Raw genomic sequence first — 144,179 nt, 5'->3', positions numbered from 1 at the left:
ATACTGTAACTAACTGCAATAAAACTCTGAGGAGCTGAGTAATAAAATCACAGAACTCTAAATATTAAGGCATAATAACCAAATACGTTAGCTTGGTAGGGTCATCCATTCCATGTCATTTTATTTTTGACCCATTTTACGTGCATTTCATTCATACATTCAATCGTATTTATGGAGTGCTTACCGTGTGCAGAACATTGTATTAAATGCTTGGGAGAGTACAATATAACAATAAGCAGACACATCCCCTCCCACGGTGAGCTTACAGTCTAGACTGCATTTAAAAATAACCGACTTTAGAATGAGACCGCGAAAGAAAGCGCCGAGATTCTCCTTTGAGGACTAAAGATGCACTGCCCAGGGAAAGAGTTAAATGCCTCTTGCTGGTTTGCAAGCCCTCCCCAGTTTGGGGATCATGTGATCTAAGAACAGAGCTCCATGGACCATAGCAAGCTGCAGCAATCTCCTAATGACGGTATAATTAGAAGTATCATTGTGGTAATGATTCTTTTCATCTGGAGAAAAGGCTTCAACAGCGAGCGTCTCTCATTCAGCTAATTTCACCGCCATGTCCCAATGCCCCCAGTATCCCTCATTCTCTAGGTCAACATCATAGAGTCCGGCCTGAGGACTTGACAAGTCCTCCAACTTGGGGCTCGTCGAACTAATTAAAGAGAAAGCAACCAAATTCTAGTGAATTATTTTACTTTTTAAAAATCCGGCCCATTCATCTTGTTTAAAGATTGACCTGGCTCAGTGTGTTTGATTAATCAACGGTACAATGGAGCCTTTGTTGGAGCAGCCTACAGTCACTTGGTTCAAGTTCACTAGCCCGAGAGAGCCTCATCCCCCACTAAATTTGGTCTTTTTTCCTCTTCCTTGAAAACCCAAAGGGTTGAAAGTTTCTGATTTTATCAGTTCAACAAGGCAAGAGAGGAAAAGTAATTCATTCATTCAATTGTATTTCTTGAGCGCTTACTGTGTGCAGAGCACTCTACTAAGCGCTTGGGAAGTACAAGTTGGCAACATATAGAGACGGTCCCTACCCAACAATGGGCTCACAGTCTAGAAGTAAGACACATCTCCAGAAATTTCACATGGCCACTATAGTTTTGTGTGGATGAGATTCTGGGGAGACAAATCTCTTGGGCATTGCAAGATATGAGGTTTGTACCAAATTTCAGGATTTACATATCTTTCAACTTTGGAGTCAGACACAAGAGGATGCATTTTTTATGGTATTTGTTCAGTGCTTACTACATGCCAGGAACTATACAAAGCACTGGGATACATGCAAGTTGATCAGGTTGGACAAAGTCCCTGTCACACAGAGCGCTCGTGGATTTAATCCCCATTGTACAGATGAAGGAACTAAGGTACAGAAAAGTGAAGTGACTTGCCCAAGGTCACAGAGCAGATAAGTGGCGGAGCCAGGATTAGAGCCCAGGTCCTCCTATCTCCCAGGCCTGTGCTGTATCCACTAAGCTATGCTGCTTCTTTAAAATAGCTCCTTGGCATCTTGAGCTATGCTTAAATACATTTGGGTGACACTTTAATACTCTCTCCTCTGTGTTTTGCTTTCTAACAGAAGAGGTTTCCAGAATGGTTAGCTTCCCCACCCAAGTAGACCTCACGCCTCTCAGGGCAGGAATCCTACCTATCAACTCTATTGTTTTGTACTTCCTTGAGAAGCAATGTGGCCTAGTGGAAAGAGCATGTGCTTGGAGTCACAGGACCTGGGTTCTAATCCTGACTCCACCACTTGTCTGCTGTGTGACGTTGGGCAAGTCACTTCACTTCTCTGGGCCTCAGCTCGTCTGTAAAATGGGGATTAAGACTGTGAGCTCCATGTGGGACAGTGACTGGGTAATAATAATCATAATAATAATAATAATAATAATAATGGCATTTATTAAGCACTTACTATGTACAAAACACTGTTCTAAGCACTGGGGAGGTTACAAGGTGATCAGGTTGTCCCTTGGGGAGCTCACAGTCTTAATCCCTATTTTACAGATGGGGTAACTGAGGCACAGAGAAGTTAAGTGACTTGCCCAAAGTCACACAGCTGACAACTGGTGGAGCCGGGATTTGAACCCCTGACCTCTGACTCCAAAGCCCGGGCTCTTTTCACTGAGCCACGCTGCTTCTCCGAGTATGACCCGATTATCCTGTGTCTACCCCAGCACTTAGTATAGTGCCTAGCACATAGTAAGTGCTTAACAAATACCACCATTATTATTCCTATTATTAACTTTCCAGGTGTACAATACTGTGTGTACTCTATACATGGCAAGTTCTCAATAAATACCATTGATTGATTGGCTGTGGACCTGGGGGTAGGGTATGACATAATATTCCTGAATTCCAAATTCTTGGAAGCTCAATTATTCTCCCCACCTTCAAAGCCTTATTGAAAGCACATTTCCTCCAAGGGGCGTTCCCTCACTAAGCCTTCCTACCCTTTCCTCCCACTCCCGTCTGCGTCACCCTGACTTGCTCCTTTTATTCACCACCCCCAACCCCAGTCCCACAGCTCATATGTATATATCTGGAATTTATTCATTTATATTAATGCCAGTCTTCCCATCTAGACTGTAACCTCACTGTGGACAGGGACTGTGTCTGTTATATTGTTATATTGTACTCTCTCAAGCACTTAGTACACAGTGCCCTGCACACAGTAAGCACTCAAAAAATATGACTGATTGATTGAATACCTCTTTGCTAATAGCAGGCTGGGGAAATGTCTTCTGAAGCTCCTCCCTATTTTCTCTAAGCTCTCCTAGATGCTGATTCTTGTGGTGTCGACTTGACATTTCTTAAGCGCTAGTAGTTTAGGAATAGCAATCTGGTATATTCCTATGGGAACCCAAAATTGCTGTTTTTCTCACCATTGCACACAAAATAAAATAACTGCATTCGTTGTGGTAGTTAATGGAATTATATGACTTCTTTCGTTGAAGTAGATTTTTCACTGAGGTGGATAATGATGCATTCAGTGTCCATGTTGGAATGTAGGACTTGTTTCTCTGCCCTGGGCAAGATATACCCATAAAATTGATTTACCAAAACATTTGAAGAAAACAAATGAAAACTTGGGTGAAATCCAAATAAGAACACATCAGCTCTGCTCCCCTGAAATGCTTAGAACAGTGTCTGGCACAGAGTCAGTGCTTAACAAATGCTATTATTATTAATAATGGTATTTATTGATCACCTTCCAAGTGTAATGTACTGCATGCTCAAGTCTAGTACATATGCTATTCAACTGAAGACATACGATTTATCCTTAAATTGTACGTGTTAAAATCTGAAAGTCACAGACCTTCTCTAGTGGGATCTGAATTCCAAATCTAAAATGCACTTATATGCATAATACCCAGAATCTGTATCCTTGGGCTGGAAAAGAAAGATGCATTTCTCAACATTCTGAGTCATTCTGTAGCAATATGAACATCACTGACACATTAGCAAACTCACTTCAAAATAATGTTTAAAAGACAGATATTTCCTTTCAGCAAGTTACCTTCAAAAATTTGAACCATATTATCTTTAACTTAAATTAATTTCTGATTAGACCTGTTTAACAAAAAACACATATCCCACTCCCCACACTGGGAGGACAAAAGGCAAATCCGGCTTTGTTAATGCCATTCCATAGGCATTTTTCAACATGGCTTAGGTTGAGGAAAGTGGATGAAACATGTGAAACTGAAGGTCAAATGTTTGCCTAGACCAGTAGCTCCAGATCACACTAGGTCTTCCTCGTCAGCTAAACCTCTCACGGAGCTGACCATTGGGACAGGTTGGTTTTTGGTTTTTTTTTTTTAATGCTACTTTGCTTTTTTTGGTATTCGTTAAGTGCTTACTATGTGCTGGGCTGTGAAATATGCTGGGCTATGAAATGTGCTGATGTAACAATTGCTATGGTGTTTCCAGTGGCAATGTATGGATCTGAAAGTTGGACAGTGAAAAAACAGGATAGAAAGAACACCAATTCTTAATGTGGTATTGGAGAAGGCTTTTGCAAATACCACGGACTGCCCGAAAAACAAACAAATGGATTTTGGAGCAAATTAAACCAAAGTGGTCTTTGGAAGGCCAAATGACTCGACTTAGACTAGCATATTTTGGACACATAATCAGGAGGACTGATTCTCTAGAGAAGACACTAATGCTAGGAAAAGTCTAGGGAAAATGTGGGAGAGGCAGACCGGCAGCTAGATGGATAGAGACCGCAACGATAATGGAAGAACCATTAGGTTGTGGATTACGGCGGAGGACAGGATGTTCTGCAGAAAGTATATCCACGGAGTCTCTATGAATTGGAAATGACTCAACGGCACATAATAATAATAATAATAATGTGCCGGGCACTACTAAGCACCGGGGTAGATACAACATAATCAGGTTGGATCCAGTCCCTGTCCCACATGGTGCTCACAGTCTTAATCCCCATTTTACAGATGAGGGAACTGAGACACAGAGAAGTGAACAACTTGCTCAAGATCACACAGCAAAGTGGTGGAGCCAGGAATAGAATCCACTGTCACGCTACTTCTCAAAAATTCTTCTGCCCAAACAGGGACGTGAACCCTGGACCCTCAGATTAAAAGTCTGATGATCTCCTGACTGAGCTATCTGACTCAGGAGACTTTCCCTGATTGTTTTTTCTACTCCTCCTCTCACTCACCCCTCCTAGCATCTCAGAATTTTTGCAACATTTTAGCATTTTTGCACTCCCAACCTCTCATTTCACTTTTGTATGTGCGGTAGCAGTGTGCCCTAGGGGGAAGAGCATGGAACTGAGAGCAGGGTTCTAGTTTCATCTTTCCTACTTGGTTGCTGTGTGACCTTGCATCAGTTACTTTAACTTCTCTGTTCCTCAATTGCCACCACTGTAAAATGGGGATTAAACAATGTTCTCCCTTCCTCTTAACCACGAGCCTTGTGTGAAGCGGACTGTGTGTTCGACTTGATTATCTTGCACCTTACCCACAGAATTTAGCCCAGGGCTTGATACGGAGCAAGCATTTAATGCATTCCATTATTGTTTTTATTATGATTTATGTACTCTCCTATTTGAATACTTCTTCCTTTTAATTGCAAATTACTTTATATCCATATCCCCCTTAGACTGTAAACTCCTTATGGGCCTCTATTGTACTCTTAGCATTTAGTATGGTGTTCTGCACCCAATAAATCTCATTGTGTGCAGGGAATGTGTCTGTTTATTGTTATATTGTACTCTCCCAAGCACTTAATAATAATAATTCTTATTATTATTACGGTATTTGTTAAGTGCTTACTATATGCCAGGCACTGTACTAAGCGCTGTGGGGAATACAAGCGAATCAGGTTAGACACGGTCCCTGTCCCACATGGGGCTCACGGTCTTAATCCCCATTTTACACAAGAGGTAACTGAGGCTTAGTACAGTGCCTTGTACACAGTAAGGGCTCAATAAATACAACTGAATGAATGTACTCAAACACTTAGTACAGTGTTCTGCACCCAGAAGATGCTCAATAAATACAATCAGTCATACAGAGAAGCGCGATGTGTTTCAAGCTCAACAATCTTGTTCCACCTTCCAGCCTACCCTACAGACCCTGGTCTCTTGGCCAATCTGATGCTTGGAGGGGAGGGGAAATTTGATGTGCAGCCATAGGCAAAAAGACCAATACAACCAGCTCAATCATTCAATCAATTGTATTTATTGAGCTCTCACTGTGGGCAGAGCACTGTCCTAAGCTTCTGGGAGAGTACAATAAAACAGAGTTAGTAGACATGTTCCCTGTCTGCAAAGGCTTTACAGTCTCTTCAGGAAGGGACTCATTGTAAACTGAGAAACCATACTTCTGGGGATGATTCGCTTCTGGGACTGTGATAAAGCAGTCTGCTGGAATCAGTCGCACAGTTCAAGGAGGGTAACAAAGAACACCCTCATAACATGCCCCAGTACGATGCCAGTTGAGTCCATCTAGATGGAAGCTCCCCACCTTCATAATCATCAATCATGTCACCCCCTGATTCAGACCAGTTCAGAAGCAGTGTGGCCTAGTGGAAAGAGCACGGGCTTGGGAGTCAGAGCACCCAAGTTCTAACCCCGGCTCCACCACTTGTCCGCTTTGTGACCTCGGGCAAGTCATTTCACTTCTCAGAGCCTCAGTTACCTCACCTGTAAAATGGGGATTAAGACCATCAGCCCTATGTGGTACAGGGACTGTGTCTGACCCGATTATCTTGTATTTACCCCAGCGTTTGGTACAGTGCATGGCACATAGTAAGCGCTGAACAAAATACCATAATTGTTATTCGTTAGGTCATGACGAGGGTACAGACTATGAAAGCTGTCTCCCTTATCCTGTATATAACATGCAGGATAGAGCCTATCTGTTGGGCCACATTTCAGCCTGAATTTTTATTCCCAGTCCAGAAAGGCATGGTTGATGTTTGTCAACTGCAAATCTGGAAGCCTCATAATGGGGAGCATCAACATACCTTGAATATATCCTTGAAGTCCATCTAGTTTCTTTAAGAGAATGACATTGGTTATGACATCTAGAGCATGCAACACTTCCTCAGGAAGCTTTTTGTTTCATGAACCTCAGAAGAGCAGAGAAGCAGTGTGGCCTAGTGGAAAGAGCATGGGCCAGGGAGTTGGAAGAATCTGGGTTCTAACCCCCGCTCTGCCACTTCTCTGTGGCCTTGGGCAAGTCGCTTCACTCCTCTGTGCCTCATTTACCTCATCTGTAAAATGGGATTTAAGACTGAATGCCCAATGTGGAATGGGGACTGTGTCCAATCCAGTTTGCTTGTATCCTCCAGAGCTTAGAACAGTGCCTGGCGCATAGTAAGTGCTTAACAAATATCATGGTGTACCATTATTATTATTAAGACCCTCGGTTTGCATTTGTTAATCTGAAGATTTGTTCTTCTAAAAGTGGCTCCATTTATTTACATTATACAGAAAACACTTGCAACAAGGTGCTATTAAAAATGGAAAGTTGTTTACTGTAGTATTTTGAGATCATCCTTCAATCCCTGTATTCCCCGTTCTTCTTCTTCTCTCTCTCTCCCTCTCCCTCCCGACTTCAACCCTTTCTCCTTCTCTTTCCTCCATTCCCCTTCATGTCTCTGCCTGGATAGCCAGTGTCACACGAAAACAAAGTCCTGTATTTTCTTCCAACAAATATTAGTGGATGATGATAGAAAAAAAAGGACATTTTTTTGTAGGATTTCCAGGAAGGAACTTCAGACATTTTATCTGGTTCTTAATTTAATCCTATTGCCACCTTTCTCTGATCTTCAAAAATGGCCTTGCTCAATTCCTGCCCCTTGAAATGGACTTCTCTTGCACAAAAAAGTAGGCAAGAAAGTAGAACCTAGAGAGAATAAACCAGGTCACAGAATATGTTTCTTATTTCCATCTTATATGATGGCCTTGCTGAAAGAAGTGAAAAATGATAATTATGTACTTTCCCCCTGGAATGAGCAGCATAAAAGGGATTTCCTAGTGATATTTTAACTAGATATTTTAGTTTGAAATCATGGTAAATTCTCCTTATTATATTTACTCTCCACAACAAGGAATTCGAGAAATTCAGCACAATGACAAATCTAATGTTCTTGTGTGGCTCAGTGGAAGGAGCGTGGGCTTGGGAGTCAGAGGTCATGGGTTTGAATCCTGATAGCCACTTGTCAGCTGTGTGACCTTGGGCAAGCCACTTAACTTCTCTATGCCTCAGTTACCTACCTGTAAAATGGGGATTAAGACTGTGAGCCCCACGTGGGACAACGTGATCACTTTGCATCCTCCCCAGCGCTTAGAACAGTGCTTCCCACATAGTAAGAGCTTAACAAATACTGCCATTATTATTATTATCATTGTTGTAGTCTTCACCTTTTTAATCAAAGAAGCAGTGTTTTGCACAACATAAGTGCTTAATAAAGATTTTTTAAAATGGTATTTGTTAAGCATATTTGTTAAGCATTTTCTGTGTGCCAGACACTGCACTAAGCACTGGGGCAGATACAAGCTAATCAGGTGGGACAGACTACTACTATGACTAAAGAAGAGAATTTCAGGTTGCATGTTTATGCACGTTCACATTAGATTCTGGATTCATTCATTCAATCGTATTTATGGAGCACTTACTGTGTGTAGAGCACTGTACTAAGCACTTGGGAAGTACAAGTTGGCAACATATAGAGACGGTACCTAACCAACAGCAGGCTCACAGTCTAGAAGGGGGAGACAGACAACAAAACAAGACATATTAACAAAATAAAATAAATAGAATAGTAAATATGTACAAGTAAAATAAATAGAGCAATAAATAAATATGTACAAATATATATACAGGTGCTGTGGGGAGGGGAAGGAGGTAAAGCGGGGGGGGGGGGGGGTTGGGAGGGTTTAATACTCTCCCAAGGGCTTAATACAATGCTCTGCACAGACTAAGTGCTTAATAAATACCACTGACTGATCATTTGGTATTTATTGAGCGCTTGGGTTTAAGTACTTTTCAGAAAGATAAAGCAGACATTAAACTCTTTTTTTATTTTACCTAGATTTAAGGTTATGTTCAAGTTGTATTAAAAACCCATCATATCTTCAGTGTTCTCTTGTGTCTGTATGGAAACACTTGATTTTTCCATAGAGGATACTTTCACCGCGAGGAGAAAAAACAGCCCAACTATGAATTCAAAATGACAGATTTTGTGGGTTTTTCCTTTCAAAGATGATGTCATTTGTGGGGAATTGTTGGACAAACCGAAGGCTCTTTGCAGAAACCTGCAATTACCTCTCTGAATAAAGACATCAATGTCACGTTTTAAGAAATAATGGCTAATGATATGTCTCCCAAAAGGAAGTGGCGTTATTAATTACCTCACTGGGAACACACCATTTATAGACAGCTCAAAGGGCTACTCGTCCAATTAACTATAATGACTAAAGCTTCAGTAAGCCCATCTGTACTGTCTTCTAGATTAACAAGCCTGCAGCTTTGGAAGATGTGTGAGCCTGGTTTCTGTCTGAGGGGGTGAATCGCTGAGAAGTCTCGGTCTCTTTGTATTCTTACCTAAGGAAAAAAACCCATTGCTTATCTTTCAGCTTGGATTTGATACTGATGGTAACAATTTCGATATTTTCCTTTGTAATTTCATCATCCATTTTTGCAGAATGACAATTACTGAGAGTGTGAACCAAAAGGACAAGTCAGAGGAACTGGGTTCTAATCCTGGCTCCGCCACTTGTCTGCTGTGTGAACATGGGCAAGTCACTTAGCTTCTCTGTGCCTCAGTTACCTCATCTGTAAAATGGGGATTAAGACTGTGAGCCCCCTGTGGGACAGGGACTGTGTCCCACCTGATTATCTTGTCTACCCCAACATTTATTACAGTGCCTGGCACATAGTGAGTGCTTAACAAATACCATTAAAAAAAGTTTGAGGATGCCATTCTTGGAATCAGGTAAATTTCAAAGTCTCTCTGTCGGGAGGAAAAATCCAGCTGAAATTCCTAGTCGTCGTGTTACTGTAGTGTTTGACTCTTCTCAGACAAACCTCTTTCTCGTACTTGAGGATTTCCAGCAAAGGAGAGTTCACAACCTCTCTCAGCACCCCAACTCCGAGGTTGAAAACGAACTTCATTGTTCCATCTGCCTGTGAAGCATTTCATTCACCCTAGAGATAATAACACCACCAGCCCAAAGGACTTTGTTCAGGATTTAAAAAAATTAATCTACACTGGGTCCCCAGAAACCCTTTGAAACCAAGAATGTCTACAATTTAAGGGTTATAAGGCAATAGCTCCATAACTGCTTAAATGGGTCTTAAATACTGGTTTGTTGCTACTTCACTTTGTTCCAAGCCCAAATTGAAAAATCAGTCCATCAATCACTTCATCAATGGTACTGATTGAGGGTTCACTGTAGGCAGAGCATTGAACTGAGGTATTTGGGAGAGTAAAACAGAGTTGGTAGACATGATCCCTGCACTTGAGGAGCTTATGATCTAGTGTGAGAGTTTCATGCTGCCATACTAAAGGAATAGAATCCTGAGGCAGGAATGGGAAGTAGTGGCACACATTACGTACATTGTCTATGTCTGTGGCTGGGTAGTCTAACATGAAGGTACTGTATGGATTACGATGTAGCCCTATTGCTGGTTAAATCAGGCAACTGAAAAAATGAAAAGGCGGTTTCATTTTAAAGACCAAGCAATATCCTCCCCATCACTAGTCTGGGCACGTTAGAAATTGTTTCCTTTTGCTAAATCCTAACAGAAAAAATTTGTTGTTCCTCATTACCTAATCTAAGGATTTTCTTCCTTTTTAGCAAGAGTGAAAATTCCTCCATCCATTTCCCCCCAAAAGTAAGCACTCATCTTTTTTATTATTCTTATATAATAAATTATAATAATTGTAGCATTTGTTAAGCACTTACTTTGTGCCAATCACTGCACTAAGCCCTAGGATAGAAACACAGTCCCTCTCTGGGCAGACAGCACAGGCCTGGGAATCAGGAGGACCTGGGTTCTAATCCTGACTCTGCCACTTGTCTGCTGTGGCCTTGGGAAAGTCACTGAACTTAGAGAAGCAGTGTGGTTCAGTGGAAAGAACACGGGCTTTGGAGTCAGAGGTCATGGGTTCAAATCCTGACTCTGCCACTTCTCAGCTGTGTGACTTTGGGCAAGTCACTTAACTTTTCTGTGCCTCAGTTACCTCATCTGTAAAATGGGGATTAAGACCGTGAGCCCCACATGGGATAACCTGTTCACCTTGTAACCTCCCCAGCGCTTAGAACAGTGCTTTGCACATAGTAAGCACTTAATAAATGCTATTATTATTATTCTCTGAGCCTCAATTATATCATCTGTAAAGCAAGGATTATCTTGTATCCACCCCCGTGCTTAAAACAGTGCCTGGCCCACAGTAAGCACTTAGCAAATACCATAAAAAAGACTGTTCATTATAAAACCAGAAAAATGGCCACCCTAAGTGATGCACTTAGTTTGCGTTTGGTGTACTCTAGCAACAATTAATAATGATTGCAGTGTTTGCTAAGCCACGCTGCTTCTCAGCTGGTCTTTAATACCAGATTACCTGGATTTACATCAGAGAATGGTTTTGTATAGGACAGTCTGGATTTCAGCTAGCCTATCTCCTGCCCAGTACTGTGGAGTGCAGCAAAGGGGTAGCCAATATTCTTTATTGTTATTATTATTATTTGACACATAGAAAGCATTCCAAATAATATTTTTATTCTATTGTTCTAAGCATTGTTCTGAGTACTGGGGAAGCTATAAAATAATCAGGTCAGACATACATACTATCTGTCCCACACAAGGCTCACAGTCTCAACAGGAGGGAGAACAAGAACTGCATCCCCATTTTAAAGATGAGGGAACTGAGGCACAGAAAAGTTAAGTGATTTGCCCAAGGTCACACAGCGAGGACGTGGTGGAGCGGGAATTAGAACCCAGGTCCTCTGGCTCCCAGGCCTGTGCTCTTTCCACTGGGCTAAACTGCTCCTCCAGTACGACTAGTGGACCTTCTATCCTCACTGTAGACCCGATACCAATATGGTAATATATTGTATACTGACTCCTGTCTCTCAGCCCCACAGAAATGGCTCTTTCTGTGGACTTCTTAGCCTGCCAAGGAGAGACACTTCATCTTGAAGAGAGCCTAGATGATCTAGAGTAGCCTCTCAACACTCATTAGGCTCATTCGGACAGTGGTCCTGAACACAGAATGGTCCTTGAGGCCTTGTGGTCGAATGGGACAGCTGGGATTTCTCCTTAACATTCCCCAGAGATGGATACCATCAGGAGGAACGGGTGATAAGGTGCGGAATCAAAGCAGCTCCAACAATTCCCATCTGTGTCACCTCAGATCCCACTACTAAGGGTTGTTTCCCAGACTCCCACACTGATTATGTTAGGAAGCACCGATCAATCTCTCCATTCTAATCGATTGAGAATTCCCAGGCACTTCAGAGAAGGGACTTGCTTTCCTTTTCCATTTCGGGCCTGCTAGAAGAACAGCTAGGCTATCAATTCCATCTAGGAGAAAGCCGTGCACCTTGGCTTTGAAGCCAGAACTTCAGTCCCACTTGATTTCCCATGGGGTTTCTACTGAGCTCAGCTTTTATTATATTCAATGACTTTCCCTTCTGCCAGGCTTCACAATAGACTCCACAGGAGAGCACATCCCCTCAAGGAGGATGATTTGCACTACTTGAGATCAGGTATTAAGAAGGGCAAATTCTCTCTAAGCAAAATTACATGCACTAAGAACTAGAGAAACAGTGTGGTCTAGTGGCTACAGCATGGGCCTGGCTGTCAGAAGGACCCGCGATCTAATCCTAGCTCTGCCACTTGTCCGCAGTGGGATTTTGGGCAAGTCACTTCACTTCTCTGTGCCTCAGTTCCCTCTTCTGTAAAATGGGGATTAATTTTGTGAGCTCCATTTAAGCCAGGACTGAATCTACCCTGGTGCTTAGTACAGTGCCTGACACTTGGTAAATACTTAATAAATTCCACTATACACTTGCATCTGTACCCTTTAAGCCCTTGCTATTCACCCCACCTCAGCCTCACAGTACTTAAGCCCATATTTATAATTCATTTTAATGTCAGTCTCCCTCTCCAACCTGTAAATTCATTGTGGGCCGGGAATATGTCTACTAACTCTGCTTCATTATAATCCACTAAAAACTTAGTACAGTGCTTTGCATAACATATGCTCTCAATAACTAAGACCGTGAGTGAGCCCCACGTGGGACAGGGATTACATCCAACCTGATTAGCTTGTATCTATCCCAGCACTTAAAACAGTGCCTGGCACATAGTAAGTGCTTAACAAATGCTGATATTATTATTATTATTATTATTATTATTATTATTATTATTCACAATAACAATAATAATAATAATAACTACCAACAGGCACACTGCCATTATCCCCATCCACCACATTGGAAATCTCCCTGTGGCAGCCAGGTATTGTCCTGTTAGCATTCATCAGTCAGTCATTAATTAATGGTTTTGACTGAGTGCTTACTATGTGAAGAGCACTGGGCTGAGTACTTGGGTGAGTACAGTCCAATAAACACAATTCTTTTCTTTACTCACCTTTCCCTCCCTGTACCTCCCACCACCCAGGATGTCACTGGCCTCCGCCTTTCCCTTCCACTCCCCAAGATGGGGCCAACTCCCTCCCCTTCCTGGTCATTCATTCATTTATTCAATCGTATTTATTGAGCACTTACTGTGTGCACAGCACTGTACTAAGCGCTTGAAAAGTGCAATTCAGCAACCAATAGAGACATTCCCTACCCAACAATGGGCTCACACCATATCTCCCTTCTCTTAATTCCACCACGCTTACCGTTCCACATGGAGTGATGCCCATTTTCAATCAATCATATTTATTGAGCGCTTACTATGTGCAGAGCACTGTACTAAGCGCTTGGGAGAGTACAATAAAACAGTATTAACAGACATGCTCCCTGCCTACCACGTAGGGATCTCAATCCCCATTTTAAAGATGAGGTAACTGAGGCCCAGAGAAATGAATTGACTTGTCCAAGGTCACACAGCAGACATGTGACAGAGCTGTGGTTAGAAACCAGGTCCATCTTTCTCCCAGGCCTTTGCTCTCCCTCCATTCATTCATTTATCCATTCAATTGTATTTACTGAGCGCTTACTGTGTGCAGAGCACTGTACTAAGCACTTGGGAAGTACAAGTTGGCAACATATAGAGACGGTTCCTACCCAACAACGGGCTCACAGTCTAGAAGACTCTCCACTAAGCCATGCTGTAGGCCACACTGTTTCTCTTAGACACCTTGCCCTCTGTTAGCCGTATCCTCTCCAAATGGTTGCTCTCAGAGCGAAAATCTGCCTCCTGTGGGAGAGCACCATGGCCTAGTGGAGAAAGCAGAGGGCCGAGAATCAGAGGATTGGGGTTCTAATCTCGGCTGTCACTTGCCTGCTGTGTGAACTTAACTTCTTTGTGCCTGAGGTACTTCATTTGTAAAAATGGGAATTCACTACCCACTCTTTCTTCTACTCAGACTGTGAGCCCCATGTGGGACCTCATTATCTTGTAGTTACCCCAGTACTTGACACATAGTAGGTGCTTAAGAAATACCACCATTATTTTATTATTACAGCGTGGCTCAGTGGAAAGAGCACGGGCTTTGGAGTCAGAGGTCATGGGTTCCAATCCCAGCTCCGCCAATTGTCAGCTGGGTGACCGTGGGCAAGTCACTTACTTCTCTGTGCCCCAGTTACCTCATCTGGAAAATGGAGATTAAGACTGTGAGCCCCCCATGGGACAACCTGGTCACCTTGTAACCACCCCAGCGTTTAGAACAGTGCTTTGCACATACTAAAACTTATTTTTTGTTCTAAACAATTCCCCTTTGGGATAAGACCAAGCACAGATTTGTTGCCACTGCCAAACTAGTAACAGTAGTAGTCATTGCGATAGCATGTTTTAAGTACTTACTGTGAGCAAAATTCTGAGCACTGGGATAAAGTAATGATAATAACCATGGTATTTGTTAAGCACGTACTCTATGCCTAGCACTGCACTAAGCAGGGGGGTAGATACTAGATCATCAGATCTCACATGGGGCTTACAACCTCAGTAGAATAATAATAATAATAATAATAATAATAATAATAATGGCATTTGTTAAGCACTTACTATGTGCAAAGCACTGTTCTAAGCACTGGAGGGATACAAGGTGACCAGGTTGTCCCACGTGGGGCTCTTAATCCCCATTTTACAGATGAGGGAACTGAGGCACAGAGAAGTTAAGTGACTTGCCCAAAGTCACACAGCTGACAGTTGGCGGAGCCGGGATTTGAACCCATGACCTCTGACTCCAAAGCCCGGGCTCTTTCCACTGAGCCATGCTGATTCTCTAAGAACAGATATGGCAACCCCCTTTTGCAGATGAGAGAGCTGAGGCACAAAGAAGTTAAGTGACTTGCCCAAGGTCGCACAGCAGGGATGTGGAAGAGCTGCCATCAGAACCCAGGTCCTCTGATTCCCAAGCCCATGCTTTTTCTACTTGGCCTCGCTACTTCTAAATATACAGATATTATATTATTATTTTATTTATGGCATTTGTTAAGTGCTTACTATGTGCAAGGCACTGTTCTAAGTGCTGGGGAGGTTACAAGGTTGTCCCACCGGGGGCTCACAGTTTTAATCCCCATTTTACAGATGAGGTAACTGAGGTACAGAGAAGCTAAGTGAGTTGCCCAAAGTCACACAGCTGACAATTGGTGGAGCCGGGATTTGAACCCATGACCTCTGACTCCCAAGCCCGTGCTCTTTCCACTGAGCCATGCTGCTTCTCTAATAGTCATGGTTCCGGCACCTCCGGGGGCTCACATTCTAAAACTAGGGAGAAGGAGGGTTTGATGGTGGACAAAGTAGGAAAGGGGAAATAATATGACTATAAAAACAACATTAAACCAATCAACCAACAGTCCTTATTGATTGATTCATTCATTGAATCGTATTTATTGAGCGCTTACTGTGTGCAGAGCACTGTACTAAGCACTTGGGAATAGAGTTGGTAGAGTTCACTACACATAAGGTGCTCACAGTCTAAAGAAAACATAAATACAAACAGTCCAACTGGTCTGGACTCTAGAATGTGGCCTTCTAAAATCTGTAACTGCTGCTCACTAAAGAGAGTTAGGAGAATAGGAGCAGGTTGGGTGGACTACAGAAAACTCTACTGTCCCTGCAGCAGATATTACTTGAACAGCACATCCAGGAGTATGCCTTTTCACCATGTTTTCTAGAATTACTTTCAGAACACTGACTGTACTGGAGTGGTGGAGACATAGGTTGGATCTTTAGAACTGAAACCCTGTAAAAACTGAATCATCTGTAATTGCCACTGCTGGGATGGTTTCAGCGCTCCTGTTTTCTCACAAACGTGCAAATATAAAATGCAATTTAAGGTAAGGTGGAGTCATGAGGGAGCCATTAAGCACGACACATAAAGGAAAGATCACAGAGCCAATTGGGAGTGTTAAGGACGATAAGAAAAGCAAAGAGGCAGACTAAGAAAAACTGCACAGAAGGTTAAGCTAAACAGTAAATTTTCCAGAGCAGAGGGGAGGAGAGGTCAGGCGTGAGCTACTAAAAGAAGGAAAAGATAATTTACTGCCAAACGAGGTGCACAGAGTGATTTCAAAAAAAGTCGATTTGCTTACTTGTTTATAAAGGGAGTTGGGAGCAGATGTCAGATGATGATGAATTTCTCCAGAGCCAATTTCCCAAGTGAAGTGCTGTCAAAAAAATGTCATTTGTGGTCAAGAAATTAAAACAAAGAAAACACATCAAATGTATTTGGTGGGTTTAAAAGCCATGGCAAAAGAGAGGGTGTTGTTTAGGTGGTGACATGAATAGCCACTTTATTTTAATCTTATGGTACTTGTTAAGTACTTTCTACGTGCCAGGCACTGTACAAAGCACTGGGATAGATAAAAGCTAATCAGGTTGGACACAGTCCATGCCCCACAGTCTTAATCCCCATTTTACAGATGAGGTACCTGAGGCCCAGATAAATTAAGTGACTTGCCCAAGGTCACACAGCAAAAAACAGAGGAGCTAGGATTAGAACCCAGGTCCTTCTGACTCCCAGCTTCTCTTGCTTGTACATTTTTTCAGTATCTTTGCATCATCAAATCTACTTGATCATTGGGTTATGGAGGTTAAAATAGTTTTGAGGTTAAAAGTTTTTCCCCTCAAAAGACGACCTCTCTTAACCTAAAATCAATCCCAGAATGAGGGTGTAGCCACTCAAGTCCAATTCCTTCATATTGGCATTGGGACTCAGATATTTTTATATTGTAAGCCCCACGAGAGACAGGGACTGTGTCCAATCTGATCATCTTGAATCTACTCCAGTGCTTAGTACAGTGCTTGGTACGCAGTAACAGATTCCATTATGATTACGATATTCAGAGCTTCCAGAAAGTAGTTAAGCAGAATGAAGCTACTTACCTTTCATTGCGTTTGACAGTATCGATCAATCAATGGTATTTATTGAGCTCTTACTCTGTGCCAAGCACTGTACTAAGTTCTTAGGGAGAGCACAGCATGATAGAGTTGGTGGTCATCAAGATCAGCATCAAAGCTATTCATTGAACACTTACCTTGTGCAGAGCACTGTACTAAGTGCTTGGGAGTGTACAATACAGAGTTGGTAGACAATGGTCCATAATGAGCTTGTAGTCTAGAGGGGGAGACAGATATTAATATAAATAATTTATAATCTATAGACAAGTGCTGTAGGTTTGAACATGGGGCAAACACCAAATACCCAAAGGTCACAGATCCAAGTGCAATGGCTGAATTATGCATTTTTTTTTCTTTTTAAGAAAATTGATCAATCCACGAATACCCACACACTCACTCTTAAGCCAGGATCTGGGAACGTAATATTAGTCTTTGTTTATTCCAGAATTGTACATGGGTAATAGAAACACAATTATATGAAGACTCCTTTACGTTCTGAGACTCTAGCTTTCTAAATTATTTCAAATTATTTTCCTAGTTGCTAAAATGAGAAAGATTTTATGCTGTGATGAAGAAGACTATCTCTGCCCTCATTCTTCTTTCTGGTTGTCTGCCCGAGCCTCTTCTGGCAAACCAGCTAGGGAATAGAGCCTCTTCTCCCCATCTTTGACTATCTTCTTCATCTGATCCCCTTGGCCCAGAGTCTGAAAGGGACATGGAGGTTGGGCAATGCCCTGCAGGACTGTGAGAAGCAGAAAGCTTGGGTGCGGAGTGTGTCTACTAAATTTTAAGCTCACTGTGGGCAGGGAACATATCTTTGAATTCTATATTATGAATTATTTATTCATATTAATGTCTGTCTAGCCCTCTAGACTGTAAGTTCATTATGGGCAGGGAAGTTGTCTGCTAATTCTGTTGTACTCTCCCAAGCACTCAATAAGCACTCAATGAGTAAGCACTCAATAAGTAGGTGTGCCAACCCGTCGTATTGTTTTCAATCTAATTATTCCCAAATAGTTGGAGCAGGAAAAAGAACGATTCTACAACCACAGAGAGCAGGTGAAGAGTGTTTTCAAGATGACACTGCAGATGAAGGGAGTGGCAAACTCAAGGATTTTAAGAGAGGAAGTTAGAGCAGGGTGGAGGGATTCATTCAATCATTCAATCGTATTTAATGAGACTTACTGGGTTCAGAGCATTGTACTAAGTACTTGGGAGAGTATAGTAGAACAATAAGCAGACACAGTACCTGCAGTCAATGAGCTTACAGTCCAGGGGGGAGTAAAAAAACCGGAGATAATCTCTAACAGGGTCTCCCCCTGCTTTCTACCACCTGGCTGGAGGCCATTAGGCTAATTCAGACTTAAGCACCTCAACCTATGATCTCTGGACAGTTGATATTCTCCTCACCCCCAACCCCACAGCACTTACTCATGTATCTTTGAATTATATACTATAAATTACTTATTTATATTGTCTGTCTAGCCCTCTAGACTGTAAGCTCAATATGGGCAGGGAACAGGCCTGCTAATTCTGTGGTACTCTCCCAAGTGCTTAGTACAGTGCTCTGCACATAGAAAGCACTCAATAAATACAATCGATTAATTAGGCTTGGGGTGCTTTAACATTCTTCATATATTTAGAAAAAAGAGAGCTTTCAAGGTTACAGTTTATTCTTTTGTGCCTTCTTTCTGCTTTCCCACTTACCCTGCTTTTTGGCCCAGAAATAAAAGCATGCACATTGATTATTATTATTATTATTATACTATTATTATCATTGTGATTATGACAGCACTTGGTGCTCTTTTAAAAATTTTATTGGGCAATGAAGTAAAATGTGGTTTAGGATGCTAAAAAGAGAAGAAATTGGACCAAGATTTAGTGTGTTTTTCCCTCTTAGATGAATTGTACTATAAAGAAATTTTTAAAAGGTTTTCATATTGCAATCACTTTTTTGGTCCAGTTATAGCTGGTCTTTGGTATGCATTGGGTTAGATGTAGCATTAACGTCAGTTGGAAAAGGAAGGTGTGGTTACCACATCCACAGAAGACCAGCCCATAATGTGTTGTAAAGGATAAATGTGGAGTAGCACTCACATTGTTTCCTCTAAGTGCCATCAATCAGTAGTATTTATTGAGTGCTTCCTCTGGGCAAAGTGTTGTTCTGAAGAGCTACAGTATCAAGGGGGATATTTAAAAAAATCAGAATAACAACTCTGGTTATGTTGAGCACTTGCTATGTGCCAAGAATGGTGCTAGCACTGGGACAGACATAAGGCGATCAGGTACAGATTCTGCCCTATATGGAGCTCACAGCCTAAGACAAATCAAGTATTCAATCTCCATTTTGAAAAGGGGAAACTGAGACACAGAGAAGTTAAATGACTTGCCCAAGTTCATACAGCAGGCAAGTCTAGGAGAAGCAGGCCTTAGTGGCAAGAGCATAGGCTTGGGAGTCAGAGGATCTGGGTTCTGATTCTGGCTCTGCAACTTGCCCACTGTATGACCTTGGGAAAGTCATTTAACTCCTCTAGGCCTCAGCTACCTCATTTATAAAATGGGATTCAATACCTGTTCTCCTGAATCATAATAATAATTGTGGTATTTGTTAAGGGTTCACTATGTACCAGGCACTGTACTAAGCACTAGAATAGATACAAGCAAATTGGGTGGAACACAGTTCCTGCCCCATATGGGGCTCATAGTTTGAATCCCCATTTGACAGATGAGGTAACTGAGGCACAGAGAACTTAAGTGACTTGCTAAAATCACACAGCAGACAAGTGGTAGAGCCAGGATTAGGATCCAGGTCCTTCTGACTTCCAGGATCACACTAGGCCACACCGCTTCCTCATATTCTCATTTCGTCTCTGATCCCCATGTGAGACGGGGACTGAGTATGCACTAAACAAATACCATAAAAAAGGGGTAGAGCAGACCCCTGTGTTCTTTTCAAATTAGTGGTAATGTAAGAGCTAACGGGGTTGGGAAAGGAGTAGGGAGAGTATCTAAGTGCTTGGTGCGTGAATGTCAAATTGGAGAACTGGCTTTGAGCAGAATCTAGATGAGGCGGAGCAGATATTCCTATTCTGTGGACCTGAAGGGAACAGTTAATAATAATAATAATAATGGCATTTATTAAGCACTTACTATGTGCAAAGCACTGTTCTAAGCACTGGGGAGGTTACAAGGTGATCAGGTTGTCCCACGGGGGGGCTCACAGTCTTAATCTCCATTTTATGGATGAGGTAATTGAGGCACAGAGAAATTAAGTGACTTGCCCAAAGTCACACAGCTGACGGCAGAGCCGGGATTTGAACCCCTGACCTCTGACTCCAAAGCCCATGCTCTTTCCACTGAGCCAGGCTATTGTGTGACTAATGAGAGTCATGCCAGCAAGCTACTGCTGTTGTAGAAAGCAACTGGAAAACTAACATTTTTGTACTGAAAAAAAAACAACACAAAAAATGAAGGGAATGAAACTAAGTTGAGGCCACAAAATGGCAAAACTAACAAGAAAAATGTTTTCATGACGATGTCAGCTGTCCTTGTCTCTCGTAGTCTCCTTAGTAAGTGTTTGCTCCAAAATATCAGTCATATTTATTGGGTGCTTACTGTGCGCAGGGTACTGTACTAAGCGTTTGGTACAACACAACATCATAACAGACCCATTCCCTGCCCACAACAAACTTACAGTCTAGGAGGGGAGACAGACATTAATATAAATTAAATAAATTATGGCTATGTACATAAATGCTGGGGGGCTGGGGGCAGTGGAGAATAAAGGAAGCAAGTCAGGGTGATGCAGAAAGGGGTGAGAAAAGAAGGGATGGGAGCTTAGTCAGGGAAGGTGTCTTGGAGAAGATGTGTCTTCAATAAAACTTTGAAGTTCTTTGAGGTGAGGGATCATATCTACTACATCCATTGCGCTCTTCCGAGTGCTTAGTACAGGCTTTCACACACTAAGTGAATAAATTCTACTAATTCATTGATTGATGAAGACTATCACCTTCATTACTACATCCACTTCAAAAGTAGCCTAGTGGAAAGAGCCTATTATTAGGTGTTCTCATCCCAGCTCTGGCTCAAGTCTGCTGTGTGACAGTTGGCAAGTCATTTTAACCTCTCTGGCCCTCAGTTTCTTCATCTGTAGCGGAAAAAGCACAAGCTTGGGAGTCAGAGGTCGTGGGTTCTAATTCCGGCTCTGCCACTTGTCAACTGTGTGACTTTGGGCAAGTCACTTAACTTCTCTGTGCCTCAGTGACCTCATCTGTAAAATGGGGATTAAGATTGTGAGCCCCATTGGGACAACCTGATAACCTTGTATCTCCCCCAGGACTTAGAACAGTGCTTGGCACATAGTAAGTGCTTAACAAATACCATCATTACCATCATTGTTATTATCATTTGTGAGCTCTATGTGACAATCCTGTATCTGTTCCAATGTAGAGCACACAGTAAGTACTTAACGTATGCCTTTAAAAAAAGAATTTTTTCCCGCTAAAGCAATACGAGCGATCAGAGTAAATTTGCCAGGTTTAACCCTTTATATTCATTTCCATCCCTTCCTACCGGGCCTGGTCTGGAGTCTCGAGAGAAAAATATTTCCAAAACTAATCTCAGGTTTGCTTTCGTTTTAAAATTCTGGGCAACTGACTATTCGTTAAAATAATGAAAATCTTTTTACCTGAATGAATACATTTACGGAAAAGCTTCATAGATGTAATGGTTTTTACGAGCTATTTACTAGAAAAGATTGAGGTCTAAGAGAATCCAGCTGGAACTTGCCCAGAGCGTTGCACAAATTCCACAGCAGAACGGACAATTATTGTTTTGCTTGTGTCGTTAGAAATGATAGGCAACAGTCCTGTTTATCAGGGGGAAAACTTGTTCAAACACATTCGGATGGCTGCTCCTGTTTTTATTGAATATAATCCTTTTGTAACTCTTGTTAAGAATGTTTAAATATAAACATAATCAAATTTGTCCAATGGGACTTCATGACGGTATGGTGAAACAGCTCACCTACAGTTCACATTGAAAATATAGCCGCCTGAAGTTAGGAAACCAGCCTAACTCCCACCACACCAATAACCAACTTGAAGGAAATTCATGTCTTCACAGTTATGTGTGGCAGAAAGCCAGCTGCAAAGGAAAGATTTTAAATAAGTCATATGAGCACAGGCCAGAGCAAGGCTTTGTAGCATCTTCCGGCTGAATCGTTGAGCAAGTGCTCTTATCACCTACTTGCATTTTATTAGCTAGGGTCACTTCCTGGATTATCAATTGTACTTTTTTATGGCATTTGTTAAGCACCTACTATGTGACAGGCACTGTATTAAGCACTGGGGTAGATGTGAGATTGTCAGGTTGGACAGAGTTCCTGTCTCTCAGGGGACTCACGGTCTTAATCTCCCATTTTACAGATGAGGTAACTGAGGCACAGAGAGTGAAGGGACCTGCCCAAAGTCACACAGCAGGCAAGTGGTAGGGCTGGGACTACAGCTCGGGTCCTTCTAACTTCCAGGCCTGTGCTCGAATAATAACAATAATAATAATGGCATTCATTAAGCCCTTACTACGTGCAAAGCACTGTTCTAAACTCTGGGGAGGTTACAAGGAGATCAGGTTGTCCCACGGGGGGGGCTCAAAGTCTTAATCCCCATTTTACAGATGAGGGAATTGAGGCACAGAGAAGTTAAGTCACTTGCCCAAAGTCACAGCTGACAATTGGCAGAGCCGGGATTCGAACCCATGAACCCTGACTCCAAAGCTCGTGCTCTTTCCACTGAGCTATGCTGCTTCTCTTCGAATAATAATAATAATAATAAAAATGGTATTCGTTAAGTGCTTACAGTGTGCCAAGCACTGTTCTAAGCACTGGGGTAGATACAAGGTAATCAGGTTGTCCCACGTGGGGCTCACAGTCTGAATCCTCACTTTACAGATAAGGTAACTGAGGCACAGAGAAGTGAAGTGACTTGCCCAAGGTCATATAGTAGACAAGTGGCGGAGCTGGGATTAGAACCCCTGACCTTCTTACTCCCAGGCCCATGCTCTATTCGCTATGTCATGCTGCTTCTGTATCTCTATCCATTAGGCTATGTTGTTTCTCTAGTTATCACTAGTTATTGAGTACAAACTATGTGCAGAACACTCTACTAAGCATTTGGGAGACTACAATATAGCAGAGTTGGGAGACATGTTCCCTGTCCACCAGGAACTTGTAGTCTAGAGGGGGAATTAGAGGGCTCGGCATGCTTGGAGTGATTTTGCACTCAGGGTGGTGTAGTGGCTCCTCTCAGGTCACACCTGGAGAGTTGCCAGTACTCTACCAGTCTCGACTCTGGGAGGGAGAGTCAAGTTGAAGCCTACCCATTCCATTCCTAGCTTGGCTAGTGGCTAGCGAGCAGAAGGCAATCTGCTACAAGTCAAAACTCGCCTGTGCTGGGCAGCAGCGGCGGGGGAGAGAGTCGAGGACAGAGACTCAAGTTTACTGCGTGGAAGGTGGCAATGGTAAACCACTTCTGGATTTTTACCAAGAAGACTCTATGGATACACCACAGAGGAGTCAGTCAGTCAGTCAATCATATTTATTGAGCGCTTACTGTGTGCAGAGCACTGTACTAAGGGCTTGGGAAGTACAAGTTGGCAACACATAGAGACAGTCCCTACCCAACAGCGGGCTCACAGTCTAGAAGGGGGAGACAGAGAACAAAACCAAACATACTAACAAAATAAAATAAATAGAATAGATATGTACAAGATAAATAAATAGAGTAATAAATATGTACAAACGTATATACATATATACAGGTGCTGTGGGGAAGGGAAGGAGGTAATATGGGGGGGATGGAGAGGGGAACGAGGGGGAGAGGAAGGAAGGGGCTCAGTCTGGGAAGGCCTCCTGGAGGAGGTGAGCTCTCAGTAGGGCCTTGAAGGGAGGAAGAGAGCTAGCTTGGCGGATGGGCAGAGGGAGGGCATTCCAGGCCCGGGGGATGACGTGGGCCGGGGGTCGATGGTGGGACAGGCGAGAACGAGGCACGGTGAGGAGATTAGCGGCAGAGAAGCGGAGGGTGCGAGGTGGGCTGTAGAAGGAGAAAAGGGAGGTGAGGTAGGAGGGGGCGAGGTGATGGACAGCCTTGAAGCCGAGGGTGAGGAGGTGGGGCGTTCTGGGAGAAATGTGTCCATGGTGTCGCTATGGGTCAGAGACGACTCAACACCATAAGACAAGATGGCAGAGTGGATAGAGCACGAGCCTGGGAATCAGAAGGTCGTGGGTTCTAATTCCGGCTCCGCCACTTGTCTGCTGGGTGACTCTGGGCAAGTCACTTCACTTGAGCCCACTGTTAGGTAGGGACTGTCTCTATATGTTGCCAACTTGTACTACCCAAGCGCTTAGTACAATGCTCTGCACACAGTAAGCGCTCAATAAATACGATTGATTGATTGATTGATTCTCTGTCCCTCAGTTACCTCATCTGTAAAATGGGGATTGAGACTGTGAGCCCCACGTGGGACAGGGACTGTGCTCAACCCAATTTGCCTGTAGCCACCCCAGTGCTAAGTAATTATAATAATAATAATAATAATAATAATAATAATAATAATAATAATGGCATTTATTAAGCGCTTACTATGTGCAACGCACTGTTCTAAGCACTGGGAAGGTTACAAGGTAATCAGGCTGTCCCATGTGGGGCTCACAGTCTTAATCCCCATTTTCCAGATGAGGGAACTGAGGCCCAGAGAAGTGAAGTGACTTGCCCCAAGTCACACAGCTGACAGTTGGCGGAGCTGGGATTTGAACCCATGACCTCTGACTCCAAAGCCCGGGCTCTTCCCACTGAGCCACAGAACTGAGGCCCAGAGAAGTGAAGTGACTGGCCCAGAGTCACACAGCATTCATTCATTCAATCATATTTATTGAGCGCTTACTGTGTGCAGAGCACTGTACTAAGCGCTTGGGAAGTACGAGTTGGCAACATGGAGATGGTCCCAGGTTCCACCCTCTTCCTGCTCCCTCCTCTGAGGGAGGAGGGCTTCTCTGGGAACATAGTGCCTGGCTGTACTATGTGCCTGGCACATAGTAAGTGCTTAACAAATAGCACAAGTATTACCAGACAAAAAGAGAGCTTTCTGGTTATGGTTCCTTCTTCTCTTGAGCCTTCTTAATTCTTTCCCCACTTACTCTGCTTGTCTTTCCATATGTGCAATGGCCACAAGGCTGAATTAAAGCAGGGACTTGTGGGACGGAAGCCCAGGGGCTCCCAGACTAAAGGGGTCTCCAAATGAATTTCTCATAGTGTGGCCCCCAGGTGCAGAAGCTACAGCTACCAGCATTATTTTACTCTCCCAAGAGCTTCCTACAGTGCTCAATAAATACCATGGATCGACATACAGGGTACAGAATTAGATAGTTGTTTTGGTTGCTTATCGTATCATTACGAGCATTAGATAAGTGCTTCCACTTATCTCTGTCTCCCCCTTTTAGACTGTGAGCCCACTGTTGGGTAGGGACTGTCTCTATTTGTTGCCAACTTGTACTTCCCAAGCGCTTAGTACAGTGCTCTGCACACAGTAAGCGCTCAATAAATATGATTGATTGATTGATTGATTGATTGACTCACAGTGCAGAGCACTGCAACAAGGGTAGGGAGTAACACATACAAATCCATAAAGATGAGGTAAAACAAGGGGCTTCCAATCGAAGGAGCTGCCAACTGTCAGCTGTGTGACTTTGGCCAAGTCACTTAACTTCTCTGTGCCTGAGTTACCTCATCTGTAAAATGGGGATTAAGACTGTGAGCCCCACTTGGGACAATCTGCCTCATATCTCCCCCATTGCTTAGAACAGTGCTTGGCACATAGTAAGTGCTTAACAAATACCATCATCGTTATTATCATGATTTCTGGGTCTGCTTATCTGAGCTGAGAGGAGTCCGAAATCTTGCTGCTCTTCTTGTGTAGGTCATCTTTGTCTCTTGAATGTTTGTTTGCCTTGTCTTACAATTCATGCATTCATTCAATCGTATTTATTGAGCGCTTACTGTGTGCAGAGCACTGTACTAAGTGCTTGGGAAGTACGAGTTGGCAAAATGTAGAGACAGTCCCAAACCAACAACGGGCTCACAGTCTAGAAATGTCTGTCAGCAACCTCTTCCCAACCATTTTTCTTAGATTAGACACGTCATTGGCAATGGTAAACCACTTCCGTGTTTTTACCAAGAAAATTCAATGGATCCATTATCAGAACAATTGCAGATGGAGAGCGGGGCGTTCTGGGACAGATGTGTCGCCAGGGGTCGGAAACGACTCGACGGCATAAGACAAGACAAGAAGCCTCACGGGAGCGGGAGACCATGTCTATTCCTCAAGCATGTATTTCTTTCCCAACACTTAGTACAGTGCTTTGCCCAAAGGAAGTGCTTAATAAATACTATTAATCTTCCTCCTAGATTAGATAAATGTCTTAGATAAATTCTATAACAATTCACCTTGACAAACAGCATAGCCTAGCAGAAAGAACACAGGCCTGGGAGTCAGAAGGACCTGGGTTCTAATCCCAGCTCCGCCACTGCTATGCTGTGTGACCTTGGGCAAGTCACTTCACTTCTCTGGGCCTCGTTTACCTTATCTGTAAAATGGGGATTAAGACTGTGAGCCCCATGTGGGAAACGGACTGTGTCCAACCTGATTAATTTGTATCTACCCCAGTGCTTAGAACGGTGCTTGACACATAGTAGCCCTTAACCAATGCCATCATTATTATTCTAACTTTTAAGTATGATCTTCCGTTCATCTCTACTTCTTAAATTCATTCCTTTCAAGCGCTTAGTACAGTGCTCTGCACAAGGTAAGCACTCAATACATACGATTGAATGAATGAATTCCTTTCTAAACTAAGCTACTGTCTTCCTGAAGCTTAAGGAAAAATATCCGTGGAGGGGGGAAAAAAATCCGTGAAGCTGATGAGGCTTGTCAAGGCGAACCTAACGAACTTAACCGTATCATAAGTACAAATGTAAACACGGGGCAGTCCTGCTAATTTGTTGAGATATTAACTGTCAGCAAATTACCCAAGACACTGGTATCATATTCTAACCACCAGAGGCACAATCACAACGCTCACGTCATTTTTAGAAGATCCTAAGTTTTAAGTTCTTGCCTATTCAACAGCCACTTCCTGAAGTCTCTGTGTTCGTAGCTCAGCTTAAACATATTAACCCCTTCTCCCCGCAAACCCCAACCCGTCTTGGCCAAAATCAACATGTCCTGCAACAAGATTAAACCAACCTACCATCTGTGCTAGCACCGCGACACAGACACCCCCCACAATACACAGGGGTGATGTTCCTGGATAACGTGATTGCATCATGAATGGCTTCATTACAGGCCCCATTTTACTATAAACTAATATGTTATGATTAGAATCCATTGCAGAACCTCTGTAAAAATAATGTGAAGTTCTTTTACACGCTAAATATGGTAATGTTAAACAGCACTCAGCCATTTTTTGATACTGGTTAAAGTAATTCGAAGCATGGCATCCCATAGACACTTATGTGTTTTGTTTTAATAATAACAATAATGATGGTATTTGTTAAGTGCTTACTATGTGCAAAGCAGGTTACAAGGTGATCAGGTTGTCCCACAGGGGGCTCACAGTTTATTGTCTGTCTCCCCCTTCTAGACTGTGAGCCCATTGTTGGCTAGGGACCGTCTCTATATGTTGCCGACTTGTACTTCCCAAGCGCTTAGTACAGTGCTCTACCCACAGTAAGCGCACAATAAATACAATTGAATGAATGAATGAATGAATATGAGCTAAATGAGGAGTTGAAATATGATTAAGAGACTTTGAAGGAGGCTGCAGAGGTAGAAGCTTGTTTTGCTGACTGGAGTAGTGGTTTTTGAACTTTGGAGGAGAATTTGTCCCATTTATGTTGAACAGCAACCTTCTTTATTTCAAAAGTTACCTTGAAGCAGAGTAACTCCTAAAAACCTGGGCCCCTTCAAAATTAAGGATCCTACTCAGGACATGCTTCTGGAGTATGTCAATAATAATTCCCCTCTCATGTAGGTGATGGACAACAACCGGAGGTTCTTGAGTGGGGAAACATGGACTGTACATTTTTGTAGAAAAATGATCTGGGCAGCAAAGTGTGGACTGGAATGGGGAGAATCAGAAGGCAGGGAGGTTAGCAAGGAGGTTAATTATGTAATCAAGGCAGGATAGGATGCGCACTTGGATTAAAATGTTAGCAGTTTGGATGGAGAAGAAAGGATGGATTTCAGCAATGTTGTGAATGTAAAATCAACAAGATTTAGCGATAGATTAAATATGTGGGTTGTATGAGAGAGGGGTCAAGGATAATGCCAAGGTTACGGGCTTGTGAGACAGGAAGGATAATAAAAATAATAATGGTATTTGTTAAGCACTTACTATGTGCCACACACTGTTCCAATAATGATAATAATAATAATGATGGCATTTGTTAAGCACTATGTGCAAAGCACTGTTCTAAGCCCTGGGGGGATACACGGTGATCAGGTTGTACCACGTGGGGCTCACAGTCTTAATCCCCATTTTACAGATGAGGTAACTGAGGTACAGAGAAGTGGCTTGCCCAAGGTCACACAGCAGACAAGTGGCAGAGCCAGGATTAGAACCCACGATCTCTGACTCCCAAGCTCATGTTCTTTCCAACTAATCCACACCGCTTCTCTGGTGGTGTTGTCTTCAGTGATGGGAGAGTCAGGGGGAGGACAGGTTTTGGGTAAGAAGATGTCTGTTTTGGACTTGTTGAGTTTGAGGTGACAGGAAGACATCCAAGTAGAGATGTCTTGAAGACAGGAGGAAATGTGAGACTGCAGAGGGGGAGACAGGTCAGGGCTGGAAATGTAGACTTGGGAATCATCTGCATTGAGGTGGTGGTTGAGTCTATGGAGCGAATAAGTTCTCCAACGAAGTGGGCATAGATAGTGAACAGAAAAGGACCCAGAAGTGAACTTTGAGGGCCATCCACAGTTAGGGGGTGGGAGGCAGAAGAGGAGCCTGCAAAGGAGACTGAGAAGGAGCGGCCAGAGAGAAAGGAGGAGAACAAGAGAGGACAGCGTATGTGAACCTGGTGTTGGATAATGAATATTTAATACTAATAGTAATTGTGTTATTTGTTAAGCACTTAAAATGTGCCAGGCACAGTACAAGCAAGCAAATCAGGTTGGACACAATCCCTGTCCCACAGGGCTCACACTCTCAATCCCCATTTTACAGATGAGGTAATTGAGGTCCAGAGAAGTGGAGTGACTTGCCCAAGGTCACACAGCAGATAAGTGGTGGAGCTGGGATTTCCAGGAGAACAGGGTGGCCAACAGAGTCGAAGGCAGCTGAGAGGTCAAGGGGGATTAGGATGGAGAAGAGGCCGTTGGATTTGGCGAGGAGGAGATCACTGATGACCTTTGAGAGGGTGGTTCCTGTGGAATGAAGGGGACAGAAGCCAGGTCGGAGAGGGTCTAGGAGAGAATGGGAGTGTAACTGAGACAGCAGAGATGGAAAACTTGCTCGAATTTGGAGAAGAATGGTAGGAAGAAGATGGGGTCATAACTGGAGGGAGCTGTGGGGGTCAAGGTAGGGTTTTTTCTAATATGGGGAGACATTAGCATGGTGGTAAACGTGGGGAAGAAGCCACAAAATAAAAGCCCTTCGAGCCTCTTGCTATTTTCCACTTTCAATATAAGCAGGAAAATATATAAGTGAGGCATTCCCTGTCTTTTTTAATTAGAATCTAAAACCTGTCACTCACAAAATTATCCCAACCAGGAGCCTTTGGAGAAGGACCATTTCCCTTTCTTTCCTTATAAAGCCATTAATCGCCAAATGTTTCTTTTTTACACTCAGCATTTTGGTATTTGGTTTTCACTCTGTAAAAATAACCCACATCTTGAGCATGGCCTTGGAAGGTGCTTTAGCTTTTCCATTCTTTCCTGGACTCTTTTCTATTTCTAACTTCAAGGAGGAGCCCTTGGGGTGAATGCATCATTTGTATTTGGGACTTCTGGTATGAGCTGGAATGGATGATTTTCTTTCGGCACCATTTGTTCACAGGCTGAGTGCAGAGCAGGACAGATCATCAAGTCGCATTTGGATCAACATAATTCTGTCTCCCTTCTGGCTACTGGCTGGCCGTCTTTCGAATTCCAGCTGGCCAGAACAGAAGGGGACCCCACTTTCCAAGTAGCAGTTTCTCTTTCTAGTTAACAAGCTCAACATTAATTAATGTAGGTATTGAATGCTTACTTTGGGCAGAGCACTGCATTAAACCCTTGGGGGAGTCCAACAGAGTTGCTAGACATGTTTCCTGCCCAACAAGAGCTTACTGTCTAGAAGGGATACAGATACATCAACAAAGAATTAAAGGCCTCCAAGAGGCCTTCCCTAAGCCCTCTTTTCCTCGTCTTCCACTCCCTCCTGAGTCACCATGATTTTCTCCCTTCATTCACCCTCCTCCCAACCCCACAGCACTTATGCCTATATCTGTAATTTATTTATATTGTCTGTCTCCCCTTCTAATAATAATAATGATGGCATTTATTAAGCGCTTACTATGTACAAAGCACTGTTCTAAGCGCTGGAGAGGTTACAAGGTGATCAGGTTGTCCCACATGGGGCTCACAGTCTTCATCCCCATTTTCCAGATGAGGTCACTGAGGCCCAGAGAAGTGAAGTGACTTGCCCAAAGTCACACAGCTAAGTGGCGGGGCTGGGAGTGTAAGCTCATTGTGGGCAGGGAATGTGTCAGTTTATTGTTATATTGTACTCTCCCAAGCACTTAGTAAAGTGTTTCGCACACAGTAAGCACTCAATACGATTGAATGAATAAAGAAAAAAAATTACGCATAATTACACTCACTTTCACTAAACAGTGTGAAATACAGAGAGTGTGGTATCAAAAAGTCATCAACATCTTTAACCCTGTGCCTACATCTGACACTGATCCACTGTGTGGGGGTCTGTACTGACATGCTGAATAAAGGGTATGAGTTAGTAGTGTTAGCAAAACACACAAAACATTTTGGGAAATACTTCCAGTGGGCAACACTCAGATTTTAAAATCATTCTTTAGCCTGTTTTTACTTCTGTTGGCCTTGAATAGCTCAAAATTGTCTTTAAAAAATTTCAGTATTCCACTACTGGAGATCCCAGGAAATCAAAATGTTATTCAATTTTAACTGATTGACATTGATTCCAGACTATTTTGCAGTTTGGAATTAGTGATTTCACATATTAAATTATGAACTCAGACTCCTTGAAATATTTTGGGTGGGAGAAATTTTTAATGAGCCCTTCGATCCAAAAAAGCTTTTAATTTTTTTTCCGGAGATCCTTTATTTGTGTCTTCACCACCAAGATGAGTTTCAGAATTTCTACAGAGAAACAAACCCTACACGGCTCTGGGCCTACTCTGAAGTGTGTCTAGAGAAGAATGTGGACCGGTTTCAAGGAGGAGCACATTATGACGGCCTTTTTCTGGCATGTTCATTTCAAATATAAGTCCAAGAAGAATGGTATGTCTTTTTTATGATATTTGTTAGGCACTTATTATGTATCAAATACTGTTCTAGGTGCTGGGATAGGTACAAGTGAATTAAGGTTGGACACAATCACTGTCCCGCATGGAGATCATAGTCTAAGTAAGAGGGAGAACGAACAAGTATTGAATCCCCATTTTACAATTGAGGAAACTGACGTGCAGAGAAGTTAAGTGACTTCCCCAAGGTCATGCAACAAGCAATTGGCAAAGTCAGGATTAGAACCCAGGTCCTTCTGACTCTGGGCCTGTGCTCCTTCTACTAGGCCATGCTGCTACTCTTAATAAAAGGTGAATAGGGTGTATTTTTAAAAACATTAAGTTCCTAGTACAGTTCCCAGTACTGTGACACACGACGTATGTTTTGATGACCATGCCTTCTCTTAAGTGCAATGTAGATTTTACTTTTTATTTGGTGATACTTAAGTTCTTGCTCTTCAAACACCATATTAAATACTGGGGTCGATACAAAATAATCAGGTTTGACCAACCCCTGTTCCAGATGAGGCTCACGATTTAAGTAGGAGGAAGTAGGACTTAATCCCCATTTTACAGATAAGGAAACTGAGGTACAGAAATGTTAAGTAACTTGCCAAAGGTCACACAGCAGCTACATGGTGGAGCTAGAATTTGAACCCAGGTCCACACTCCTTCCACCAGGCCATGCTGTTTCCCTATGTGTGTTTATGTGTATACATATACACAGACACAAAGACCCACACAGTTGTAGCAAACTACTAACCAAGTTCTTAAAGTTAAGAAACAAACATCCCCATGCTATTCATTCTCCTCTCCTCCACTTTTCTGCATTAATTGTCCAAAACGAGGGGGATTTATTGCAATATGATACTTTTCTTAATGTTTTTAAATGAAATGCGTTCATTGTAAATTTCAATATTTGCTGAAATAATTGCGAATGTAATTGCAATCAAACATATTAATACTGACATGACAAAATTCTTAAAATGCTGTAGAAAGAGCTCGGGCCCAAGACTAAAGATTTGGGTTCTAATCTCAGCTCCACCATTTGCCTGCTGTGTGACCTTGGCCAAGTCACTAAACTTCTCCATGCCTCAATTCCTCATTTGTAAAATACGGATTAAGTACCTGTTCTTTCCCCTTCTTAGATTGTGAGCCCCATGTGGGACAGGCACTGTGACTGATCTGCTTATACTGAATCTACCACAGTACTCTTCTGAGCACTTAGTACAGTGCTCTGCACACAGTAAGTGCTCAATAAATACCGGTGAAGCAGCGTGGCTTAGGGAAGCATAGTGGCTTAGTGAAAAGATCATGGGCTTGGGACTCAAAGGTCGTGGGTTCTAATCCCGACTCTGCCACTAGTCAGCTTTGTGACTTTGGGCAAGTCACAACTTCTCTGCGCCTCAGGTCTCTCATCTGTAAAATGGGAATTAAGACTGTGAGCCCCACGTGGGACTACCTGATAACCTCGTATTTTCCCTAGCGCTTAGAACAGTGCTTGGCACATAGTAAGCACTTAAATTCCACCACCATCATCGAGTCTTTCCACATAGTGAATAATAAATATCCCTATTATTATTATTATTATTTATCTCAACGTTGCCATTTTAGAATAGCAATATATAAAATATATTCACCCAAATAATGACCTAAGGAATTTTGCTACTTTTGATAGAATTTGTCGGATATCATTTGGCAGAATTTTCTATTAAAATACAAGTGGTAATATTCAAATTTTAAAAGCTACAGATTTACAGATGAGGAAACTTAGTTTAATACACTTTAGTATATTTTCTAGTTCAAGATTTAAAATACCTTGTGGCATATTTAGTTGCAGAGTTATGCATATTACCCATATGCACCCACAGATGGTTTTAAAGGCACCATATTTTATAGATTTATAAGAAACAAAACTTGGTAAACAAATGAGTAAAGGATTAAAATATTTTACAATTTGTGAAGCATAAATGTTATGCTCACTAACAGCATATTAATGAGGGAATATGAAACATAAATTTTACACAAATGAACTAAACATCCTGCAGTTGGGTCAGTCGACAGCCGCTTGTGGTCCCTCCACAGCTATTGTACTTTTTCTAATTTTGTGGTTTCATAGTCAATTCAGTTTTTCAGAGACTGATTAAATGGTTATGAATTATCCAGGTTCCTTGCTACACCTCCATGAAATGGTTATGGATTATCCAGAGTCTTTGCTACTCTTCCATGAAATGGCTACGGATTATCCAGGCTCCTTGCTACTCCTCCATGAAATGTTTATGGATTATCCAGTCTTTGCTACTCTTCCATGAAATGGCTATGGATTATCCAGGGTCCTTGCTACTCCTCCATGAAATGGTTATGGATTATCCAGGCTCCTTGCTACTCCTTCATGAAATGGTTATGGATTATCCAGACCCCTTGCTACTCCTCCACTAAAGCTCTTCCCAGCCCATCAAAACCACCTTAAGCAGAGGGCAGTTTTTAGGATGTTGACAAAAATGACCTTTGGGAATTTTCTTATATTCCAATTACCCCTGTTAACCCAGAAAATTGGACTCTATACAGTCCAGACTCTACAGACCCTAAATACTGAAAGGAATATAAGATAATCAAAATACAGGAATAGTGAAATTACCTTGTTTACTTGGTTGGTACACTCCAAGGTACAATACTTGTCACATAGACCGTGCTTAAAAATACCAAAAATACTGTAAATTCATAGATGCCAGAGTCAATGGTTTTTCTGAGCACTTTGTAGAAAGTACGGTGATAAGGACTTGGGAAAATACAACAGAGTTGGTACACATGTTTCCTATCCACAGTGAGTTTATGGTCTTTACAGAAGAACCATTTGTTATAACTCAGATAGTGACAAGTTGATTTCCTAGTTAAGTGTCTTCAATCTAGTGAGTCCTCAAACATTATCACTCGCTACTGCTGCTGCTACTACCACCACCAATACCACTTCTAATAGTACAGCAATGAAGGCATTGGACAGCAGAGGCATTACCCTTGAATCAGAAACACGTGAGTATAGATGAATCTCTCCCAAAATTGAGGTTTTAGATCAAGTTGAAACAGTCATTAGAACCTAACAGTGGAATGGGAATGATGTGGGTAAAGCATTAAAAGGATGGAAAAAGGAGTTCAAGCAAGGAAAGAGAAAGAGAAGGAAATAATTCCTTCAGGAATTATTCGAGAGAGATTTTAGATACTTCACCCTGAAGGAAGCAGAGTGCCCCAAAGCAAGTTCAGTTTAGCAGAATGACATGTTACTTGCAGTGTGGGTCTAAAAATCTAACTAGCTTATTCTGAGAAGATCAGTCATCCCTGAGGACTGTAAACTCCTTGTGGGCCAGAACGTGTCTACCAATTCTTTTGTATTTTACTATCCCAAGTGTTTAGTACAGTGATCTGCACACAGAAAGCGCTCAATAAATGCCACTGAGGAGAGCCACGAGTACGTTCATATAAAAAGTTATAGAAATATAAACTCAAACCAACATCGATTGTTGCTAAGGTTAATGGAAAGTGGAGAAATATTAAAATTTCCTGAAGGGTACGGAGCCACGTGGAAGAAGCAAGTCAAACTGAATTCTGATGTGGGGTGAGGGAAGGGATGGGAAAAGGGCAAGTTCTGACATGAGGAGGAAGACTGACAAATGGGAAGGGCTTAAAACACATCTGAAGGGTAAAAGCAAGCAGGTTTGTTCCGCTACAGTAAAAGGCACACTGAAAATTTTACCCAGATATTTTGGTTAGATGCAAGGGACACGGAAAAAAAAAAATCATAAACGTTTGAGTTTTGTTCTGTAATATCTTATGAAAATTAATCATAACATTAACCTTTCATCTGGAGTTGGAATATGACATCAAGGCCAGCAGCATTACTTAACTCAAGGATTTTTTTTTGTACTTATTTGGGATCATTTTCATGACACTCAGAATTTGTATTAACACTTAATGGCATTTAAGTGATTACTATGTGTCAGGCACTATTTTAAGTGCCGGCACAGATAGAAGTTAAATCGGGTTGGACACAGTCTATGACCCACATGTGACATACAGTCTTCATCCCCATTTTGCAGATGAGGTAACTGAGGCACGGAGAAGTGAAATGACTCGCTCAAGGTCACACAGCAGACAAGTGGCATAGCCGGGGTTAGATCTCAGGTGCTTCTGACTCCTGGGCCCTTGCTCTATCCACTAGACTACATTGCTTCCCTTATTTTTCTAAAGTTGTTTCAGCTTTAATAGATCATTCTATCCTTATATTTTGGGAAGGCATTTTTGTCCTTATTTGACAGATTAGAAAACTGAGGCAGTAAGGAGGTTAAGAGAATTACTTGAGGTGACAGAGCTTTGGGCCAGCCTCATTGTCCACTCTGCCCACTGGGAGACCTCACTTCTGCTAGCGAGGGAGAGTAGTTTACCCTTGATGTCTTGGAATGCTCGGAAATTAACTTCATAATGAGCAGTGGGATACGGTCAACGGTAAGTGGGGAGAAAAAATTCCATTTTTCGTTTGTAGATTTAGTTTGGGCATTCAAATTTGTACTGGAAACCAAATAGGTTTTTAACAAAATGGATTTAATAAGCAGAAGACAATCTAGGTAATGAAAATAGAAATTCCCAATTTTGGGGGCTAAATGTTCACGTTATATACATATAAGCAGACTACTTTTTTTTTGGTAATGGCCTGGCATGGCTCTTAAGGATGAGTGTGCTATACTACGCAATTCAGTACCTATTCTCTGAAATTTTTCAGAAAAAACTGTATTGAAAACTGTATTGAAATTTTTCAGAAAAAACTGTATTAAAAACTGTATTTTTTTCAGAAAAAACTCCACTTCTGGTGGAGTCAGAAGTCATGGGTTCAAATACCAGCTCCGCCAACTACCAGCTGTGTGACTTTGGGCAAGTCACTTAACTTCTCTGTGCCTCAGTTACTTCATCTGTAAAATGGGGATTAAGACTGTGAGCCCCCTGTGGGACAACCTGATCACCTTGTAACCTCCCCAGCGCTTAGAAAAATAAGGTTTCCTGTCTCCCATATCCACGCTTTTTCCACGGTCTTCTGTTTTCCCTAGCCTATGTGGAAAATGGAGCTAGGGGAAAAAGCATAATAATAATAATAATAATGGCATTTATTAAGTGCTTACTATGTGGAAAGCACTGTTCTAAGCACTGGGGAGGTTACAAGGTGATCAGGTTGTCCCACAGGGGGCTCACAGTATTAATCCCCATTTTACAGATGAGGTAACTGAGGCACAGAGAAGTGAAGTGACTTGCCCAAAGTCACACAGCTGACAATTGGCAGAGCCAGGATTTGTCCCCTTGACCTCTGACTCCAAAGCCCGGGCTCTTTTCCACTGAGCCACCCTGCTGGAGGAACCTGGGTTCTAATTCCAGCTCTGCTGTGTGACCTTGGGCAACTCACTTTACTTTTCTGTGCCTCAGTTTCCTCAACTGTAAAATGAGGATTCAATACCCGTTCTCCCACCCACTTAAACTGTGAGCCCCATATGGGGCAGGGACTATCTCCAACCTGAATAACTTGGGTCTACCCAGAGCTTAGACTAGTGCTTGATACATAGTGAGCACTTAAACACCATAAGAAATAAACATAAAAGAAAGAAAAAAATCCCAAACTTATCTCTGCCACTGTTACCTCACCTATAAAATGGGGATTCAATATCTGTTCTCCCTCTTATCTACACTCCACATGGGACAGGGACTGTGCCCAGCCTGATTAACTTGTATCTACCCCTGCACTTAAAATAGCATTTGACATATAGTATCAGCGGTATTTATTGAGCGCTTACTATGTGCAGAGCACTGAACTAAGCCCTTTGGAGAGGATAATTTAACAGAGCTCTTAGACACACTCTGTGCCTACAAGGAGATTAGTAATAATAATAATAATAATGATGGCAATTATAAAGCACTTACTATGTGCAAAGCACTGTTCTAAATGCTGGGGAGCTTACAAAGTGATCAGGTTGTCCCACGTGGGGCCTCACAGTCTTAATCCTCATTTTACAGATGAGGTAACTGAGGCACAGAGAAGTTAAGTGACTTGCCCAAAGTCACACAGCTGATAACTGGCGGAGCCGGAATTTGAACCCTTGACCTCTGACTCCAGAGCCTGTGCTCTTTCCACTAAGCCACGCTGGGCACATAGTGAGCATTTAACAAATACCATTAAAAAGAAAAAAAAGCTAACAAAAAACACCCCACAATCCCTCAAGGAAGAGACACAGGATATAGTCTAAAAGAACCCCTATATCAAGATAGTCAAATTAAGCCATTGTAGCTTTCTTCTTACCTCAAATGTAGTTGAAAATAAATATTTACTACACAAAGACTTCTCTGGCTGTGATTCAGATAAGTAGGCCAGCAGGAAGACCCAATAGACGCATTTGCCTTTGCTCTGCTCTCCCTTCTCCCCAACGGGAGATGGAGGCTTTCCCTTATTGGCCTAAAAGCCAGAATTCTGCAAATAAATCTGGGAGATTAGGGAGTGGGGCTGTCCCTCAGGTCTGTGAGACCTGTGATCTTGCTAACACCATATGAATTTACTCTCCCCTTTCTCCACAGCTACTTTTGAGTGTGACTGTTTCATGAGCAGTACCTTCTCTATCTTTCTTTTTATTTCTCCTTACCTTACTGTGCACTGTGATCAAACAAAGAACATTAAACAGCTTCAAGTGCTTACAGGAGAAGCAGTGTAGCTCAGTGGAAAGAGCCCGGGCTTTGGAGTCAGAAGTCATGGGTTCAAATCCCAGCTCCGCCAACTACCAGCTGTGTGACTTTGGGCAAGTCACTTCACTTCTCTGTGCCTCAGTTACCTCATCTGTAAAACAGGGATTAGGACTGTGAGCCCCCCGTGGGACAACCTCATCACCTTGTAACCTCCCCAGCGCTTAGAGCAGTGCTTTGCACATAGTAAGCGCTTAACAAGTACCACCATTATTATTATTATTACTGCAATTGATCCTTAGTTATAACTGAGGCAACCGCATATTCTCTTTTACTCTGTAAGTCCCCCAAAACTCCTTGAAATTTTCAAGTTTAGGTATATGAAAATCTATAAGGCTCCTTGACATCTGAAAAAGAGCACAAATGATACAGATTATGATCTTCTGTGGTCGGTCCAATGATAAGAGCATCACCCTGGGAATCAGAGTTGTAATAATCATAATTATGGTACTTGCTAAGCACTTACTATGTGCCAAGCACTGTTCTATGCACTAGGGTAGATACAAGTTAATCAGGTTGGACACAGTACCTGTCCCACATTGGGCTCCCACTCTTGATCTCCATTTTACAGGTGAGGCAACTGAGGCACAGAGAAGCTAAGTGACTTACCCAAGGTCACACAACAGACATGCGGTGGAGCCAGGGTTAGAACCCAGGTCCTTCTGGCTCCCAGGCCCAGTGATAATAATAATAATGATGGCACTTATTAAGCGCTTACTATGTGCAAAGCACTTGCCTACTGGGAATAAACCAACAGTGATAACTTTTGACCAAGGCACCAACTAGGGCATTCTGGCCCAGCAACAATCCCAAAACACTCATTCAATCATACTTCTTGAGCCCTTACTGTGCGAAGAGCACTGTGCTTGGCACTTTTGGAGAGTACAATGTAACAATAAACAGACACATTCTCTGCCCACAATGAAACTCAGCCAGCTAACACGGGTGCCGGGGACTGCAGCAGTGACCAATTATAAAATCACGAGACTGGTATTTGTTAAGCACTTACCACATGCCAAGCACTGTGCTACACCGCGGCAATCATGTGGTGGGTCCAAGGTCTACATGTCTTGTTTTGTCCATTGTTGGGTAGGGACCGTCTCTGTATGTTGCCGAATTGTACTTCCCAAGCTCTTAGTACAGTGCTCTACACACAGAAAGTGCTCAATAAATACGACTGAATGAATGAATGACTGCGCTTCAGTCATTTCAGCAGCAAATAACCTTGACGGCTATTCTGCAACATACCGAATCCCTCCCTGTCCCCTAGGCTCCATGAAATGGCGAGGAAGGCGAGAGGAGGCATAGTCCTACACAAATCACAATCACTTCCCTTGTACAGGTCCCTGAGGCTGAAGCTTTGGGCCAGCCTCATTGTCCACTCTGCCCACTGGGAGACCTCACTTCTGCTAGCGAGGGAGAGTAGTTTACCCTTGATGTCTAGGAATGCTTGGAAATTAACTTCATAATGAGCAGTGGGATACGGTCAACGGTAAGTGGGGAGAAAAAATTCCATTTTTCGTTTGTAGATTTAGTTTGGGCATTCAAATTTGTACTGGAAACCAAATAGGTTTTTAACAAAATGGATTTAATAAGCAGAAGACAATCTAGGTAATGAAAATAGAAATTCCCAATTTTGGGGGCTAAATGTTCACGTTATATACATATAAGCAGACTGCTTTTTTTTTGGTAATGGCCTGGCATGGCTCTTAAGGATGAGTGTGCTATACTACGCAATTCAGTACCTATTCTCTGAAATTTTTCAGAAAAAACTGTATTCACGCAGAAGCTTGCTTTTTATACATTTTCCAGATCATGACAAATTACATGTCACACAAGCATACATTCTGAAAGGCATCATGACACATACTTTGATTAATTGTCAAGAAAGGGGATGCTGTAATGAATGCATTGTGGTGTTTTATTAAGGTTTTGGACATGCAATACTGGACAAGAAATTTAGATATTGTATTTATTACACATTTTATTCAACTATAAATCAGTAGTAAGACAGAATATAAAACTTTTGCTTTTCATGCATCTGAATACATAAATTAATGTCACAATACAATACCTGCAATTTTGTACCGTAAAAATGTGCACAGTTACTATTCACTTACTAAGACAAGTGTACTCTTCAAATATAAATAAATACACATTTCTAGGATCTTCAGCAATAACTTGAACCTCAAAATACAAACCATCTGGAAGTTTCCAGGACGGATGGAACCAAATGTATAATTTGTAACCGACTCCAATTCCACAATAAGAATAGTTTACTTGGCATAGAAAACAAACGAAATAAAATGCCAATTATTGTTGAACGCTTGAGGAGTTTCTGGATTTCTTAGAAAAATACATCTGAAAATCCTTTATATGGAGATTAGTTAAGGTGCTATCTATTGCATATTAAATACTTCCAAGATTGCATCTGGATTATTAAAGTTATAAATCCATAAAAGTAAGTGTTTCTAATAGATGTGCTGACAGACCCTTAAATCTAGCATCATGAACTAGCAGCACTAGAATCCTTCACCTTACTTCAAAGTAAATAAATCAACATGCTTTAAACTTCATCATTTAACACACAAAATTTACACCTACCATATTTACACGATGCTTGTGATCATGACTATCAAAAAGCTTAAGTTGAAGTTTACATATCCAAGTTAGGATATTTTTATTTACAAGCTAAAGTAGTCAATAGAATTTCCACTGCAGCATTTACTGTAGGTATATTAGAGATAGCAAATTAATTTATTTTAACATTCTCCTAGTCAAACTCCTAGGAAGGGTGAAGAAAGCAAGTCTGTCATTAATGAGTTCGGTTTTCTTTAGGTGACCATTCATGAAACTCTGTCAAATGCAAGGCAACATTTTCACAGCGGGAAAATTACAACTAGTTCTTAATTCACCGCCAACAGCAATAGATGTAGTTAAGCATAATCTAGGGATAATGCCGCATTCATGGAGAGGTGACTAAAACAAGATAAACAAAGAATATAGCAGCAAATACAAAACATTCTTCACGAATGGCATTAAGTTCTCATTTTATTTACAACTCTGAAGTACAGCCCTGATGTTCACTTTATAAGTTAAAATTAAACAAGTTGCTCAGAGGACAGCCTTCTAATATTTTCATCACTATGGCTGAATATGGTTTAGAGGGGGATCTTGGATGTAGCAAAACATAACATTTACAAACTAAGGGAAGAACTTGAAACAGGTTTTTTTTATATAACAAATGTTCCTGATTGTTTAAGACAGAACTGGAATAGTGAATCCACTACCCTAGGATTCAAAGATGACTTTGTATATGAAATAGTCTTCAGCGTGCACGTGTTCGAAAGCGTACATGCAAAAACAATTTTTTTTACAAATCTCCTTATTATTTTTCATTTGGTCATATTTACTCATTCCAACCCTAAACAATTTAAGTTGTATAGAGCCAAATTTACACACCATTTAGACTACTTCGAATTTCTAAGTATTAAATTTCTTCTTTTGCCAATACTTCTACACAAAGGCCCGGATGACATATTAAAACCTGCATGTGTTCACACTTCTACACCACCTTTTTGGCCATTAATTTACTGTGCTGACTATAAAAATATGTAGTAAAATCTACTCTAAATCATATGTTCGATGTTTCACGAGAATATGTTAAATCATTGTAGGTGGTGCAAATGAAATTTAAATAGAAAATTTTAATACTGTACCTTTTAGCCGGGAGAGGTGAAAACAATAGTTACATAATTTATAATTGGGATAGGTCCTTATTTCCCAAATCACCTGTTATCAAAAGTGAAGACACTTTTACATAAGGGTTGTGGAACTTGGCCCACACCCAATATGGCTTTTATGATTATACATAGCAGGACATCCAACTAACATTTTGAGGATCTTTCTGATAACACTGAAAAAAACACATTTTGGAATGATTGATCTGACAAAAGAGAAGTTCAGTGGAGAAAGATAAAATTCTTCTTAAAGAAACGTAACACTTAAAAACTCATCAGCCTACAAATATTGATCACCAAACATGCAGACTGACAAAGTATATTCTAAACTGTCTTATGAAGTTTTAGTGTATTCCCAACAGATGATATGGGCAAAATGCCTATTTCCTACAATTCAGTAAAATGAACCAAACCTCCCAAATACCACTTTGGAAAATAATTAGTTATCACAAAGAAATGAGGAATACATTGTTCTTCTAAGTGAACTGAAAAACGTATTAACACCTTTAAACGGTCATGAAAGATCCTATCCTGTTAGTGAGCTTGCTATCCTAAGAAATCTGAACAAAAATATTTAACTTTCTGGAAATTGTATTAACTTGGTATTTCTCAAAAAAATAAAGTACTGTTCTCTTTCTTCTCAAAATTCTAAGGAATAACTAAGAACATCCTCCCATATTTTTCATTTTATTTTTGAAAAAACCTTATTTTAGGTGTTCAAAATATGTTAAAATACAGGAGATGGGGGAAAATTTCACATTTTTGTCTCACAGTTGAGAACTCCTTAGCCCCACAAAACAGTACAGAATTATGCAATAGGTTATTGTGACAGTAACAGACAATCTATTTAAGTCCTTTAAGGAGGTACTCTCCAAAAATAAATACTGACTATATATTATATATTTTTTACGCTCTAGCAATTTCCAGATGAAGTCAACCGTTACTTTTATATATGCTTACAACAATATTTAACGATACCCTTTTGGAATTAAGCATGCTTTTGGAAAAAAATGCTATCAACCTTTTGCTAAACAGACACATTCAATCTCTTGACGTCAAACCTTTAGGAAAAGAACACTGTTATAAGACACACTCTCACATTGCCCTACCTATTCTATTTTTGCCTCAGTGTTCAGAAGTCGGGATAGCTTAATTCCACATATTCCAACACTCTTAAAATTGGTCTACCACAATATTCATTCTGTATTCAGATCTAAACATACTGTTGTGGGCATTACAGAGGAGGCAAACTAACTTCTTTAACTTCTGGCACAATCTTTTACCATTCTTCTTAGCCATTACTTTGACATCTTAAAAGGCATGCAGTGGGTTTACCAAAAGGATAGAACATAGTTATGGTCTAGCTGAAATTCAAAATTTAAGTTGTACAATGAATGCACTCAAGGAATCATCACAAAGTGAACAGTGTGTCTTCCTCATACAAGGCAGGTGTGAAATGGCACGCTCACAAAGCACTTATGGCCCTCTACCTGCTAATAAACATCCAGAAAAGATATTTTCTGTAAAGTAAAAGTTCCTAGCTCTCTCAAAAATAAACATGCTACTAAGATTGTTTTGGCAGTCTCCTAAATTGTAATACTGATAAAAATGACCTTTTTGCAACAATATTACACCCCTTCACTTGCAGATTCTGCTAATAGCCTTGAAAATAATCAGGTGTAAAAAAAAAGTATGAACATTTTACGTGAGTTATTTTTAAGTAACAATTCTGAGGCAAAACAAATTCCCAAATGAACTGCTATTAAATTATTACTTCACCTGTCAGGGAACATTGCACTGTGGATATGGAATCGGCACTTTTGGAAATGCATTTGTGTTTTGAGAACATTAAAGTTCCTTTTAACAGATTGTTTCAATATGCTCCTCCAAATGCCAACCATACGCAGGGAATTATTTACATACCTCAAGATTCTAGGCCTGTATTTCTAATTTAATATTTGAAGGTATTTAGCCCATTTCATGTATCACTACTTTGGGCAGTCCCAGCTAGTACTTCAAGTTAAAATTATCTCTCTTTCTCTCTCACACACACACACCCACAACACGTACATACACACACAAACACACACACTCACAAAACCTGCAACAGGTAGTGCAAAGATCTTCCGTTAGCATTCAGTATATAAAAAGGACTAGGCAGTGTAATTTGCTTATTAACTTTTGGAAAATTTTCCAGCTTTTCTGGAAGGTTCGTATGGCACTCTGAGAATGCTTGGAGTTTCTTCCATGACGCGTACAAGAAGATTGTCTATGTAGTCCTCTAGTTCACGGATATGAGTATCTTTCCTCTTAAGTAGCTCTTTGTGCTTCACCAGTTCCTGCAGCACCTCTTCATAGGTCAGGCTGCGATATCCCGCAGTGGCATCAAAAGGATTGCTCTCCTATAAGAGAACATGAATTGGGGTTCTGTTAGCTGTTAGGGAGAAAAGTTTCTACCATGGAAAAAGCAGTGACAGTTATGGAAAAAAGCAGAAGGAAACGAACAACAATTTTAGTCTTACAGTGGAATGGGCCAACATTAACAAGTAGCTCTTTTGCTCAGTGCAATTTTAAATTAGTGTAATGAAGGTGCCACCATGTCTCAGTGGAAAGAGCCCGGGCTTGGGAGTCAGAAGTCATGGGTTCTAATCCCTGCTCCGCCCCCTGTCAGCTGTGTGACATTGGGCAAGTCACTTCACTTCTCTGTGCCTCAGTTACCTCATCTGTAAAATGGGGATTAAGACTGTGAGCTCCATGTGGGACAACCTGATTACCTGGTATCCCCCACAGCAGTTAGAACAGTGCTTGGTACATAGTAAGCACTTAACAGATGCCATCATTATTATTACTTATCCTAGCCTACCTTGGCTACTGTATCAGCCTCCTTGCTGACTTCCCTGCCTCCTGTCTCTCCCCAATCCAGTCCATACTTCACTCTGCTGCACAGATCATTTTTCTACAAAAACGTTCAGTTCCCCACTCCTCAGAAACCTCCACTGGTTGCCCATCCACCTCCACATCAAACAAAAACTCCTTATCACCGGTCTAATGCGAGTGCCTCAACTCGCTACTCTCCTACTACGACCTGTATTTCACTCTTCTAATGCCAACCTACTTACTGTACCTCAATCTATCTTGTCACTGATCTCTCACCCACATCCTGTTTCAGGTCTGGAACACCCCCCCTTTTATATCTGACAATTACTCTCCCCACCTTCAAAGCCTTATTGAAGGCACGTCTCCCTCCAAGAGGCCTTCCCTGACTAAGTCCTCATTTCTTCTTTTTTCACTCGCTTCTGCGTCGCCCTAACTTGCTCCCTTTATTCACATCACGTCCCAGTCCCACCGCACTTTTGTACGTATCTGTAATTTATTTGTTTGCATAAATGTCTGTCTCCCCCTCTAGATGGTAAGCTCATTGTGGGAAGGTAATGTGTCCATTAAATTGTTTTGCTGTACTTTCAAGTGCTTAATACAATGCTCAGCTCACAGGAAGTAGTCAGTAAATACGACTGACTAATTGAGAAGATAAATATTTGATTCGCTCAGACCCAAATGCTTGCCCTTCTCTATTATTATTTTGTTTTGTTGTCTGTCTCTCTCTTGTAGACTGTGAGCCCGTTGTTGGGTAGGGACCATCTCTATATGTTGCCAACTTGTACTTCTCAAGCGCTTAGTACAGTGCTCTGCACACAGTAAGTGCTCAATACGACTGAATGAATGAATGAATTATAAATGCAGCTAAAGGAAAATAAATCAAGCAAAGGATAAAATATGGGACAAACACAACCAGATAATTTTCTGATATTAGAAAAAGAAGGGATACATAATTCAGATATACTGATGCTTACATGGCTGTTCTGATCTGACGCTGATGTTCCTGGCAGTGTGATCCTATTTCTGAGTGCAGGTGTGGCTGAAAAGACTTCTGCCAAATTGATATTCAATTTCATCCCGTGTGCCTGTAAAGATCATTCTTTGCCTCCCTGACACATTTGCCATAGAGTATGTTCTGTTGAATTGGTTTCCTGGCCTTCTGGTCTTCCAAAAGTCTCTGCTTATGGAGAACAAACCTACAGAGGGTTCAGAGGGGAACAAACCTTCTACTCTCCCACATCTAGGGTAAAAAGCGAAGTTTATATAAGTTATTTTGGTCAGGATCATGATTTGTGGGCAATTTCAGACTAAGTTCGGTTTTCTAAGAGTTTCCCCAAACGGACAAAGCCTTGGCCAACCATGTGATCTGGTCATTAGACTGACCTCTGGTTTGGCTGATGGTTGCAAACTTTCCTGAGCGATAAATAACCACCTGGCAAACCTCTTCAGTAGTCCACGCTGTGATCTTTCAATTTGTTTTACTAATTAAATTCTAGCATTAACTGTCCCTCGTTCTCAATTCCAGCCTCCATCCCCTTGCCCAAGCAATTTCTCCTGTCTAGAACTATCTCCTTTATATCACAGCACTTACATATCTTTAAATTACATATTATAAATGACACATTTATACTAATGTATCTCCCCCTCTATGCTGTAAGCTCATTATGGGCAGGGAATGTGTATATGCTAATTCTGTTGCACTGTACTCTCCCAAGCGCTTAGTACAGTGCTTTGCACATAGTAAGCACTCACTAAATAACGTTGATTGACCAATAGATAGTTACACTGTCCCTGTCTTCAAAGTCCTCCTGAAATCCCAATTCCCCCAAGGGGCTGCCCCTGATTGGTTTTTCTACTCCCAACTACTGCCACACATTTTTGCATCCCTAATCCTTACCCTAACTAATGTTGTGAACAGGGGAATGGAAAATGAGGGACAGTGATGTTAGCTTGAGAGGAACAATGAATGTGAGCTGGGATATACTGAGAAGAGCGTTGATAAATTAAGAGGGAGAGAACTTGTGAACGATTAGTAATTTACAGAGGCATTCTGTAACTCCTTAGAATGAAACTGAATTTAAGTGGCTGTCACTTGACTTCACCTTTTCTCACTCTTAAAAAAATAAAACTATTCACTTAAAGTGGCTTTTTCCAAAATGTAATAACAGAAAAATTACCCCAAATACAGAAATTGGAAAATAAATGGGTTTCAATTGCTGCATTAAATGTTGGCCTAAAGAAGACTAGGATGAAGTCCCAAAAAAACGAAGCCACTGTATTCAACACTCCTCGCAGAGTATCCCCATGACTGCTCTCCCTGGAAGCAGGATACAGCACAGGCCTGGGAGTCAGATAGACCTGGGTTCTAATCCTGACTCTGCCACTTGCTGCTGTATGACCTTGGGCAAGTCACTTCACTACTCTGTAACTCAGTTATCTCAGTTATCTCATCTGTAAAATGGGGAATAAGACTCTGAGCCCCACATGGGACAGAGACTGTGTCCAACACTTGTACATATTTACTACTCTATTTTGTTAATGATGTGCATATAGCTGTAATTCTATTTATTCTGACAGTTTTGACACCTGTCTACATGTTTTGTTTTGTTGTCTGTCTCCCCCTTCTAGTCTGTGAGCTCATTGTTGGGTAGGGACCGTCTCTATATGTTGCCGACTTTCACTTCCCAAGCGCTTAGTACAGTGTTCTGCACACAGTAAATGCTCAATAAATACTACTGAATTAATGAATGAATGATAATATGGTACCTACCCCAGCAATTACTACAGTGCCTGGCATATAGTAAGCGTTTTAACAAATACAATTTTTTTTTTTAAAAGAAAAGCTGATGGGTTTCCAGGATTGCCTAGGGCTCCTCACAGCCCTGGATGGTCCTGATAATCCTCACTCTTGCCAAGTCCTTGGAGAAGTCATAGAATCTCAGCTCTCAGTTATCTTCTAGAACAAGAAAATATCTTCGGCAATAAAAGTTCACTTTTGAGAGACATGATTATGAACACTTTTGAAAAGCCTTTCTCCTCCAAGATGACCATTGACCATGACCATATCTAAGTTGTAATGAATTTATCTATACTTTGCATTACAGGGAATTTGTGAAAAACGGTCTCATCCACTCAATAGGAAGCTCTTGGAGAGTGGGGAACAAGTCTACTTACGCCAACCTACTCACTGTACCTTGATCTTGCCCATCCGGCTGCGGCCCCCTTGGCTACATCCTCCTTCTAGCCTAGAACTCTCCCCGACTTCATATACTTCAGACCACCACTCTGTCCACCTTCAGAGCCTTATTAAATCACATCTTCAGCAAGAGGCCTTCCCCGACCACGCTCCAGTTTCCACTACTCCCTCTCCCCTCCTCGTTGCTATGCACTTGGGATCCGTACCCTTTGAGAACTTGATATTCGTCCCACCCTGGCCCCATGGCATTTACATACATGTCTGTAATTTATTTTAATGTCTGTCACCCCCTCTAGACTGTACAGTCCTGGTGGGCGGGGTATGTGTCCACCATCTCTGTTGAACTGTACTCTCCCAAGCAATTAGTACAGCGCTCAGCACACAACAAGCACTCAAATGCCACTGATCGGTCGCTAGCATCTAGCACAGCGGAGCGTTCAGCATAGCAAGTGGAATTTGCTATCATACAGCCTGTCATATAGACTACCGAAAGTTCCCAGTGAAAATACATCTCCTACAAAGCACCAGGAAATGTACAGATTTAGACACTGCAAAAAATCCATGAAGCCAAACGTTTAATAAATGATCCTGTTTCTTTTTAAAATGCCAGATTTTTTTCTAGGAAAACAGAATAAAATGAATTTAATTTGGAAACCACTCAAGTAAAAACAACTGGCTTTTCCTGTTCACTTTAATACCACTAAAACAGACTATAAAATATTGTGGCTCAAAGAGCGGCAATGAAAGAGTCAAATATCCCAAACCTCTGACTGAAATTAACCAATTTTTGCAATTTAGATTAGATGAAGGTATTTATGTTGAAATATTTGGAAATTTGCTGAAGCAGTTCATAAAATTAATAATGTCTTGTTAATATAGGATTATACTCATATTATTGCTGCAGAACAATTATTCCAGATGAGCAGGTTGAGACAAATTATCACGCTTGTGGATTAAGGAAATTAAATTAAACAAAGTAAATTACAAGTAATTGGCCTCTCTATGTTCTTATTTTAAGAGAACCAGTATATTTGTCATTTGGCATCTATCATACATTGGCATCTCTCATAAAATATTAATATGAGCTGTATTTTTCAGACTAATTGACAGCATATTACCCAAAATGAGTTCCAATACTACCAGAGCATATGTTATAGTATCTTTAAAACTCCGTTTTTTTAACAATGGACACATTTCAAATGAAAGGCTGAGAAGAGAGAACCAAAAGCAGAGTTGTCATGAATTTGACTACCAATAGTAACGTTTAATTTTCATGAATTAAACGTGATAACATGGTGATCTGATTCGTCACTGTGCTAATAAAAATGTTTCTGATCATTATTCCATTTTTCCCATTGACGTTTCTGATTGGAATGTTATTTGAGAACTGATATTTAACATTATATATTAATATCCTGGTAGATTTGTTTCAGTGCAACTTTGTTCAGAAGTGCTAATTAATATTTCCATTAGCTCCTTTCTCTGGACCTTTCCTGTGTTTATGAGGATATTTTACCGAACTCCTTGAAAAAAAATCCTCATAAAGTTTCAGTACATGGAAACATCTTAGAAACACATGCAATGTATAATACATTCTGGGAAACAATCTATAATAATTCAAAACATGGTTGCATGCAAGTTCCAGATCTTTTTCCAGATTAGAAAACTCTGCATATTCTATTTTAAAACAAATGTTTGTACTTGCTTTTATATTACTGGGAAAAATAAGACCCGCAAAACCCAAGCTAGCTTCCTTCTTTCTGTTAAAACTATAGATTTAATTTTATTTTAAAGAATAAACCTTTTAATGCATTTGTGCAGTGTACAACGGCCTAACTTGAGGGTCACTAGAACGTTCTGCCAGTTTTTCCAACATAAAAAAAGTAGTTTAATGGTATTTTTAAAGGAGTAGATAGCAAATACGTTTTAAGCTGATAAACAGTTTGTAACAGTACCATTCTGAAAAAGATATATAATCTGTAAAATTGCTGAACACGGCAGACCATGAGGTAGCTAATTATTCTATCATGTTTCCCACAATTTATTGCCTTACATTTGTGCTTTTGAAAATCTTTACTTTCACTAAAATCCCACACAAATCTTTCACGGTAATGTCGCCAAACGGGTGAAGAAGGATATTCCTGTTATGAACATTTGGGTGAGTTAAAAGGAAAGCAACTCATCGAGGTAGCTTTTCAATTCTGAAATTGAAATACTAATATGAGTATAAGTAAAACAAAAGGACTATAAACTAATCCATATTTTTGCTTCACACACACACACACACACACACACACACACGTGTCTACACTTTCAGCCCTGAAACGTATATCCTTAACAATATTTAAATTTAAACAAAAGCAAATTACTAGGTCTCAAAATAGCTAAAGATTTAAAGAAAGGTTGTCCTGGTAACCAAATATTGGTGGGGTACTAACTGACATCCAAGGCAACTGGAGGGGAGAGAAGTAAGATGTAGGCTTGGCATTCTCTGATCATCTCATTATTGTTCTAATGAGGAACTTTGCTCTGGGAATATCATCTCAGCTACTTTCACATCTTTTGTCCTACTCCCTTCATCTCCCTTTCAGTTCTTAATTAGGCCTTAAAGAGCTCACACTGCCCTTTCAACTGGCTACTGCTCCTGTTTAAACACTATGCTTTCAGAGACAGGTGTTGGCACCAGAATCTAAGACATACAAACTTAATTACAAAATACTACGTCTGGAGGGTGGGGGCAATACCGAGGTAGATGGCGATTACAGGAGAGCTTTATGTAAATTACTTGAAACATTTTATAAAATAATCTTCAACATTAAAGTTTTTCAAATAGTTTTTCCTCAAAAAACAAGGAGTTGACAGGCAGTCTTCTCTTAATTGTATCTTGCATTAAATTAACAACACCTAGTAATCCTTTAGCTGTCATTTAGGATAGTAGTGTTCCAAAGAAAAATAATAACACATCAAGGGATTCTTTTATCACCTTTAAATGTTTTAAATAACACAATTTTCACAACTCACTCTTTAAAGAATTTAAACAATGCTTTTAGCCTAAATAAATTAAAACAACTTGGAGAAGTACATTTACAAGCACATAAAAATTGTAATTAAGGTTTCTTTACGGACAATAGCTGCCATGTTAAATCATTTTTTGATGTTGTGTTTTGTTTCAAATTATATAACTGGCTGACAGAATTTGGTTTACTATCTGATCAAAGGTGGACTTCATATATCCTGACACCTCTCATCAGTTTTTGGATTACAGAAAACTTGGGTATTTATGGAACATAACTTTCCAAATCGATTTAGATTAGCAAAAACAAACATTACAATAGCACACTACTTCTAGGAATTTTTCAGAACATATTGAAGGAGCTCAAAAGCTATCGTCTAATACAAGGAACATTAATGAACCAAGGTTGATTCTAAGAAAATCGCACGGATAAAAATGTGATGTTATCACTTTGAACATTCTTCATACTATGCATCTGGACTGATCATATTAAGGACAGATGGCTCTTAGAAACAAATGTCAAACCTCTTGGACCAAAATCCCTGTTTGCTGTTATTCTTGAGAGGAACTTCAGTAGTACATTTACAGTAAAAACCTGGTCACACTTGCCCACATTTTCCTATAACAACTCATTGTTTGTTTAAGGTTTTTAAAGCTGGCCACGGTATAAGGTAAGTCTGAATACAACCCAACCCCAAATGCCAAAGAAACAGCTTAGAATGGAGGAGAGGATCGAACTTGGAAAACATGAAATGAAATTTAGAAACTGAATGCAAATTCAATAGCAGCAAGTTTCCTGGCATAGAGATTTATTTGGCCTCTGGCTATTCTTCCAAGGAAACCATTGAGAATGTTATTCATCTGGGCACTAGCAAGCACATTATAGGAGATTGTCTTGGATTGGAGATGTTGGAAAAGGTAACTTAGATGCTTTTCCATCACTGTTCAGTGTTAACTTTGACATATCCCTATTTTAGTGGCTTAAAGCACGTCGTAATTGCTACCTTCACAAGCTGTACTTTCATACCTATATAAACTATCCCAAGTATTATGTGTATAAAATATTTGAGTATATACGTTATGTACACAATACATATATAACTCCATCTATGTAAGCACAAATCCTGTACTTTTAAAATTGGCTTTAAATGCTGAATATATCCTATCAACTGTTCTCTTTCTCAACAATAACAGTGTATGAGGGGAAAATTGTGGACAGATGAGAAGTAAAAACAGAAACTGATTAAATTTATGGCATTTACTCTGTATACTGTACCATGGACATGCGTTTTTTTCTATCTGCTGATTACCTAGGGTTCTCTGTCACTCACCAGCATTTTCCTGAGGTCTTCAGTGCTCGTTGGCTTCATATGAAAACTGAATAATAAAATACAAATATAAATGATAAAAAAATGAGTATATCATACTGGGCACAAATTATGACATAAAAACTCAAGGTTTCTTGTTTTTTTCCCCACAAACATTAGAATGACCACAATAGTATACATGGCATGCTGAACAATGTACAATTTAGATTCAGTAATAAGGAAAACAAAGCCAGTACTGTACCAATACAAAAAATTTGTAACATGTTACAGGGAAGATATAAAGAGCAGAAATTAAAGATGATACAAGAGGATTTGCACCCACAATCTGCTATAACTCTAGGCATTTTATCTAAAAGAGGAAGGCAAAACTCATAAATGTTTAAATATAATGTTAATGTGTCTACTGTACCAGAAGATATACAAATAACTACACTTCTAAAGGATAAACCTATGAAGATATCTGGGAATGAAGATTGACAAGACAATATTTATAAGTGGCAAAACTAGCCTTCAAATATCATCCTTCTGATGACAATGAATATTTGTTAATCTATCGTGAGCACAGGTCATTTTCATGTAGTTCCTGATTTAATTTTTATTTAGGATTTTTTTTAAAGGAACAGGGTAAGGAGGAAATGCAGATAAGAATACTTTTCTTCAATCAGGGTTTTCCCATTAAAAAATGCAGTATGACCAACAACTTTTGAAGGACATCAATTTAAAATTCTTATATAACTTTTAACTCCAAATTTAGAGGTGAGCTCATAGGCAGTCTCTCACACATAATATTTGAGGGTGCTGAAAGATAAATTTTATTCCAAAAACCTTTTCCATTTACGAACAGGTATTCAACTTATGCATTTACTGCTGACATCTTTTGAGACTGTTAAAATCGACTTCAGAAGCCATAATCTAATTACTCATAAAAATAGATGCCCTATAATAGAAATACAGCAAACCCTAAACATCTCTGGTATAAAAGGGACCAAATGTTTACAATAAGCAAGTCAACTGACAAGAGCAATGGACACAAACAGTCCTGATGTAATTCTTTGTAGCAACCCAAAATCCCCCAAATGATCAATTCCAGTAGTAATCTTAAACACATTATGGTATAAAATGCATCCTTTTCTCCCTGTATTAGTGTGGAGAAGATGAAGTGCTATCAGATTTAAGGGACTGTAGTCAAAGCAGGTTTGGAGAAAAACAATTTTCTATCTTCACAAGGGCTGTGATACAACAACTATGAAACCTATCTCAGGGAATAAGAATCAAGGTATATAGTTTCTTTCCTTGATCAGATGTCCACGATATTCTAGTTCAACAAGAGCAAGAGTAAAGTTCTGGAAAACCCTGAAACATCAGGTTTCAAATTCTTTGGGTATCTAAGATGAAGTAGCATGTGCTGAATCCAAATGTAAGGAGCAACAGACTCTACAGAATTGTGCTGCAATTCATTCTAGTGGATGTTTGCTTCTAATATTCTGTACCAATTCTGGGTGGAACAAGCAGATTCTCATGATGGCAATGATTTTAATGAACATTTTCTTGAAAGGGGATGGGCTTCTGAATTCTCTATTCCCTACACCTGAACCCAATCCAATCATTTTGCAAATCGCTTTAATTTTGTTGATGATTAGAGGTCTTGTGCCTACTTTGAAGACAGTGATATACTTTGATTTGGAACCCCATGAGGGGCAGGGAGTGTGTCCCATCTGACTGTCCCGTGTACCTCAGAGGTTTGCAGAGCTCTTTGGCAAATAGCACTTCATACATACCACAATTACTAGGTACTGGGCAGAGTTACCGAAAAAAAAAAAAAAAAAGACAGTCCCTAAACTTAAAGGAGCTTAAATTTCTAATGGGGAAGATAGGGAAAAATTACAATTAGGTAATGATTATGGCTGAATCTTAAGACATATGAGTAGAAATTACAGAAATCTTCAGCGGATTTACAGAATTTATGCAGGCATACCTTGTGATACATATGGACTTATGCTCCTTGAAACTACGGATGTAATATGAACCACTGAACTGTGGGAATACATTTGCTCATAGACTTAACTGCAATTTATTAGCTTCCCGCTTCTGACCCAGGCCTGACATGACTGAGCCCTTATAGGTAATTGAAAGGCACACTATAGATCACTTCCTGTCACCCAAAATTTCCATCCCTTCCCCTCCACTATTACTAGGATCCTCCACATAAACCAGTTACGGCCCTAGTTCCCCTTGGTCCCACCTCACTTATCAAGTATTTTTTCCCCTACTAGCGACCCATTAGGCTCCCTTTCCCACCACGTGCTGCCACCATTATTTCCAGCAGAAAGGGGACAAGGGCATGTTTGGATGCACAATGACAAGATGCCTAACCCCCCGCCCTTCATCCTTGCCCCACAGAGGTGAGCCGCAGTGCAAACTAAGAAACTGCAGCTTTCATCACTATGGAGACTGAGCATTACTTTAGCCAGGGGCATTTCTAGCTGTTTGGGAGCTGAAAGCTTGTGATGACAGCAAAGACTCCTGCCCCATCCAAAGCAGCTAATGAACGGGGAGCTTGGGGGCAGGCAGATGACATCTCCGGCTTCTCTCGCTATGATCAAAGGCAGCACAGAATCGGGGCAGGAGTAAGGAGATTTTTGTCCCTTCCATTCCTGCCCCATCTGTTCTACCTTCCTCCTGAGCTCCTCCCGAAGCGGAGAGCCCAACTTGCACAAGTCACTGGAAAGCAACACGGTGAGGAGAGAAAGGTCGGAGGAACCTGACATTCCTGCAGCAGTTGGACGTGACAATAGGTGGGATTTATGGATCCTGGGCGAGAGCAGCAATTAACGCGTAGCGTATCTCTAGATTTTTGGAACCGTGGTCATCTCAAACCGGGGCTACGCCTGCAGCTGTACAAAGGGCTGATATGAGCATGGGCCCGGGAGTCAGAGGACCTGGGTTTTAATCCCAGCTCTTCCCCAGACCTGCTGTGTGACCTTACACAAGTCACTTCACTTCATCTGCAGAACGGGGATTCTCCTTCCTACTTAGATTGTGAGCCCATGTGCGACCTGATTATCTAATATCTACCCCAGCACTTAGTACAGTGCTTGCACATGGTAAGCATTTAAATTCCATAGCTAATAATAATAATGAGGGGATGACACATCTGTTACATTTTGACTGTTGAATCTGTTCAATCATTGAATTTTTACCTGTTTTGCTTTTGTTACTATTTTTTTTTTTTACGTGCCTGTTCTCAGTCAGAGATTCAGGGACATTGGACTGTACACTAGACTGCAAATTTGTTCTCTAGACTGTAGGATCATTATGGGCAAGGACTGTGACTTAGTCCAATGAATTTTATCCTTCCAAGCACTTAGTACACTGCTCTGCACATAGTAAGCGTTCAATAATCACCACTGATTGATTAGAAAGCCAGGACTATGTCTGATTCAACATCTGTGAATCCTCCCCAAATATTAGTACAGTGCTATGCACCCTGGAAGGGTTTGATGAACGTTATTTATTGATTAAAGATTTATGGTAGAGGTCTTTCAGCAATTTTAAAGGAGGAAGCAATGTGGTTTGGCAGAGAGGATAAAAAGAGGTATTCCATGGAGGGTGAATGGAGCACAGATGAAGGAAAAAGTGTAATAGGGTCAGAATACTTAAAAGCTAAGGTCTTATCATAACTCTCAAGAAAATACCCAAAGCATATATCGGACAACTTCATACTCCTAATGTCAAAATTAGACTAATTTGTTCTACCCAAGATTAGAGTGAATTTTCCACTGACATTCTATGGAAAAAAAAGCTATCATATATTTGAGCTGGAGCATTGATTTAAGCATGTTTTAATGACACAAACACTTCTTCATATTATTTTTCAAGCTAATGTAAAAACGTAAAAGCTACATGCTTCGGTTCACCACTGGTTTTTAGAAAATTGCCTATTAGTAAGAAATTAGGATATGCATAAATGGACAAAAAAATTACCATTGATCTGTTTTAATGGCATATCAACTAATCACAGCTGTGATTTAGTAAGTTCGCTGGTTCCTGTTGCTATGGGAAAAACTTCTGAGAATATAAAAGAATGATAAGATTACAATAAGGTGACAACTGAGAGGAAAAAGTGCCCAGTGAATCAAGTCCTAGCTAATTCCCATTATACCTGTTTGTAACAGAGATCTGAGCCATTCTTTTCTGTTCACCATAGAACAGATCTGAATAAGGGACTTCTTAATGGATATTGTCAAAAATCTAAAGGCAGGAACCTTCCCTCATGATTTGCTTTTTATTCTTAAACTGAAGTGTCAAACACACGAACTTATTCATCTCTTCCTTTTTGATCTGTCATTAAAGGAAAGACGGTAACTGAACTAGACTGGCTTAGCTCGGTGAAAAATATAAAATATCTCTATTTATTGAAGTCGGGCACCAATTTGTGATACCTTTCTTTTTTGATTGCTGCTCTCCTGTCGGACGAGATATTGAATAATCCAACCTGACTGCTCACTGAAGTGCTGAAAAGTCAAGAAAGAATTGTTCTAAATTACAAGAAAAATTGGAAAATAAAAATATAAGTCTATTCTGATGTGTCAAATTTTAGAATTAGAATTTTTAGGCTATTTCTCAAAAAGAGCAATTTTAAGATTGAAAGTTCCTTGTGGGTAGGAGTCATTTATACAACAATGATGATGATGGTATTTGTTAAGCGCTTACCATGTGTCAACCACTGTTCTAAGCACTGGGGTAGATACAAGGTAACCAGATGTCCCACATGGGGTTCACAGTGTTAATCCCCATTTTTCAGATGAGGTAACTGAGGCACAAAGAAGTTAAATGACTTGCCCAAAGTCACACAGCTGATATGTAGTGGAGCCAGGATTAGAACACACAACCTCTGACTCGCAAGCCCACATTCTTTCCACTAAGCCATGCTACAACCCTACTGTAGTCTCCAAAGTACTTAGTACAGTGCTCTGAATTGTAGCCATTCAATAAATGTCACTGATTGACAGACTTTGACTTAAAATAAATTCATATTTAAAGCACTTGAAGCATTCTGATATTTCCCAATGGAAGCTTAATTTTTCAAAATCTGACGGTTCTATATTTTTAGGGTTGATTGTTTAATTTTGTTGTCCATCTCCCCCTTCTAGACCGTGCGCCCGTTGTTGGGTAGGGACTGTCTCTATCTGTTGCCAAAATGCACTTTCCAAGCACTTAGTACAGTGCTCTGCACACAGTAAGCGCTCAATAAACACAACTGAATGAATGAATGAATTTACTGAAAAAATTTTTTTTGGCACTACTGATGTACAGCATTATAAATTACCCTGGAAAATGTTCAAAATTACCCAGGAATAACTTGAGACAATTACATATTCATCCAGTACAGCTAAAAATAAAGGTTTGGCAATGAATGTTGAATAGTGATATTTGTAAATAAGACCCTAAATTGCTCGTGACTTGTTAATTCTTCCATATGAAGGTATGGAGAGGAAGAACATAATTTCCATGAATACATCTACACATCATCCAATCTTAGTGATAAGGGTGTCTATTTCTCCCAGTGTTATCATGACTACAGCACTGGAATAATTAGCTCACTAAGGAATTTGGGGGACTCAAAAATAACATAGTTAATGTATCTGAATAAAACTTAAAGAATACTATCTGTAACAAAGTTGTATTAAAACAATGAAGCAACCACTTAAATAGAAAATTCCAATAAGGCACGGCTAATTGAGTGGGACTTATATCTACAATAAGACAATGTGTGAATGTGTTGTAAATTCTGGGTATTTTTAGTATGATACACTTTAGACCCCATCGTTACCAAATTCCGATGTGCTCTGCTGGATAAACAAAATAGAAGTTCAGAAGTAACATATTATAGAAATTCTATAACAGACAAACTTTTTCTTGAGTTTCTACCTAAAAATCAAAGCCCTAAAAGTTTTCCATCAAATATGTTTGGTGATGAATAGTTGCTGTTTTCAGGAAACTATACTTCAAAATGTGGGGGGCAGAATGATCTAATGGCACAATCACGAGGACAACTGAGAATTACTGTTCATAGACTACACTGTTCTAGCCCTAGTAACTATCTATAATTTTACAACAGGGTTGATCCTTAGTAAAATTGCTTTGAAAATGATACCATTAGCCGAACCCCATAATGATTTCATGTTGATTACAATATTTAGAAATTCCTATCCACTGGCTTTGAGGCTCTCTCCCTGCAATATTTATCCATGTGTTTCCCCCACTACACTCTAGCTCGCAAGCTTCATTCTTCTCAAGCTAACTCACTGTGTCCCACTCATCTTTCCCACTAATGATGTGTTGCTCACATCCTCCCACCCACATCCAACAGACCACTGCTGTTCCCATATTTACTATCTTTCTGAAACCACATCTCTTCTAGGAAGTCTTCCCTAATTAATTTCTAGTCTCCCTGGTTTCTATTCCTCCCGCTATCAATCATTTCAGCGCTTCCATAAAACCTAAGAATTTAGGTTTCATTGAGTATAAAGACACATACATAAATGCTATTACTTTCTTCTGTTTGTCATTTCTTTTAGTTTCTGTCTCTCCCATTAAATTGTAAACTATTTGAGGGCAGGGGTCAGGTCTGTTAATTTTATTGTGCTCTCCCAAGGACTTAGTACAGTGCTCAAGTGCTTAGTACAGTGCTCTGCACACAGTAAGCGCTCAATAAATACGATTGGATGAAATATTTTTAATTCATTCAATCGTATTTACTGAGCACTTACTGTGTGCATAGCACTGAACTAAGCCCTTGGAAAGTACAATACAGCAATAGAGACAATCCCTGCCCACAACGGGCTCACAGTCTAGAGGGGGGAGTGGTATGTTAAGCACTTACTATGTGCCAGGTACTGTACTAAGCGCTGGGGTGGATACAAGCAAATTGGGTTGGACACAGTCCTAGTCCCACGTGCGGCTCACAGTCTCAATCCTCATTTTACAGATGAGGAAACTGAGACACAGACAAGAGAAGTGACTTGATTGAGATATCAAAGCAAAATTCACCAATATTATCAGGCCAAAAAGCATGTAGGGCACTCTGCAGTAGCTTATTAAAGAGCTTTAATTTGGGAAGGGTGACACGTTCGCCATCTGACACAAAACTTTTACAGTAAGTGCATAAAGTACAGTTCTCCTAAAATCAAACAAATCTGTGAAACTATTCACATTTGTACCTGTATTAGCCCTTAGTACAGTGCTCTGCACTCAGTAAGCGCTTAATAAATACAATTGAAGGAATGAATGACTAATCTGATGGAACCTAGTTGATAAACAAGATTTAATTATTTGAAATATCCCATGTAAAGTGAAATGACAGGCGCTACCATAAAAAAGCTCTCGAATTGTACATAATACAGATACAGACAAAATCTCACTAACTCCCACTAATGCTCTCACGGTGACATTATTACAGGTGAGGCTTTGGCTATAATCTCATATTGATTATATTTCAGATGAAAATATTTCACTCTCCCATGCGTTTGTGTATCAACACTAAAAAGGCCCTGGTAGAGCAGATCTAAATTTATAGCATCATTTCCCATTTATTCCCAGAAGAATATAAACCAGTTATCTAGGTTAACTTTAAAAGTCTTAGAGGCAAGACAACTATGACACAGAAACACCATAGGAGGTGTGAAGTAGTGTGACAATGGAAAAAGCACATTACATTACAGGGATCTGGGTTCTAATCACACTGCCATTATTTACCTGCTGTGCAATCCTCAGGAAAGTCACTGCACCTTTCTGTGCCTCATTCATTCATTCAATCGTATTTATTGAGCGCTTACTGTGTGCAGAGCACTGTACTAAGCGCTTGGGAAGTACAAGTCGGCAACATATAGAGACGGTCCCTACCCAATAACGGGCTCACAGTCTAGAAGGGGAAGACAGGCAACAAAACAAAACATGTAGACAGGTGTCAAAATCGTTTCCTCATTTCCTCATCTGAAAAATGGGTATTCAATATCTGTTCTTCCTTGTACTGTGATTCCGTCATGGTGACAGGGTCCAGGTCTAACCTGGTTATCTTGCATCTACCCCAGTGCTTAGAACAGTGCTTGGCACGCAGTAAATACTTAGCAAATACAATTATTATCAGTAGTAGTATTAAGAGTTAAAAACATCATAAATGGGCTTAAATATCAATAGTATCTACTGTGCCTGTACAGAACAAATGCACAAAACGGGAAAGATCAAAAGAGATTATTATTATTGTTGCAGTACTTGTTATGCACTTACTATGTGCCATGCACTGTTCTAATCGCTGAAGTTAATGAGGTTGGATGTTTTCCCTGTCCCCACAAGGGGCTCGAAGGCTAAGCCTATGTGAAGAAGATTCAGAGCTAACACGGCATCAAGATTCCGAGCGGGAATTAATGAAGGCATGTAGAGCAATTGGAGTGTCCACTTTTCTCTAGGGCTGTGATCCCTGGGCCTACAAAAGGCACCATTTTTAACTTCGAGAGCAATTCCAACATCACCACCTATGTGTAACATTGCAATACTAACACCAGGGCCTTGGCAAGACAGGATCCCAAACAATGCAAACTTGGAACTCAGTCAGACCACCGGCATTGAAGCAATGCTTGTCACATGACACCTTTCACTGGGTAGAACATGGAAGAAGAATGGATAGTAACAGGATCCCGAAATAGCTGCTTTTCAGTGAGCTGAAATGGTGGGCAGAAGGAACGCTTTAAAACCACAATGAGGTAAAACCTCAATGTAGCCTAATAAGCTCGTTGTGGGCAGGGAACGTGTCTACTAACGCTGTTGTGCTGTACCTTGCAAAGTGCTAGGTACAATGCTCTGCACACAGAAAGCACTCAACAATACCATTGATTGATTGGTAACGCTGGAGGCAGCACAGAAAACAGCCCAGCCTACTGTATAGCAAAGAGAAATGAGGTAACTACCGTGAAGCACTGCTTTCGGGTAGCTCAAAACACCAGGAAGGAGAATCAAAATCTGGTGCAAACAGGACAGCCTGGGAAATCCTTGAGTGCACACTATGAGGAAAGAATTAAAAACACTCACGCATTCAATACTATTTACTATGCACCTCCTTTTGTACTGTAATGATAATAACTGTGGTGTTTGCTCCCCCTTCTAGACTGTGAGCCCGCTGTTGGGTAGGGACCGTCTCTATATGTTGCCAACTTGTACTTCCCAAGAGCTTAGTACAGTGCTCTGCACACAGTAAGTGCTCAATAAATACGATTGAATGAATGAATGAATGTTAAATGCTTACTATGTGCCAGGAACTTTACTAAGCTCTGGGTGGATACAATAATAATATAATAATGACGGTATTTGTTAAGTGCTTACTATGTGCCAATCACTGTTCTAAGCGCTGGGGTAGATGCAAGGTAATTAGGTTGTCCCACGTGGGGCTCACAGTCTTAATCCCTATTTTCCAGATGAGGTAACTGAGGCACAGAGAAGTTAAGTGACTTGCCCAAAGTCACACAGCTGACAAGTGGTGGAGTGGGATTAGAACCCATGACCTCTGACATCAGGTTGGACAGAGTCCCTGTGTCACGTGCAGCTCAGTCTCAATCCCCATTTTACAGATGAGGGAACAGGGGCCCAGAGAAGTGAAGTGACTTATTCCAGGTCACAGAGCGGACAAGTGGCAGAGCTGGGATTAGAACCCACAACCTTCTGATTTCCACGCCTGCGGTCTATCCACTACACCATCCTGCTTCTCTGTACTAAGTCCTGGGGGAAAACATGAAGTAGACTGGCACACCCAGGGCTCATAATGTAAGGGGTAGTGAGAGTTGGCTACAAACACAGAAGATTGAAATGTCAAGAACAGCGCAACAAGATTGAAAAAAACAAGACACCTTGAGAGAGTCAGAACGATGCAGCTAGAGGAGCAGATTTTCACAACTCCTTACCAGTCCCAAAACCCCTCCAGGTACAAAGTCACTGCAGTCAGAGCTTTCCTAACCTTCTCAGTGTTTCAAGCATTACACTTTAAGGTGCATGTCAACATTATATATTCACATGCTATAAACTGGGATCTGGGCCAGAACCTCTGGGGATGAAATATGCAATTCTTTTAAATGATTGTTTAATCATTATTAAAGTCACAGTAGCGGAGGTAGTAACGGTATTTGAGCACTCACTCACTAGGTGCCTGGGAAGGTATAACAGAAAGTAGAGGCAGTGAAGGAGACAGTGGGAAGTAATGTGGCCTAGTAGAAAGAGCACAATCTAGGAGTCCTCTAGACTGCAAACTCATTGTGGGCAGGGAATGCGTCTACTTATATTGTACTTTCCCATGTGCTCAATACAGTGCTCTGCACACAGTTGGTTTGATTGAGTCAGCAGGCTCAGGTTCTACTTCAGGCTCAAACACCTACCTGCTTTGAGACCTCGACTCCTCTGTGACTCAATTTTCCCATCTGCAGATGGGGAATAAAATACCTGTTCTCCTGTCCTCTAACTGGGAGCCTCTTGTGGGACAGAAACTAGGTTTGATTTAATTATCACACATCTACTCTAGCCCTTATCACAGTGCTTGAGACATAGTAAGCACATAATCAATACCATCAGTATAATTAGTATTGATGGGTCCTCTGCCCTTAAAGAGTTCAATCCGTCAATTGTATTTATTGAGTGCTTACTGTGTACAGAGCATTGTATTAAGCACTTGGGAGAGTACAACAGAATTGGTAGACACATTCCCTTCCCACAATGAGTTTACAATCTAGACGGCAATATAAACAAATATATTAGGGATATGGACATAAGCGCCGCAGAGCTGAGGGAGGGTCAGTGGATTTGGCAAGAAGGAGATCATTGGTAACCTTTGACAGGGCAGTTTCTGAGAGGTGAAGGGGGCGGAAGCCAGACTGGAGAGAATTGGCAAGGAAATGGAGACAGCAGGTGTTGACAACTCACTCTAGGAGTTTGGAGTTATGGTGGGAGGGAGATGGGGTGATAACTGGAGGGAGCCGTGGGGTCAAAGGAGGGGAGATGGATATAATGTTTACAACTTATCCACATAAATAATTGCTGCACCATTCAATGTAAAGAATTCCTCTCACAATCTCAAGTGAATGAGTTGTGATGTGATTATGAATTTTTCCAAGATGCTGGAAAAAGTAGTTGATTTGGACAACTGCGGCAGTGTTCGTTCAACTCTTGGGTTGAATAGGAGCGACCTTTTTCTCCTTCATGCATCTTGCAGGAGGCTTTCTGAACACCTCTGGGTACCTTTGGACTCTTCTCTCCAATAGGACTGTCTTCTTCAATCACATTTAAAAAATTTAGCTGTCTTCCTAAAAATCGATGCCAGACTTCTTAAGCTTAAGGCTTAAGATGGGGGTGGAGTCACCATTACTACAACAGTTTGAGCATCAGGCAGTGATGCACTAGAGATCCCCTTTGGACAAGAACTTCCACTGGCGTCTTTATCATCCATTTCTAAACTAAGCTGCCCCCCTGAATTCAACAGTTTCTTTGGTTCTCTGCACAGGGTTTTCCTCTATGCCTTGAAAATCTGGGACAAATTGGAGGCAATATTTGTACCCAGATCCTTTTCCACTGCTAACTGCCTAATCTTAACCCAGGTGACGCAGGGAGATATAATAACAATAATAATAATGATAATAATAATAATGACGGTATTTGTTAAGCGCTATGTGCCAAGCACCGTTGTAAACACTGGGGTAGAAACAAGGTAATCAGGTTGTCACACATAGGACTCACAATTTTAATCCCTACTTTAATGATGAGGTAACTGAGGCACAGAGAAGTGAAGTGACTTGCCCCAAGTCACACAGCTGATAAGTGTCAGAGCAGGATTAGAACCCACGACCTCTGACTCCCAAGCCCGTGCTCTTTCCACTACGCCACACTGCTGCATTTCCTTACCAGTAGCGCTCAGCTACAGGGGCTGAAGTAAATCATCAAACAATAATGACCATCTCCCAAGGTGGATGTATCATGAGATGGTAACCATAATTGGAGTATCCTGATACAAAATATCCTGTATCTTGATACCTAAAGAGCAGTTGATAATGATTCAGAGTTCCACAAATTTTTCAGTTTAGGATCTTAAATGATTTAATTCTATCCTTTCAAAAAATCATCTTCCAACTGTAACAGAGCCTAGAAAGTGCTGACAAGAGTTTGGCTCAACGTTAGTTTAAAATCCAAGCCTTTAACAATAATAATAATAATAATAATAATGATGGAATTTATTAAACGCTTACTATGTGCAAAGCACTGTTCTAACTGCTGCAGAGGTTACAAGGTAACCAAGTTGTCCCACGTGGGGCTCACAGTCTTAATCCCCATTTTACTGATGAGGTAACTGAGGCACAGAGAAGTGAAGTGACTTGCCCAAAGTCAAACAGCTGACAGTTGGCAGAGCCGGGATTTGAACCCGTGACCTCTGACTCCAAAGCCCGTGATCTTTCCACTGAGCCATGCTGCTTCTTTAGAACTTTCCAAAGTAATGAAATCTTATCCTGAATGTTTAATAAAATTCCTCTCTTCCCGATCAACTAGAAAGAGTTAATTAAAACAATTGAAATATTCCAATAACGCACAGCCCCATCACATTTTCTTCATCCTACTTTCACTAGGGCGACTGAAGGAAAGAATGACATCTATTTATAGCCACAAGCCCTGTACAAATCACCTATTCTAAATTTAAAGGGATTAAGCTTTTTAAGGTGTCAGTGTACACGAGGTGCAGGATGTGAAACCAGAACACAGACGAGGCTTCTTCACTTGAGAGATTTGAGCAGGAAATATACGGAACATACTCAGACTGAGTCCCATATGGGTCAGGGACCGTTTCTCCTGATTACCTTGTATCAAGTGTTTAATATAGTGCGCTTCACACTTAATAAACGCTAAATGAACTCCATAATTATTATAAGGAGGGACTGGGTGGAGAAAATCAATACGAAATTAAGGAAACCTGTAAAGAAAAATGTGGGCTAGCACATGAAGTACAGTAGTAAACTGACAATTTCTCTTAGTTCTTTCAGTTAACTCTTCAGGAAAAGGAAGTTACCCCACCCCTTGCGCAGCCTCAACGTTAATCTGCCTTTATGATTTTTTTCACTCCTCCTCAGATGGGACAAGGAGCTAATCTGATAGAGCAGTGGCCTGATAAATAACAATCACTCTCCACTGTGGTTCATTTCCAGACCCAATGAGGTGCTGAAACATTTTACTTTGGCTTCAGGCATTTCATATGGCTTGTTCATTACTGCTTGTGGTACGGATCATGTCTTCCAACTCTACTGCACTGTACTCTGCCAAGCGGTTAGTACAGTGCTCTGCTCACACTGGATCCTCAAAGTATAATACTGTCTTTCATTACATACCTGAAATTTGTTAGAGATTTTTACACTCAAAAGATTAGGACTGTTTGAAAATGAGCAAACACAAAATTTACAATACTCATTTACAATAGCCTTTCTGCAGACTCTCCTCAAATTCTGTAATTTCTTTAACATTATCAATATGATTTTGCGCTATTTCAACAAGGACTATTATAGAAGATGTATCTCTGCAATAAATTAGAAAAACTACACCCATTTTTCTCTTGACCCATTAAAGTTCTTTACTGGTCACTGCATAAACTGGGTACTATCAGCTGAAAGAAATACTTTGACAAGGACTATGCAGTTTTATCTACTTTTGGTTGTGTAGTGAAATTAAATTTTACAAGAGATTAGCAATGATTCTGAGTAATCAGTATCCTTATATATGTACCCACAATGCGTTTCTAAGAGAAAAATAATGTCATAGGCTCCTAGGTCTGGAAAGGGCTGAAGTCCACTCCCTTGTCTTCTGACAAGACCACATTTAAATCAATCTAGGCAATTAAATATCAGTCCAATTACAAGAGATGAATTCAACCTCATAATTCAATTATAGTGCCAGTCACAACTGGACAATGAACTATTTCTATCCTTATAAAACTAAATTAATGTTTATTTATAGTAATTGTAGCCAATCAGTTTGAGAAGCTGTCTTAACGATGACCTTCAGAAGATCCACGGGATTCAGATTAAACTACTGCACTGACTGGGATCTGTGAAAAATTAACGAGTCTTTTGGTGTGTTTCCCGCTCTCATCATCTTTCTCTTTCCTTATTTGTCCTTCTCTTATTCCTTAATTACCCAACATTTCTTCTATTATTTCTCTCTAATTATATCTGCTTCTTTCATTTCTTCCCATTATTTCCCTGGTCTGTGGCCTTTTCCCTCCATTGCCTATGTCTTCTTCCTCCATTTTTTCTTACACCTTCCCTTTTCTTCTATCACACCTACTCCCTGACAACTATCCTCACCCAGGAACTGCTCTTAAGCATTTACAAGCAGAGACCCTTTAGCAGTGGTAATAGTAGTAGTAACAGCAGAATTAGTAGCAGTTCACGGTGCTTGGCTCTTGGCAAGTAAAGAAAAAAGCAGGAACACATTCCCTGCCCATGAGGAATCTGCATTCCAACAGGGAAAGAGGGCTCTGTAGTAGGGATGATGTGGGGGCCAGGGTGGTCCCTTCTCTCTGCTTTCTCCTCCAACAATGATCATCCAGCTCTGATTCTGCTATTGCCGTCATTAAGGCCCCAAATCTTGGTCACGTTAGTCTCCAACTTTTGCTCCTCCTTCCCGTTTCTTTGCTTTGCTTCGCTGCAGGTATCTTGCTACACTTATGGAGAAGTCATGGACAAGACATTGATATAGATTCCAGGAAGCAATTTTCCACCAAGTATTAGTGGAAAATAAAATCACCTAGTACTCTCAGAAAATACATTGGTCCGCAGACATACTTCGGTTCAATCGTTGCTGAGGAGCAACTCATAGGTATATTCAACATTCATTTCACAGATAACGTACTGAGCCACTATTCTGGTTGCAAGTGAATTGTTCACCACAGTGAATCCGATGAGGAAGAGCACTAAACTGCTTTTTTCCATGCCTGTGATGACCAGTTCCTGCCTCAGTGAAACTGATTTGTGTACCCTGGCATATACCTCTGAATGTGTATAAGTGCATGTGCATACATTACAGATGGATTGTATATGGGTGTGAATGTAGGAAAACTCCTCTATAGACCGAACAAACAGCGAGAGTGACAGGAGCAAAGAAGGCATGAAAATGGGATCATCAATCATCATCACCACCAATGGCATTTGAGCGCTTATTGTGTGCAGGATACTGTATTAAGCGCTTGAGAGAGTACAACAGAAATAGTAGACGTGTTCCCTGCCCACAGCAAGCGTACAGTCCAGAGGGATCCTTGGATGAAGGAAAAATTAGAAAAGCCACAGAAACAGGAGCAAACTGAAGACAAATGGGAGAGCATTAGAACAGTCATATAGGGTCAGTCCAAAGGGTTATCCAATCTGGCCTGTAGCTCTAACATTGGGAACATGCCATCTGGGGAAACCCTCTGATATCATTGCTTTCCCTCCTTTGAAAATAAAGGCCTAATAGTGACAATCAAATTGCCTTAACTCTTTCCTCAGAAAGCAGACATCAATTGCTCAGTGCTTTTTCCCCCATCAAACTTCTCTAATTTTTGTCCTTTCACGGACCACTCATATTATGAGTGTATCTAAATTGTCTTTAACTTATTTTCTGTCTCCATAATTTCCGGTGGAAAGGAATTCCATACGTTTTTCCACAGTTTAAGATGTGTTTCCTTTTGTTTTGAACATAACACCTTCAAGCTTCAAAGGATGCCTCTACAATTCTAATGTGAGGGATTTGATCAATAATTCTATGTTCACCTTGTACACAGCTTCAAGATTTTGTAAACTTCAAAAGGCTTCCCTTTCTCATCCTTCACTGTTCTTAACTGAAGGATACTAATCTTTTCAGATAATACTTTTGCAGAGGGTGCTCCACCCCCCCCCCCCACCCCGATCAGTTTAGTTAACCTTCTCTGTACCTTTCCCAGCTGTTACATCTTTCATAAAATGTGTTGACTAGAATTGCAGGCGGTATTCAGGTGCAGATGTACAGAGACTGAGAAACGTACAGAGAGTGGGATATGCTCAGCACTGATAGGGCAAAGAAATGGATAAAGAGGAAGGCAGAAACAAACAAAAAGAAGGGATAAATATACATAAACAAAAATTTCCCTCCTACTTGCACTGTGAGCCATACGTGGAATGGGGATTCTGTCCAACCTGATTTTCTTGTATCTATCCCAGTGCTTGGTATGGTGGTCGGCAAATAGTAAGCACTTAACAAGTACCATAATTATCATTAATTATTTCATGGATCTCAGCTGGTACAAAATGTTTGACAGCACCAAGAGTATGGGATTAATTGATAATGCTTTTAACATGCTCTGAGCTAAGGAATTAGCTATTGGACAGAATGCCTTCCAAGTTGTACTCAGAAGTACAATATCATTCGTGTTAATATAATAAGAGATTTTCGCATTTTCACTAGGCCATAATCTTAAGAGGGCAAAATATACAAACTAACTCCATGTGCAGTCTCCTTATTTAAAACATTAAGTCAAAGACCAATGAATTCTTAAATTTTCTTTGGCGAATGAAGTTTAAAAAGCCTCACAATTTCACATAAGACCATGCATTGTGAACAGCTTTAAGTAAACCAGCACAAACAACATTTCAGGCACTCAGCATACCATACAAAAAGACTATAAAAAAGAGGCTTAGAATCTAAATTTGACAAAATTCAGGTAAGCAGGAGTGTCACCAAGGGGGGAAAAAGCCCGCTAAACATAAGAAAAATAAGGTGCCCAAATATTGTTGATTTGAGGCTACCATCTCCAGAGTAACTGTGACAACAAATAAGAATGATTTGAACAAAGATGTTTTACAGACAAACTAAGAGAATTATTCAAGGAAGAGAGTAAAAATGAAAGGAAAAAAATCTCATAGGTAATGGTGAAAGAAAAATCAAGGATGTAGGCTTAAACATAAAGAGAAGGGTAAAAGATGATGAGGAAAGACGTACATGCTGAATAGAGAAGCTTGATGAAAAGGACAAAAACTTTTATATCTGAAATCAATAGGAAGCCTCTTTACCTTGAAGGAATTACTTTTATTGAAGGTAAAATACTGAGGAAAGAATTTAAAGGGCTCTTTATCTAAAACATAAAACACATCAAGAGGGATAACTGCGAAGGTCTACATTCTTGGACAAATGAAAGAACCAAAGTATGCAGGAACTTAGGTATAAAAACGCTTTATACTTGTTTTCCCTTTATGACTAACTTGCCGACTAGAAAAACTGAAAATACTTAATTCCAGTACTTCACAAAAGACTTAAAAAATAATAACAATAATTCACAACCTTATGCATAAGAGTAGTTTGTGATTTTCTGGATTACCACTTATTTGATTATAATATTTAGAATATATAAAATGTCAAAATTATAAGCAATGGGCTACAGTAAATCAATAAGTGTCAGCTTACAATAAAAGCTTTACAGACTCTAGGCCAGAGAAGTGAATGGTCATGAGGGGAGAAAAGAGAGGAGGTAAGCTTCTGGAGGGCAGGAACCATGTCACCAAATTCTACTGTGCTCTCCCAAGTGCTTAGTACAGTCCTCTGCTTAGTTAAGCGTTCAATAAATATTACCAAATACATGATTGAGAGGTGGCAATTTCTCCCCCACCCACCACGCTTCAGACATACCCCTCCTACTTCTATATTTTTAATAATACAATACAGTGCTTAGTAGAGTGCTCTGCACAGAGTAAGCATTCAAAAAATGCAACTGATTAATAATATAAGCAGAATTACCAAGTTTCCAACTTCATCAATGCCTTCATTCATTCAATTTTAGTTTACTGAATTATGACTTAGGTTGCTAACAACTTTTAGGGCTATGTTTAGTGTGGTCTACACCAATTCTACTATACCCTCCCAAGTGCTTAGTAAAGTGTTCTGCACATAAGTCGTCAATAAATACTATTGACTGATTGATTACGAATGTAGTCTGGGACATTCATCCATTCATTCAATAGTATTTGCCGAGCACTTACTGTGTGCAGAGCACTGGGCTACGTGCTTGCTCTGTACTAAGAACAGCTCAGACCTGGTAGCCAAAAGACCTGGATTCTAATCCTGACTCTCCCAGTTACCTACTATGTGACCTGGGCAAGTCACTTAAAATGTGCATGGACCTTGAGGCCTGCTCTCCCTCTTATGCTGTGAGTTCCATGCGAGACCTAAAAAATTGAACACCAGTGCTTAATAAAAGTGCTTAATAAATAGAATAATAATAAATGTATAAATGGTCCGGCCAGAGTTTAGATTTGCCAATGCTAGTTTTATTTTATTGTTGCTGGGCTGGGTTATTTGCTGGGTTGCAGGGCTAAGTTAGATATAATGACCTCGGAAACTTTAATCGAGAAAATATTTCCCATTACATTCCATCTTGGATGAGTTTTTAGCATTTAACATATGGACTTCAGACGTCTTTATTATTCTCATGTTTTCACTTCTTTCTTTGTAAGGTTTTCTTCTTTTACCCAGTTCCCAACCCTAAAACACTCAAACTGCTCAGAATTTCCAATTGCTTCTATAGTTTTCTCACTAATTGTATCCACTCCCACAGGAGACCTTTGTTGTTGTGAAACTTTCTTCAAGTTTTTTCCCTTCTAACAGAGCAATTCAAAAAGTGCCATTCTTAAACCTAAGATACCTCCTCCTTCCAATATTCTTTCACAACAAGTTCAAAGGGACAGAAGGGAAAACCTCTTTAAAATAATAGCTTTGAAGCAGTACCAGCCCTCACATCCTTATTATCCTTTATCCAACTAGCTCTTGTTCCGCCCCTCTCCCCCAAGTCAATGGCAAACCATTCTATTTTCCTTCTGAGTGAGCTACTTGCATTGCTAAACCATTCTGTCTCTGGCTTCCACACAGGCCATTTCTGGTTTCATAAATTTAATCTATCACGCAAAAGGCCCGCCCAATACACCCAATTTACCCAATTTATTTTGATTTCGATATAAAACTGGCATCGTCCATTTGACAACTGCACCCTTTCTATTTTCTTCATTTTGCATGTGTTCTTGAAGTGAGACAGCAATAAAATCACTCACTGCTCCTTGAGAAACAGCAATCTTGTCTCCCTCAGGAGGGGCTGTCTGTATAACAATCCCCTAGATCAGTGATCAGTCACTCAAAGGATCGCCAAGGTATAGTCTTCCACTGCACGCATCTGCACAATGTATTATACATACAATGCTGTTACAGAATTAAGAAATGTTCCTCCAGGAGTACATATTTCAAATATGAGCTCCATATGGGACAGGGACTGTGCCCAACCTGATTATCTTGTATAATCTAACACAGGGCTTAGTACAGTGCTTGGCACGCAGTCAGGGCTTAACAAGTACCATCATCATCATTATTGTTATTATTATTGGGTTAAGGCATGTTGAGATGTCAGAAGAAACAGTTGTACGTGATGGGAGTACTATAAACTGAGTATACTTTATGGGGTTCATAGAAAATGTAACCCCATATTATACAAAGACTGAGCAAATGGATTGAGTCATATTTTGGTAGCAAATGGAGAGCAAATGTTGTACTACACTCTCCCGAGTGCTTAGTACAGTGTTCTGCACATATTAAGCGCTTGATAAATTCCACTGATGATGATGATTTTGAAATGCCACTGAGTTGAAGGCAGAAGGAAGACAGACAGACAGTAAAAGTTTGAAAATCTGTCCTCTTGATTTGTGCATCTCCTAGATGCCTCTTCTCACATACCACAAGTCAAGGAACATCATGATTGGGGAAGATCGGGTCAGATGAAACGGAGGTGAGGGGTCTGAAAATGAGTAAATATGGGGGATGAGGCCACATAGAGAAAGAGGGCAGGCCCCCCCACCCATTCCTAGCCCCCTGCCTGGGTGAAGACTACATATGTTCAATCATACAAAGTCATACACCCTCAAAGAATTTACCTTCTACACGCAGCATTTGATCATAATATAACAACCTGTTCGCTTTAACTATTAGGTACTTCATGTGTTATCTCATGTCCAGTGCTTAAGAGCTCGTTAATTACCTAAACTATATCTCTATAGGTCTTGTTAATTACCCGTCTCCTGTCTCAGAGGACCTTGTTAATAACTTGTACAGTCGCTCTAAAGAGGTCCTAACAACACATTAAAATTAAAGATGCTTTTCTTTTAGCACCTGTCAAGTGCTGTAAATTGAGAAATTTTCACATTGGTTTATTAACCTACAGTAGTTTTTGTAGGGATTTTTGTTTTTTCTTTCTTAAAGCAAAATGCGTAACAGAGGTTTGCCTATTTTAGAGTAGAACTTTTTTTTCAATTTTGAAGAACATAAATATCAATTTGCATTAGTGAGCTCTCAAAAAGGTGGTATGGTTGGTGTCTGTGTGCAAATTAACCCCTAGGGAGATGCACCAATTAATGGAGAGTCATTATTTTGGGATGACAAAGTGTAAAAGTTTCAAGAAGTGCCTGGGGAGATTCGTGTAAAGTTCTGGTTATTATTTAGGGAGTTAATCACATACCACATTTATTTTCCAAGCCACTCTTTCATTGATTACATTCTGTAAATCCCAGGGCACTAATGGATTAATGGATTTAAATTCTCTGATTTTTTAAAAATGAGATTTCAATATTAAATAAGTGCTTTGCTAGATGTGTTTTTAGGAACCAATCTCACAGAATCAGGTTAAATCATTCATCATACATGCTTCAGCAGGTGTGAGAAAGTGCAGTCATCCTATCTTTAAAAAAATCAAAGCAATATTTCATTAGGTTTTATAATAGTGGCATGAGAAAGGCTTAGAGATGCCATTTCCTTGAAATAAGTAATCAAGTTGGTAAGGACTTTGGCCTTTGGGTTTCCTAAAAAGTGAATCAATGCTAAATAATCTCAATTCGTAGCAATCTGAGCCAGATTAACAATCCTCTATAGACATGAACCCCAAGTACTTCATGAGATTTGTGTGCATTAGTTTCTACAGGTACCCTTCACTTATGCTATTTAATCAATCAATCAACTTTGAGTGCTCACTGGGTGAGGAACACTTTTCTAAGCACCTGGGAGAGTACTATGATAGAATTGGTAAACCCGTTGAATTCCGTAACCTTTTAGCTCTCATCCTCTTGCATAAGTAACCTGCCTAGGACACACAAGTTTCCCTTGGAAGTTGGAGGAAATAAACTGTATAAATTCTTTCACCTAACATTATCCTGGACATTAATCTTTTAAAAATCTACAAAACTCTGTGGCCATTGAGGAAAGGAGGCAAAGAATGTGAAGGGGAATGAAAGGTAAAAGAAAACGATAAGCGGTGACTTTTTCACAGAAGTACCCTAAAACTTGGAACAGCAAAGCCATAGCCGATTAATAATGTTCAGCCCGCACTTCATTCTTAGGCCCACGTATCCATGCTTGTCTCCAGGCCAGGTGACAGCTCCCCAGCGAGAGGGAAGGAAGCAGCAGGGAGAGAAGGAACGGATACATCCAGGAGCTGTGCATAATTCATTCATTCAATCGTATTTATTGAGCGCTTGCTATTTGCAGAGCACTGTACTAAGCGCTTGACTGCATTAAGCGCTTGAATCAGCAGTGACACTTCCAGATGGAGCTCAAGGAATGGATTGCAGCTAAAGTCACCACTGTGGGATTTCTGTATCCTTCTCCTTGCCGTCAATTAAAAAAAATTTTTAAGTTGTTTACGTTTCACCTCTATTCCTTCGCAAAAGTGGACAAAACTTGCTGAGTGAAGAGAGTCTAAGAACCGTGAGGGTGATAATACCTGTGGTATTGTGGTAATTGTTAAGCGCTTACTATGTGCTAGGCACTGTACTAAGCACTGGGGTACATACATGGTAATTGGCTTGGACACAGTCCCTTGCCCCACACAGGGCTCACATTCTTAATCCCCATTTTCCAGATGAAGTCACTGAGCCCCAGAGAAGTGAAGCAACTTGCCCAAAGTCATACAGCAGACACTGTGTCTCACTGTGTATATCATCAGACTAGTCGATCGCATTTATTTAGCGCTTACTGTGTGCAAAGCACTGTAGCAAGCGCTTGGGAGAGTACAAGAGAACGATAAACAGACACGTTCCCTGTCCACGAGCCAGATTACCAGCAAAATCATTACTAACCCAGCCACAGGTTAGGATAAAGAGGTTAGAACAGTCACTGGCATCTTCAGAGAGCAAGTGCAGATCAGGTGGAACTTTGGCCAATCAGTAGCTATTGCTGAAGGGACAAATCCCGTGGCAAATATCAAGTCAGCACTCGATCTTATCTGTAAGTTCTGCCAAGAGGACCGATGACAAAAATCACTACAATCCAGTTCTTCCAACATTAGCACTGCACTCAGCACTGAAGTGGTTACTGAAGAACATGATTTAAAGACTCATTTCTTCAGGCTCACAAATTTTGAGTTCCTTATAGGCGGGGAACATGTCTGCTAATTCTGTTGTTCTCTCTCTCCCAAGCGCTTAGGACAGTGCTCTGTGCACATTAAGAGCTCAAGACCACTGAATGATTAATCCTTGATTAATGGTTAGAATGTCACCCAACTTCTCCCTTCTCCTTACTTCCTAGGAGCTAAGTACCTGACCTCCCTCAATCCTAATAAAATCATCATTTCACCTACCCTTTTCATAGAAAGATGAGCTGAGAGTCACTCACAGACAAAAATGAATATAAATACTTAACCTACAGAAGAAAGCTATGCTCAGTCTTACACATGATTTCAATTTACCAAATACTCTATTGCAAAATAATAAAATGTACCTGCGAGATGGCATCACGTTTGTAGTCCTGAAGTTTGCTGAAAACGGATTAGTGGAATCATAATCAAAATAGTCCTGGCGATTTTCACCAAATGCATTAGGTGATTTCAAGTCACAGGAGCTGTCTGATCCCCAGTTGCTGAGTTTATCAGACCTCCTGTTATCTTTTTTCCCAGTCACTCTTTCAAAAAGGCTAACTTTCTCTCTCCTTTCTTTTTTAGTTTCTTTTCGGGTTTCTGATTTGGAAAATAAATTCAGGCTGCTATCCCAGGATTCACTGCTTTCTTCAAATGGGTTTTTCTTTCTTGGCAGTGTGGCGAATTTTTGGGGTAATGAAGCAGTCACATTTGTAAATGGATCATTTTGGGCTACCAAAGAAGATTCACCTTCATCAACTCTGCTGTCGGGCTGATTCATTTTAGAAGTATCAGCACTTAAGGTTCTTCTGTGTGGTGATTTGAGATTTCCTGCAAGTTGCAATTGAAACAAAGTCAAAAAGGTATCATAATGTCCTATTGATACATTAAATGCACCCACTAGTTCTGCTATTAGAAGTCAGTTAATTCTTATTTTGAGACCACTTAACCGTGCTCTGCACGCATTAAGTGCTGCAGTAAATACTACTTACTACTAAAATTTAAACACAAACCATTCATTTCAAAAGCAAAGAATTGGTGGCCTAAGTATACAGCACAATAAAAGTATCAACCTACCCTAATAATATAAACAATGTCAGAACTAGTATCATTTTGGGGGATGAGAAAATGGTGAACTAGTTTGAGGATACACAACTTTTTTATTTAATACTTACTTTGGATACAGAAGCCTAATTTTAAGAATTTCTAACCAAACTCTAATAATCATGAAATGCCATAAAGGAACATATATAAAAGGGTACAGAGTGCAACAGAAATAACACCGGAGAGAGAACAAATGCTTTACAAAAACACAACTGGAATGATAAAGGCTGAGAAAAAAATATGCAATTTTCAAAGTTGGCAAGAGTTCACCAAATCACAAATATCAGAATTAGGAAGGATCCACTAAAGCTTGGCGGCAATAGGGAACAAATTCACTATTAAAGGAAACTGGACAGGTAGAAAATATCAACGGGCTTTAACATTTACCTAGATTCATGTTGGATATAATCCATAACGGATCATCAGAGGTCAAAGTTGGCATGTTAGAAAGCTCAAGAAGGGATCATGTTGAATTATTAGAGGAAAAACCTGGGGCTGTTGGGAGGTACATTAACAATGAAACTGGATGATCAAGGAGGGATATCCAAAAATTCTTTGGTGCCACTGTCCGAGGCAGAACACTGGATGGAAACATTTGGCCTGACCTAATATAGAAGTTCTCATGCCTTTAACTTGGATTTCAAGAGACAATAAACATCAGACTGCTTACAGAGAGATGCAAAATGATTGAGAAATAATCACTCAACTTTGATAGAGGGAAAATATTTCAGTGGACATTTTTTAAAATATTCTCATTTATTTAGCATTTAACCTAGATAAACCAGACAACCCAGACTGCTCCAACTGAAGGATGATTAATGGAAAAATACAGCAACAAACATTCCACTTACCGTTTTCTTCAACAGAACCAAACGACTCTAACTGGCGCCTAAAAAGGAGTGTATGGCTAATGGCACCAGACTTCAATTTTTCTGCAGACGCATGAGACCCAGTTAAATCAGACATAGAGTGAGCTGAAGAAAGACGCTGGGGTACCAAAAGGAATGGCTTTTTTGGCTTGGATTTCATCTGTATTTCGCTACTTGAAAGTTCAGGGTTGGCATCAGGTATGTGAGTGCTCGGAATGATTGCCGAAGATGTATCGGAAAATGTCCCATCATTCTTTCTCCCTTTCATTTTATCCTTCAGCTTGGCAAAAGGTGATCTTGTTTTGTCTTTCATGGATAAGTCAAACATACTTGCTGTCATATTGTTCCTCATAAACTGGATATTGATTTTTATTTCCCCTCTGTCTTTGGCTCTTTTGCCTTGTTTCGATTCCAAACTAAACCACCTTAAAAGAGAAAGAACAAAAAAACCCAACGTTTAAGATGAGATACTCCACCATATTATAATTTGCATTCTATCTGGAAGACTTAAGCAATACTTAAACCAAAAAAAGGCCACAAAATTAGATGTTTATCTTTTTATTAAGTGAAAATATGTATTTCTTTAAATACCGGTAGACTGGTGGATTAGGAACTGCAGGATGATCTTCCCATCAGCTTGCTTATAGATCTTTTTGGACCCCAAGTCTCCTATGCAGCAGCTAGAAAAGGCAGGACTTTTTTTTAATGGTATTTGTTAAGCGCTTATTATGTGCCAGGCACTATGCTAGGTGCTAGGCACTGGGTGAGTTAACAAGATAATCGGGTTAGACACAATCTTGGTCCCACAAAAGCCTCACAGTCTTAATCCCCATTTTACAGGTGAGGTAATGAAGGCACAGAGAAGTTAAGTGACTTGTCCAAAGTCACAAAGCAGACACGGACATGGCTCCAAGTAGTATTTTGCTCATCATTTTAGGGGTCTTTTCTCCCCGCTAAAAACCCCATCTGGGCAGGGATTGTGTCTACCAACTCCGTTGCAATGTACATACACACATTATGCATTACATACATACATTATACATACATACTCAATACATTATACATATTATACGTAGAGAAGCAGTGTGGCTTAGTTGAAAGACCATGGGCTTGGGAGTCAGAGGTTGTGGGTTCTAATCCCAGCTCGGCCACTAGTCAGTTGTGACTTTGGGCAAGTCACTTCCCTTCTCTGTGCCTCAGTTACCTCATCTGTAAAATGGGGATTAAGACTGTGAGCCCCACATGAGACAACCTGATTATCTTGTACCTATCCCAGTGCTTAGAACAGTGTTTGGCACCCAGTAAGCGTTTAATCAATCAATCAATCAATCAATCGTATTTATTGAGCGCTTACTATGTGCAGAGCACTGTACTAAGCGCTTGGGAAGTACAAATTGGCATCACATAGAGACAATCCCTACCCAACAGTGGGCTCACAGTCTAAAAGGGGGAGACAGAGAACTGAACCAAACATACCAACAAAATAAAATAAGTAGAAATACTTATGGTTTAAGAAATACCATCATTATTTATTATACATTCCTAAGCCCTTAGTACACACAATAGCTCAACAAATAAACAGCGTGGGGAAGCAGCGTGGCTCAGTGGAAAGAGCACGGGCTTTGGAGTCAGAGTTCATGGGTTCGAATCCCAGCTCCGCCAACTGTCAGCTGTGTGACTTTGGACAAGTCACTTAACTTCTCTGGGCCACAGTTACCTCACCTGTAAAATGGGGATTAAGATTGTGAGCCCACCGTGGGACAACCTGATCGCCTTGTAACCTCCCCAGCGCTTAGAACAGTGCTTTGCACATAGTAAGTGCTTAATAAATGCCATTATTATTATGATTGTTATAAATACCATCGGTTGATTGATATGAGGGTGTATCGTCACATACACTCAAATTCAGGCAGGTACAGCAGGCTTGTAAGAGTTTTGAACTCGGACTAAAATCAATCAATAACATTTATTGAGCAGCTCCTTTGTGCAGAACACTAAATTAAGCACTTGGGAAAGTAAACCAGGTGTGTGAGGCATAATCCATGGCCCTTTCCCACCCCACAACTCCCACCAAGCCTTTCTAATGGAGGAGACAGACACAATTTCCAAACAGGAGGAAGGAATACTGAAGTGGCAGGGTATGCAAATCAGAATGCACCAAAGTGCAACAGGAGACTGAGTGGAAAAACTGCTGAGCTGAGAGTTGGCAGGATGTAACTGGGGGAGAAGAAAAATTAATTGGGCAAAGCTTACTGGTGGAGGTGGGGCTGCAGAAGGGGTTTGAAAACGGGGAGAGGAGATGTCTGGCAAGTTTGAATGGGGAAGGAGTTCTGGATAGGAGAAAGAACATGAGCCAGGAATCAGAGGCTGAAGAGTCGGCAATAAAGCACTTAAGTAAGAAAGTTTGGGAGGTTTAGAGGCTACATGCTAGGGTGCATTAAGAGAAGAGTGGTTGGGAAGTAGGGACAGCTGATAGAGTTCTTTAAAATTCAATGGCCAGGTGTTTCTGCTAGATGCAGAGGAGAAAAGTGATGGTTTCTGATGAGAAGACATATGTACAGAATGATGATTGGCAATTCAATTCAATCATATTTACTGAGTGCTTACTGTGCGCAAAGCACTGTAGTAAGAGCTTGGGAAGTACAAGTTGGCGATGTATACAGACGGTCCCTACCCAACAACGGGCTCACAGTCTAGAAGGGGGAGACAGACAACAAAACAAAACATGTGGACAGGTGTCAAGTCTTCAGAATAAATAGAATTAAAGCTAAACGCACACCAGTGAAATGTAAATTCGTGAGGAGAGATGCTGGAGACCTGTGAGGAGGCTGACACAGTAGTCCAGCCAGGGTATGGCAAGAGCCTGTACTACAGATGTGGCCACTTAATGGAAAGAAAACGCTGTGGGAGGAAAGAACAGCAAGCTTCACCACAAGATGAATGTTACTGTTGAAGTAGAGCAAGGAGTCAAGGACAATGCCAGGACTGTAGGCTTCAGAGGCAAGGACGATGGCGGTAGTGTCAACAGTGATGGGAAAGTTGGGTGGAAGAGAAGATTTTGGAGAAGAGACTTGTTTAAATTAATGTCTGTCTCCCTCTTTAATCAATTGTATTTAGACTGCTAAGACTCTAGACTGTTATGGGCAGGGAACATGCCTACCAACTCCGTTATATTGTACTCTCCCAAGCACTTCGTACAGTGCTCAATAAATATGATTGACAGTTCATCAAGTTCAGCTTGAGGTGTTGATGGGGCTGGGGGTGGAGGGAGGGAAATGAAATTACACTCAGGGAGAGAGGATGGGACCTCCTCCTAGAGGAGAGAGGTGAAGTTATAGAACCTGATGAGCTCCTCGAAGGAGTATTAAGTGAGAAGAGTTGGGGAACTAGAACAGAGCCTTGAGGGATATTCCAGTAAGGGGGGAAAGGCAGAAAGGGAGCCAATAATAATAATGATGGCATTTGTTAAGCGCTTACTATATGCCAAGCACTGTTCTAATGAAAAAGAGATGCCTAAAGAATGGGGCGAAAGCCCGGAGAGACCTCTGTTGGCAAAACCAAGATTAGATAGTTATAGCTAAGAAGTTACAGTGCTTCCAGTAAAGGGAGTGGCAAATAAATACCTTCCGAAAAGAAGTACTCCAGGCAGAAAAAATCACTATGTACAGGGTACTGTTCAGTTGGCGTACACATTTTAATTTAGGCAAATACCCCACACAAAATATTTTCTGATGAATTGAAACTTTCCAGCTAATGACAATGTCACTACATAAACGCTCAATACAAGCTATAGATGGTGACTATTAATTGCCTTGAAAATGCTAAAAAAAACAACCTGGCAATCAAATAAAAATGTCATTCAATCAGGAAATTTTCATATACACTTTACATTTTAGTGGTCAGTCATTCAATGCTCTGTGCAGAGGATTGCACTAAGCACTTGGAAGAGTACAGCAGAATTAGTAAACATGATGACGATGCTGGTATTTAGTGCTTACTATGACCCTTGTCTTCAAGGACCTTATCATCTAACAGGGAAAACAAATACTAAAATAAATTATAAAGGAAGAAATGATAGAGTATAAAGATCTAGGGTGAGGGAATGAGAGATTAACCAGGGAAGCAGTGTGGCCTAGTGAATAGAGTATGGCCCTGTAAATCAGAATGATGTGGGTTCTAATCCCAGCTCCGTCACTTGTCTGCTGTGCGACCTTGGGCAAATCATTTAACTTCCCCGTGCCTCTGTTTCCCATTCTGTAAAATGAGGATTAATGCTGCCCTATTGGGACACAGAGTGTGTCCAAACTGATCATCTTGTACCTAGCCCAGCACTTAGTACAATGCCTGGCATATAGACGGTGCTTAAAAAAAAGGGGAAAGCCTGCTAGAAGAGGTATGACAAGAGTTTTGAAAATGGGACAGACAATGGCCTGTCAGAAGTACAAATGTTAATGGAAGGGAGGTCCAGGCAGAAGAAAGGATAGGAGCAAGAGATAAATGGTGGGAGAGATGACACCGAGGCATAGTGAGGAAGAATTTCTTGAGGAATGAAGTGAACAATCTGGGTAGTGGGAGAAGAGAAAGAATAATTAGGGGGGAGAGGGAGTGCATTAAAGCTGGTGGTCAGGAGTTCTGCTTGATGTGAAGAGGATAACTAAATAAATAATGATGGCATTTGTCACGCACTTACTATGTGCAAAGCGCTGTTCTAAGCGCTGGGGAGGATACAAGGTGATCAGGTTGTCCCACGTGGGGCTCACAGCCTTAATCCCCATTTTACAGGTGAGGTAACGGAGGTCCAGAGAAGTTAAGTGACTTGCCCAAAGTCACACAGCTGACAATTGGCGGAGCCGGGATTTGAACCCATGACCAAGAGGAACTGGACAATCACTGGGGGTTTCTGAAGGCGGGGAACGTGTGCAGAGTGAGATCTTGGCGATTTTAGAAAAATGAAAATATGGACTGAAGAGGGAATTCTGAAAGCTCCTCATGGGCAAGGATTGCATCTATCAGCTCTGTTGTACCTTCCCAAGCACTTTAACATAGTGCTCTGACCACAGTAAGTGCTTAATAAATGTCACTGATTGGAGAGCCTGGAGGCAGGGAGTTCAGCAAGAAAGCTGATGCAATAGTTAAGCCGGGATATAAGTACTTAGACTAGTCTACCGGGAGTTAAGGCGGAAAAGAAGGGGTTGACTCTAGAAATGTTGTGGAGGAAGAACCAACAAGATTAATGGGGGTTGAAAGAGAGGAAGGAACAGGATAATGCAAAGGTTATGGGCACGAGAGATGAGGATGATGATATTGTTATATTTGTACAAGCATATATTTATGTACATACATGAGCATTTCTCCTTTGTATTCCAAGAAGCCACTACTGATGGTGAAGCTTTTTGTTTTGTTAAGCGCTTAATATGTGCCAGATACTGTACTAAGTGCTGGGGGTTGATACAAGCTATCCCACATGGGGCTCACAGTCCTAATCAGCATTCTACAGATGAGGCAATTGATGCACAGAGAAGGTAAGTAACTTGCTCAAGGACACACAGCAGACATGTGGCAGAACCAGGATCAGAACCCAGGTCCTCCTGACTCCCAGGGCTCATGTTCCATCCACTAGGACAGGCTGCTTCTTCGGTTCACCTATGACTACGAGAAGCCGCAGGGCTTAGTGGACAGAGCACAGGTTTGGGAATCAGAAGAACCTGGGTTCTAATCCAAGCTCTGCCACTTACCTGCTGTGTGACCTTGGGCAAGTCACTTCAGTTCTCTGTGCCTTAGTGCTCTCATCTATCAAATAGGGATTAATACTGTGAGCCCCATGAGGGACATGGATTGTGTCCAACCTGATTAGCTTGTATCCACCCCAGTGCTTAGTACAGTGCCTGGCACATAGGAAGCGCTTCACCAATATCATTAACCAAAAAAAAACACACAATAAAATGTGACTGAAAACAATAAAGCAGGACTCACAGTCCCAGCCACATTGTGTACACAAAATGGCTGTCCCTCGTTGTGTAGCCAGGACTAATATTGGCAGTGTCTGGCGTGTTTTGTCTTTTGACTCCTTGCCCCTTACGAAGCATTTACTAGAAGAGAATCACTCCTTTCTTGATAACAGTGTGCCATGCTGATCTACCCTCACAGACTGACTCCCAGTTTCCATCTGGGATGCAGCACTGCCTGAGGTTTTGTTTTACTGTGCCAATAAAATATTTCCCCTAACTTCCTTGCCTTTGGTTTCCCAACTGTACTGTCAACTGTGATGGGAATGTTAGATGGAGGGGAGGATCTGGGAGGGAAGAGGGAGAATTCTGTTTTGGACACATTGAGCTTGAGGTGTCATTAATAATAATAATAATAATGGTATTTGTGAAGTGCTTACTATGGGCCAAGCACTGTTCTAAGCACTGGGATAGACACAAGGTAATTAGGATGACCCACGTGGGGCTCACAGACTTAATTCCTATTTTACAGAGGTGTACAGAAGTGAAGTGACTTGCCCAAGGTCACACAGCAGACAAGTGGCAGAGCCAGGATTAGAAGCCATGACCTCTACTCCCAAGCCCATGCTCTTGCTGCTAGACCATGCTGCTTCCCAATAGGACATCCACGTCCGTCAATCATATTTACTGAGCACTTAACTGTGTGCAGAGCACTGTACTAAACACTTGAGAGAGTACGCTATAACAATATAATGGACACATTCCTGCCCACAACGAGCTTACAGCTTAGAGAACCTGGAGGCAAGGAAGAAATGCAAAATCGAAGAGAAGGCCAGAGGTCTGGAATTCAGAGCTAGATGTTGGGAGTCATCCAAGTAGAGATAATAATGATAATAATAATGATAATAGCATTTAATAAGCGCTTACTATGTGCAAAGCACTGTTCTAAGAGCTGGGGAGGTTACAAGGTGATCAGGTTGTCCCACGTGGGGCTCACAGTCTTAATCCCCATTTTACAGATGAGGTAACTGAGGCCCAGAGAAGTTAGTGACTTGCCCAAAGTCACACAGCTGACATTTGGCAGAGCCGGGATTTGAACCCATGACCTCTGACGCCATTCATTCATTCAATCGTATTTATTGAGCACTTACTGTGTGCAGAGCACTGTACTAAGCGCTTGGGAAGTACAAGTTGGCAACATATAGAGATGGTCCTTACCCAACAGTGGGCTCACAGTCTAGAAGGGGGAGACAGAGAACAAAACAAAACATATTAACAAAATAAAATAAATAGAATAAATATGTACAAATAAAATAGAGTAATAAATACATACAAACATATATGCATATATACAGGTGTTGTGGGGAGGGGAAGGAGGTAAGGCGGGGGGATGGAGGGGGGAGGAGGGGGAGAGGAAGGAGGGGGCTCAGTCTGGGAAGGCCTCCTGGAGGAGGTGAGCTCTCAGTAGGGCCTTGAAGGGAGGAAGAGAGCTAGCTTGGCAGATGTGCAGAGGGAGGGCATTCCAGGCCAGGGGGATGACGTGGGCCGGGGGTCGACGGCGGGACAGGCGAGAACGAAGTACGGTGAGGAGATTAGCGGCAGAGGAGTGGAGGGTGCGGGGTGGGCTGTAGAAGGAGAGAAGGGAGGTGAGGTAGGAGGGGGCGAGGTGATGGGGAGCCTCGAAGCCGAGGGTGAGGAGTTTCTGTCTGATGCGTAGGTTGATTGGTAGCCACTAGAGATTTTTGAAGCCAAAGCCCGTGCTCCTTCCACAGAGCCACGCTGCTTCTCTAGAGTTGATAGTTGAAGCCTTAGGAGTGGATACGCTCCCCAAGTGAGTGTGAGTGTCACAGTTAAGAAGTAGGAAGCAAAGGAAGAGCAGGAGAGAGAAGGTATTAGCCAGAAAGGTAAGAGGAGAACCAGGAGGGGATTGTTTCAAAAATCAAGACCCCGAGAGGGAATGACCTAAGGTGCCAAAAGCAGCCAAGAGGTGAAAGAGGATTGGGACAGAGTAGACAGAATCCATTAGCTCTGGCAAGAAGGAGGTTCGCTAAGTGACCTTGAAGAGAGTGGTCTCAAGGGAGTGAAGGAGGTGAAAACTGAATTTTCAAGGGCCAAGAAGGGTAGACAATTGCTTCTGTGCTTTGGCATATGATATTGGGTTGTTCTACAATATGACATTACAAATAGAACAATTTAAATGTTGAGAGACCTTCTCTTGCACCGGTTTAAAGCGACTTTGAAAATTCTAATCGGTGACAGCTAATATGCTTCTTAAAGATGATCACTGTCACCAAAGGCCTAAGTACTTTTTTTGGATGGTTTAAATACCTTAAGGAGAAAAATCAGCATTACATTTTTAGGGTCCCAACTGCAAAGAAGAAAAACCAGGAAAGGACTTGGTCAAGGGAACCAATTCGCCACAAACAGAAGACAAATCCTTCAACACCACACTTGTTTCCTTAATGAGTTCACTTAACTCTTACTCCCTCAAAAGAATTATTTTGGTAACCTTGGAGACCAGTTATGTTTTTAGTAATAATGAAATTCCCACATGCTGCATCTCATATTATGGTGATATGAAAAATAGGCTCAAGACAAGATTTTCTTTTGAAGAAAATATGCAAACTGAAGTTCTTGCACAGTGATGAAAGGAATTAATAAATCAAATAAGGGGTTTATTTTTAAAAACCCTAAGCTATTCCTGTTAGGGTCCATTTGCTTTACATGCAGTAGCAATTCAAGTCAAATAACTAGTGAGAATACTTTAATGTTTTTCAAATACGCATTCCACTATAGTACTGAAAAGCAAAGTTTATTTTAGCTTTCTTTAGAGTATTTTCAGCTATAAAAATTGCTCAAGTGATCAAAATGCCATGGGCGGTTGTTACAAACAGGAAAATAACATCAAACTACAATAACAAAGAATGGAGGAACTTTTACTAGAACACTCTTCATTTTATTTAATAATGAATCATAATATTCATTCTTGTAGTCAGGATGATTTTTAAATGTCTCTCCTACTAAGCTTGGAAAATTTTCAGACCTATAAATTCGGGCTTGACCTAATTTTGTACTAATGCTTCCTCTCACTGTTAAAATCATGACATACCTGATATAACCCTCAAATATCAGTATATTCCAGTTAGACCAACAGTTCACAGCCTCGTGAACTTGAAAGCAAAAAAGAATCACAGAACTGTACGCCCCATGCGTCTTAGGGAAGGGAATACAGAATTACTGGCCAACAGAAAGATACTGCATTTATTTTAAAACAGCACACGGGCTAGACAGGATACCGGAGACCTCAACTATTTAAATACAGAAAAGGTTTTTCAAATAACTCGGAAAAGATGAAAGCTCCATTTCAAAAATTCCTACCTGAAAGATAAACTTGGGTACTCTATACCCGAGGTCGATTTTTATTTCAATACCATTGGACGAGGTTCCCTAAACTATTAAAATCATGCTCCAGTTGTCATGGATGTGGAAAAAAAAAACAAGGTCATTTTTGACCTTTGAGAATCCATCCATATCGGGACCCAGGCAGTCCAGACGGCGTGTAATTAAGACTTTGACAGAGCTGGCTTCGTATTAATGTCTGTCTAGACCGGAAGCTCATTATCGGCAGGGAATGCGTCTGCTAATTCTGTTGTATTCTCCCAAGTGCTCTGCACATGATACGCGCTCAATAAATACCACTGATTGATCGAATGATTCAGGCAACAAGTAAGGCAAAGACCCTTTCAGGGCACACTTTCTAAGGAGCGACAGTGGGGCAGTGATGCTTAGAAATCCGAATGGGCCTTGTCCAAGTTGGAAAGGTTAGGTGTGTTAACAGGATGCTGGGAGGAGAACACAATGGCTCTGGAGCAAGAGCTTGAGGGTCCCCCTGGGGAATCTCTAAGGTCAGGGCTTCCAACATGCTTCCACATGACATGATATCATGGCATTGTGCTGCACAGGCACAAAGAATGGCATGACAACATATGCCATTCTGCGGGCACATGCAGTGTAAACGTAGCATCAGCATACAAAATACTGCACGCACACACATGGTAGGGTGATGATGAATAGATTGGGAAGGGGTGGTCATTTTTTTCCCTGGTCTGGGAGGGTCAAGTGTCTGACTGTGACCCAGGAGGTTCAAGCATTCAGAACGAGGTCTCTGACATTTGGAAATGTTTCACGAGAGGGAAGTACCAGCCTAAAAAGCCAGGCTTAGTAAGTTACAAGATGGAGGTTGCCAAAGGCTTTATGAATGCTAACTGGTTCGATGGCTGAGCTTTGCACGGTCTCTGTGGATCTAGAGTTCATCATCATCTTTTAGATGTTCCTCTCCGAGTCCCCAAAATGTCTGGGAACTAATCTTTGCTGTCTTAAACACATTTTTAAAAATAGCATTCCATTAAAAAAATGGATTCTATGTAGAAGCTCTTTTTTGCGTATCCATCTAGTCTCTTCATCAGCGTCCATCCGTTCATTTGGGGTTTCTATAAATTGAAATGATTTTATCACAGATTTACTCTGCAAACTGATATACCCCTTCTCCTCAACACGTTATCCAACCTTGGCTTCACTGACTCCGTCCTCTCCTGGTTCTCCTCCTCTCTGGCCGCTCATTCTTAGTCTCCTTCGCTGGCTCCTCCTCTCCTTCCCATACCCTAACTGTAGAAGTTCCTCAAGGGTCAGTTCTTGGTCCCCTTCTATTCTCCACCTACACTCACTCTCTTGGTGATCTAATTCGCTCCCACGGAGTCAGTTATCATCTCTACCTCCTCCCCTGTTCGCTCTCCCTCCCTCCAGGCTCACATCTCCTCCTGCCTTCAGGACATCTCTACTTGGATGTCCTCCGCCACCTAAAACTCAGCATGTCCAAGAAAGAACTCCATATCTTCCCTCCCAAATCCTGTCCCCTCCCTGAGTTTCTCGTCACTGTGGTCAGCAATACCATCCTTCCCATCTCACAAGCCCGCAACCTTGATGTCATCCTTGACTCCGCTCTCTCATTTACCCCCCCATATCCAATCTGTCACCAAAGCCTGCCGGTTTCACCTTTACAACATCACCAAGATCCGCCCTTTCCTCTCCATCCAAACCGCTACCACGTTAGTACAATCACTCATCCTATCCCAACTGGATTACTGCGTCAGCATCCTTTCTGACCTCCCAAACTCCTGTCTCTCTCTGCTTCAGTCTATACTTCACTCTGCTGCCCGGATTATCTTTTTACAGAAACGTTCTGGGCATGTCATGCCTCTCCTCAAAAGTCTCCAGGGGTTGCCTATCAACCTCCATATCAAGCAAAAACTCCTCACTATTGGCTTCAAAGCTCTCCATCACCTTGCCCCCTTCTACCTCACCTCCCTTCTCTTCTTCTATATCCCAGCCCACAAGCCCCACTCCTCTGGCTCACCTCCTCCAAGAGGCCTTCCCAGACTAAGCCCCCTCAGCTCCTCCTCCACTCCCCATCGCCCCGACTCGCTCCCTTTGCTCTACCCCACCCTGCCACACTCGTGTATGTGTTCATATCTATAATTCTATCTATTTATATTCATGCCTGTTTACTTGTTTTGATGTGCATATAGCTATAATTCCATTTATTTATATTGATGCCTGTATACTTGTTTAGATGACTGTCTCCTCCCTTCTAGACTGTTAGCCCACTGTGGGCATTGATCATCTCTATTGCTGAACTGTACTTTCCAAGAGCTTAGTACAGGGCTCCGCACACAGTAAGCGCTCAATACATGACTGAATGAATGAATTAAAAAATGTAGTTTGGAGGGGGTCCACTCAAAGTCTCTTTCCCCTACTTGCCACAATAGGACATTGGTGCCACCCCTTCCCAATCTTAACTTTGTAAACAAAATAGACATAAATATTCAATAATCTTGAAAATTTGGAGATTGAGCAATTAAGGTTTGGAGCCTTTTACCACTCTTGCTCTTGTTCACCATTGTCCACATTGACAGAAATTTCTCATCCAGAGTGACAGAAATTTAATATTTTACTAGACATGACTAGCTAGTGAACTAAATTTAAAAAATGTATGATTTCCGACAAAGTCACACACACTACAGCTTCTACCTTTTAGGACGATAAGCATTATGAAATCTTGGAATGAAGGGAAAAGTGGAAAACTACATTTATTTCTCCTATAATACCAGGGTTAAGTTCTTGACAAACTCCACATTAAAGAAACCTCACTCTACAAGACCGAAGCTGTGCACAAGTTCACAGTCATTTTTTCTGATATCACTTTGTTTTGTGAAAATACTGGTTATGGAAGGCCTTACTATTTTATAATGGTCCTTGTTTTTCCAATTATCCAAGAGAATCCAACCTAGGGGAGGGTGAACCACTCCATTACCAAGTTGGGCTTTGGAAACGAAAGGTAGTGATGCACAAATTGTGTTAAGCTCACTGCCAAGAAGGTGAAATTGCCAAATGCCATCAGTTGCTTGTAGCACCTATATTCCTAATCCCATCCTCAGGAAATGGAGACTGGCTGCTATAATTTTCCCCCCGGAAAAGAAGAGCAATCTTCCCTATCTCGTGAGCTTGGGATAGCTATTCCTTTCAAAAAAATTTCTAAAAATCAGGTTACCCATCTCTCGACTTCAGGAAGGCCCCAAACCTCTAGTATGAGCATGTTGCACCACTCCAATTACTCTGACACTCTTCACGAGTCCTGTGATACTGAAATTTACCCAAAAGGAAAGAAATAACCTTCCTGAACAGCTTGGATTGAACCTTTCACATTAAAATAAATGTGCTAAAATAATAAAGTATTTTTAAGAAGGGCTGTGGGTAACGCAGAGTTCACCTGTATTACTCAACTAAGGCAAATGATAAAATATGAAGAAAATAAATGTCAGAAAGGGTAAGAGATCATTCTGTGTGATATTTGGAAGATTGGGTAGCAAAAAATTCGCTTACGAAAGACATGAAGAGAGAACACAAAATGGTGTCACTAAAAGTAAATGGACGGGAGAACATACTAGGGGAAAAAGCAAAGATGCTGAATGGTTTCACTGACAATCCCAACAACAATAAGGCATAGTAATAGGACAAATATAGCAGTTGATTCATCAAATGGCTCACAATAAATGAAAAATGAATCTTTCAAGAGATGTGCTCTTTTTTTTAACTTTGACTCTGAGCCCCATGTGGAATCTGATTACCTTGTATCCCAGTGCTTAGTATAGAATTTGGCACATAGTAAGTGCTTAAATACCACAATCTTCTGAGTCACTGATGATTCATACCCCTGTCATTCAGTTCAAAGCACTCAAGAACTGAAACCAGAATCCTGCGGCACCAGTCTACGGAATGAACAGATATTAATTCATCAAGGTAAAACTTCAGGTGAAAAGTATGGACACACAGGATATTAGCCAAATCTTTTGACATACTGAAAGTAGTGAAAGGTGAATACAACAGTCTATTTTTTATTGTTCCCAGTGCTTAAATTTTTGTCCTGAGATGATTTACTACTGATTTACAATCTTACTTCCAAAGAGAATTAAACCCGGGATTGAATAGAGGTCACAACTTTAAAAAAAAAAAAAAGGAATGAGGATTCCAGTTATTACTGTTAAGGGCCCAAAGTTTTAGGGATGCCTGCCTTCTAAAAAACACTAAGCTTCTGAAAAGAAAAGAAAAAACCAAAAGCACAGATTTTTTAACATGTTACAGTGATGGAACTGTTTTACCCTTTTAGGACTGAACCCAAAAAAGTGATGAAGCGTATTGATGGATGATGGAAATAATAGTTAAATAATAAAAATGATTATGTTGTTTTAGTGCTTTTTTTAGAAGGATATAAGATGAAAGCCTTAATAAAACCTCAAAGACTTCAAGACTCATCCCAAAAGTATTATGCAAACATTCCGTGTTTTCTAGATCTGTTTTCTAGATCTTTGTGATGACAAGATGACATATCACTTGTGATAGAACAGAATAAATTCTGATTTATCCTAAGGTACTTGATTTAAAAAAAAATTCAGCCTCAGGTCAATACCTTTTGTTTTAAATACTCAAGTGGGAAATGCCTATAAACCACTGGGTTATCTGGACAGAAGAGGGAAAGACTGACCTTCTCCAAGATACAGGTGCATTAGTACAGCTAGAGAAAGAAGTTTTAAATCTGCCTGTTCCATTCAATTTACTCAGGGGCTCAAACCACTTTAACTTTAACTAGCTTAAAAAAAATCACCACAGTTGTAAAAAGCAATACATATGGAACAACAGAATGTCCAAGTTTACCATTCTGTTATATTAAACATTGTTTTATTTCCTCAAGCCCTTTACCAGCCTCAACCCAGACACCCACTAAAGTTTAAGATGGAGAACTTCTTTTTCCATATCCTTGTTTATAAGGCTGGCTCAGATTCACTTTCTCCTAATTATTTTTTTCAACACGAAGTCAGAGTAAAAACGATCACTTTTTAAAAAAAATTTATGTTTTAATGTAGAAGTAGCAATCAACCTGTAAACACACTTATGTTTGAGGGTATCCCCCCAGGCTTCCACAACCTGTGGTTTTCCTTGAAATTATAAATCAGCTGGTAGACTTTACCAATCCTGTTGATTTTCTAAAAAGCACTTGGGAATTACTGACAAACCTCTGCACTGGGCAGAATATTAAATATCTGTTTTGTAATACACCAGTGACTCAAGCCTGTCTCTCAGCACCACATGTACAGCTGCGCTGGAAAGAGGAAGCTATTAAATATATTAAAAAGTAGAAATGCGCCCAATAAAGACACTTCATCAAATAACTTGCTCACAGTTATACCTAAACAAGAAACGGTAAGGCTACAGTAACAATAAAAAAAAGTTACTCTGGATACAATAACACTGCAAACCACATTAAACACATCTACAGGCAAAATTTTATTTCAACAGGCACATCTGAAGTTTTGCACTTTAAAAGTAGGATGCTGGATTCCTGGAAACTTTTACACGTTCAGATTAATATATCGCAGAAAGAGGCGGATTCAGTTAAAGAAATATTCTATTGGTTATTTCATCCTGAGAATGTGATGTCATATGGGGGGGACTTTTCATTTTCATATCTGCAATACATCTTCCTTTAATAGTCTCACATTGTCAAATGTATACATCCATATTAAAAAGAAGCAGTTTCTTGAAACATTAACAGACAAGTGTTGCCTTCTAAAATACAGTCTCAATACAACAACTTTCTATTTTGGAAACCAAGTTAACAATTCTCTAACTCCAATTTTAAATTTGGCATCACAAAGGCAATCCAAAATGCTATCGAAAAAAACATCTCGGCACATTTCCTTAAACAATTAACAGCCAGAGTATGAACTATCACTACAGTTGGTTACCTTTTCACCCCTTCTCACTGAGACATTTTCAACTAGGTAAGCAGCTTTTAAATATTTTATCACTTTTCAACTCAAATTCTTGCTTTTCCTTATTTCTGTATTTATTACCTTGCACGTATTAGGATTGGACTAAAATTCAAGGCCAGGGACTACGGTGAAAACGATCATCCACAGACAGAAAAGCAAGAAAAACGACTGTTTAAAGGGCTATCAGGGATGTGCGCTACCAATGAAAAAAGTTAAAAGTTCTAAAATGGGGAACTGTTTTGCAAGTATGACAAATGCACATTCAAGTTTTTTCATTGATTTCTTTCAGTTTCTAGAGCTGTCACAACTGGAACATTTTTCCAAGTTGGGATCATTTGAAGATTTCCCGCGACTTGCTAGCTAAAAAGGTCCTAAAATTACTTTTTAGGGATTTTCCACCTCGTGACAACAGTGGATATAGATTGCCATCACATTTTCTATTAGGGTTTCTATTCACTCTGACAAAACACTTTTGAAAACATACTATAAATCAGGGTAAAAGAACCTATTAAAAGGACCATACTTCTAATGAACAGGGGTATGTTATTAAATCACGTCATAGGAATTTAATCTCTATACTTAATCTTAGAAGAATTTAGCTTGGTCCAAATACATTACCTTTGATGAAGAATTAAGAATTTTGAGTAGGCCTTACTCAAAAAAAAAGTCATTAGAATACATGGGGAAATGTTAGCGCGTTATTTCTACCATCTAGTCAACATTTTTCTCCCGCTTTCAAAAAAAGAAAAAAATCATTATTTCCTAAGGAAGAAAGGTTTGAAATGAGGTAACCTAGGCCCATTAGTTTGTAATCCTAAAAACGCCTTTGGGGAACCTACTTTTTTCAACATTTTCATGGAAATATTTTTGACACGTATTTTTTAAGTATCTAAAATTGCTCAAAATAGGGAAAAGGATAACTGGATGGAAGTTGGAAGATATTTTCTGGGCTTCTGAAATTATGAGGAGCAACGACAAATCACAAAAGGGCCTGGGCCCGGGGCTAGTTTTAACTGAGATCCCTGAACTCCTCAATTAGTTATCTCTTTGGGGATGGGGATGCCTCGCTTTCAAGGAGTACTAAGAATGAACCGTGGGTAAATTAAGTGTGCTCCTGTCCTGGGGGACAAAAAGGGAACGGTAGTACTCCCTACGTCTACTTTTAGTGCTTAATGGCATTTGTTGAGCGCTTACTAGGTGCCAAGCACTGTTCTAAGCGCTGGTTTGATCTCTAGGCAGGTGCTTGCTGTAAAAGAACGGTGGACCATCTGTGACCATTTCAGGCAACTGAGCATCATTTCTTGGACGTCTGGATGGCTACCAGGATGGTCTTTTCAACGTGACGCTTCTTCTCTCCAGAAGCGGGTGCCCCAGCTTCCCACTCGTTAATCCCACGGCTGAAATTCGGCAGCCGCCCTCCCGGCCCAAAGCAAAGTAAAGGAGCCAACTTACTCTGTCTTCCTCCTCTGTTTGTCCTCAAAGATGTCATTGAGATTGATGGCCACCTGGCCCAGAAACTTATCGAGCCCCACCAGGGACCTGTGCATCACTACCAGGAAGAGAAAATACTTCTCTGGATTGCCGTGCATCAGTAATCCGGGGAGCTCGAAGGAGGCCTCTTCTTTCCAGACGGGATCCAGGGTCTTCTCGGCTACGGAGGTGGAATATTTCTCCTTGCCCAGCTGGATGATGGTGTAGGTGTCGTTGGTGCCACTTTTGCCCTTTGGCTTGAGATCTTTGGCTTGGAGGACCGTGACCTGGACGTGGGTCGGGAACCACTTCTGGGCTTGTTCCGACAGCATCGTGCCGCCCCGCCTGGTTCCTGATGAAGCACACAGACACAAGCGGTAACTAGGCCGGACAAACCCGGCGGCCGATTCTTTCCTCAGGGCTTCGTGGGGGCCATTGGACGGAGGGAGATCGGGATAGCGGGGGGGAAAGGCCTAGGCGGCTCCGGTCCTCCCTCGTCCCCCCACCCCGTTCGACGCGGACGGCTGAGGGGTGGGGAGACCCCCGTCCATCCCTCGGTGGGCTGAGGCCTTTCAGGGGGGCTTCCTCCCCACCACCACCACCACCACGATGGGTCGGATCGGGGGGCCCTCGTGAGGAGATGGGATGGGGAGGAAGGAGGCGTCTCCCCCAGCCCCACGATACGAACCACCCCTCTGTGCCTCTGTCAATCAGCGCCCCTCTCCTCCGGCCTCGGCCGCCGAGGCGCCGTTAGGGGCGGGGGGGGGGGGGCAGGATGGCTACCGGTCCCTCGGGCCACAAGCCTCCTGGCAACGGTTAGGAGGAGGCGACGGGGGCACTTCCGGGTTGGCCTCCTCCATGGTGCTCGAGGGGAGGCGGAGCAGGCCGCGCGCGCGCGGCAGGGGTCAGAGGTCAACCCCTTCCCCCGTTCCCGTGGCAACGCGAGGGACGCCGCCGTTCTGCGCCTGCGCGGCGCCCGGCGCGCGCTTACCTGCCAGGCCGGAGGCGTTTCTCCTCAGGCCGAGGCGCGCGCCCTGTTTAGTCACCATCATCATCAATCGTATTTATTGAGCGCTTACTATGTGCAGAGCACTGTACTAAGCGCTTGGGAAGTACAAATTGGCGACATATAGAGACAGTCCGTATTTATTGAGCGCCTACTGCGCGCAGAGCACGGTGCTCATTCGTTCATTCAGTCGTATTTATGGAGGGCTTTACTGTGTGCAGAGCACTGGACTAAGCGCTTGGGAAGTCCAAGTTGGCAACGTATAGAGACGGGCCCTACCCAACAGCGGGCTCACAGTCTAGAAGGGGGAGACAGACAACAAGTCAATCAATCGTATTTATTGAGCGCTTACTGTGTGCAGAGCACTGGACTAAGCGCTTGGGAAGTCCAAGTTGGCAACATATAGAGACAGGCCCTACCCAACAGTGGGCTCACAGTCTAAAAGGGGGAGACCGAGAACAAAACCAAACATACTAACAAAATAAAACAGATATGTATAAGTAAAATTAATAAATAAATAGAGTAATAAATATGTACAAACATATATACATATATACAGGTGAGCCCAACAGCGGGCTCACGGTCTAGAAGGGGGAGAGAGACAACAAAACCATTCATTCATTCAATCGTATTTCAATCAATCAATCAATCAATTGTATTTATTGAGCGCTTACTGTGTGCAGACCCTGGACTAAGCGCTTGGGAAGTACAAGTTGGCAACATATGGAGACAGTCCCTACCCAACAGTGGGCTCACAGTCTAAAAGGGGGAGACAGAGAACAAAACCAAACATACTAACAAAATAAATAGAATAGATATGTACAAGTAAAATAAATAAATAAATAAACAGAGTAATAAATATGTACAAACATATATACATATATACAGGTGAGCCCAACAGCGGGCTGACAGTCTAGAAGGGGGAGACAGACAACAAAACCATTCATTCAATCGTATTTATTGAGCACTTACTGTGTGCAGAGCACTGGACTAAGCGCTTGGGAAGTCCAAGTCGGCAACATATAGAGACGGTCCCTACCCAACAGCGGGCTCACAGTATGTTTGTACATATTTATTACTCTATTTATTTATTTATTTGGGACAACCTGATCGCCTTGTATCCCCCCCAGCGCTTAGAATAGTGCTTTGCACATAGTAATCGCTTAACAAATACCATCATTATTATTATTACTGAGAGCTCACCTCCTCCAGGAAGCCTTCCCAGACTAAGCCCCCTTTTTCCTCTCCTCCTCCCCCCCCTCTTTGCCCTACCCCCATCCTCTCCCCACAGCACTTGTATATATTTCTACATATTTATTAGTTTATTTTACTTGTACATATTTACTTCTCTATTTTATTAATGGTGTGCATATAGCTATAATTCTATTCATTCTGACGGAATCGACACCTGTCAACTTGTTTTGTTGTCTGTCTCTCCCTTCTAGACTGTGAGCCTGTTGTTGGGTAGGGGCCGTCTCTGTTGCCAATTTGTCCTCCCCAAGCGTTTAGTACAGTGCTCCACACACAGTAACCGCTTAATAAATACGATCGAATGAATGAATGAATGTTGTCGGATTGTACTTTCCCAAGCGCGTAGCACGCACCGGGAGCGCTTAATAAATCTGATGGCCTGAAGGAATGTTTTTCCAGCATCCTTTTAGTAAATAATAATAATAATGATGGTATTTGTTAAGCGCTTACTATGTGCGAAGCACTGTTCTAGGCACTGGGGGGATACAAGGTGATCAGGTTGTCCCACGTGGGGCTCACAGTCTTAATCCCCATTTTACAGATGAGTTAACTGAGGCCCAAAGAAGTTAAGTGACTTGCCCAAAGTCACACAGCTGACAAGCGGCGGAGTCATTCGTTCATTCATTCATTCATTCAATCGTATTTATTGAGCGCTTACTGTGTGCAGAGCACTGTCCTAAGCGATTGGGAAGTACAAGTTGGCAACATATAGAGACGGTCCCTTCCCAGCAACGGGCTCACAGTCTAGAAGGGGGAGACAGACATCAAAACAAAACATGTGGACAGGTGTTAAGTCGTCAGAACAAATAGAAATAAAGCTAGATATCAATCGCATTTATTGAGTGCTTACTGTGTGCAGAGCACTGTACTAAGCGCTTGGGAAGTACAAGTTGGCAACATATAGAGACAGTCCCTAGATGCACATCATTAACAAAATAAATAGAATATTAAATATGTACAAGTAAAATAGAGTAATAAATCTGTACAAACATGTTTACAGTTGCTGTGGGGAGGGGAAGGAGGCAGGGCCAGGGGGATGGGGAGGAGGAGAGGAAAAAGGGGGCTCAGTTTGAGCAGTATTAGAACCCATGACCTCTGACTCCCAAGCCCGTGCTCTTTCCACTGTGCCACGCTGCTTCTCCAGTTACCCTCGTCTTCCCGCTGGAGTTTCCCACCCACCCCACCCAACTGTAATTCCATTTAAATACTCCCACTAAAATGGAGTGAAATGGAGGTGATCAAGTGAACCTGGGACCCAACCTTGCAGTACATGTTGTGTGGCCCATTGGGTATCTAGAGCCATGAAGAGAAGGTTCCCAATGGAAAAGGAAGACCCTGAGACGTTTAGATCAATCAGTCAATCATACTTATTAATAATTATGATGGCATTTGTTAAGCGCTATGTGCCAAACACTGTTCTAAGCATTCGGAGGGATACAAGGTAATCAGGCTGTCCCACATGGGGCTCACAGTCTTAATCCCCATTTTCCAGATGAGGTAACCGAGGCACAGAGAAGTGATTTATTATTAATAATAATAATAATAATAATAATAATTTTGGTATTTGTTAAGTGCTTACTACATGCAAAGCACTGTTCTAAGTGCTGGGGAGGATACAGGTGATCAGGTTGTCCCATGTGGGGTTCACAATCTTAATCCCCATTTTTTAGATGAGGTAACTGAAGCACAGAGAAGTTAAGTGACTTGCACAAAGTCACACAGCTGACAATTGGCGGAACTGGGATTTGAACCCATGACCCCTGACTCCCAAGCCCATGCTCTTTCCACTGAGCCACGCTACTGAGTGCTAGCTGGGTGCAGAGCACTGTACTAAGTGCTTGGGAGAGTACTTGCTTGGGCAAGTCACTTCACTTCTCTGGGCCTCAATTACCTCATCTGGAAAATGGGGATTAAGACTGTGAGCCCCACGTGGGACAACCTGATCACCTTGTATCTACCCCAGCGCTTAGAACAGTGCTTGGCTCATAGTAAGTGCTTAACAAATACCATCATTATTATTATTATATAACAGACACCATCTCTGCCCACAAGGAGTTGGCAGTCTAGAGCGCTTACTGTGTGTAGGGCACTGTACTAAACTCTTAGGAGAATACAAAATAACACGGTTGGTAGACACGTTCCCTGCTCACAGTGGGCTTTTAGTCTAGAGGGATAGTGAATTTTTTTTATTGGATTTGTACTTTATTGTACTTACTATGTGCCAACTACTGTACTGAACAGTGAGGTAAATATTAGCTAGTCGGGTTGGACACAGTCCGTGTCTCCCATGGGGCTCAAAATCTTAATCCCTATTTTGCAGATGAGGTAACTAAGGCACAGAGAAGTAATAATTATGGTACTTGTTAAGCGCATACTCTGTGCCAAGCGCTGTTCTAAGCGATGGGGTAGCTACAAGTTAATCAGGATGGACACAGTCCCTGTCCCACATAGGGCTCACACTCTTAATCCCCATTTTTCAGATGAGGTAACTGAGGCCCAGGGAAGTGGAGTGACTTGCCCAAGGTCACACGGCAGACACGTGGCAGAGCGTGGCTCAGAGAAGCAGCCTGGCTCAGTGGAAAGAGCCTGGGCTTGGGAGTCAGAGGACATGGGTTCTAATCCCTGCCCCGCCGCTGGTCAGCTGTGTGACCTTGGGCAAGTCACTTCACTTCTCTGGGCCTCAGTTCCCTCATCTGGAAAATGGGGATTAAGACTGTGAGCCAATGTGGGACAACCTGATTACCTTGTATCTACCCCAGTACTTGGAACAGTGCTTGGCACATAGTAAGCGCTTAACAGATACCATCATCATTATTATCATTTTGACTTTCTGACTCACAAACCTGTGCTCTATCCACTAAGCCATGCCCTGGGTCCCAAAGCAAACAAATAGCCGATAATAGAACCCAGGTTCTTTTGACTCCTGGAGCCGTGCTCTATGCACTAGATCACATTGCTTCTCATGCTGACCTTGTGATGGAGTTTTATTGGGAGACCCTTAGGTTTTTAATCTCCACTGCTCTATTCTAGCTTCACATCAGTCATGAAAAGCCACCCTTAAGGATCTACTAACATTCCTACTATGTATTAATTAAGAAATCCTGACTAAAGATTAACCATTCATAATAGAGGGTGTGTTTCTAAAGGGCTCGCACGGCTTGGTAAGCTTTATTAACTGATTATAAACATGTTTACAAGTATCATTTCAGTCATCTCTGAAATGCAGCCATCTCTAGGGTGGGAGTTGGCAGCCTCTGAAGATTGCACAGCTACAACAATAACATACACCACCACAATTCAGGGCACACTCAAAGGCAAGAGTGGAACACACTGAATCACTTCCCATAACACCTAGATTTTCCTTGGAGGCATCCCAAATACCGACCAGTCCAAAACTGCTTACTTTTTTTAGATCTGGCAAGATCAGAGCCTTAGATTGTATGCCTGCTGACCAGGAAAACAGAGCACAGTCAGTTGCTGCGCATTTAAAGCACCGGAGTACATAGAACCTGAAATTACACTAGGAAGGGGGGTGAGGTGGGGCGGGAGGTGGCAATTTTGCAATTTCTCAGGGAAAAAAAAGAATACGTTCTTTTTCAAAGGCAGCCAAAATGTCATTCTGATGTCAGGTCAAATACATTATTGACTCATTGTAGTGAGAGCTGGAGGGTATTTTGGTAACATCTGGGAGCATACTTCTGCAAAACCCTTTGCAGTTTCCCAACTCTTAAGGTCCCAATCATTTTTTGTCCAGATATACACGGGAGATCATTTGAAAAGAGAATCGGCCAAATCAGTGGTGTTTATTGAGCACTGTCTGAGTACAGAGAGTACTGTTTTGTACTGTACTGTTTTGTTTCATTTTGTTGTCTGTCTCCCCGCTTCTAGACTGTGAGCCTGTTGTTGGGTAGGGACTGTCTCTATGTGTTGCTGATTTGTACTTCCCAAGCACTTAGTACAGTGCTCTGCACACAGTAAGTGCTTAATTAGTAAGATTGAGTGAATGAATGAAAGGAATGAACTGAACTGCACTCCTGGGAAAGTACAATACAGCAGAATTGGTAGACAAGATCCCTGCCTGCAGGGAGTTTAAATAGGGGGATGGATATTCAAATAAATCACCCAAAGGGAAAATGGGAGAGCGTGAGAACAGGGACTGAGGCGTGGGTGATTATATAGTGCTTAAGGGGTACAGATCTCAGTGCATAGGTGATGTATAGGGGAGGACTGGTAGGGGAAATGAGGGCTTAGTCAGTGAAGGCCTCGTGGAGGGAAGGATTGTTGCATTCATAAATGCAAACTATCAGAAATAAAAGAGTAGTTTACTGAATGATATATCCCTGGAATGGGTTGGAAAATCTCAGAGGAAGACCTTACATTTTCACATGAAAAAAATCTTTAAAATTCTAAACTCCATCAAGTCCATTGAAACGAATAATGGCTGAAGTAAAGCGTTTTTATCTTTTGAACCAAGAATTGATTTTCATTACTGAAAGTAAAGTTGCATACTGAAGCACTCTAGGGTTTCTAAAACGATAATCACACTTCCTCATAGCTGTTGAATGCCGTACTTTTGTTCTAGAAGCCACCAAAACCCCCTAAACTCTGTCCTTCATAGGAATCACATCAAGCACCAGTACTGAAGTAGAATACTTTCCCTTAGAAATCATTAATTCTTCAACCATCTGTAAATCTGATTTAGGATCGTAACAACAATTTCCATTCAGTATTTAAGTAGCCCCATCCAGGTATGAAATAGCTTCTACGTATTCAGTCTTCACATAGAAAAATTGAGGCAAAGGGATATAAGAAACTTTGCTGCAATAATATTGTAAGTCTATGTCTCTTGACTTGAGTTCAGAGAAACGTCAACTAGACAACCATAGCTAATTGAAGCTTCCTTGAGAGTTTAAGGAAGAAGTGTTATCTAAATGAACGAGATCGAGAAGAAAAACAAATTACTCAAACCTTACAAAATTACAGTGAGAAGCAATCATTACAAATAGTCAAGAACAGAGCATGAGAAAGACATTCTAAAATACGTTTAAGTGATTTCCCAAACTAAATGACTCAGAGGAAATGACTATTGCTTTTAAAAACGAAGGTTTCAAAAGGTCATCATCAGGCGTTCAAAATGCAGAAAACACAATCCTAAAAGCATACAGACTATGAAAGGCAGAAAATGCCCTAAATTTTACTTTAAATGGATATCCATACTCCCTTTTAAAATAGCATTTTTAGATTTTTTAAGGGATATGTACTTTGAAGGGGGAAAGTTGGTACATTAATTTTTCTATATGTGATAGAATTACTTATTAATCATATCACATTATTAGTAATCAGTGGCATCATGCCCCCCTTTTCCCTTCTGAATACATTATGAAAAAGATGCTTTCACTTCTGAAAGGTACTTATTCTGAGCGGTTTGTTTTTCTTGAATTTTTATCCTTAAACTCAGCAGAATAGAGTTCCGTGAGAAACAGGGTAACTAGACATCTTGAATATATCTGGCCCATTTTCACAGGAAAGCATCTTGGGAGAGATTGCATAATTGTCCTGAATTTGGGTGAGACATTTCCATGAGTGGAATGTGGGTGAAACCAAAAGCAGATGATATCCAGTATCCTCAAATTTTCAATCTAACTAGTATTTTCCTAAGAATGGACCATTTGGATAATTTTCTACGGAGCCTTAGCAGATATCTGTCCAACCTGATTATCTTGTATCTACCCCAGGGCACATAGTAAGCACTTAATACTTTTAATATATACATATACATACATATATGTGTATATATATGTATATATATACATATATATTTCTTGTACAATGTTAATAGAACTCTGGCCAACTATAAGCTCCTTCTGAGCAGCGATCTCTTGTACTGTACATTTCCGAAATGCTTAGTACAGTGCTTGGCACACAATAAATGCCAATGACAGATTGTTTTGAAAGTAATGTTTTAGCTGTTTGCAAAAATGTCATGTTTGTCAATTTTTTGCTTTGTAAAGCATACAGAGAAGCAGTGTGGCCTAATGGATAGGATACAGGCCTGGGAGTGAGAAGGACTTGGGTTCTAATCCCAGCTTTGCCACCTGTCTGCTGTGTGACTTTAGACATCATTTCACCTCTCTGTGCCTCAGTTACCTCATCTGTAAAATGAGGACTAAGACTGTATCCCACCCGATTTGCTTGTATCCACCCCAGTGCTTAGTTTCAGTTCCTGACACATAGTAAGTGCTTAACAAATACCACAGTTATTATTTTTACATTTTATGATAGAATGTGATTAAGTTAAAAAAAAGTGAAGCCTGAATATCTATAACACAAATAAGGGTTCTGCATGCTGAAATGTATGGAATTTATACATTGTCTTGTGAGAAGTCGGAAGTAGCATGTGGAAATATTGTTCCTCTATAAAGTAGAGCACTGCTCTTTCTACTTCAGCTGTGTGGACCATTTTCCAACATCCAGTATATTCCACAGATCTGGTATGGAGCTCAGTATAAAAGTTGACCTTTCCAGGAAAAATGTAACTCCTGTCCCTCTAATGTCAGATTTTAAAACCTTTCACATCTCTTAAGTAGCTTAAAACAGGCTCAAACAAGACTCCATTCCTGATAATGGACAATAATAAGAGAATAGAAACATTTCTGACTCAAATCCTATGTTTACTTTCATAGCAATCACACATTATGGGTCATTATTTCCCTTTATACCACAAGAGGGTTGGCAAAATTTATGTTAACCGGTATTGATTTAGGACTGATTAATTGTAAAATATATTTGTAATTAGTTATTAATTGTTAATATAGTTGTGGCTGACCTACCTAGTCAGATGGAAGAATCAATCATCCGATTAATTTAGGAGAGAAAAAAACTCCATAAATTACGATAGTCCTTAGTAAATAAGCAACTCTGTAGCTGTTTAGACCTGACTTTGGTGATACATACACATTATGCAAACAGTACAAATAGGTAACTAGAGTCACATGATTTATACATGCAAATGAACAAATTCAAAAATATTTAGAGTACATCCCTCTACCCTTTACATATGTTCTGAAAGTAGAAAATGTAAAGCAAATGTGTGCATTTTGAACCCTGTTTAAGTTTGTGGATGACTTGGTACTCAAGCATTTGGGAAAATATTAAGGAATTGTTTTGTAAGACTGAACCTACTAGGACAAAATGATATGAATTATTCAAAATGATATGAATTAGCATGTCCTTGTGGATAGAGCATGAGTTTGGGAGTCAGAAAGACCTGAGATCTAATTCAAGCTCTAACATTTGTCTGCTGTGTGATCTGCTGGCATGTGTCTACCGTGTGACCTTGGGCAAGTCACTTCATGTCTCTGTGCCTCAGTTACCACATCTGGAAAATGGGGATTAATACTGTGACTTTGTCCAATCTGATTAGTTTATATCTACCTCACTGCTTAGAACAGTGTTTGACACGTAGTAAGCGCTTAACTAGTACCTAATAATAATAATAATAATAATAATAATAATGGCATTTGGCTTATTACTAAGCCTAAGCAGGGAATTTTACTATATTTACCCTTCACTTCAACTTGTCCGGGACTTGCAAGCAACTAAGAAACCCTTTACAGACTTTGGCACTTGAGAAAATAATCCCAGTCAGGCACGAGTTAAGTTTAAAGAGATTTAGCAATGAATTTTGAGTTATCTGATTGAGAGCCCTTAGGTGATGTGTGATTGCAATGATTTCTAGATCAGACCTTTGGGAGACTTTCTGGAATATTCCCTTTGAGCCAGGTGTGGTCTCCCTTTCACCCCCAAATTGGTAAGCATCCCTGGAATCGCTCCCTGAATAGTTTTCACTTGAATCTGCCCATCTGCCCCAGCTCCTGATGGCAGGCATTGTCAAAACAGCCCCTAAATCAGTATGAGTTCTTTTTTTTTAATGGTTACCTGTTAAGTGCCAGGCACTGTACTAAGCACTGGAGTAGAAACAAGTCAATCAGGTTGGACACAGTTCCTGTCCCATACGGGGCTCACGGAAAAGTTGACACTTTCTCAGAGTAGCCACTAGAATTATAAATTTCAAGCTACCTTTGAAAGTTGAGGTACAGTTTACAATGATTGTTCGTGACCTAATCCATGGGTCTTAAGTTTGAGGAGGCTGGGAAGAGGAAAATGGAATGGAAGCTTGGAATTAACCATTCTTTATCATGCAAAAATGAATTGCCTCATCAAACATGCTTAATCTGGTTTGTCTGAGAATAAATCTCCAGTGCAAAGAGAGTATTCATAGAATAATATGGCTGGAAGAGTTATCGAAAGATAACCTGGTACCAAGAACATGAGAGAATTCTAGGTGTTTATTCTTTTCTTAAAACTGTTTAGCTCTGGAGACTCCATTATGGCCAGTTTGGGGGAAGAGTTGTTCAAAGCGTCCTGCTGAAGGTTGGCAAGGTAAACGCAGAATGGAAAAGAAAAGCTACATTTCCCAGGAAGCAAAGAGGCTGGTTTATGAAGTTTTTGAACCACAGTAGAGAGTGGTCCTGGGGTGAGAGCCAAGCCCCCCGAGTTCTCTTGATAGTGGGGAGAAAGATAATAATAATAATAATAATGGCATTTATTAAGTGCTTGCTATGTGCAAAGCACTGTTCTAAGCACTGGAGCTGCCTCTTGGAACTCTGGAAACTTATTGGGTAGCAGTCTCCAACAACTTCTGTTAGAACTAGGTCCAAAAGAGTAAGCCTTTATCCTTAATTAAGCTCAAAGAAAAAGTAAGCAAGAAAGCTGGGAATGGTCATCTGTAAGAGATTTTCCGCTCTAAATCTATTTTGGGGTTTTACATTTTTGTTTGAATTTGCATTCTTTCATTCTTTTCAATTGTGTCTCCAGTATAAAATATTACTTGTTAGGAAATACATATAATCAGAGTTTTGTAGTTCCTCAAAATACTCAAGAAGATGTCCCATTTAGATTCATTGTCTAGAGTCCATAGCTCCTGTTTTCCTTTTGAAAGCCTGGACTGGTGAAGGACTACTAAAAGTTCTCATTCAAAGTGTTTTAGCAAGATGTGTCTTCTCTAACAGAGACTCCACCACCTCCCATGGTAGTCTTCCAGGGTTTATCACCCGCAGAGTTAAGCTATTCTTTTTTATATCCAACTAGTCTGTTTTCATTTAAGTCTAATTTCCTCTTATTTGGTCCTCAGTGGATATTAAAATCAAATAATCATTATCATCCAGATGACAACCCTGCACATATTTTAAGACACACCTTAGCTTTTCCTCTTCAAGGCCAAACAACTCAAATTCCTTTACTTTTCCCTAATAAACCCTATTCTACACCCCCTAAATCATTTTTATTGTTCTTCCCTGGACCTTCTCCAGTTTCTCTATGCAGTATGCTTTTTAAAGTGTGGTAGCCAAAACTTGATGCAATACTCTCAAAGATTCTTCTCACCTTTTGAATGTTTTACACCTAAGTCCATCCAAGTTTCAGGATGACTTTTTTTGCTGGCATATGTTCAATTACTGATCTCATATTTTGACCCTTTGTCTTCTCTCCTGTGCCTAGCCAGATTTCTCAGTTCTGTGAATTTGGTGGTGTTTTTTCAACCCTAAATATACTAACTCACCTTATCAAATTGCATCCTGTTTTTGCTTAGATTGTTTTATTTTTAATTTTTGTCTTCCAAAATTTCACAACCTCACCCCAGCTTCATATTTTTAATAAATGTGTTTGATTGTATTTGTAAACATTGTTTTCCAAGAAAGTGAAGGGGAGGGGTATTTGAAGGAAGATCCTTTAAGTAGTCCCACAGATTCTTGGGATCCTGTTTTTCCCTTCTGCCTTATGTCTGAGCTGCTCAACTTTGGGCTGGAATCTAACAATTCAGTTATTGTTTTAAACCAGATACCACTGGCATGGATTCACTTCACATTGCCTCTTTTGACTGCATCTTCAGTATAAGTGAGGGAAAGATTATTCTTTATTTTCAGAACTTTAGCCTAAGTACAGAAATAATTAATGTTTCCTGAGCATATAGAAATTGATGGAGAATTTCCTTAGTTTGCCAATTTGGTTGCCAGTGAGTTTACTTTGAGGACAACGCTATTTCTAAGAGGGGCATTAATGAGGAAAAGGGGAGGACGTAGAGACTTAATGGTTATTGGTGGGAGAGGAATGGAAAGCTCCCAATATTTTTCCATTGTGATCAGCGTTTCTTTTCTAAATTTGCATCAACTCAGCCAACAAAACAAGCCTCAAATGTATTACAGAAACAGCTCACAGGTGACTTGCCCCTTAGGATAAGAGACCTCAATCCACCAAAGGCATTTATTGAGAGCTTACTGTATACTAAGCACTTGAGACCTTATATAATGATGCACGAGGATAAATGTACTCCCTGTTGGAAAACATTCTGTGACATCTTACAACAAAGTCAAGGTTTGTAAAAAAATTGGCAAGCGGACTGGAAGCCATGATTACAGGTAATTGCTTTATACTTAATGAACTTTAATATCAATCAGGGATATTTATTGTGAGCTTATTTTGCGCTAAGCAATGTACTAAGCACTTGAGAGTACAACAGAATTAGTGGACACATTCCCTGCCCTTAACAAGCTTACGAAGACTTTGGTGACAGTAAGAGAAGAGCACAAAGTTTAAAGGAGATGTCCCAATATTGTATAGCCATTGCTCTATTATTGTTTGAACTGTAGTCAAGAACAATATGAGAAAATCCAGTGCAATGATATTACTAGAAAGAATTTTAAAACTATCATTTTGGACCTCTCTGCAGTTGTATTTAATAATAACTTCCTCTTCTTCATGTCTGTGGCTGATGAACCACAATTATGGAGACGGTACTCTAGAAGTGACCTATTAAAGACTTGAAAAAAATGGTTCATTGAATTAGCTACTAATCCAAGATATGCATGGCCTAATCAGTCCAATCTACCTGTTCTCCCTCCTACTAAGACTGTGATCGAACTGATAATATTGTATCTATCCCAGTGCTTGGTACAGCACTTTGCACAAAGTGTTCAACAAATACCACAATTATTATTACTATTTGTATTATTGATGCTGTATTTATTCTTAGAATCCCTCTTTCAGGTGAATAGAATAATCATTTAGGTAACAATGAAAAAAGCAGTGGTATAGTTAAACAAATCAATCAACATATTTTTAAGTTATTTTACTTGTACATATTTACTATTCTATTTATTTTGTTAATGATGTGCTTTTAGCTTTAATTCTATTTGTTCTGATGACTTGACACCTGTCTACATGTTTTGTTTTGTTGTCTGTCTCCCCCTTCTAGACTGTGAGCCTGTTGTTGGGTAGGGACCATCTCTATATGTTGCCAATTTGTACTTCCCAAGCGCTTAGTACAGTGCTCTGCACACAGTAAGCACTCAATAAATATGATGGAATGAATGAATGAGTACTTTCTGTGTACAGAGCACCGTACTAAGTGCTTGGGAGAGTATATTACATCAGAGTTGATACCTATGTTCCCTTCACACATCGAGCTTACTGGTTGATCTTTGAAGTACATGTTTTGTAAGACTTTGTTCGAATTCCAGGGTTCTAGCTCAATTAATAAAGCAGAATATTCTATAGCTCTTAAATTTGATGAGATTAAAAAGGAAATATAACAAGTTCAAAATTGCTGAAAGTCAGGCTCTTGGAAAATAATGTTATATGAAAGCCAAACATATTCCTTGGGACAATCACTTCCATTTGCCAACTTAATGTTTCAACCTTCATGTTTAAACTGTTGAACAAAATATGATTGCTAGTACTGTAGCTACAGGAAAATTCTAAATTCACCTTCTAATGCTAATACCTATTCAAAAACAAACCAACACTGAGTTAGATTTGGAATTTCCTGCATTCTCATGTTTGTCATGCAACTATTCAGTTCTGTTCTTTTTATGATAATGCAAAGTAAAGTAGTTTCTTATAGTAACATTGTAAATCATTTGCTTTCTATTACACACAGCTGGTTTTGTTACAGTAATGATTCTGTATGAGTCATTTTACAGAACTCATAGGAGGTAATGAAACATCCTTTTCCAAAATTCACAAATAATTAGTAGTCACAGGAAAATGAGATAATGCCTAAATGATATTTAATATGCTTTATTACATAATTCTTTTCAAATCAGCTTACACATGTAAAAACTAATTCTTGTTTATAAAGTGACTTTTTTCTTTGCTCATGGAGCAATTGTTTTTATCTCCCTGAAAATCGAGAATCAAAATCAAAACCAGCTGACAGAGTTAAGAGGGTGCCTTCCTTTAGCTTATTAAAAGGAATACAGGATGAACGGTAAGAATTAAGTAGACCGCAAATGATTTTGTCACGTCTGGTTTGTATTATAAATAAACGTTTCACTGCTGGTTGTTGTTTCAAAAATATTGCCAGTATTTTTAATATTCATCCCTGTGATCTAATATAAACTATGGCCTACTAGTTTAATCTATTGTTAGTCCATGATTAAATCTTTTTTATTATAGGCGTATGCTAAAAAATATTTCTCACTGTTTCTTTGGCTCTGTCCCAAGGAGCAATGCTGTTAAGTTTTGTCATGAAAGCATAGTTTAAAAAAAAAAACCTATCCCCTTTGCAGTTTGCACATACTAATTTCACACCTTGGAAAAAGCCTAACCACATCAAGTATGAAACATCTACCCTCAGCAAAGTGACTTGAAAAATGTTGTATGAAGATGGAAAAATAGTATTGTGAAAAGTTGAAATTGTCTATTTTTGTTTGATTAGTGCTTCAAAAATATTGTGTCAAGGAGTCCTGAAGGAATGAACTAAAATCTGCCATCTCAAAGTCCATTAGAAGAATGCGCTAAGTTCTGCCGTTGGCTTGGAAGGGGCAATGGCAGGAGTCAGTCATTTGTATTTATTGAGCGCTTACTGTGTGTAGAATGCAGTACTAAGTGCTTGGGAGAGTACAGTATAACAATAAACAGATACATTCCCTGCCCACACCGAGCTTACAGTCTAGGGGCCAAGGAATCCTGTGTTGTACAGACAGCTTCCTCAGGGAAATCATTAATGATATCTACAGGCTAATCTGAGCAAAAATATGTCAGACAAAGCTAGACGGTGCCAAGAATCATTCAAACTGTGGAGATCAATAACTTTTCAAAAGCTCTGAGTGGCTCCTGAATCCTTCTACCAAAATATTCTATCACAAGAAGCAGCATGGCCTAGTGGAAAGAGCACAGGCCTCGAAGTCAGAGGAACTGGGTTCTAATCCTAGTCTGGCCATTTGTCTGCTGCGTGAATTTGGGCAAGTCACTTCACTTCTCTGTGCCTCAGTTACCTCATCTGTAAAATGGGGATTAAGACTTTCAGCCCCCTGCAGGACAACCTGATCACCTTGTAACCTCCCCGGCACTTAGAACAGTGCTTTTCACATAGTAAGCGCTTAATAAATGCCATTATTATTATTATTATTCTCCTCTGGGCCTTGGTGTCTTCATCTTTAAAATGGGGATTCAGATTCTGAACCCCTTAAAGGCTGTGGACTGTGTAACAACCTGATTAACTGCATGTCCACTTATAGTACAATGCCAGGCACACAGTAAACGCATAACTAATACCACAAAAAAAAGCAAAATTGAAAACCAGTATTACAAATTGGGTCAAGACTGGCTAGAAGCCAGGCCTTGTACTAAGTGCTGCAGGGTGTGTGTGTGTGGGGGGGGGGGGGGGGGGGTGTACAAATATATATATTACCTCTCAGGGTCAAACCTGGAGAGTTTCCAGTATTCTACCAGTCACGGCTACAAGAGGAAAGTCAAGCAAAGGCAGATCCATGCCATTCCTAGTTTGGGCAGTGGCTAGCAAGTGGAAGGCAATCTGCTACAAGTCAAAACTCACAGCAGTGTCATGGGATAGAGTTGAGGGCGGAGACTCAAGTTTAGTTCACAGAAGAAGGCAATGGTAAACCACTTCAGTATTTTTACCAAGAAAACTCTATGGATTACCAGAACGATTGCAGATGGAGATGGGGCATTCTGGGAGAGATGTGTGTATGGAGTCGCTATGGGTCAGAGATGACTCGACAGCATAAGACAAGATTTTATATATATGTGTATATATATATGTGATTTTATATATATATGTATATATATATGTATATATGTGTGTGTGTGTGTGTATATATATATATATACACACCTAGAAAGAGAGAGAGATCCTTCGTATTCGAAAAGAGTACCACTGATGGTGTTCCATAAATGAAAGAAAGCTGCTTCCTTGCCTCCACACAAACCAGAGTCTTTGCTTCTAACGTGTCTGTTGCCCATAGGACCATGAGGGATAATAATAATAATTGTGGTATTTGTTAAGCACTTTCTATGTACCATGCACTATACTGAAACCTGGGGTGGATACAAGCAAATCGGGTTGAACACAGTCTCTGTCCTACATGGGGTTCACAGTTTCAATCCCCATTTTACAGATGAGGTAACTAGGACCAGAGATGTAAAGTAACTTGCCCAAGGTCACACAGCAGACAACTGACGGAGCCAGAATTAGAGCCCATGACCTTCTGACTCCCAGACCTGTGCTTTATCCACTATGCTATGGAGAGAGGATGACCAATTAATTCAAAGCTGCTGGGGAAGGAGAGAGTTAATGTTGAAATGCCCCCAATGTGGGGAGATCTTATAATAATGATGGCATTTATTAAGCGCTTACTATGTGAAAAGCACTGTTCTAAGTGCTGGGGTGGTTACAAGGTGATCAGGTTGTTCCTCAGGGGGCTTTTTCCACTAAGCCAAGCTGCTTCTATCTGTGTTTTTCTTGTGTTCTGATTTTCTAGCATCTGTAACAATTAATACACTTACTCTAAACTATGTGTACTGATAATTGGCCTGCTTTGACACTATGCCCATTCTGCCAAATAATAATAATAACAATGATGATGGCATTTACTAAGCACTTACTATATGCAAAGCACTGTTCTAAGCGCTGGGGATGTTACAAGGTGATCAGGTTGTCCCACGGGGGGCTCCCAGTCTTCATCCCCATTTTACAGATGAGGTCACTGAGGCCCAGAGAAGTGTAGTGACTTGCCCAAATTCACACAGCTGACAATTGGCAGAGTCGGGATTCGAACCCATGACCTCTGACTCCAAATCCCGGGCTCTTTCCACTGAGCCACGCTGCTTCTCTAATGAATGAATGCCAAATGAATGCTTTTCTAATGTCAAATGAATCCCGCTAGCTCTAACCACGAGTGCCAGGACCACAGAGCAGAAAGGGAAGCTACAAATGAATGGCCATTGTCTTCTAATGCTAGACTCTCAAATGAGCTGTAACAGAAAACAGGAACTCTGTCTTAAGCATAGCATCCTCCCTCATGGAACTGGAGTGTTACATGTTAAATATATGTAGGATGAAGCTTTGTGTTTGTTAACTTGCAATAAATAGACTGCGAAAAGAAGGGTCTCCCTATTGCAAGAGACTTTATTATCCAGTAAAATGCAATGTGATACATTTATGGGAAAGAAGACCTAGAAGTTTCTAAACTTTTATTATGCCAGAAAGATGTGTTGTATTTTATGGGTTTTGTGGGACAACCATACATAGATGCACTTTTATAATGCTATATCCACCTAACGTAATCAAAAAGTAAAAATGGGGACTGAGAAAGAATGTCTAGATACATTTAACCTATCTAGGCAAACCAAAAGACAAAGCTATTCAATTTGAACCTTCTTTTTTCCTGGGGGAAGTTCTTCAATTTGTTTTGGATGTGAGATGATTACAAGTTTATTTTTAAAATGTCGCTAGCTGGATTGAACACAGCTAGTAAAGCCCGGGGCAGCATTTCAGTTTTTAAAATGCAATAACAAATAATCATAGAGATATTGGAATTACATGATAGCATTACAGTTTTTTTAAGGGAACAACATAAATAGGAATTGAACAGCAAATAGCTTACATTTTGTTATCCTGGTGTTGGGCAGTGTTAGCTACTGAAAGCTTTCTTATGGTATGGCTTTTTGATTCCAGGTACTCTGGAGTTCTCAACTACTGCTGAAATAAGACCCTCCCATTGCACCCAGATAGTTTATTTACATTTTGAAAACTAAGCTGTCTTCATGTAAAAAATACACAGCATTTGACCCTAAATAAACAGAAATGTAATTCGTATGAAGACAGATCGCTTAGGTATCTCTTTAAGCCAAGCAGTTGACATCATTTTCAACCACTTTTCAATCTGGAATAATTTATCTGATTTTCTGTTAGCACAATCAAGAAAAACAACTGTTGACAGAAACGAACATATAATCAGGTGGAAAAGAAATAAAATGAATCAGCATTGCAGCTTAAGAACTATCGTTACATATAAACTTTCTAAAACATAATCTTGAAACATATACAAGAAGTCCTCGATTTAAGATGTTTCCAGTTACGATAAATGGTGCTTACAGCATTTCAAAATTTACATCCTATTTCAGCTTTACAACACATCAGTTTCGACTTTACTGCACTAGCTTGGTTTATGATCCTAGCTCCTGGGGCATGGACCATGGGGAGGGGAAATAAGATGTCCTGCAAGGGAACTGTGGGGAGATGAGGAAAGAGTGAAAAAAAAAATGTGATAGGGAAATGAAGATAGGGAAAGGTTAAAGAAGGAAGAGGAGGCAAAGGATTACTACTACTCAGGTGGAGTCACCAGGGAAATTGGAAAATCCATTTTATCTCCAATGAAGTAGAAATCCGCTACCCAACACAGGACCCTCTCGGACACGTCATTCAGTCGTATTTATTGAGTGCTTACCGTACGAAAAGTTCTGTACTGAGCGCTTGACACAGTATACCTACTGTGATTTAGCTTTACTGTTCACCTATTATGGATTATTGAGGTATTTACCTAATTTTGGTAAAAAATCAGGTATCCAATTTGTAAATATCTTCCATTTATAAAATTGTTCCTCTGATTAAATTGACTCTAATCATAAAGTTTTGACATGATCCAGTTTTCAGGAACAAATTCTGTCAAGTTTAGGATGGTTTGAACACTATTCTAAAGTTGACCTAGTAAAAAAATCCTCTAAAATCAGCATTTAAATGTGTTTCCAAGCTGATCAAGGAATTTCTGATTTTTTTTGATAAATTAAATTTTTCTCCATTATAATGAATGTCACGTTCTCTATTTAAAATGATCTCAAAAATTTAAAAGGATCTGAAACCTGTAAACTTTGTTTTTGAATTCCCCACTGAAATGTGTTCTTGACCAAATCTTTGTATTTCTAAAAACACAGAATTTAAATGATTGATTTTTTTTTGAACTGTGTACTCTATTAGAAACATCTGTAACATAGTGATGTGTTTCATAATAGTTAAATTGTTGTGGGGCATTTAATCTAGCTACTATGATGAAGTTTGATCTCTCTTTACTGTTCTGGAATCATATTAATTGAATATGGCAAGCAAATGGAAATGAGGAAGAACCAAGTCAGCACTTTAGTTTCCTAAACATCCTTGGTATAATAAAATGCCACATATCCACAATTGCTGCTATTTCACCTGTTTTGACATTGGATATCAGCACTGTAGTCGTTCAAACTGACAGCTATTTTTGTCTTTTTTTCAGTTTCTTGCCTTCAAACAATGACTTTTTTCCTCCACCTTATCCAGTGATGATAAGTATAGGGATGATCAGTGAAGCAGCGTGGCTCAGCGGAAAGAGCCCGGGCTTGGGAGTCAGAGGTCATGGGTTCTAATCCCAGCTCCGCCACATGTCTGCTGTGTGACCTTGGGCAAGTCACTTAACTTCTCTGAGCCTCAGTTCCCTCATCTGTAAAATGGGGATTAAGACTGTGAGCCCCACGTGGGACAACCTGATCACCTTGTATCCCCCCAGTGCTTACAACAGTGCTTGGCACATAGTAAGTGCTTAACAAATGCCATCATTATTATTATTATTATTATTATTATTATTATTATTATTATTATAAGATCTCATCTACCTCATCAAATTATTGGGATAAAATTCAGGCCAAATTGTACTCTTCAGGGAATGTCAACTCTGAATATGGTTTTAAAATTATTATGGTTATTAATAAAAATAAATATTAGGTATTATATAAATATAAACAATAAATAAATTAATTAATAATAAAATTATTAAGTGTTTACGATGTTGTCAGGCACTGTTATATGCACTGAGGTAGATACAAGTTATTTGGGTTGGGTGCGATCCCACTTCTAAGTAGTAGGAGGAACAGAGATTGAATTCCCATTTTACAGATGAGGGAACTGAGGCACAGAGAAGTTAAGTGACTTGCCCAAGGTCACACAACAGGCAACTGGCAGAGCCCGGACTGGAACCCACATCCTCTGACTCCCAGGCCGGGGTTCTTTCCAACTAGATCACGCTGCTTCCCAGTGCTCTTTACGCACCAAACCTTTCCAAGATTATCTATCTGTCTAGATAATTCAAGGTGAAAGCAGTTTCATCTGAAATATATGGGAAATATAAGTTAAAATATAGTAGTTTACCTGAGTTAGCTACCTGCTGTGCTTCTTGAGGACAGGGAGTACAGGTTTGGCTTCTACTATATTTTCCTAAGCCCTTAGCACAATGCTTTGCACTCAGTAAGAGCTCAATCATTCATTCAATCAATCAATCATATTTAAAGAGCGCTTACTGTGTGCAGAGCATGGTACTAAGCGCTTACACTGCTGACAGTACATTCATTTTCGAGTTTAGATGTTGATCTGGGTTACCTTTTTTGATAATTCAGGAAGTTCAGCTGTTTTTCCTTCCATTCTACCTTCTTTCTTTGGGTCGTATTCATTCATTCAATAGTATTTATTGAGTGCTTACTGTGTGCAGAGCACTGTACTAAGTGCTTGGGAAGTACAAGTTGGCAACATATAGAGACGGTCCCTACCCAACAAAAGGCTCACAGTCTAGAAGGATATTTAAGCTGCTCTTGTTGACATACATTTCTTAATACTTAACAAGTGCAAGGATTCCTGCTTTCTGTCTACTTTCCCCTCCAAAATAAGGTCGTTATTTGTTAAGAGCTTACTATGTGCAAAGCACTGTTCTAAGCGCTGGATTATGCCTGGAAGAGAAAAATGCTAGTTCCAAATTTTCAATGTTTCCATTTTCCTTGTCCCATAAAATACTAGCAGTTTCTTAGTCCATTAATCTCCCCCTCTAGACTGTAAACTTGTTGTGGGCAGGGAATGTGTCTGTTAAATTCTACTCTACCAAGTGCTCAGTACAGGGCTCTGCACACAGTAAGTGCTTAATAAAAATGATTGATTGATTGATAAATGAAATGGGCAATTACTAAGGACTTGCTGCAGCCAATTTCTCTTGTTAGGGGATGGGAATGTTTCTGCTAATTCTGTTTTACTGAACTCTCCCAAGCGCTAAGTACAGTGCTCTGCACATAGTAAGCACTCAGTAAATATGATTGATCGATTTCTCAGCCTATGTGCCGAAGAAGAGGCAGCATGAAATATACCAACTTTTTTCTTTATTCTAGATTGGAATGAAGAATGGGTGCCCATTGGCTCTAGGTGAAGAGAGATGTTAATTCATTCATTCATTCATTCAATCGTATTTATTGAGTGCCTACTGTGTGCAGAGCACTGTACTAAGCGCTTGGGAAGTACAATGCAATTGCTATCAATCAGTCAATCATATTTATTCATTCATTCAATCGTATTTATTGAGCGCTTGCTGTGTGCAGAGCACTGTATTAAGCGCTTGGAAAGTACTATTCAGCAACAAATTGAGACAATCCCTGCCCTCAATGGGCTCACAGTCTAGAAGAGGGGAGACAGACATCAAAACAAGTAAACAGGCATCAATAGCATCAATATAAATAAGTGGAATTATAGATATATGCACATCATTAATATAAAGAGAATTATAATTATGTACATATATACTCAAGTGCTGTGGGGTGGGGAGGTGAGTAGAGCAAAGGGAGCGAGTTGGGGTGAAGGGGGGAGCAGAGGAAAAGGGGGGCTTAGTCTGGGAAGGCCTCCTGGAGGAGGTGAACCTTCAGTAGGGCTTTGAAGGGGCAACGTGTGATTGCGATTTATTGAACATTTACTGTGTGCAGAGCACCGTAGAGGACAATGCAATAGAGCTGGTAGATGCTTTCCCAGCCCACAATGAGCTTAAAGTCTAGAAGAAGAGACAGATATAAATGAATAAATAATGGATATGCACATAAGTGCTGTGGGGCTGAAGGTAGGGTGAATAAAGGGTACAAATCCAAGTGTGAGGGTGAAACAGAAGGGTTAGGGAGAAGAGGAAATAAGGAGTAATTTATTTTATTTATTTTATAATGGCATTTATTAAGTGCTTACTATGTGCAAAGCACTGTTCTAAGCGCAGGGGCGGTTATAAGGTGATCAGGTTGTCCCACGGGGGGCTCACAGTCTTAATCCCCATTTTACAGGTGAAGGAACTGAGGCACAGAGAAGGGAAGTGACTTGCCCAAAGTCACACAGCTGACAATTGGCAGAGCCAGGATTTGAACCTCTGACTCCAAAGCCCATGCTCTTTCCACTGAGCCAAGGAGCAGTAGTAGTATTCATTGAGCACTTAGTGGGTGCAGAGCACTTGTAGACGATACAGAGTTGGGGATTATACACAGTCTCTGTCCTTCGGGTGTCTCTAACAATTGACTCCTCCGATGCCAAGGCTCTCTCTCCCCTTTACTGCCATGCAGCTCAAATATAGAGCTGCCTGTCAATAGTTTATACTGTATGTCAGTTGTAAATAAAAATATGTTAAAACACAATTTATTACTGCATAGGGAGTCGGGGCTAAATTTTAAGGACCAAAATATCATCAATCAATCAATATTTGTTCATTCATTCATTTAATCGTATTTATTGAGCGCTTACTGTGTGCAAAGCACTGTACTAAGCGCTTGGGAAGTACAATATAGATTTAGTTTCCTGCATAAAAATGGTAGCTGAAGCTATATGAGTGCATTGGCTTCACAGGGATGGGGCTTGGCTTAGAGGATAAAACATGGAATGGGCCTGGGAACCAGAGGACCTGGGTTCAAATCCAAGCTCCACCACTTGCCTCCTGGGTGGCCTTGAGTAAGTCACTTAGCTTCTCTGTGCCTCAGTTTCATCACCTGAAAAATGAAGATTCAATACCTGTTCTCCCTCCTATGTAAACTGTGTGGGAAAGGGACTCTTTCCGACCTGATTTATCGAGCTCTTGCCATGAGCAGAGCAGCGTACTGTTTGGGCAAGTACAGTATAATAGAGTTGGAATACAGGTTCCCTGTCCACAATGCTCTAAATGACAAATAAATAATTTGAGCGTGCCTCATCACTTCTGTAGAAAGGAATGTAAGGTGACTTGTCTGAGAGCTGAATTCACCTCATGAGTCAATAACCTTGTCAAAAAGAAATTCATGGGGAAGATTTTTCTGCTTTTCTAGTCAAACACTAGCATTTGTGTGTCCCAGTGAATAATTATCTTGGGATATTGCCAAATCAGTCACACGTCAGAAATAGGCCAGCCAGTTCTTAGGTTTTGCCGTCCTCCGTTACCCCATGGGAGTGCTAGAGATTCAATCACGTTTCTAATGGACTTTGAGACCCACAGATGAAAATTGCTGCAAAACTTCCAAGTATTATTAATGGCTACCTTCCACTTTCCGTGAAACCTGGCCTCGGTTTAGTTTCCTTTTGGGGTGGAAATCCAGAAGGGGTGAGTGGAAGGAAGTGCACCCTGATGACCTTGTTCTCTTTAACTAGTGCTCAAAATGGATTCTGTGGGGCTCTGACATTTTTCTGACACCCGATCAAATCTAGAACTGGATTAACAATGGCACTGCTTTCTATTGCATGGGAGGTTCAATATATTTCAGCTCATTCATCCTGTGAACAATTCATTTAACATCTATGCCTGATATATAGGTTTGGTCTTTAGGTTGTCGGCACTTACAAGATACCTATTCTTTAGAAATTGAGCAGAAGTGACAGGACAGTTTTTCTTTTTTTAATCTATCAGTTCCTACACACAGGTTAGCATTCTCAGCCTCATTTTTCAATGCAATGGACGTGCGTCCATAACTACGTGTACGTGTGACCTGGAGAATGCTGGGATGAGTTTGTGGAGGCTAGGCATTGGGTCTGTGAAAGAGATGCTCAATGCACACACACCATCTGGTTGCCCTGGAGGTCTGCATGATTGACAGCTAATGCTTCAGAAGTTGTTATAGTCCTCGCATTTATTGAGCCCTTACTAGTTGCGGCACAGTCTCCTAAACACTTGGAAAGTACAAAGCGAGTAAGCGATACATTCCCTGTCCTTCAGGAGCTTCCTCTCTAATGGGAGATAGAGGCACAGAAATAATTGCAGAGCAATCAAAATAAATAATGGAATATGAAATTTAATGAAAGTGTGTGAATGCTGAGGAGGACAGAAGTCAGTACTTGAGCGCTTCAGTGCAGGCGTAATGGATAGAGTACAGGCTTGGGAGTCAGAGGTCATGGGTTCTAATCCCGGCTCCGCCACATCTCTGCTGAGTGACCTGGGGCAAGTCACTTAACTTCTCTGAGCCTCAGTTCCCTCATCTGTAAAATGGGGATTAAGACTGTGAGCTCCATGTGGGACAACCTGATCACCTTGTATCCCCCCCAGCGCTTAGAACAGTGCTTTGCACATAATAAGCACTTAACAAATGCTATTATTATTATTATTATTCTGTCTTTAGGTTGTCGGCACTTACAAGATACTTATTCTTTAGAAATTGAGCAGAAGTGACAGGACAGTTTTTCTTCTTTTAATCTATCAGTTCCTACATACCAGTTAGCATTCTCAGCCTCATTTTTCAATGCAATGGACGTGCATCCGTAACTAAGTGTACGTGTGACCTGGAAAATGCTAGGCTGAGTTTTCACTTGCCTGCTGTGTGACCTTGGGCAAGTCGCTTCACTTCTCTGTATCTCGGTTACCTCATCTGTAAAATGGAGATTGAGACTGGGAGCCCTATGTGGGACAGGGACTGTGTCCAACCCCATTTGCCTGTATCCGCCCCAGTGCTTAGTAAAGTACCTGGCACCCAGTAAGCACTTAACAAATACCACTAATCATTATTATTACTACTATTATCATTAATCCAGCTTCCTTGGCTCGATTTAGGGATTACTTTGTGGCCACAAATGTAGCAGTGAGGCACGGGAGTGGAGGTGAAGAAGAAACGGTGGAAGAGGAAAGATAGAAGGAGAGAAGTTCGGAGATTTCTACAATGACCAGAAGTAAGAGGAAAAGCGATCGATTGACTCATTCAATCATATTAATTGAGTGCTTACTGTATGCAAAACACTGTACTAAGCACTTGTCAGTAAGCAGATGCAATTCCTGCCCAAAACAAGCTCACAGACTTCCTCTAACATTTGCTGCCCTTATGTGACTTTTGTGCAGCTAAACTCCCATCATGGCCAATGCTGAATCTTTGGCTGAAAATTTCACTCCAACAAAACAGCCTCGAAAATACTCGCATCTCCTGGACTGAAAGTGTGGGGTTAAAATTTGAAATGGCCACTATTAAATGATGCCAGTACTTCAGATGAAATACTCTATTGAAAAGACAGGGAGGAATGTTCCTCTTCATTAAAAGCACTAGCTCCAAGTTGATTCCTTTTTCAGTGGCAGAAAATGTTGGGGCCTAACATTCTCATTTAAGCTAAGAATATCAGGGAAAGAAACTCAATACACAATCTAAAATAAATTAATTGATTTTATAAATTATATAGGTACTTCCTTAAAGGACAGAGAAACTGATTTTTTGAAGCAGAAGGGAAAGCTTTATACGTAATGCTTTTTGAGCCGACGTAAAGCCTGAGGTTATCTAGTTTTCTTGAATTTATTTGTATCTGCCTCCTCAGTTGCTCAGAATAAAATGCTCCTCTGCTCACATACCTAGTAACTACTCCTTAATTTGACAATTTGTAGATGGTATTCTTGTATTACCCTTTAGGACCTTAATAATTGGTTTTTCTTTAGAGCTGTATTAAAACATTAAAGGCCATAAATTCCACAGTCACCTGTATCCATTTATTGCTAATTTATTATGGAACATATCATAAAACTTTCCTTGACATATAGGTCTCTTCATAACTATAAATCTTTTTTCAACTGTTTAGATAACTTATGCTTAAGTTCAAGAAAAGACCTCGCGGAGCAAACATTTAATACTTCTATTTATTACATCTTAATGGTGCATGCCAGATAGCCACAGTGAGTGCAATGTGAAATATTAATTTATATTCAGGGTATGTATCACTTCAAATCTATGTAAAGGTGAATTTATTTTCAAGCAGAAAATGTTAAACGTCAAGTAACCATCCAAGTAAATGTTCTAAAGAGTCTAAATAAATAAATTCTCTGGTGAATTTGGTATAAAAATATCATTCATCAAAATTAACATTGTTATCCATAATTGTGGTATTACTTAAGTTCTTTCTTATTCAGTTTACACAAAGATCCTTGTCTACATACGGTTATTTGGCCACTCTGTTTCAACTGGGTAACAGGATGCAATGAAATAGATATCAGCTTATAGTTATCAATCAATCAATAATATTCATTTAGTGCTTACTCCACACAGAGCACTGAGCTAAGCATTTGGGGGAGTACAAGCAGCGTGGCTCAGTGGAAAGAGCCCGGGCTTTAGAGTCAGAGGTCATGGGCTCAAATCCCGGCTCCGTCAACTGAAAGCTGTGTAACTTTGGGCAAGTCACTTAACTTCTCTGTGCCTCAGTGACCTCATCTGTAAAATGGGGATTAAAACTGTGAGCCCCACGTGGGACAACTTGATCACCTTGTAACCTCCCCAGTGCTTAGAACTGTACTTTGCACATAGTAAGCACTTAACAAATACCATTATTATTATTATTATTACAATATCATTAGTAGAATGATGCTTGCCTTCAAGGAACTTACTATCTAAAGGGGGAGACAGATACTAAAATAAATTATAGGTAGGAGGAAGCTATAGAATGTAATATTTGTAGATGAATGCATTGGTATGGAGTATAAATGTCCAATGCTTAGGTGACACGAAAGTTTTGAAGTGTCAGTAGTGAGGGAAATAGGGGAGGAGGGATGAGAAATTGATCAGCAAAGTCTTTGGAAGAAATGTGATTTCCGAAGCACCTCGAAGTTGGGTAGAGCAGTGGTCTGCCAGATGTGAAAAGGGAAGAAATTCCAGGCGGGAGAGAGCAAAGGGTCAGGAGCAAGAAAGACAAGACTTTAGAAGCAGTGTGGCCAGATGGAAAGAGAATGGGCCTGGGAATCAGAGGTCCTGGGTTCTAATCCCAGATCCACCACTTTGTTGTTGTGACCTTGGGCAAGTCACTGAACTTCTCTGCCCCTCAATTATCTCATCTGTAAAATGGGGATTAAGACTGTGAGCCCCATGTGGAACATTGAGTGCATTCAACATGAATATCTTGTAACTACTCAAGTGGTTTTTTGTTTGTTTTTTTAATGGTATTTGTTAAGCGCTTGCTCTGTGTACTAAGCACTGGAGTAGATACAAGCTAATCAGGTTGAACACAGCTTATTCTAAAGCAGAGATTTTCAACTTTCATTAATAAAAAGGAAAAACAAAGAGATTTCTGTAATTTCCTAGCAATTTAGTTTTGGTTTATAGTATACACTTTCTTTCCTGGAATTGTATTCATTTGGATTACAATGTTTCCTTGATCTTAGCCTATATGAGAAAATGGTTTAACTTCACTCTGCAGCATTTGGACTTCTCCAGATTTATCATGCACTCCAACACTTTAATATGAAAGAGAGAGGCTCAGAACATGTCAATATAAAACTGTTAATGTTTTCCATGTTTATGATCCTAGGGTGAAAGTCAAACCTCTTATTGTATTAATAATGGCAAAGCAAAAATGGGCTTTGTAGTTGTGAATTCATGGTTTCAAGAAACAATTTCCCTTTTTTTTTTAACTAATTCAATCCATTCACTGAAATATATAAGGATTATATTACAGGTTTCAAATGATTGATCTCTCTTTATACCTTTTGCTTTGGAGGACCACCAGAAGGGATATGCTTATGAATTATTTACCACCATCTATTCACCCTTCTTTACAACTATCAGAAACTGCAGAGACTTTTAGAGTTCATTCATTCATTCATTCAATCATATTTATTGAGCGCTTACTGTGTGCAGAGCACTGTACTAAGCACTTTGGACGGAGCATGATACAAGGCTCAGATTGTAACGTCATGATGTCATATAATGTGGGGCAGGGACCTTCTTTGCCAACTTTTCATTTTAAACATGGAAATATAACGGGCTTCTATAAAGGCAAGTTTTACGGGGCGGGAGAAAAGAGAGACAAGCAGCAAGAGAGCAGGTTCTGTTTCAGACTGTAAGAGAGGTAAACCATTGCCTGAAGGTGCCACGTAATGGGAGTGACTGCTTTGGGTCCTCCAGAATATGGCTGCTACTGCCTCAGCTGATTACCACCAGCTCATTGTGGGCAGGGATTGTGTCTGTTTATTGTTGCATTGTACTCTCCCAAGTGCTTAGTACAGTGCTCTGCACACAGTAAGCGCTCAATAGATGCAATTGAATGAACTTCAGCCCCTCCCAAACATCGCCACTGCTGCTTCCTGTCTTCCCAGAGAAGTCTACTGCTTAGGAACCAAAGCTACAGTGGGACATAATAATAATAAATAATTTTGGTATTTGTTAAGCACTTACTATGTGCCAAGCACTGTTCTAAGTGCTGGGGGAGATACAAGGTAATCAGGTTGTCCCACAAGGGGCTCACAGTCTTAATCCCCATTTTCCAGATGAGGCACAGAGAAGTTAAGTGACTTGCCCAAAGCCACACAGCTGATAAGTGGTGGAGCTGGGATTAGAACCCATGACCTCTGACTCCCAAGCCCACGCTCTTTCCACTGAGCCACGCTGCTTCTCGGGGTCCCAGAGGCAAGCTACTCAGGATCAGGATGCTCAATTGGAGAAGCAGCATAGCCTAGTGGATAGAGCATGGGCCTGAAAGTCAGAGGACCTGGGTTCTAATCCTGACTAAACCACTTATCTGCTATGTGACCTTAGGCAAGTCACTTAACTTCTCTGTGTTTCAGTTCCTTCATCGGTAAAATGGGGATTAAGACTGTGAGCCCCACTTGGGACAGGGACTGTGTCCAACCTGACTTACTTGTATCCTCCCCAGAGCTTAGTAGAGTGTCTGACACAACAAATACCAGAGTTATTATTATTATTATTATTATTATCAATTGAGGAACAGCTGCTAGGGAAGGAGTGAGGAGGGTGGCAGATTTTTCTCCACCTTTGGGGGGTTGAATGTCTGAAACTGGTCCTTCTGGAGATTCACCAGACCTTAGCTAGCAAGACGAGGAACAACCAGAGATACGGTCAGAAAAGCCCAGAGACATAGGAAAGTATTCCCAGAGATTTCCCTAAAGCCAGATGTCCCACAGAAGGAAAAAAAATACAGAAACCTAGAGGAGGAGAAATCCAGAAAGAAAAGAGTAACAGGGACCCAGAGAGCAGAGAAAAAAAGGGACAGAGACCTAGAGAGGAAAGTAAGGGGCAGAGAGACCCAAAGGGAAGGGTAGTGGTGCATGAAAGCAAGAGGAAGACAAAGATGATGTTGATGACGATATTAATAATAATAATGTTGGTATTTTTAAAAGCTTACTATGTGCCAAGCACTGTGGTAGATACAAGGTATTCAGGTTGTCCCAGGTGGGGCTCACAGTCTTAATCCCCATTTGACAGATATTGCATTGCATTTGTTAAGATCATACTCTGTGCCAAGCAGTATACTTAAATGCTGGGGTAGATTTAAGATAATCAGGTTGGACACAGTCTCTGTCCCACGTCGAGCTCACAGTCTGAGCAGGAGGGAGAACAGATATTGAATCTCTGTTATACAGATGAGGAAACTGAGGCACAGAGAAGTGCAGTGACATCCCCAACATCACGCAGCAGGCAAATGGCAGAGGTGGGATTAGAACCCAGGTCCTCTGACTCCCAGGCCCATGCTCTTTCTGCAAGGCCACGTTGCTTCTCTAAATGGTATTTAATCAGGGAACATAAAAAGGTATAAAACATAATCCCTGACCTTGAAGAGTTAACAATCCAACAGGCAAGGTAAATTAGTATAATTTACCTTTGTGGCCTGAATGGACAAGAGAATTCCAGAATCATAGAAATGGGATGGGAAATATCTCCACCGCATGAAAGTAGAGGGGAAGCGAAGAAACCTAGTACCCGAGTGAGAAGAGCATGGGCCTGGAAAGAGCACGGGCCTTGGGAGTCAGAGGACCTGAGTTCTAATTCCAACTCTGCCACTCATTTGCTTTGTGACCTTGGACAAGTTATTTAACTTCTCCATAGTTTAGTTTCCTCATCTGTAAAATGGAGATTAAGTCCTACTCCCTCCTACTCAGACCCAGGGCCTGAAGTGGGACAGGGGCTGTGTCTGACCTGATTATCTCATCTCTACCCCAGAACAAAACCTAATACACTACTGAAACTTATTTCTGTCATTACATTGGCTGTTTAAAATTTATGAATTAAAAAAAATGGTACCAATCAAGCTCTCACTATGTACCACTATGTACTATAGTGAGCACTGGGATAGATAGAAGATAATCAGGTTGGACACAATCACTGTCACACACGGGGCTCACATTCTAAGTCCAAGGAAGGAGTGTTTTGTGTTTTGTTTCACCTCTCCTTAGGGGTCTGATACCAGTTTCCTTCCCCCTTTTTGATTTTTAGAGTTTGATCCCCCCAAAGAACAGGGACATGTCTACTTCTCACCTGTGTATAATTTCCCAGCACTTAGTACAGTGCTCTGCACACAGTAAGCACACAGTAAATACCATGACTTACACTACTCTCACCACTTCCCCTTTCTTCCTTGGAAATACCATCTATTTATTATTTTTAAAAGTGTCTTCCCACTGCTGCCAGAGCATTTCTGGATCAAGCGCATCTGCCTAACTGTGTGTTTACCCACACTTGTTTCATTTCAGGCTTGTAGACAGTGTGAAGAGGAGAGAATCATAACGAGGGGCAAATAATGTGGCTTTCTTGGATACATCGGTTTTGAGTAGACCTAGCCAGAATATTGTATTTCCTCTTGATACAGAATGAGATCCACTCAGTGTAATTGAGTTGTCCTTCAGCAAAGGAACAAAACAGTTGTGGTTCAGTGCATAATACTTACTCGGCATAACACAAGGAAGGAACTACCTTTAAGAAGCATCCGTGCAAAGGCAGGAAATGTCACTTTTTAGAGGAATAAGAATTTCTTGGGACATTTTGAATGCCCCCCTTGAGGTCAGAGAAAATATAGGAGACATTGGATAAATTGCAATTAAAGATGTAATTATCACTGGCAACTTGAACCAAATTGCTCTGAATAGTAAGGACTGAACATAAAGCAAAAAGTATTCTCTTCTTTCCACATTTGCCTTTTCCTTAAGGCCCCCAAACCATTTGTTTTTTAAAAGTTAAAGTGGAACCACATTTTTGGGACATAATTTCAAACAAACCATCCCTTTTTGAACGCTGCAGCCTAGATGTATGAATGCAATAGCGTATAAAGTTCACCAAATTTCAGATAAACCACTTTCAAACTCTAAAATTTCTTTGAAGTTTTCATTTTCACCACATCATATCCCTTTTCCCCACACCGCTTTAAAAATATCTAGCTCTGACTTCTGCTAAAAAGCAGAGTCCACCACATGTACTTAGAGTTTGCTTCTATTGACACCTATACGCAGGATTCTACCTTGTTTATCATACAGTAAGTACGATCTATCGTTATTATCATTTCCATCATCATCATTATGTGACCGTAACTAGTAGACCTGGTGAGAAATAGTAATGACTTGGTTATTTAGAGCAGATCTAACCCAATTTCCCTTCTGATCTCTGGGACAGTCTCTTGGGGGAGAGCTTCTTAGAAGTCCTTACCTGCCTTAATGTGCAAAGAGAATTGTTCCCCTCACCTGTGGCCCATTGAGAGGGCCTAGGCGGAGCCAGCCTATCTTGCTGTTGATGAAACTGCCAGAAAGGCAATCTAGTTCAAGGCCTAGGATCTTGATAATAATAATAATAATAATGGCATTTATGAAGTGCTTACTATGTGCAAAGCACTGTTCTAAGCACTGGGGAGGTTACAAGGTGATCAGAGAAGCAGCATGGCCCAATGGAAAGAGCACGGGCTTGGGAGTCAGAAGTCATGGGTTCAAATCCCTGCTCTGCCAATTGTCAGCTGTGTGACTTTGGGCAAGTCACTTCACTTCTCTGTGCCTCAGTTCCCTCATCTGGAAAATGGGGATTAAGACTGTGAGCCCCTTGTGGGACAACCTGATCGCCTTGTATCCTCCCCAGCGCTTAGAACAGTGCTTTGCCTGTAGTAAGCGCTTAACAAATGCCATTATCATCATCATCATCAGGTTGTCCCAGGTGGGGCTCACAGTCTTAATCCCCATTTTATAGATGAGGCACAGAGAAGTTAAGTGACTTGCCCAAAGTCACACAGCTGACTATGGTGGAGCCAGGATTTGAACCCATGACCTGTGACTCCAAAGCCTGGGCTCTTTCCACTGAGCCATGCTGCTTCAAGTGGATCTTTACAAGGGAATCCTGGGGTTGAGGAATATGGAGAAGCCCTTCAAACACACAGGTGCCCATATTTGGCACTTGGAATTTGTTTTTACCCAGAAAATACAAATCCCAGGAGCACCTTCTAGTAGAAATCATAGGGTTTATTTACTGCTTATTAAATAAAGGAAGCCCCTGCTGTATGTTGGGGTGATTGCAAGGTAGAAAGACCATTTCATTCATTCTTTCAATCGTATTTATTGAGCGCTTACTGTGTGCAGAGCACTGTACTAAGTGCTTGGGAAGTACAAGTCGGCAACGTACAGAGACGGTCCCTACCCAACAACGGGCACACGGTCGAGAGCAAGGTCCCTTCCCCACTATGGGCTCCCAATTTACATGGGCAACCAGTAATGTTGTTACTATTATTAATAATAATAATAATAATCATTAAGGCTTACTATGTGCCAGGCACTGTACTAAGCACTGGGGTAGATAAGGAGAAGCAGCTTGGCTCAGTGGAAAGAACCCGGGCTTTGGAGTCAGAGGTCATGGGTTCAAATCCCCACTCCTCCAATTTTCAGATGTGTGACTTTGGGCAAGTCACTTAATTTCTCTGTGCCTCAGGTCCCTTAACTGTAAAATGGGGATTAAGACTGTGAGCCCCCCATGAAACTACCTGATCATCTTGTAACCTCCCCAGCGCTTAGAACAGTGCTTTGCACATAGTAAGTGCTTAACAAATGCCATCATTATTATTATTATTATTATATAAGCAAATTGAGTTGAACACAGTCCCTGTCCCACATGGAGTTCACAGTCTTATTCTCCCTTTTACAGATAGGGGAACTGAGGGACAGAGAAGTAAAGTGACTTGCCCAGGGTCACACAGCAGACAAGTGACCAAGCTGGGATTAGAACTCACGTCCTTCTGACTCCCAGGCCAGCGCTCTATCCATTAGGCCACACTGCTTCTCTAACAGAACAATTACAGGAAACAAAGCAACGGTAAATGACCAATCAATTCATCCTTGGTATTTACTGAGCACTTACTAGGGGCAGAGCATTGTACTAAGCACCTGGGAGAGTACAATACAGCAGAATTAGCAGACCCGTTCCCTGCCCATAAGGAGCTTACAGTCTAGAGGGGGACAAAATCAGCAATCTGAAGTATTGAGAGCAAGTCTTAGAGTGGGGAGGCCTTATACTGCTCAGGACATCCATGCACAATCTTGGATTGGAACTAACGGCTTGGAAGCTTCTATCCCATCGTGGCTTAGTGGGTAGAGCACGGGCCTGAGAGTCAGAAGGACCTTGGGCAAGTCACTTCACTTCCTGGGCCTCAGTTATCTCATCTGTAAAATGGGGATTAGGAGTGTGAGCACCATTTGTGACAAGGACTGTGTTCAACCTGATTACCTTGTGTCTACTCCGGAGATTAGAACAGTGCTCAGCACATAGTAAGTGCTCAACAAGTACCATAATTACTACTATCATTATTTTATGATTCAGTGTCAGGAGGCAGCCAGGCTGGATTGGTCACTGGTCTGGCAGGAGGGAGTAATAACAAGAAGAATAACTCGGCGACGTGAGAAGCAGTGTGGTGTAGTGGAAAATGGCAAACACGTCAGCCCTGAAAAGGACACTGTGGAGCGGTGTAGGTTGGACTGTCAGTCACAAATCACTTTTTCAGCCATGCCGCCCTGCATGGCTAAAAACTCACCATCTTTATGTAATTTTTGAATCCTAAGAAAGAGAGAGGGAGAGAGGGAGAGAGAGAGCGTGCTCTCTGGGTATATGCCTTTCCATAAACAAAACCATAGATATATAATTACTAAATTGTAGAAAGGCTATTGGTCTCAAATATGAAAATAATTAGACAACTGAAACAGAGTAAGAAAATCCTGAATAAATAGTATCAAAGTAGGCACTTTTGTTGGGCAAATTGTCGCTCTTAAAAGGAAAAAAAAATCTGTGTATTTTTCCAAAAGGAGTGAAGTAGTTTAAAAGGTTGTTAATAAAATGCGGACATTCTTTAAAGGCAAAAAGAACAAATAGCTAAAAGATGGAGAAGAAAACATGATTTATTCTGTTTTCCTTAGCAGTGCTAGCTTCCAGGTGTTCACCTTTTGATCTGGCTACAGGCAATGATTTTCTGAAGTGGTTTCTGATGGCGTCTGACATCACTTTTAGCACAAATCTTATAATGTGCTAAACTATGCAAAATTAAGTGAGTTAGTGGCTAACAAATAGCTGAAAGACCCATGGGTATCATGAATAGTTTGCTACCTGATGCCTCTTGTATTAACTAGTTCTTTGACTCTTTTCATAACAGTACTTATATACTTGATGGAGAAATGAAAACAGAATAGGATGAATCCAAAAATCACAGTGTATCCTGATTTTTGAGAGAAGGGTTTCCTTAGTGTATAATTCAATCGATCAGTGGTCTTCATTGAGCACTTACTGTGTTCAGAGAACTGTATTAAGCCTTTGGGAGAGTACAAAGTACAGCATCAATCAATCAATCAATGGTATTCATTGAATAATAATAATAATAATAACTATGGTATTTGTTGAGTGCTTACTCTGTGCCAAGCACTGTTCTAAGCGCTAGGGTAGATACACGGTAATCAGATTGTCCCACATAGGGCTCCCACTTTTAATCCCTGTTTTACAGATGAGGTAACTGAGGCACAGAGAAGTTAAGTGATTTGCCCAAGGTCACACAGCAGACAAGCGTTGGAACCGTGATTAGAACCCACAACCTCTGACTTCCAAGCCTGGACTCTTTCCACTAAGCCACGCTGCTTCTCTCTGTGCCTAGGATAGTACAGTATTATAGAGTTGGTAGACAGGATCCCTGCCCACAAGGCACTTAGTTTACAGGAAAAGACAGACATTAAAATAGACTACAAATATGGGAAATGGCAAGCTCTTTGCCCTCAAGGGAATACTCGGCATGCAGACAGAAATGCTGACACTGAGCTATACAGTGTTTACTCTCATTTTCACTTCTTTCAAGGCCTTGGAAATAATTGTGTCACAAAGACATTTATTATGACAAAAGCCTTACATGACATTTGGTTAGAATCCTCAAAATGTAAAACTTGGGCATGTAATATTTTCCTTGAATTGAGTGGATATCATGTGCTTCTATGCAGCGTGGCTCAGTGAAAAGAGCCCAGGCTTTGGAGTCAGAGGTCATGGGTTCAAATCCTGACTCCGCCACTTGTCAGCTGTGTGACTTTGGGCAAGTCACTTCACTTTTCTGTGCCTCAGTTACCTCATCTGTAAAATGGGGATTAACATTGTGAGCCCCACGTGGGACAACCTGATCACCCAGCGCTTAGAACAGTGCTTTGCACATAGTAAGTGCTTAACAAATACCAAAATTATTATTATTATTATTATGTTTACCTCGATTTGAGCTTTTAGAACAAGTTTATAATGGAATCTTGGAATCTTAGGGATGTAAACACGGGGTAGTGGATAGAGCATGGATTTGGGAGTCAGAAGGAACTCGCTTCTAATCTTGACTCTGCCTCTTGTCTGCTATGTGACCTTAGGCAAGTCACTCAACTTCTTTGGGCCTCAGTTACCACATCTATAAAATGGGGATTAAGACTGTGAGTCCCACGTGGGACAGGGACTGTGTCCAACCTGATGATCTAGAATCTACCCCAGCGCTTAGTACAGTGCCTGGCATGTAGTAAGCTTTTAACAAATGCCCTAAAGAAATAATAAAATGTAGAAAAAAATCTGTCACATCAGTGTCCTCACACCTGGAAAGTCAGACCCTTATTTTAACTTTAAAGGAGCCCAGAGAGGAAAATTCCATAACATCTTTCAGTAAACCTTTCTTAAATGTAGCAACTTTCACTGTCAAGAAATTCTTCTTTATAGCTAATCTAAATGTTATGCTGCAATTTGAGCTCATTTATTCTATCTATGCCTTTGGGAGAGGGTGGGGAGATGGGTGTTCCCAACAGCTGCCCCTGTTGTCTGAGTGAAGGTCGTTCCTATTTTGAAGCTAATTATTAAATTGCTACCCAGCCTCCTCTTCTCTAGGCTGAAAGATTTCTGTTCTTTTCATCTTTTTCTCATAGGAAGCATTTTAACAATTTTTCATCATCTTTTAAGCACTTCTCTAAACCCCCTTGTATCCAGTTTGCTCCAGACCCCATATTTCACATCCCTTTTAGTAATAATAATAATAATAATGTTATTTGTTAAGTGCTTACTATGTGTGCAGCACTGGGATAGTTTACAAGGTAATCAGGTTGTCCCACGAGGGGGTCACAGTCTAAATCCCCATTTCACAGATGAGGTAACTGAGGCACAGAGAAGTTAAATGGCTTGCCCAAAGTCACACAGCAGACAAATGGCGGAACCGGGATTAGAACGCACGACCTCTGACTCCCAAGCCCACTCTCTTGCCACTAAGCCGTGCTGCTTCTCCTAGTTTCTTGCTTTTCCTCTTTTAATTGTGCAATCCAAATACTGATAGGGAGCATTTGTGACTAACCCACTGGGCCTTCGTTGATACTTTGGAAAAGGTAAATTGGTCACTGGAAAAATGAGCAAAGCATACCTGGGCTTCATCTACCAGCAGCCGGCATCTGAGTGTCTTTATGGCTTTTAAAGAAGCTGTGAGAAGCAGAATGACTTAGTGGATAGAGCATAGAGTCAGAAGGGCAAGTCACCACTTCTTTAAGCCTCGGTTACCTCATCTGTAAAATGGGGTTTAAGACTATGAGCCCCACGTGGGACAGGGACTGTGTACAACCTGATGGTCTTATATCTACCCCAGCATTTAATACAGTGCCTGGCACATAGTAAGTGCTTAACAAATACCATTAAAATAAACAATTGCGGCCATGTTCTACTTTGGCAGTTGCCCGAATGGCCACTGAATCATGTCACTGGAGCTCCTGGGATGAAAGTTGCCCTCAAAAGCACTATTTTTTCTCACTGGTCCCCAACCATATTTTGTTTTGTCCTCTCACTGACCATGCCCCTCTAGACTGTAAACTCCTTGTGGCAGGGAATGCATCCACTAGCTCTGTTATTTTGTTATAGTGCACGCTTCCCAAAAAACTGTTTGAACGCAAGAAAGACTTACCCGCAAGATATATTCTCTGCACTCAACATTTTTCCAACAAATCATTTTTTAAGTATCCAGAGGCTCTTCAAGTTAGCTCGTGGGGCCTATATGATCTCCACTTCTGGGCTTCTTGTCTCTGACCCCTAGCGACTCCATGGACACATCTCTCCCAGAACGCCCCACCTTCATCTGCAATCGTTCTGGTAGTGGATCCAGAGAGTTTTCTTGGTCAAAAGACAGAAATGGTTTGCCATTGCCTTCTTCCTCACAGAAAACTTGAGTCTCTCCCCTCGACTCTCTCCCATGCCGCTGCTGCCCAGCACAGGAGAGTTTTGACTTGTAGCAGATTGTCTTCCACTCGCTAGCCACTGCCCAAGCTAGGAATGGAATCGATATGGCTTTTCTTGACTTTCCCTCCCATAGTCGAGACTGGTAGGATACTGGAAACTCTCCAGGTGCCATCCTGAGAGGGATCTCTGGGCTTGTCTCCATTTGATATCTACACCCATTTCTGGCATAAGCTGCATTTCTGCAGAGCTTGAAAGAAACACCTATTTTTAAGTGAGCAAATCAAATGCATCCACCCCTACCCTTTCAGTATTTCTATTTTATCTGGATAATTCTTTGAGAAACTCCTAGGGATGGTTGTATGATCACTCTCAATCGTTAGTTTTGTTTGTTTGTTAATGGTATTTGATAAGCACTTACGAAGTTCCAGGCACTGTACTTCTGAAGAGATCAATGGTTCCATTCCAGTGTAACTCCCTAGCTTATCTATTACGGGCAGTATGAAATGGAGAGTGGAGAAGTAAATTTGGGGTAATGCAGATAAAATTCCATGATTGAAGTAAAAAGTTGTGGTTTTGCTTTATTTATTTATTTTTGTATTTATTTTTGGTGTGGGGGATGAGAGTTGGTCCCAAAAAGCTCTCTAAGCTGCACAGTGAGTACTTAACCTTTCAACTGTGTTTTGTATGGGGACACCCCATAAGAGTGTCTCTAAGAGTAAAGGAGAATTGATATTTTATCCCCATTTTACAAATGAGGAAACTGAGGCCCGAAATAAAGTGATTTGCCCAAGGTGTTTATTCAGTTGTACATTCTATGATTTATTTTGATTACTCTATAAATATTTTATGTCTCTTCTCCCCCATTAGGGTGTAAGATCCTCGTGGTCAGGGACCACATCACTTCTTAGTTTTGAATTTCCCAAGTGCTTAGCACAAAACACTGCAACCAGTGCATACTTAATACACGCTCTTACTATTACTAATACCATGATGACTGCTACTGCTGCTACTACTACTATAATTATCAATACTAAAGTAGAAAAAACATTTTTTTCAAGTCAAAATTCAACATCTTACTGAACCTGAGCTCTTTTTCTCAAGGCTCAGAAGATGTTCCTTTTGACATTTGATATTCACCCCGCCCCAAATAATAATAACAATAATAATAATAATAATAATGGCATTTGTTAGCACTTACTATGTGCAAAACACTGTTCTAAGCGCTGGGGAGGATACAAGATGATCAGGTTGTCCAATGTGGGGCTCACAGTCTTGAGGCAACTGAGGCACAGAGAAGTTAAGTGACATGCCCAAAATCACACAGCTGACAAGCGGCGAGGCCAGGATTAGAACCCATCACCTCAGACTCCCAAGCCCATGCTCTTTCCACTGAGCCATGCTGTTTCCTTGTGGGCTTCCCAAAGCCCATAGCACTTATGTACATATCTTTAAAATATACGTTATAAATTACTTATTTATTCATATTAATGCCTGTCTCCCCATCTATACTGTAAGCTTGCTATGAGCAGCGAACAAGTCTGCTAATTCTATTGTATCGTATTCTCCCAAGCACTTAATACAGTGCTCTGAACATAGTAGGTGCTCAATAAATACGAGCTTTGCTAAATGCTCTCCTTTCCCAAGTTTTTTTTACCTTTCCCTTTCACAGTGTCATACCTTCAGCTGAAAGAAAGGTGAGACAGGAGCTTGTTTGCCTTAGAAGATACCCTTTCTCTCTTATTCATTCATTCAGTCATATTTATTGAGCACTTACTGTGTGCAGAGCACTGTACTAAGCGCTTGGGAAGTACAAGTCAGCAACATGTAGAGACGGTCCCCACCCAACAACGGGCTCATTAATGATTCGGAACAATTGCCCAAGGGAAAGTTCAATTTTCTAGGCTTCACCCTTTGGTTTACCACATGCTCGTTTCACACCCAAGAGGGATTTTGTTGGTTTGGCTCTGCTGTCTGAGGAATTTCTGAAGAAACCCAGTTTCCCATTGAGAATCTAAAATGTGCCTTGTGGAACTGAAAGGAAAGTAGAACTTGAGCTTTCAAAACACCTCTTTAAGTCCTGAAAAAGTGATTTCCAAATTCTATGGTTATGGTTAATTTATTCACACTGCACATTTTTAGCTAAGTAAACTGTTTGGAAAATGTTGAAGTTAGTTTTCAAAGGTTACTGAACTTTGTTTCTGGTTTCACCTTGGGATTAAAAAAAATGACTTCCCATTATGTTGCCAACTTGTACTTCCCAAGCGCTTAGTACAGTGCTCTGTACACAGTAAGCGCTCAATAAATACGATTGATTGATTGATTGATTTCTGACAGACCCTTCCGAACAGACTTTTCCAAAAACGTCTAGCGCCTAATGTTAATCTAATTCTATTCATCGGACTGAAAGGCAGATGACCTACTTTATGACTGCCGGACTTTTATGTCACTCTACAAACCAGAGGAGTTTCTCTAAATCAATAAACATCAATTCAGTCTTTTGTTTTTATTATTATATTAGACCAATTGGAGTATGTGTTTGACCAACACGTCCCAATTACTGTATCAACAAGGGGGAGAGGAGAGATGAGGCAAGGATTTTGTGGATCACGTCTTCACCTCTGGTGTGTTGTACTTTTGCAAGCACTTAGTGCAGTGCTCTACACACAGTAAGCTCTCAAATACCACTTCTCTGTGCCTCCATTACTTCATCTGTAAAACAGGGGTTAAGATGAGCCCCATGTGGGATATGGACTATGTCCAACCCCAGCACTTAATCCAGTGCCTGGCGCATAGTAAGTGCTAAAAAAATACCACTTTAAAAAATGGAGAAACTAACCCTAAACAGATCACCAGGATCCATTCTGAAGGGATTGGAAGAAGTTGAAGAAGGTGGGCTTCACTCACATTATCTGGAAATCCCTCCCCTTAGATCATAATAATCCCCCTCCCCCTCGCCTCTGTCCTCCATTTGTTGGGGAGAAGCTTTTGCTTCCCAAGGGTGGGACAGGCAGAATTCCCTTGTGACATTTCAAATGAAGGAATTGTGACGGTGTAGACTAAGGTGTCCTTTCCAGGAGCAGTACAGTGCTCTGCACACACTAAGCGCTAAATAAATAGGTTTGAATGAATGAATGCAAGGGGAAAGAAATCTGATCTCTTGGCCTTCTGCAATGGGAATAGGGTACATAATAATAATAACAATAATTATGCTATTTGTAAAACACTTACTATGTGCCAGGCACTGTTCTCAGTGCTGGGGTGGGTACAAGCAAATTGGGTTGGACACAGTCACTGTCCCACGTGGGGCTCACAGTTTCAATCCCCATTTAATAGATGAGGTAACTGAGGCCCAGAGAAGTGAAGGGACTTGCCCAACATCACCCAGTAGACAAGTGACTGAGCCAGGATTAGAACCCATGACCTTTTGACTCCCAGGCCTTTGCTCTATCCGCTTTGTGATGCATTCGGGGCCTTCACAAATGAAGCAGGAGTGTGACCTAGAAAGAAGAGCACAGGGAGCCTGGGAGTCAGAGGACCTGGCTTCCAATCCCAGTTCTGCCACTTGCCTGCAGTGTGACCTTGGGCAAGTTGCTGAATTTCTCTGGGCCTCAGTTTCCTCTTCTGTACAATGGGGGTTAAATCTTAGTCTCTCCTACTTAGAGTGGGAACCCTAATGTGGTATAGGGATTGCAACCTTTGACTTTGCAGTCTGATTGTCTTGATCACCCCCCAGTGCTTAGTACGGTGCTTGGCACATTGCAAGTGCTTAATAAATATCATAGAAATAATAATAATCATTATTATTAAGGCTGAGGTAACTGTTGTAACTATGGTGACTGTCTCTGAGCATTGTAGAGCCTGAAATTCTGGCCCTCTAGCCACAGTTTTTTTTATGGTATTTGTTAAGTGCTTACTAGGTGCAAAGCACTGTTCTAAGCGCCTGGGGGGGGATACAAGGTGATCAGTCCCACGTGGGGTTCCTAGTCTTAATTCCCATTTTACAGATGAGGTAACTGAGGCACAGAGAAGTTAACTGGCTTGCCCAAGGTCACACAACTGACAGGTGGTGGTTGGAATTCGAACCCATGACCTTTGACTCCCAAGCCTGTGCTCTTTCCACTGAGCCATGCTGCCTCTCTATTGTTCCCTACTGCTCTTTCATTTTATTTCCTGTAATTACCAAGGTCCTTGTTTTTTATGCTGTTTTTGTGTTCTTATTGTTTCATCTGTCTTCATGTGTCTGTCACCAGTCCCCTCTTCTCTTTCATTCTTAGATTGTGAGCCTCTTCAGGGACAGAGACCAAATCTAACTCTCGTGATACCTCTAATTTAGCAACTAATGAAGCAGATCATTTTAATTAGTTCATTTGGAGGCCCAGTGTGAAATCTATTAATTTATTGGGATCTGCTTTGATAGATATTTTCTCTGATGGAACTATTTCAATCAACTTACGCCTTTTGACAGAGGATTCCATAACCCCAACTCTATCTTCTCCACTCAACACAAATCCTTCACTTCTCTATCCCTCCGTCAATCTCGTACCATAAAATCCCAGCCCTGGATCACCTCCACAGTATATTTTCTGTGCTTATGCCCTCTCACCATAGTGCCCTGCTGGCCAAAAGTCAGACCTTGTACATTTCAAACTCAACTTTCTTTTTTTTTCTTAATGGTATTTGTTAAGCGCTTACTTTGTGCCAGGCACTGTCCTAAGCGCTGGGGTAGATACAAGCCCATCAGGTGGCCGCATAGGGCTCTCAACCCATTTTCAGATAAGGTAACAGACTCAGAGAAGTGAAGTGACTTGCCCAAGGTCACACAGCAGAGTCAGGATTAGAACTCAAGTCCTTCTGACTCCCAAGCCTATACTCAATCCACTAGGTGCCTCTGCTTCTCATCCTCACATGTTATAGTCCTACCTTCTCTGCTTCCCAGCAACAATGCTTTTCTATGCTTATTGACTTCAACATAATCATCATTATCATCATCATCATCAATGGTATTTCTTAAGTGTTTACTTTGTGCAGGGCACTATACAATACATTAGAGTTGACAGACACATTCCATGCCACACCCATTGTTTGTACCAACTGTTTCAGACACCAATAATAATAATAATAATAATTATGGTATTTGTTAAGAGCTTACTATGAGCCAGGTGCTGTTCTAAGTGATGTGATACTAGATAATCCGGTTGGACATAGTCTTAATCCCCATTTTACAGATAGAGGAAGTGAGGTTCAGAAAGGTTAAGTGTGACAAAGTCACACAGCAGACAAGTGGCAGAATTAGAATCTTCTCACTCCCAGGCCCGTCGTGCTCTATCCACTAGACCATGCTGCTTCCCTAACATTTAATTCCCTCCCTGAAGCCCCTATCCAACCGCTTCCCCCTTTTCTTGCCCCAATGGCCTTGCCACCTATTTCATCAATAAACATGAAACCATCTGGCATGCTATTCCTAAAACCTCCCCTGTACCTCTTCAGCCCCACCTTCCTCCTGCCCCCTCGTCAACTCTCTTTTCTTTCTCAGTTGTACCTCAACAGGCGATTTTCCACCTCCTTCTAAAATCCAGCCCTTCCACCTGCGCCTCCGACCCTTTCCACCTTATTAAAACATTTGCCCCTTCCCTTCTTCCCTCTCTGACCACCATCTTCAACCACTCACTCTTCAGAGGCTCCTTCCTCACTCCTTTCAAATGTGTCCATGTATCCTATACCCTAAAAAACCATTGCTTTTCACCATGGCTCCCTTCTACCACTCCTCTCCAAACTTCTTGAGCAAATTTTCTACTCCCATTGCCTCCACTTCCTCTCTTCCAATTCTCTTCCTGTCCCTCCACAATCTGACCTGCTCCCTCCCCTCCACGAAAACTACCCTCTCTAAGGTCATCAATGACCTCCTTCTTGCCAAATTTAACGTCCCCTACTCCACTCAAATCCTTCTTGACTTCTCTGCTGTCTTCAACATTGTGGACCCCCTCTTTCTCCTGGAAACACTGTCTAGCCTGGAACACTTCCCACTCTTCATATCTGACAGACAATTGCCCTCCCCACCTTCAAAGCCTTACTGAAGGCATATCTCCTCCAAGAGGCCTTTCCATGACTAAGCCCTCCTTTCCTCTTCTCCTACTCCCCTCTGCGTCACCCTGACTTGCTCCCTTTAATCATCCTCCCTCTCAGCTCCACAGCACTTATGTATAAAGCTGTAATTGTCTTTACTTATATTAATGTTTGTCTTCCAGCTAGAATGTAAATTCGTTGTAGGCAGAGAATGTGTCTGTTATATTACTATATTGTACTCTCTCAAGAGCCTAGTACAGTGCTCTGCACACAGTATGTGCTCAATAAATACGATTGACTGACTGATATCCTCCATATGGCCTGAAACTCCATTTGTCAGCTGTGTGACCTTGGGCAAGTTACTTCACTTCTCTGTGCCTCAGTGACCTCAACTGTAAAATGGGGATTAAGATTGCGAGCCCCATGTGGGAAAAGAACTGTGCCCAACCTGATTATCTTGTATCTACCCCAGCACTTTTGAACAGCACCGAGCACATAAGTGCTTCACAAATGCATCCCCTGGTCCATGCTCTTTCCACTAAGCCATGCTACTTTTCTAAGAAGCTTAGAACCACAGGTAGTCCTTTTTTCTCTGAGAGAATAGTCCATAATCCAGGAGTTTGACTGGTCAAAACCGAGTTGTTTTTCCTCATCATTTCGTTTGTGGGTTCCCTCAGGTCACTTATCTGTCCTTTGGATCCTAGAACATTCACAAGTTTTAAATAGTTCCGCACTAATGGAGTTGAATAAAGATGAATGGGTAACATCCCTAAATTTGTCACACACTTTAAAGTGTTTAAATTTTTGAGATCTAAATATCGGAGCACTGAGCATGGGCTTTAAATCTCTGGAAAGAAGGTCATATATGGAATAATAGAAATCACCTAAATCTTCAAGAAAGCATTTAAAACATCAAAATACAAGAATTGTCCATTTCCATGGATTTATTGGGTAAGCAAAAAAATTGGGTAAGCAAGTAAATTGAGTTTTCAACCTCTTAATTCCATGCTGAATGGAGTTGCTTCTTTAAATTAAAATGCACTTTGCATCAGGAAATTTTTATTCCTGGCTTTAGAGGTTGATTACAACATAGGGTTTTAATCCTAGTTAGCATAGAATCTATTTAATCTGATTAAGGCGTGTTTGTTGATAACATTACAATAATACTGTCTATTCTTAAACTTAAGGTAAACCAGCAAATTCAGAGTCTTAAAGCCATTCTCCTCCTTCAGAGAAATTTAGGACAGATGTATTTTTTCTCCTCTGAATGAATTCAAGGTGAAAATGTATTTTATTTCTTGAGAAATCTATTTACCCGTTCATCTCAGTATGTGGGACTGTCAAAGTTTATGAATTTGGCATTGTATTAACATGATCATCCTGTTTTTTCTTGAGAAAGTTATTAAATCTATATTTTTATGAGAAACAGAACTCTTCTGACGTTAACTTGTTGGTCGGTATTTTTAAGTCACACTATGTCTTAAACCAAAATGGCGAAACAATCAAGAGGCCTAAGTGTTTCCAAAAGTTGTTTAAAAAGCTGGGGGCCATTTCCAGTGATATTTGCTTTTCATCTGAGAGTAAACCACTGAAAAGAAAGTGTAATGAAATCTCTAACTACCATGGGAAAGAAACACATTTTTCAATAGAGGAAACTGAACTCCAGATGATTCGTCCAAGTTCATAGAAATTGCAATTAGCTAATGAAAACCCACTTGCCTTCTTATAGTTCTTCTTTCTTATGTTGGCGCAGTGTCTTCTGACTGGAGAATTCAGGATAAGACAAGGGATGCCATTTTTGGAGGGGAGTTGATACAAGCAGATAGAGCCCGGGCCTGGGAATCAGAAGGGCCTGGGTTCTAATCCTGTCTCTGCCACTTGTCTGCAGGGCTAGACAGGGCTGAGTTCAATCTCTTGTTGTGTGCTGGAGATGGAGGAGGATTGCCAAAATGGTTACTTGGAATCAAGCTTCCCCCCCTTGGTAGTGGCTCAACAAATTGTTTTTGAGTCTATCTACCTCTCTCGCACCTTTTTTGCCCTCTATCTCTCCTCACCCCATCCAACTCTTTTGCATGGCTCTCTCCATTTCTGTTGACTCTGCCCTTCGTTGTTTCTATATATCGCTCTGCCCCTTCAAGTATGAAGTCTTTGGGACTGAGAACCTCTGTGAAGGAATTGATTATAGTGCCAGTGATTTGTTTGACACCACTCACACTCTCTCATTTTACCAGTCATGTCCCCACGGGGTGGTGGATGCAATAAGCGAGTTGATAAGCTAAGGTGAGGCACATTATGAAATGCACCGAAGAATTTAAGGTCATAATGACAGCTGTATAGAGCTGATGGTATCACAGAGTGCTTTGGATTCTAAGCTCCTTGTGTTTACGGATCATGTCTGCTAACTCTATTGTCCTCTCCCAAGTGCATAATACAGTGATCTGGACACAGTAAGCCCTCAAATAGCATCGATTGGTTGATATTGATTGACTGAATTCTTATTATTGTGGTATGTCTTAAGCACTTACTATGTGTCAAGCACTGTTCAGGGCACTAGGGTAGATATAAGTTAATAATAATAATAATATAATAATGGTTTTTGTTAAGCACTTACTATGTGCAAAGCACTGTTCTAAGGGTTGGACACAGTTCCTGTCTTACATTCATTCATTCATTCAATCATATTTATTAAGCGCTTACTGTGTGCAGAGCATTGTACTTAAGCGCTAGGGAAGTACAAGTTGGCAACATATAGAAACGGTCCCTACCCAACAGTGGGCTCACAGTCTAAAAGCTACATGTAGCTTCGTGTAGTCTACATGGGGCTTAGTCCCAATCTAAGGAAGACCAGGTATGGAATCCTCATTTAACAGTTGAGAAAAAGGAGGCACAGAGAAGTTAAATGACTTACCCAAGGTCACCCAGCAAGCAACTGACAGAGCCAGCACCCAGGCCAGTGCTCTTCCCACTAGTCCCAGGCTGCCCTTCTTAAATGATAGACCAGCAGGCAGTGGCCATAGCAGCCACCCTGTAATCACTGTGGTCTCCTTTGCCAGCTAGTCTCAGGATTCCTTCTGGACCTATCCACCAAGTGAGTTGCCCGAGGTGGTCCTTTGGTTGGAAACCTTCACAACTGATAGCGTGGCCCCAGCTGGAATCCCCTCAACTTCTGAATGGTTCGCATCCTCCTACTGCAGTTAGGCATAGGTCAGACTTGGGAGAAGCAGCGGAACTAAACTCATGTTGATATAATAATAATTCTGGTAGTTGTTAAGCACTTACTATGTGCCAAGCACTGTTCTAGCACAGGAGTAGATACAGAAACTTGTCATGATGCCCCCTCTTTTAAAAAGGATAGTGGCCAAAGTGAGTTTGGGCATCGCTAATTTAGTCATCACTGCACCATATCCATCTTGCTAAATTACCACCTCCCATGATTTGGCTGTAATATTGATAAAAATCCTTGTTATATTTTAGCAATTGATTTGATTAGCATACTTAAGAAATTCTGCACTTTACAAGAGTGCAGCAATGACCAACTTGTTCTTTATCAATAAACCAACTTCCGTTAGCCTCAAAATTGTGTACCCGCTGCTCAATTTCCCATCTCCTGCTTGCCAGAGGTTTGTTTTCAGATATCGCTTTTTAAATGTCTTAAACATTGCTTCGCGCTTTCTGTGCATCAAGTGCTGGCATTTCATTCATTCATTCAATTGTATTTATTTAGCGCTTACTGTGTGCAGAGCACTGAACTAAGTGCTTGGGAAGTACAAGTTGGCAACATACAGAGATGGTCCCTACCCAACAATGGGGCTCACAGTCTAGAAGGGGGAGACAGACAACAGAGCAAAACATGTGGACAGGTGTCAAGTCATCAGAATAAATAGAAATAAAGCTAGATGCACATCATTAACAACATAAATAGAATAGTAAATATGTACAAGTAAAATAAATAGTGTAATAAATCTGTACAAACATAAATACAGGTGCTGTGGGGAGGGGAAGGAGGTAGGTGGGGGGGTGGGGAGGAGGAGAGGAAAAAGGGGGCTCAGTCTGGGAAGGCCTCCTGGAGGAGGTGAGCTCTCAATAGGGACTTGAAGGGAAGAAGAGAGCTAGCTTAATGATTAGTTGGGATTTACTGTGTACCGGCCATCGGCTAGCCACCAGATGAAGTTCAGAATTAGACACGGTTCCTGCAAGGAGGCTTATGACCTACATTTGATAGCCATGCAAGACCCAGTCATGGGGAATGGATGTCAAAGGAGTTTTTCCTTTATACGAACAATTGATAATTTCAGGAGTCAGAAATCCTATAAGCACTGTTGTGCCTTAACTCTTTCAGGGGCTCGAATCCCTTTGGTTCCAGTATTTTCAATTGGATGTTTGAGGAAGTATCCCACCTACAGCTGTGTCACAAAAGCACAGTGGTAAATGACTCTAATTACATTGAATGTATGCACCCAAGTCTTTCCAGAACCGTACTCTGAATGACAACACTGTTTTCCTTTGTCCCAACCTCGAGGAAAGCAGTTTGTCTAACTTCAATCCCAGCTCAATCAGGCATGTCTCTGGGCACACAGAAGGAATTTCCAACTAAGAACATTTAGCCAGGAAGAAAGACGGGACCCCCACAATTTCTCTACATCCTGATCACTTAAAAAAGTGGAAGCTGGATTTGAGACAGTTCAACTTCTTTAGCCTGTCTTTGACGTTTAAAATCGGTCTCAGATTTTCCCCGTAATGTGTATTTTCACTAGGTGTTCTGGCCGAAATGCACTGGCACATTCAGGGAATGTTTTACCAACAGTATAACCCTCCCTGGATGTGGAGACAGAAGAAACGTCTGCATGCATGTGACTTTGGACAAAGTGCATTCTGTGACTTGCATTTTCCTTATTGCGGGGTTCTGCAAAAACACAACCCCTGCGTTAGAAGGGAAATGTGTGTCTCCTCTGGGAAATGGCTACCTTCCCATCGCAACTCTGCTTCCAGAATGTCCCATGAACCATGGGTTAAAAGGATTTAAACTCTTACAGGGTAGCCCCTGTGCTTCTCTCTCCACCAGTTGGCGAATTTAATCCTCTGAAAACCTGCCCTCCTCCATTTATAGCTGTGGTATTTGTTAAGTGCTTACTTTGTGGCAAGCACTGTACTAAGCACTGTGGTGGGTAAAAGATAATCAGGTTGGGCACAGTCCCGGAACCACATGGAGCTCACAGTTTAAGCAGGAGGGAGAAGAGGTATTTGATCCCCATTTTGCAGATGAGGAATCTGAGACACAGTGAAGTCAAGTGACTTGCCCAAGGTCACCCAGCAGGCAGTCAATCAATCAATCAGTCAATGGTATGTATTGAATATTTACTCTGTAGGTGCGAATACATTTAGTCCCATAGTGCCGGTGAACCAGCTCTGCCGAAAGGCAATAACCATGGTTTCTTTCCAGACAAAAAGCTGAAATTACTCAGATACAAGCTTTGGGCTTAAAGGCTCTCTTTATATCAACCTGTTTAACAGCATGGCCTAGTGGAAAGAGCACAGACCTACGAGTCTAATCCCAGTTCTGCCATCTTCCTGCTGCATGATTTTGGGCAAGTCTCTTAACTTCTCTGTCCCTCGGTTTCCTCATCGGTAAAATGGGGACTAAATACTTTTCCCCCACCTACTTGGACTGGAACAAGGATTGTGACAGATCAGATTATCTTCTCTCTTCCCTGCGAGAAGCAGGGTGGCTTAGTGGAAAGAGCCCAGGCTTAGGAGTCAGAGGTCGTGGGTTCTAATCCCTGCTCTGCCACTTGTCAGCTGTGTGACTTTGGGCAAGTCACTTCACTTCTCGGTGCCTCAGTTACCTCATCTGTAAAATGGGGATTGAAACTGTGAGCTACACGTGGGACAACCTGATTACCCTGTATCTATCCCAGTTCTTAGAACAGTGCTTGGCACATAGTAAGCACCTAACAAATACCATCATTATTATTATTATTACCCCATTGCTTAGCACCATGCTGGTCACATTCAAA

General features: G+C 40.9%; 1 protein-coding gene and 2 non-coding genes across 6 annotated transcripts; 1 reads left to right on the top strand and 2 right to left on the bottom strand.

Moving 5' to 3' along the window:
* Positions 1 to 40,184: 40,184 nt before the first annotated feature.
* On the bottom strand, positions 40,185 to 94,662 carry RAB11FIP2 (RAB11 family interacting protein 2). Of its 4 annotated transcripts, none has more exons than XM_038757710.1 (7): positions 94,581 to 94,662; positions 93,780 to 94,149; positions 76,979 to 77,421; positions 75,389 to 75,854; positions 57,004 to 57,075; positions 52,565 to 52,610; positions 40,185 to 44,549 (listed from the first exon to the last, which is right to left on the bottom strand). In XM_038757710.1, the coding sequence occupies exons 2-7, from the start codon at positions 94,127 to 94,129 to the stop codon at positions 44,322 to 44,324; spliced, it is 1,605 nt and encodes a 534-aa protein (XP_038613638.1). In that variant the 5' UTR covers positions 94,130 to 94,149; positions 94,581 to 94,662; the 3' UTR covers positions 40,185 to 44,321. The 4 variants fall into 4 exon arrangements, with proteins under 4 accessions (XP_038613638.1, XP_038613640.1, XP_038613637.1 ...); XM_038757712.1 differs by having other exon boundaries at positions 94,594 to 94,657; XM_038757709.1 differs by lacking the exon at positions 94,581 to 94,662 and adding an exon at positions 94,486 to 94,577.
* A 15,139-nt stretch (positions 94,663 to 109,801) lies between these two features.
* Positions 109,802 to 109,938, top strand: LOC119938886. The gene has a single exon (XR_005454580.1). It is a non-coding gene; the product is annotated as a small nucleolar RNA SNORA7 (small nucleolar RNA).
* Positions 109,939 to 132,147: 22,209 nt separating this feature from the next.
* On the bottom strand, positions 132,148 to 132,285 carry LOC119938869. The gene has a single exon (XR_005454565.1). It is a non-coding gene; the product is annotated as a small nucleolar RNA SNORA7 (small nucleolar RNA).
* Positions 132,286 to 144,179: the final 11,894 nt, after the last annotated feature.

The sequence above is a fragment of the Tachyglossus aculeatus genome, chromosome 16 (assembly GCF_015852505.1).
Source record: "Tachyglossus aculeatus isolate mTacAcu1 chromosome 16, mTacAcu1.pri, whole genome shotgun sequence".
Lineage (NCBI taxonomy): Eukaryota > Metazoa > Chordata > Mammalia > Monotremata > Tachyglossidae > Tachyglossus > Tachyglossus aculeatus.
Note: the sequence above shows the minus strand (reverse complement) of the source record. Positions and strands in the feature narration are given on the sequence as shown.

Coding starts and splice junctions, on each gene's coding strand:
- RAB11FIP2 (XM_038757712.1), bottom strand. CDS start 94,657: ATGGAGGAGGCCAACCCGGAAGTGCCCCCGTCGCCTCCTCCTAACCGT. Junction 94,150..94,593: donor CCGTTGCCAGGAGGCTTGTG/GCCCGAGGGACC, acceptor GTGCTTCATCAG/GAACCAGGCGGGGCGGCACG. Junction 75,855..76,978: donor TGGTTCTGTTGAAGAAAACG/GTAAGTGGAATG, acceptor TGCAACTTGCAG/GAAATCTCAAATCACCACAC.